The 144,179-nt window shown below is 38.8% G+C and overlaps 10 protein-coding genes and 1 long non-coding RNA gene across 24 annotated transcripts; 7 read left to right on the forward strand and 4 right to left on the reverse strand.

The window, feature by feature from the left end:
- Positions 1-1,541: 1,541 nt before the first annotated feature.
- Positions 1,542-53,754, reverse strand: ccdc13 (coiled-coil domain containing 13). Of its 6 annotated transcripts, none has more exons than XM_057334305.1 (16): positions 53,409-53,754; positions 36,339-36,497; positions 8,866-9,064; positions 8,323-8,471; positions 8,087-8,229; positions 7,890-7,961; positions 7,161-7,274; positions 6,976-7,080; positions 6,645-6,809; positions 6,325-6,501; positions 5,917-6,123; positions 5,742-5,836; positions 5,116-5,241; positions 4,196-4,347; positions 3,908-4,013; positions 1,542-3,726 (listed from the first exon to the last, which is right to left on the reverse strand). In XM_057334305.1, exons 3-16 carry the CDS (start codon positions 9,060-9,062, stop codon positions 3,576-3,578), a joined length of 1,959 nt encoding a protein of 652 aa, XP_057190288.1. In that variant the 5' UTR covers positions 9,063-9,064; positions 36,339-36,497; positions 53,409-53,754; the 3' UTR covers positions 1,542-3,575. The 6 variants fall into 6 exon arrangements, with proteins under 6 accessions (XP_057190288.1, XP_057190289.1, XP_057190290.1 ...); XM_057334306.1 differs by lacking the exon at positions 53,409-53,754 and adding an exon at positions 53,371-53,399; XM_057334307.1 differs by lacking the exons at positions 36,339-36,497; positions 53,409-53,754 and adding an exon at positions 10,054-10,631.
- Positions 12,476-18,753, reverse strand: higd1a (HIG1 hypoxia inducible domain family, member 1A). The gene is made up of 4 exons (XM_057334358.1): positions 18,622-18,753; positions 17,866-17,946; positions 13,467-13,601; positions 12,476-13,348 (listed from the first exon to the last, which is right to left on the reverse strand). Exons 2-4 carry the CDS (start codon positions 17,939-17,941, stop codon positions 13,260-13,262), a joined length of 300 nt encoding a protein of 99 aa, XP_057190341.1. The 5' UTR covers positions 17,942-17,946; positions 18,622-18,753; the 3' UTR covers positions 12,476-13,259.
- Positions 19,957-30,793, forward strand: LOC130554575 (tripartite motif-containing protein 16-like). 2 transcript variants are annotated; one of them, XM_057334322.1, is made up of 7 exons: positions 19,957-21,997; positions 26,675-27,263; positions 27,465-27,560; positions 27,662-27,895; positions 28,064-28,220; positions 29,128-29,184; positions 29,752-30,793. In XM_057334322.1, the coding sequence occupies exons 1-7, from the start codon at positions 21,954-21,956 to the stop codon at positions 30,285-30,287; spliced, it is 1,713 nt and encodes a 570-aa protein (XP_057190305.1). In that variant the 5' UTR covers positions 19,957-21,953; the 3' UTR covers positions 30,288-30,793. The 2 variants fall into 2 exon arrangements, with proteins under 2 accessions (XP_057190305.1, XP_057190304.1); XM_057334321.1 differs by lacking the exons at positions 29,128-29,184; positions 29,752-30,793 and adding an exon at positions 28,533-29,097.
- LOC130554582 (atypical chemokine receptor 2) lies at positions 31,252-33,152 on the forward strand. Its single transcript, XM_057334335.1, has one exon. The coding sequence runs from the start codon at positions 31,480-31,482 to the stop codon at positions 32,578-32,580; it is 1,101 nt and encodes a 366-aa protein (XP_057190318.1). The 5' UTR covers positions 31,252-31,479; the 3' UTR covers positions 32,581-33,152.
- On the forward strand, positions 36,276-38,350 carry LOC130554573 (5-beta-cholestane-3-alpha,7-alpha-diol 12-alpha-hydroxylase-like). The gene has a single exon (XM_057334319.1). It carries the CDS (start codon positions 36,330-36,332, stop codon positions 37,860-37,862), a length of 1,533 nt encoding a protein of 510 aa, XP_057190302.1. The 5' UTR covers positions 36,276-36,329; the 3' UTR covers positions 37,863-38,350.
- gjc2 (gap junction protein gamma 2) lies at positions 41,568-65,575 on the forward strand. Of its 5 annotated transcripts, none has more exons than XM_057334328.1 (4): positions 41,568-41,787; positions 58,061-58,433; positions 62,068-62,169; positions 62,672-65,575. In XM_057334328.1, the coding sequence occupies exon 4, from the start codon at positions 62,701-62,703 to the stop codon at positions 63,943-63,945; it is 1,245 nt and encodes a 414-aa protein (XP_057190311.1). In that variant the 5' UTR covers positions 41,568-41,787; positions 58,061-58,433; positions 62,068-62,169; positions 62,672-62,700; the 3' UTR covers positions 63,946-65,575. The 5 variants fall into 5 exon arrangements, with proteins under 5 accessions (XP_057190311.1, XP_057190313.1, XP_057190310.1 ...); XM_057334329.1 differs by lacking the exon at positions 41,568-41,787 and adding an exon at positions 56,300-56,400; XM_057334330.1 differs by lacking the exon at positions 58,061-58,433.
- A 53-nt stretch (positions 65,576-65,628) lies between these two features.
- On the reverse strand, positions 65,629-72,336 carry LOC130554595 (uncharacterized). Of its 2 annotated transcripts, XR_008962998.1 has the most exons (5): positions 70,561-72,336; positions 69,818-69,917; positions 67,321-67,398; positions 67,129-67,209; positions 65,629-66,954 (listed from the first exon to the last, which is right to left on the reverse strand). It is a non-coding gene; the product is annotated as an uncharacterized LOC130554595 (long non-coding RNA). The 2 variants fall into 2 exon arrangements; XR_008962997.1 differs by lacking the exons at positions 69,818-69,917; positions 70,561-72,336 and having other exon boundaries at positions 67,321-68,270.
- Positions 72,337-72,471: 135 nt separating this feature from the next.
- On the forward strand, positions 72,472-74,567 carry iba57 (iron-sulfur cluster assembly factor IBA57). Its single transcript, XM_057334336.1, has 3 exons — positions 72,472-72,914; positions 73,418-73,770; positions 73,958-74,567. Exons 1-3 carry the CDS (start codon positions 72,577-72,579, stop codon positions 74,347-74,349), a joined length of 1,083 nt encoding a protein of 360 aa, XP_057190319.1. The 5' UTR covers positions 72,472-72,576; the 3' UTR covers positions 74,350-74,567.
- Positions 74,568-74,670: 103 nt separating this feature from the next.
- On the reverse strand, positions 74,671-78,176 carry jmjd4 (jumonji domain containing 4). Its single transcript, XM_057334323.1, has 6 exons — positions 77,476-78,176; positions 77,215-77,380; positions 76,958-77,083; positions 76,186-76,453; positions 75,532-75,678; positions 74,671-75,202 (listed from the first exon to the last, which is right to left on the reverse strand). The coding sequence occupies exons 1-6, from the start codon at positions 77,726-77,728 to the stop codon at positions 74,894-74,896; spliced, it is 1,269 nt and encodes a 422-aa protein (XP_057190306.1). The 5' UTR covers positions 77,729-78,176; the 3' UTR covers positions 74,671-74,893.
- A 129-nt stretch (positions 78,177-78,305) lies between these two features.
- snap47 (synaptosome associated protein 47) lies at positions 78,306-84,543 on the forward strand. Of its 3 annotated transcripts, none has more exons than XM_057334324.1 (6): positions 78,306-78,559; positions 78,843-79,366; positions 79,669-80,171; positions 81,369-81,484; positions 83,037-83,230; positions 84,213-84,543. In XM_057334324.1, exons 2-5 carry the CDS (start codon positions 78,873-78,875, stop codon positions 83,181-83,183), a joined length of 1,260 nt encoding a protein of 419 aa, XP_057190307.1. In that variant the 5' UTR covers positions 78,306-78,559; positions 78,843-78,872; the 3' UTR covers positions 83,184-83,230; positions 84,213-84,543. The 3 variants fall into 3 exon arrangements, with proteins under 3 accessions (XP_057190307.1, XP_057190308.1, XP_057190309.1); XM_057334325.1 differs by having other exon boundaries at positions 78,306-78,541; XM_057334326.1 differs by lacking the exon at positions 78,306-78,559 and having other exon boundaries at positions 78,810-79,366.
- Positions 84,544-112,917: 28,374 nt separating this feature from the next.
- LOC130554133 (E3 SUMO-protein ligase ZBED1-like) lies at positions 112,918-114,856 on the forward strand. The gene is made up of 2 exons (XM_057333576.1): positions 112,918-113,666; positions 113,951-114,856. The coding sequence occupies exons 1-2, from the start codon at positions 112,918-112,920 to the stop codon at positions 114,606-114,608; spliced, it is 1,407 nt and encodes a 468-aa protein (XP_057189559.1). The 3' UTR covers positions 114,609-114,856.
- The last annotated feature ends 29,323 nt before the right edge of the window (positions 114,857-144,179 follow it).

The following is a 144,179-nucleotide window of genomic DNA, read 5'->3' on the forward strand; positions in this document are numbered from 1 at the left end:
TTTTAAAGGGCACACAAAACTACAACATGAATCGAGACAGTATCGCTCGTCCCAAAATAGAAACACCCCACAGTTATTTAAATGACTTAATAATAGGGACTGACCCTTTCCTTTCAACGGTTTAATTTACTTGTAAATAATTAAGCTTATAAAGAGAGATACACCCGTGGGATTGTGGAAAAACAGCGTATCTGCGTTGGAGTGGTGCGCAGGGGCCGCCACCCAGAAGGCCCCTCATAAACCACACTGCCAAACCGTAATACAGAGAGACGTGATGTGGTGCCGCTAAGAGCACCAATCACAGCCCAGTGTGCCAGTCTAAACGCTTGGCCATGGCTGCAGTTTATTGTGCTATTTTCGCCTGATTTTGGGTCAGGAAAATAAAAGATCTGCCATTATGGGACATTACAGTGCACTGTTAAATTCTTTGGCAGTCATGTTGTGACTTTCATGTTTATAATCTCATGCATTCAGTTAGTGAGAGTTAATGAACAGTCACAGGCTGACTAATGCATACATGGAGGAATGTAATTTATGCAAGCTTTACTCGTGTAATCTGGTAATGTAGGGAATGATTTCATTTGATTTTAATTAATGGATCTTGTGAGAGAAAATGTAACCTGGTTGTTAAGCTCTGGTTTCATTTGATGTACGCTGCCCTCTTCTGGTAAAACGCTATATCTGACAACCTGAACGTTTTGAAAAAAGGAAACGTGTTAATATACAGTAAGGTAAGATTTTTAAATGAAAACAACATGAGACTCAACAGAACTGAGATAAAGTACTGAAGTACTGAAGATAAAGGATGAATGATTCACCTGTTACACATTTGAGCATTAAAAGAAAGTTACAGTTTTGATACAATTCAAACTAAACAGTAACATTAACAGTTCACACTATTTGAGGTATCAATCCCTAACCTTTAATACTCATTATTCATTAATTTATTACTAGTTATTATTATGACATTCAGGTTTCGTTTTTTTAAATCCATCATTTTATGGCGCGAAATGAATAGGCCTACATGTCTTCAAACGGCCGTGATTTGGTCTTGCACTATTTCACAACTGGCAAAGCTGGCATAGTACACTTTAACCTCTGCCTGCACAGCGGGGACTTATTTACCCAAGTTCCTGGATGTAGTCAATGGTGTGGAGGAAGCACTGGTCCGAAACGAGGGAATACCTCAGAGGAGTGGCACAGAGAAAGAGCCCATTCAGAGATGGAATGACAAATAGGTGAGTCTGTTACGCTGTTGACACAGGTATGCATTTGGCTCGGGGGGTTATTGCTGGGTATTCGGGAATAAATCCACACCTTTCGGGAGCTTTGGGGTCTGGCAGAACAATACCAATCTGTTTGGTCCATATGATCACTTATTTCAAAGAGCTTCATTTCCAGAACTAGTCTTTCTTTACAGAGATGAAAAAAGCTGTAGAAAAAGACACGGCTAAAATGGATTTCAATTTAATTATTAAAGCAAAAATATGTAATAATAATAATAATAATATGAATCATATTAGAATATGTAATTTACTGGGAATATGTATGTTATATAATCTTTAAATATATACAGATTTTGTTTAGGCCTAAATACGTATAGACATTTCAAAAACAATGCTTTAGCAGTTCATATGTGTAATTTACTTGTGGATTTATTTCTGTACATATCTAACAGATTTGACCTGACAAATACATTGATATTCTCTAACTACAGACTGACTTGATCTATGTAAAAACAAGGTCAATATGCTGGAATGTGATAATCACTCAGTCTACTCATTATCTTTGATTTATCACCTATGCCGTCAGTCACATACACAAAACAAGATTATAATGTGTGTGTTTTTTGTGTGTGTCTAAAGCAACAGTAAATAACCAGTCTTACATTATTTGCACACTTGTGGAAATGCAATTTTCAATTGAAACAGCACCACTTTTATATATAGGAGTCCACAAAAGCTTTGATGTGCACTCCTTGTATACCATGTACAGTTGCTCATAAGTTACTTATTTGACACATTCTAGGCACCATATTGTACATCTTTTTTCAATTCATTTCAATAGAGTTTGCTGTTAAAAGTTTGCTGGGTTAACAACACAATACTCTAACAAGCCTAAAGATACCCTTTACGCAAAGAAAATATATATTTTGCTATATATTAACTGTCAATATATTTATTCATTTAATATATATTTGAAATTCTATAGAATTATATATTGATAATATATTACAATAATACATGAGGAATTGACACTTTTCATATATAAGCACTTGGTTCCAATATATGGAAATGTATTATTTAATATATTGCCTTGTGTTTTCCTGTATATTCCCATATATTATTATTATTTCATATGGGTACAAATCACACACAAATATTAGGTAAAGTTTTAAGTCAGTCGCAGGACTGTTTAACATGTAAACATGATCCACAAAAGGAAAGAAAGTCTTATAGGTTTGGAGGGATGAGTAAATGATGACAGAATTGATATTTATTGGTGTACTACCGTTACATTTTTCGGCCTAGATGACCTCAGCTGAAAGGGAAAAGTAATTTCGAAGGTGGAGCGCGCTTCTATTATCAAATTCCTATTTGAAATACTATGCATGGATGAATCATGCACAATAACATGCATTACAAAAAGTACTGTAAACACTTGATTTTGTGTCGACTTACAGTATATGGCTTTCCCAGTCATACATCCCTTACCCGAAATCTCATTTCAAACACAAGCTGCTGTCTGTTTCTAAACGTAAATAAGGCGATTTTTCATCATTTCCAATCCAGCGTGATATTTTTGTCTTGTGGTACTTTTGCACTCATTACAGCCTCGGGCTTGCCAGCGTCCCTCAGGATTCTGGGAAGATGAAATAGTACGCCATTTCAAGAGGAGTACACTGCTTCAGCCACAGGTTTAAATTAAGCGTGGTGGAGCGGTGTGGGGAGGGGAGGCCTCAAACCAGGAAACAGAATAACTCATGTATGCCGGTATGAATGCCGAGGCTGATATGCTAAATGTAAACAAGAGGAGAGATGGCCAACGTGAGGTCAAATCATCGCGTATCGCTCGTGGTGGTGGAGGACAATAAGAAGGGGGCTCTCTGTACGCCGAGGGAGCTTGTTTTGGATTTGCTATTTGTTCTGGTTTCACACCAGGATGCAAAAATCAAATATTAATGAGCAACGTGCGTCAGTAAAGAAGGCAGGAAAGTTTGTTTCCAGTTTAGGGAGCCAAAAATGATAAAGAAAAAACGTCAGTTTTGGTATACCTGAATAATTTCTCAAAATGTTCACCTTCATTATACAAGTGGGGTCCTTCTAGTTTGAGTCTTATTGTGCTAACTTTATATAGTAAACATCTCATGACAACTTGTCAAGAACTTAATAACTTTCATTCTTTCGCAGTCAATTCTTCCAAATGATGCAAACTCACCTTAAACATGAAACATCTGTTTTATCTCTTTTCACCTCTCAATGCTGGTGTCCAAACATTGGCAGTTTTGTCTTTGAGCGATCTCTGTTTTCAGAGCTTTTCTGAGGTTGATCCTCACAAGGGAGGCTTATGCCAAACTAAGTCCCCTGGTCTCTGTGGGCTTGCTGGAAGCTCTGTTTGGCCGGTTCCATCATGTCCTTGTAGAATTGTAGGGCCTCTTTCTTTTCCTTCAAGGTGTTCCTCAGAGTGGTTCTCAAGGCCTCGTTCTCCTCCAGTTGCAGTGCCAGCCTGCAGGAGCAAGAAAACATGCCTGCATGTAGTTACTGGTCTGGAATGAGCAACTTATTTACCCTAATGTCTACAGAGATTAACAAACAGCTTAAACCATCAAGATATGTTTTAGAAACTTTCTTAAACATCTGAAATAAGGTCGAATGAAAATGATTGGCCAAGAAACAAAGAAAAGTACCGAGATCTGAGTTCATGAAGTTCATCGTCGCGGGAAACATCGGTGGGACTTCTGGGAAACAGGCCTTCGTGTTTCTCAGGGAGACTCAGAGAGCTGACAGAGCTTCCTATAAAAATACAAGACAAGCCAATGGAGAGAATTGAAAAAACATACTTGCTTTAATAATTGTTTAGTAATTTGTTTAGTGACATTCCCAAGACAGCATTTAAAACAAGACACAGAAACAATGCAAATCTGAATAAACTTCAGAAAACAACTAAACACAACCACACAATATCCAGTCAGAACCTGTTCTACTGCGATTAGTTGCAGGCCGACTTAATTCTTTCCTCGAGTCCAGTTTGGCTCTCTCCAACTGCTGTTCCAGCACAACTGAACGCTGCAGTTCTTGTTTGAATTTATGCTCGGCTTCTTCCCATTGCAGCTTCATCTCTTCCTCCCTATAGCACAGTATCAGACACTCAGTCACAACAATGACTGGCAATAATTGCTGTTTGCTAGGATGTTGATGATGTGCTTGGTATGTAAGATATTTATAAGGTGATTGCTTGAAAAACACTGTGTTTTTTCCAAAGCCTTGAGTATTTATAAACCTTGTTTTTGTCATTATTTTTTATTATTTTAATTAAAGTATTAAATGTTATATGCATTAAGAATACAGATGAAAGGCAGTTGGTCAGGTTGGATATGGAAGTAAAAAAGGCTATTTATGCCGTTTAATAATAAAATAGTTCAGAATAACTCTCTGCATTGCTATAATGTGTCACAATATAATATATTTTTTAATTTTCCTACATAAGGTGTTCTGATATGAAGGTAAAAGAGGCTATTTATGCTGTTTAATCATGTAAAAAAGTTCAGAGTAACTCTGCATTGTCATAATGTGTTATAATACAATCATTTTTAATTTTCCTACATAAGGTGTTCTAAAAGTGGAGCAAACATTACTGCTTGTTTGCCACTAGGGGCACTGCTGTATAATTCTTTTCACACCCTGGCCTGATAAGAACAAACACAACCAGGCAAGGAATATAATTCCCTCCGGAAAACACCCTCAGTGCTGAATATATATTTTAAGTAATATTACATTTAACACTATTGTACAAAATAATATAACATTTTAACTGCAAATTAACCATTTTGAAACAGAAAAGAGTGAAAATAATTCCTCTGTGGTGGATATGAATCACTTTCTAGTGTTGCTTTACCTGTTTTGCTGTAACTTGGTCAGCTCCAGCAGCCTGTCTCTCTCCACACTGGCAGCTTGATAGAGACCTTTATACTCTGAACACTGAGCCTGCAGCGATGGGACTTTAACAGCACAGTCTGAGCAGCTGTTAAAGTACAAAAAAATACTGCACTAGTATTGACATTTAGCAAAATCTGAAACCTACGTGACAAGCAAAAGTAGTTCACTAAGTGACATCTTTAAGGTCCAGTGTATAAAATTTAGCGGCATCTAGCGGTAAGGTTGGGAATTGCAACCACTGGCTCACTCCACCCCTACCCTCTCCCTTCGAAGCACTACGGTGGCTAACACAGAACTAAGATGTTGTCACGTTCTCGCTTCTTTGCCAAAGGAGATAACGTATTTACGAAACGCAATCTGTAGAGCAGTTTTTCTGTTTAGGGGAATTCGATGCAAGGGGATCGCGGTGTATGTAGATAGAAATAGCTCATTCTAAGGTAATTAAAACATAACGCTTCATTATGTAATGTCTTTATACTCCTTTGAAGACATAGTTATGTATATTATATTGCATTTCTGTCAACAGATCTGCCGAACCTGGACCTTTAACACAATTGGTGGTAGACCTGAGATGGATATAAATACCTGGTATAGTTTGACTCCCTGCGGTTCTCCTGTTGTGATGTCAAAGGTCTGCCATTAGGACACATCTTATTTTCTGACTCACCTTCTTTGTGCTTCTGCACCAGATACACAACGCATACATATTAAACATGTGAAAAAGAACACAGCTTATCATCTGTGGTCAGATGTGTCGTACCTTGATGGCCAGTTGTTGGATCTCCAGCTCAAGTTCTTTGACCTTCTTCTCTTTCTCTGACACCATATGTTTGAGCTGCTGGATGAGGGAATTGTGCTGCTGGGCCTCAATGTGCAGCTGTCTCTCCAGGCCCTGCTGAACCACATCACGCTGCGACCCTTTCTGACTCATATGACCGAGCATGGCCTGCCACTGTGTCTGCTGCTTCTGTTACAGGTGGAAGGTCAGAGGTCAGCTCTGCCAAACTGCATAAAATACTTACGTCTGCTTTAGGCTCATCCCTGGTTGATATAAAATATTACATTTTAACATTTATGCATTTGGCAGATGCTTTATCCAAAGCGACAGTGCATTCAAGGTATACTTTTTTTATCAGTATGTGTGTTCCCAAGGAATCTGTTAGCTTACCAGTAAAGCATCAACCAGTTCATCGTCATGTCTGCCCTTTTCCAGCAGGGTAGAGATCTGGGATTTCAAAGCTTTGACCTCTGTGCTCAACACTTTGTTCCTGGCTTTGAAGCCTTCTAGTTTCTTCTTTACGTCGGAATTTTCTTCAAAAAGCATTGCATAGTCCATGGTGAGTTTCTGCAAAATGACATTGTTATTTTAGCCTATAATCGTTAAATGTTTCCTATATGATTCCATCTTATATATTCCACATTTTGAGAGACATCACTAAGTTACACAATACTCATATCCGTAAAGATGTTTAATAACATTTTTACAACCTCCAATGTCTCCTTCCGCTCTTTCTCTATATTACGGATGTGGATGATGTTTCTGTCTTGTGTCTTCTGCAGACCTCCCAGTCTCATGATCTCCTCGTCCAGGCTGAAGTCACCCAGCTGCTTCCTCTGAGACGTCTGGCTCAGTTGTTGTTCCAGATCTCGCACCTTGAGTGTGTAAAATGTTAATAGTAACATTAGACAAAACCTGATTGACACAGAAATCAATGTATATAAAGGGCGCATGAGCTGTAATGGTTGTTTATATTGTTGCTTTGAAACCTTCTATATAATCTGGTGTAACTGTAAATGCATTTTAGACAGGCTGACTCACTCTGTTCTGAAGGGCTAGGATCTGTTGAGAACGACCTCTCCATCCTCCTGGATTATACAGTATCTGGGGAATATTGACATCCTCACCCACCTCACAGCTCAACACCTAGAACAACAGCAGTCTGAATGAGATCATGGTGAAATAGTAACCAATTGAAAAAAATTACATTATTCTTGTGCACAAACCTTATGAGCCATTTTTAACTCTTGCTTAAGGGCCTGGATTTGGTTACGGTACTCAGACAATTTGAGTTGGGCTGCTGATAGTTTCTCCTGTAGAGATTTGTCCACTGGACTGTTCTGAATAAAGATACATTGAGAACAGGTTTAAGGTTATCTATCAGTCAAAAGATTTTGGGCAGACATAGTGGACTCAAAAAGTATATGGACACTTACGTCACACTAAAAATGACTTTCAATGACTTTCAATGTATTACATAATAAAATAACAAACCAAGTGGTATCTGCAAATGAATAAAAAATACTACTTGGTTTGGCATTCTCCATTTTAGGTATCTTAGGTATTCACATACTGTTCAAAGCCTGTACCAATTAATGTTCTCCCCTCTTTGTTTGGTTGAACACGAAGAAAGATCTTTGGAAGAATGTTAGCAACTGACATTTCTGACCATTGACTACCTTATTTTTCTGTTGAACAACAAGATATAAAAATTTGGAAGAATTTAGGAAAACTAACAGTTCTGGTGCACCTTTGACTATCATTTAATTTTTTTCTACCATGATAGTCAATGGTGCCCCAGAAACCTCAACTGCTAACATTTTCCTAAATATCTTTCATTGTGTTCAACAGAACAAAGAAATTGATACAGATTTGGAACAACTTGAGGGTGACAGGATTTTCATTTTTGGGTGAACTATCCCTTTTATAATAAGCATGAAATAAAACAACATTACTTCATTCACAGTCCGTGAAGCTTTCTTCTGGTTTGACATCTGTCCAGGATGATTTAACAGTGTGGCCTGAAGCTTATAAAATTACACAAAATAAATGAATTAATAATGTATTGCATCCAAACTCTCAGCGTATGAAGAAAATGTTGCAGTTTGTCTCACGTTTAAAATAAAAAGATTTTTTTTGTTTTTGTCTTTACCTCTTTCTCCAGTTGTTTGACTCTGTTGTTTGCTAGTTTATTTCTGGTCTTCTCTCGTTCCAATTCCGCAGCCATTTCACGATTCTTTTTGGTCAGTTCCACAATTTTGGTCGCTGCAGCTTCTCCTGCCAGACCAGCAGTACCTTGGGTTGTTGAAAGATTAAAAATCACATGGTCGTCACCGGGAATGATATTTATCAAACACGTTTATGTAGATCAACCTCTGTAACACTTACCTGCTAAAGCCAGCCTTTCCTCTTCTCTCTTCTTCTTCAGGTGTTTAATCTCAAAGTCTTTTTCACTCAGAAGTTTATGGATTCTGCCGTTCTCATCTCTCAGCTCCCTCAGCTGCTCATGCAACTCCTCATTTTCATTCTGGATCAGTCTGAACGAAACCACAATGACTATTCCATTAATATACAGTATAAAGAGCCGCCACACTGACAAATAAAGGTAATGATTTCAATGTCATGAAATATATACTGTATATACAAATATACATTCATGTGCGAAAGTCTTCGTGTTGCGTTAAAAAGTATGGACAATTTGAATTATAAAAACTAATTGAACAGATCATTTTATGTTTACGGGCTGATTTATCACCACTGTGACCTTGATCAAGAATTTAACCACAGGTTTGGATAACAAAGTTAATCGGTAACTAAATTAGGTGAGGTATCTGCCATTACATTTTGGCTCTGGTAACAGGTCTTGTCTTACTCACAGCCACGTTCATCATATTTATGACAGCAGCACAGTGCATTTATTTTACGTGTCACCTTGCATTGACCAGATCCATCATGTCATCATCGTCTTCGGTGAGGTTCATATTGTCCAGATTGTTTGAGCCTGTATTTTCTCTGTCCAACTCCTTTCTCATCTCCAATCTTTTCTGGATGCGTTGAACTTGTTGCTCTTGAAGAGCCTGAAACTGAAGCCTCAGGTGCTCCTTTATTTGATCACTGTCACCGTTCATCACTGCGAAATCAAAGACAATATAACACATCACAGTCTAAAACCACGTTTATGCAAACTAATGTAGTTGTAAATGAGATAGAGCAGGCATGCATGATGCTTTAAAGCATTGGTTCTCGGGGTCTTTTTAGGTAGGCTAAGTAAATTATGCATAAATTATTTAACTAAATTATGTTAAGTAAAAAGACAATATGACATAGACTACATTAAATAGGGGCTCGAAGCAAATAATTATTATTATCATTAATACATTTCATTATAAATAAAAGACACTTTACCTTTATCCCTCAGTACACAGACTGCTCACTATCTTTTGTTTGAGATTATTGACAACAACTGGTAAGACTAGTTTAGTACTGAACAAACTTGCCAGAGTTTTAAAAGATTCGCGTAACCCGGATGAAAAAATAAATAAACAACAGGAAATACATAGAAGTGTTTTCAGTAATTTAAAGGCTTTTGGTTGTTAAACTAGCTGTGTTTAGACAAGCGTTTCCCGTCCATTTGTAGACGGCGCCGTCTCCATGGTAACGTGCTTCCAGGAAGTAAATGCAAAGATAAACTCGAAACCCTCCTGAGAATCACTGTACTGAACATCAATGCCTTAAGTGCCTTTAATGGCAGTCTGGTATTTGCTTTTAACCAAATGTTTAATGATGTGACGAATAAAATGATCGCCAAATCAGTGCACAGCATACTTATATTATAAAACATTAGCAAAAACCGCCAGTGGTGTGCAGTCAGTTCAATGTCGGATAAAATTATGTTTTTCATAGACGCGAAGGAGTCACTGTGAGCTGTTAAACCTTCAGAGCAAAAGTAAACAGAATAGATTGTTTGAGTTGAGCCTCATGGCGTAACGTTAACCTACTTACAATTGGTTTCCATGTAAATGTTTTATGTACAAAGTGTAGTTATCTCTTTAGTTCCCAAAACTCCACTTCTGAAGAAGATCAATTTATTTTACACGTCACGTTTTTTGCGCTACACACCCAGGCCAGAAGGTGGCGGAAATGCATCGGATGCTGGTTTGCCCACCACCGTTAGATGTCTTCTTCTTTTTCTTCTTCTTCTTGGTTTTTAACGGAAGCTTGCATCCATTGTGTTGCAATAGCACTACTGCCATCTTCTGGTGATCGTCAACTTCTCTGTCATATTCTAGTATGTCCTTAAATTCTTGTCCCACTAGACCTACTTTTATATCATCTATCATGTATGTTCTCTCTGTTCTATACATACTGCAATTAACAATTATCTATGATCTATGGTTTCTGCACATGACAATGCTCACATCATATAATATGGAGTGTACTGTTCAGTTTGCTGTGTCCTCGTCTTAACTGTTTCTTCCTTCCTGTTCCTTCCTTTACTTCCTACACTGCCAACTTTCTTTTTTAATGAATATTATTGTCTTCCTTTATGTTCTTGGTCCCACTGATGTTGCCACTCTCCAATTATTCTTTCCCATACCATGCTATTCCTTTCTGATTTTGATAGCTTGATTTTATCATCTATATTTTCTTTTCCAAGTGCTTGTTTTGCTAATGTATCTACATTTTCATTTCCTTTGACTCCTACATGAGCCAGGATCCGGGATCCAGATAAACGTTATTTTACCATCCTTCTCCTTAATCTTTGTGATTTTAAACAGTACTTTATAGAACACTTCCTGATGATTTTTGGCCATACCTACCTGATTTAAAGTGCATTAGCAGATGCTGAATCACTACAGATTAAAACTTGTTTTACTTCATTCTGTTCTATCCGTTCTGGAGCTAACCACATGGCACAATTCAACTGTATATACACTTAAGTAACTAGATGTTCTCCTAGATCTCTATTTTCAGGGTGGGAACTACCATAGCTGAACCTGTTATTCCCATTACTGGGTCTTTAGAACCATCTGTGTAGATATATAGTTTGAATACTTACATTCCACATAACTGTAAAACTGCCCCACTCAATATGTGAAGATTCTGCTCTAAATTGCAACAATTCAACCTCTGTAAAATCTAATAGCCAGTGCTAGGCCCCACTACAGTCCGAGAAAACTCTTTCCCAAATACACCCACATCTTTTGCTACTTCATCCCCAACCAACTTAACTAAGATGCCTTCTCTCTTTCCCAACTTGCTTGCAATACCTTTTTGCTCAGATGATTTTTGTCATGTCCCATTAAATTTATCCAGTAATTTGCACATAACTGCTTCCATTGAAGACCTGTCCCGCCTCTACCTGCAGCACACATACTGGAGACATTTTCATTGCTCCTATAGTCTTAGTGCCTGGGCTTGCATTTTGGCCAGCCTCTCTAATACAGACTTTGCTGCTGATCCAAATGCCACACATCCATAATCCATCCTTGATCTCATTAGGGCAATATATACAGTATATATATTTTAGTCACTCAATATCTGCTCCCCATTCCGCTCCTGCAAGACATCTCATAATGTTTAACACTTTCCTACATTTATCCTCCACCTTTCCAATATGACCCCTCCATGTGCCATTAGATGTCGAAGGTTAGGATTATTATTTATTAGACCTGAGAAGAACTTCTGAAAACTGGTAGAACGTTTTCAAAGCTCGCATTTCACCCATTCTCCTTACTTACACTGAGGTCTATAGCAAAATCATAGAAGGCTGAAGGACACGATGTTACACTAGTTAAGGATTCGACAACTGAAGTTACACCAGACGAACGCACACACCACCACCTTTTTCTAATAAATGTTGTAATGTATTAACGTTGAATACTGGCGGCGTTAACGTTATTAAATTTCACATTGCAGCTGTTTCAGACTGTTCTGTCTTATAAAGCTACATTTCAAAGTACAGCTCCAAATGGCTTTCTTGGAAGCCATTAAAGATCGATAAAATAACCTTTTAAAATGTTTTGTCTTTTAAAACTGGTTTGCGAGCCGTGTGCCAGTACCAAGTGTCATAGCTGGCCAAGTGGGAACTGGACGGGATTATGTTCCCAGGGTCCTTTGTTCCCCAGTTTATCTGGCATATAATGAACGCATGAATGGGTTAAGGTTAGGGTGCATCCTTGAAATGAAGAGTGGATGATTTAAAGATGGAATTAGGCTTGAAGATGGTATCCACAGACCTGCCAGTCGTAAAGCTCCACACATCCACAAAAGTAGCATTCATTACAGAAATTCATCTCACTGCCACACAAAGTTGGAGTACTTTCTGCTGTTATTAACATCTAATCAATCTAAATACGTCAGATATGATCTAATGCTAGTTTAATAAGCTCCTACTAAAGTATTTGTGTTGTGTTCAGCTGTATTTATCAGTGATGCATCAGGACTGCTGTTGTTCTATTTGATGTGGAACACACTGTATATTTTAAGACAACTCAGAAACATACTTCAGATTAAATCAGAAAGAACACAGGAATAGAAAAATAAACAGAATTTAGCTTTATTTGATTTACATTGTTTTTATTAACAAATATAAAAACAGTGGTAGGTCATATGCTTAATATATATTCATTCTTAAAATAACATTTTGTATTTTTTTTAAAATATGAAAGCATATCTATAATATTTAGTTACACTTCAAAATCAAACCACCAAGTAATACTCTATGCTCCCACAAACAAAATGGAACAAATGTTAAAGAGTTGGCATGAACATAATCAAACCACCAAGTAATACTCTATGCTCACACAAACAAAATGGAACAAATGTTAAAGAGTTGGCATGAACATCCTGTTTTTGATGACAGGTACACTAAATCTGCAAAGATCTATTGTAGTACCATTATTTATATAGCAATAGTGAGGTCCCCACTTAATGTGACGTGTGCCATTTCCTTACTGTACTTAAAAACGTTCAATTAAAAGGTGTAATGCCACAACTCTTTACTGAAACAAGGACATGAGTTTAAAATAAGCCAACAACCATGTTATACCATCTGTTTTTTAATGGACCTTAAGGTAAATGAGCAGTAGTTTGAGTGCAGAATGTGTAATAGATGACATTCACTTTCCCATCACATACAATGTACATTTAAAAGTAACATATACTGTTGTCCTCCTCAAACACATTGTTAACCTCAGAGGTTTATTAATGTTTAAATAAGAAAACGTCTAAAGAGTTCTTAAGAACAAATCCTAAATTATTTGGGCAATAAATAGAAAGATTCACCTTAATATGAGGTGGCTACTGAGGGTATATCAGGGACTTCACTTTTTTTCCAAAGCCTTCAGTTCTAACGCTTTCTGGGCCTCAGCAGGTTTCAGAACAAAGTCTCTGTACATGGTGTATACAACTCCTGCAAGCAAAACAGACGATGTTATGCACTTCAAAAGTTGCAACAAGACATGTATCTGCCCTGATATGCATGTATGTGTAAATATAGGCTATGTGATCCTGGGAACATTAGATCGTACCTAAAGTCATGGCTCCCACCACAAACCCTTGAGCAGCCACACGCATGTGAATTAGGTGGACAGACATCTTCATATCACCTCTGCTCTTCAGTTTGAACAGCCTGTATGCCACAATGGAAAAGAATCCAGCCATCCCTTAAAAGAAAGCAAAGAAAGTTCTCATTTGATAAGATACCCATTATATACACTGAACAAAATTATAAACGCAACACTTTTGTTTTTGCCCCCATTTTTCATGAGCTGAACTCAAAGATCTAAGACTTTTTCTATGTACACAAAAGGCCTATTTCTTTAAAATATTGTTCACAAATCTGTCTAAATCTGTGTTAGTGAGCACTTTTCCTTTGCCGAGATAATCAAAACATGTGTGGCATATCAAGATGCTGATTAGACAGCATGATTATTGCACAGGTGTGCCTTAGGTTGGCCACAATAAAAGGCCACTCTAAAATGTGCAGTTTTACTGTATTGGGGGGTCCGAAAACCAGTCAGTATCTGGTGTGACCACCATTTGCCTCACGCAGAGGAGTGGAGTGGACCAACATTCCACAGGCCACAATCAACAACCTGATCAACTCTATGCGAAGGAGATGTGTTGCACTGCATGAGACAAATGGTGGTCACACCACATACTGACTGGTTTTCAGGCACCCCCAATAAAGTAAAACTGCACATTTTAGAGTGGCCTTTTATTGTGGCCAGCCTAAGACACACCTGTGCAATAATCATGCTGTCTAATCAGCATCTTGATGTGCCACACCTGTGAGGTGGATGAATTATTTTGCCAAAGGAGAAGTGCTCACTAACACAGATTCAGGGCGTTTTCACACATAAGGGTTTGTTTCGAAACCTGGTGCGTTTTCTCTCTTGGTTCGATTCGTTTAGTCATATGTGAACACGGCAATCGCGCTAGGATCTGCCCCAAAACAATCGCTCCGAGACCGCCTGAACAAGGTGGTCTCGACCCGATTGCAAACGAACTCTGGAGCGGTTCGGTAGACGTGTGAAAGCCATCCGACCCAACGGACCAACGAACCAGACTGTATCACAATGTATGATGGGTAATTATGTAAAGTTGCGTGACGCAAAAGGGATTGTTTTGCTAATGGCTCCCTGTAACAATGTTCAAAGTAAGGAAGGAATTGGAGGCGGGAACCGGCGAAAGTTAAACCAAACTTTTAATAAAATAAACAAACAACAAAACGAAAGTAAAGTGCTGACAGCTCCCTCACAGTCGACTACCAGCCACACAAACACAATAAAACATAACATAAAATCCAGGCCTGGTTCTCTCTCGTCCTTCTCCTCCTTTTATGTTTCCCGAGCTCCGCCGTGAGATACGCGAGACAACGCGCAGCTGACGCTCATTATCACTCGCGTTACTGGCCGGAAAATAAACAGATGCACTCTGACCAATCGAATCAGAGTTTACTCGCACGTGACTTTTATTAACAAAGTTTGGTCCGTTTGGAAATATTGCCTTGTGAATGCGAACCGAACTAAAATAAATTTAAATATTGTAGCGATTTAACCCCTGGTTTCGGAACAAAGCAATCGATACACAGGTGTGAAAACGCCCTTAGACATACACTCACCTAAAGGATTATTAGGAACACCATACTAATACGGTGTTTGACCCCCTTTCGCCTTCAGAACTGCCTTAATTCTACGTGGCATTGATTCAACAAGGTGCTGAAAGCATTCTTTAGAAATGTTGGCCCATATTGATAGGATAGCATCTTGCAGTTGATGGAGATTTGTGGGATGCACATCCAGGGCACGAAGCTCCCGTTCCACCACATCCCAAAGATGTTCTATCGGGTTGAGATCTGGTGACTGTGGGGGCCATTCTAGTACAGTGAACTCATTGTCATGTTCAAGAAACCAATTTGAAATGATTCGAGCTTTGTGACATGGTGCATTATCCTGCTGGAAGTAGCCATTAGAGGATGGGTACATGGTGGTCATAAAGGGATGGACATGGTCAGAAACAATGCTCAGGTAGGCCGTGGCATTTAAACGATGCCCAATTGGCACTAAGGGGCCTAAAGTGTGCCAAGAAAACATCCCCCACACCATTACACCACCACCACCAGCCTGCACAGTGGTAACAAGGCATGATGGATCCATGTTCTCATTCTGTTTACGCCAAATTCTGACTCTACCATTTGAATGTCTCAACAGAAATCGAGACTCATCAGACCAGGCAACATTTTTCCAGTCTTCAACTGTCCAATTTTGGTGAGCTCGTGCAAATTGTAGCCTCTTTTTCCTATTTGTAGTGGAGATGAGTGGTACCCGGTGGGGTCTTCTGCTGTTGTAGCCCATCTGCCTCAAGGTTGTGCGTGTTGTGGCTTCACAAATGCTTTGCTGCATACCTCGGTTGTAACGAGTGGTTATTTCAGTCAAAGTTGCTCTTCTATCAGCTTGAATCAGTCGGCCCATTCTCCTCTGACCTCTAGCATCAACAAGGCATTTTCGCCCACAGGACTGCCGCATACTGGATGTTTTTCCCTTTTCACACCATTCTTTGTAAACCCTAGAAATGGTTGTGCGTGAAAATCCCAGTAACTGAGCAGATTGTGAAATACTCAGACCGGCCCGTCTGGCACCAACAACCATGCCACGCTCAAAATTGCTTAAATCACCTTTCTTTCCCATTCTGACATTCAGTTTGGAGTTCAGGAGATTGTCTTGACCAGGACCACACCCCTAAATGCATTGAAGCAACTGCCATGTGATTGGTTGATTAGATAATTGCATTAATGAGAAATTGAACAGGTGTTCCTAATAATCCTTTAGGTGAGTGTATATAGCCCTTTAGTAGTACCATAAAAAAAGTCTGAGATCTTTGAGTTCAGCTCATGAAAAAATGGCAAAAACAAGTGGTGCGTTTATAATTTTTGCAGTGTATAATTAATATATATATATATACTGTATACAGGTGCTGGTCATATAATTAGAATATCATCAAAAAGTTGATTTATTTCACTAATTCCATTCAAAAAGTGAAACTTGTATATTATATTCATTCATCACACACAACTGATATATTTCAAATGTTTATTTTTTAATTTGATGATTATAACTGACAACTAATGAAAATCCAAATTCAGTATCTCAGAAAATTAGAATATTACTTAAGACCAATACAAAGAAAGGATTTTTAGAAATCTTGGCCAACTGAAATGTAACAGAAAAAGTATGAGCATGAAGCACTCAATACTTAGTTGGGGCTCCTTTTGCCTGAATTACTGCAGCAATGCGGCGTGACATGGAGTGGATCGAGCTGTGGCACTGCTCAGGTGTTATGAAGGCAGGCGCTCTGATATGCTTCAGCTCTTCTGCATTGTTGGGTCTGGCATATCGCATCTTCCTCTTCACAATACCCCATAGATTTTCTATGGGGTTAAGGTCAGGCGAGTTTGCTGGCCAATTAAGAACAGGGATACCATGGTCCTTAAACCAGGTACTGGTAGCTTTGGCACTGTGTGCAGGTGCCAAGTCCTGTTGGAAAATGAAATCTGCATCTCCATAAAGTTGGTCAGCAGCAGGAAGCATCAGAAGCGTCTCGCCTGGGCTAAAGACAAAAAGGACTGGACTGCTGCTGAGTGGTCCAAAGTTATGTTCTCTGATGAAAGTAAATTTTGCATTTCCTTTGGAAATCAGGGTCCCAGAGTCTGGAGGAAGAGAGGAGAGGCACAGAATCCACGTTGCTTGAGGTCCAGTGTAAAGTTTCCACAGTCAGTGATGGTTTGGGGTGCCATGTCATCTGCTGGTGTTGGTCCACTGTGTTTTCTGAGGTCCAAGGTCAACGCAGCCGTATACCAGGAAGTTTTAGAGCACTTCATGCTTCCTGCTGCTGACCAACTTTATGGAGATGCAGATTTCATTTTCATTTTCCAACAGGACTTGGTGCAGTAATTCAGGCAAAAGGAGCCCCAACTAAGTATTGAGTGCTGTACATGCTCATACTTTTCATGTTCATACTTTTCAGTTGGCCAAGATTTCTAAAAATCCTTTCTTTGTATTGGTCTTAAGTAATATTCTAATTTTCTGAGATACTGAATTTGGGATTTTCATTAGTTGTCAGTTATAATCATCAAATTAAAAGAAATAAACATTTGGAATATATCAGTCTGTGTGTAATGAATGAATATAATATACAAGTTTCACTTTTTGAATGGAATTTGTGAAATAAATCAACTTTTTGATGATATTCTAATTATATGACCAGCACCTGTATATATAAATATGTAATCTTGTATATTAAAGTTACATGACGCATGTCATCAATTGCTAGGCAGTAGAACTAAAAACATTGTTTAAATGAATACACAATTCAGACCTTTGGATGGAAGCAAGGGATTATGACCATTAAAAATAAGAAATGGTTTACCTATAGGGACAAATGGATTCTCTTTTGCTTTCCTGATGAACTTGGATTCATTGTCTTCATATTCGACTGTGGTCATTTTAGCTAAATGGAACAGAATCAAAGAATAATAAAAAACAGAAATTAAACACCACCACTCTATTATTCATGATGATACTAGCAAAAAAAAACAGTATATTCTTCCTTAACACATCAGAAGTTTACATAGACTACATTCAAATTGAATGACATTCAGGTTGGTTTAGAGTTAGACAGATATCAACTTTAATGCCATGCCATATTAATATTTACATGTAATCTGCATTTAACAAAACATAAAAATGTAAATGTCCATAAAAATATTACTCTAGACTGGTTTCTGGAAATCTAAAGGAGCTTTATGATGTACAAGATTATATAATAAATGTGATAAAGGATTCACAGTTTTGTTCTTAGAATCACATTCAACAAAGTCACACTCGAGCCATGTTACATGAAGGTCAAACTATTTTACACAACGCATATAAAAGGGGACGTTTGTGATCCTAATAAAAACTTCACGGTGTATGTTGAAGCTATGCAAAAGGCATTTTTTACGTAGAAATATATTTTTCGTGAGCCTGAAATAAATTCAGATGTGTTGAGTTAGCAGTGACACAAGCATGCCTCTCAAAACAGAGAAAATGATCGCTGTTGTCTATTATCATGTCAAAGTTTACTGTTATATTAGTAAATAACATATCCCGATTTGTTATTTATTTTAAAGTAATAGAAAATTACCTTATTTAGGTAGTTGTCCGCTTAGTGAAGTATACCCGCCTTTCTTCCGGGTCCTGTAAGGAATGCGTGAGAGCGAGCGTGTACGGGAACAGGGTGATGTACATAGTCATGCGTCACAATGACGCACCACCTCAGCTATTCGGTATTACAAAATAAGAGTCTTCATTTAAAACGGACTGCACGACAAACTGTTAAATAAAAAAAAGATCAACAAAATTTAATCAACAAAATAAAGAAACAAAATTGTCATCTGGAAAGATAGCATAGCTTCTGGGTAGCGCAAACCTAAATGATTTGTTTTCCGTAATTTTATTTTGAAGAGGTGCAAAAACCGACTTTCCAAACTGTTTCCTTGTCAGTGACGATCACGAGTGAGTGGAGTGGACGTGCTTGCGTGTCTTGTCTGTGTTTTGGGAACGTACTGTACAGCAGTGTTGGGTGCAACTAATTACTAAGTAATTAGTTACTGTAATTTAATTACTTTTCCCTTGAAAAAGTAAAGTAAGGCATTACTCTTATTTTTTCGGTAATTTAATTACAGTTACTTCTGATGTAATTCAACTAAATACTCTGTGTAATATATGTGTGCGCAATAATGGAATTGACATCAAAATTCAAAGTCTAACTTTAAAATCCGTGCTTTAATGTATAATTCTCACATTTGTAATACTTTGGTCAGTTAATAAGAGTACGTGTGGCCCCAGCATTAGATAGCTTTACTATCGGACCAAACAAATCAATACTGATGTAGATGTAACATACATGAGCGATAAATGATCACTTGGGTACAGTCATCCATGTACGAAGTATTACTATAATACAGATAGAGAATTAGCTATTTACGCATGTCTGTAGTTAAATTATGGTATTCGGATAAAAAAACTCATGAAGACAGTGAGCAACCTGAGACAGTCACGTGTTATTCCCAATGTACTGCCAATGTTTCAAAGCAGAAAAACACTGTAGTAATAACAACTTCAATTTCACAAGGCCCACACTGCACAATTCCGTTTAAAAGGTATTTAATGTTGTCTGTGAACCCCCAGTAAGTAATTTCTTGTTTTACATAGTGGGCTATTATGCCCTATGTAGAAGAAACATACGAGACAATACGTGGTATGATAAATAATCACAAGTATTAGCATCAGTGGGTCCTCCTGTCACATTCATTCACAACAGAGTTGTCACAGTGAACTGTAATACTTTATCTTAATAACTGAAGTCACTATATGATGTTAAAAATTAACATACGATACGATAAATTGGTACTTTTTGTACAATACATAAAACAATACATATATGTATATCTATAGACAAATGTATAATGAGGTTTAATTATGGTATTCAGCCAAACATGCAAACTCATGATGACGGTGAGAAATCCGAGACAGTCACGAGTACGAGGGCGTGTCAAGTCAAGTTAGTTTAATTCATTGCGCAAGACATATGCCTTACTCTTTGTCTGTAAGGCTTTAATTTTTCAAGTGTTTCCCATAGGATTTTGACAGACTTGTGGCGCTGGTGACGTCACAATTAGCATATTAGTGACATCGTTAGTCCTTTTTTGACGTCACAAACTAATTAGCATATTTGTGACGTCATCACGCCGTGTTAGCACTTTTTTTGACAATAAAAAGTTGACAAAAGCGCTTTTTTAGTTCAAAAAAACGCTCGCAGCGTTTGGTTACAAATAGCACGAATGGAAAGGACAAATGGAAACGACAGGTCTCTGTCATTGGTTAGCTGTGAAAAGGGAGCTTGACGTAGGACATTCTTTTCAGAAAAGTTGAACTTTTTTCAACCTCAAAGGACGCTCTGAGCTGCAGAAAAAGACGCCGGTGTTCTGCCAATTTATGCTACCCTGTCAAATTTTGCTACCTTCATACAAAACAGAACTAACCCCTCCCCCAACCCTGTGCGTTCAGACCGCCGCCGTCGAGAGCGTCTAAGTGGCCGGAAGTCATTCATTTTCAATCTAACTGTGCGTTCAGACCGCCGCCGTTGAGAGCGTCAAAAATCGCTCTGGCTGCCCTGCCAACAACGCTGTAGAAAGAGTCTTGGGCGCGCTGACGCTCTGACGTAGATCGAAATCTTATCTTGTATTTAAAGGGGCCTCAAAGCAAACAAGCTTGTTGATCTTGTGCAGACTGACCACAAGAAATTGATCGGTGGAAAAAACTTTATTGTAGTTACACGTTTGCTAACGAAATAATATTCTGCAGCAGTAACACTGTTTTGCATTCTCTGGCGCTAAAGTTAGCATGAAATTTCCGCTTATTTACAGAAAATGTATAACGTTAATGCACATCATCAGCAACTCACCAGGAACACAAACAATCTCAGACACCTTGGTCCACGCATCATTTTTTTTATTTATGTCCCTATACGCAAACTGGGACGCGTCGTATAGGATTGGGAAACCCGTCACAGCAATTATCAACTTCTCCTCCATTTTGCTTGGGAACTAATGTGGTCGGAACCAAAGTTTACAGGGCTGCTTTCTCTGGAATCATCTCAAGCGATGGACTTCTACGTTCCGATTGGTTGCCGCCGAACCGTCATAGCTCATTACCATAAAGTTGACCTGATTTCAACTCTCCTTGACGCCCTCAACGGCCTAGACGTGCCGCGCCGCTCCTCGCCGCCAGCTCACATTGAAAATGAATGACTTCCGGCCACTTTGACGCTCTCGACTGCGGCGGTCTGACCGTAAAGTACACGTTTAAAAAAGCGCTCAGGACGTTTTTTGAAAACACGGTTTACTCCATAAGATTATAATGTAAAACAGACATTACTCCTTTTTTGAAGCTGCTAATGTCTGAACATGGCTGTATTTTACAACGGGATGCCACCAGCATTCACTTTAACCGCTGCTAAAATTCTGATTTGCAACATCATCTGATAAAATCACAATACAGTACATCTACATTAAAGAGCGGCTATATGCTGTTTGCCCTTTCTCGACAATGTGTTGCTGTATTACGAACGCTTCTTTGATTTGAAATGCAAGTGACAGTTAAATACGAGAGGCCGAGGGCTCGCGCACATCGGAAGAGCTCATCGGAAGAGAGAGTGCACGCGAACACGGAAGATGAGGACGCGCACGCGGCCACGTGACGCTCCACTCACACCAAACAAGTCAGGAAGGAGAGAAGACGTGTAAGCGCTGTTTATCCACTAGTTATTCGATCACAGATACTGTCATTAGCACGGATGGATAAAACATAAATATACCTGGGCGGACCGCCCAAGTAAATGCATTGTATGGGAAACGCTGTATGGCTTAGTTACAGTAGATGACGGCTAGAGACAAGCAGATCTCTCATGCGTAAATGTGGGCGCCTCCATCTTTGAGCTGTTTGTGTTTAGACTTCCGGTGAGCCACTATAGCTAATGGTAGTCGTATTGTGAGGGAGACAAATGTGCTGTTTTGACTGGCAAGTTAATATTTATTATGGAGCCCAAAGGTACAATCGTAATGTGTGCAGTTAGAGGTTGCCATAATAGCCGGTACAAACGCAAAAAATGTCTACAAAACATTTGGTTTGACCATAATACACGCACCGGACCTGAATCTGGATGCCGCGCACCCTGTGATCTGCATCCATTATTCATTATTTTAGCCTACTGGGTGTCCTTTCTCCTGGACGATTGACCTACTTGACTACAATAACTAATAAACCATTACTAACGTTTATTAATAAACGTTCAAAGGCAGGAGTTTACGGGGAGAGTAACACTTAATGTAAAATATCAGATTACATATAAAACATATTTAGCACAACTAAGACGGTATGCAAATAGTGGTATAATATTAGCAGCAGTTAAAATTTAGCTGTAATCATTTTTATATGTATTTAGCTGCCAGAGGATCGCAGCTGCATGACTAACAGTTACAGGACTTGCCCTGTCATTACATTACATTTTCATTAATTTGGCAAACGCTTTTATCCACTGCACATTTAACATTTTGTTAACACACTATACAGTGGGCTACTGCTAGCCTTTACCAGGCCATGTTACTAGGAGGATTAAAGCTGAAGCAAGCAAGGGAGAGAATGAACAACACAAAATATTGTCTTTATTTGAGTTGTTTTTAGAAAGTTGTGATGGATGCTGCAGCTCGGTGGAGACCTGCGATACAAGATCAACCAGCCGTCTCCATTGTTCAGTTATTAGTTTTAAGGATCCAGGAATGTTTGCTCCACTTTGACTGGTATTCACGTCTGCTTTTAAAAACACGAATTCATGGTCTGTCATGTATACATTTCGACTGACTTTCCCACTGTGCATGTAACGGTACTAGTACGTCTGTGCTTTTATGGTTGCGCACCGAAGGCCCGTCAACTCCGAGAGAAAATACTAAGTAATTGAATAAATACTCATATGATATATCAGGCCACTTCGTCCTCCCACTGTGTAATACATCGCGGGTGTGAAAAATATTCATCAGAGCTGTTTTAAAAGCGATTTGAGCGTGCTCCCGCGGCGACACACTTACATTGTTTTCTATTGGCCGGTGTTCTGCCAATTTATGCATCCCTATCAAATTTTGCTACCTCCATACAAAACAGGACTAACCCCTCCCCCAACCCAACCCTTACACCTAAATAACCCCTCCCCCAACCCAATCACAACACGAGGGTAGCACAAATTTATGGGTAGCATAAATTGGCAGAACACCGGCAATGATATGGAAGACTTAACACAAAAAGGAAGTACATCACATCGTTTACTTCCGCGTTCAAAAATAAGGTGGATAATCAGCCTAATGTCTATAACAGTATTAGCCTAAGTCTAATGTATGATTACTGTAAGCTATTATGTCTGTCCACAGTTGAGAATATAAACAGAAAGTAATCCCGCTGCATCTTTTCATTTTATTATTAGCTTATGTAAAGTCACCAATAATTAAGGTTCTATATACTAATTCTGACAGAAAGTGACAGAATTCTTTAAGAAAATATGTGTGATGGTCTGATGGTCCGTAAACAATAGTGAGAATTTATTAGTATAACATGACTTCAAAAAACTTAAACTTGATCAATCTATGAACAACAACAAATGCTTATAAATTATATAATAGCTGCATTTTATCGGAAAGTATCTGGTAAATCTAATTTAGGGATTCAAATTGTGTAAATAATAATCTAATTTACAGTCAAAATATATTCTCATACACTAGCAATCATTAGTGCAGTTTGTTAAATCATTAGTTAGGCCTATTTGTACACAAAGCATACAGTACGTAAGATACAGATTTTTCCCCCCATTGACCACCATAGTAGGAAAACATACAATGGTAGTCAAAAGTGCCCCAGAACTGTTTGCTGTCCTACATTCTTCAAAATGTCTTCTTTTGTGTTCAACAGAACAAAAAAAATGATGAAGTATTTTTTGCTACTATGGTAGTCAATGGGGGGCAAAAATCTGTCTGGTTATAAGCATTCTTCCAAATACCTTTCTCTGTGTTCATCAGAACAAAGACATTTATACAGATTTGGAACAACGAAGGTGAGTAAATGATGACAGAATTTAATTTTTTGGGTGAACTTTCCCTTTAAGACTGGTTTTGTTATCCAGGGTCACATATAATACGGTTTATTTGTCAACTATCCTGTATAATGTGTGCGGTATATTTAATTGTATTCTGCACTGTCTGGAGCAGGCACTCAAGACCTTCACTTTGCTGTGACAATAAAAGTGATATGATTTGAATTGCATTATGCAAACATTTTGTAACATTGATTTTAGTGGGTGCATCGTGAATATTTTAAAACAGTTTCTTCAAAAAGGCCAGTTAACTCTTCGTCTTACTATTGGAGTTCGATAGCATCACAGTTTGACCCAGCCACAGATTTGACTCAGGCGCGTGCAGTGATGAGGTTAGTCTGTGCCATCTATAGTGAGAGACTGACACCTGCTGGACTGTTTTATTATTACTAAATATGCACGATAATACATACACACCTCATTTGCACACGTCTCAACACAGAACCAGCGTTGCCAGATTGGGGCTTCTTTTGAACGGGTTAGTCCGGATAAAAAGGCATTGGGCGGGTGGACAAAATTTGGTCTGGTTATGAAATTAAAAACCCGCCCAATCAGCTTGCCTTTTCTTTGCTTTTGATTAGTCAAGTTATTTCAAAACGTTTGAAAGTAATGTGTAGTGCAGTCATAAACATATTCCTTAACACAGCCCTTATTGGTTCAGTTTAACCAATCAGGTCTGGGATAGGGAGACCTCGCCTGTCAATCAATCTATAGTTGAGATCATGTGATGGCTCGTGAGTGACGGGGGTTTGGTGCAATAAAGGACCAGATTTTGTATATTGAAGCGATCGCAATGCCAAAGTGGCCCAAATATATGTAGCACGGTAGGGAGAGTAACTCAAATCTCACAACGTGGATTAAACATGTGGTGACAGACGACTCGAACACTTTGTAAATATAACTATAACTGAATTCACAGCAGTTGAATGATTTAATAAAAATCGAACTGAATATGGGATTCTAATAACGTTACTTAGTTCATCATACTCGTCCTTGACAGCTGCTGGACTTGTCTGAGTTGTATCCAGTTATATGCTTTATCACTAAGGAAAAGATGTGTTTTGTTAAAAGTAGCTATTTTCTATATAAATCTCCAAATTTGATTATTAATAATTATTCTTAATTCATTAAATGAGTGATTCTATATTTAGGGGTACATTTCAGGTCCAAAAAGTCAGGAAATCAGTATTCTTTTTTTTGGATAAATAAACTAGGTGGTTGAATAATATATCCCCTTAATGTGCAAAATAAATGATATAGCAAGCTTATGCTCTATTTTTTTATAATAAATTAACACTGAATTGCCAACTTTGTCAACCGTTGATGGTAACACGGTTGACAGGTAACACAGTTGACATTTCAGCCACTTTAGGGCCTTGTGCAACCTGCTGACCTTGGACTAGTTAGTACATGACCATAATATGGATAAAATATTGAAGAGGAGGAGTTATGATTTACGACACGGTCTTCAAATTTTCCTCCAAAAAAGGAAATGACATCATGTGATGTTTGACATGTGACTTTGTAACAAACCATTGCTGATTTATAGGGGGTTATATGGGGAGTAACAGGGTTGACATTAATTTCTCGGACATACAGTAAGTAAATGGATGATTTAATGTAGATGCATGAGCAAAATACTTTTTAAAACACCTTGTAAGAAATATATACAGAAACATGTATTCTAGAGCTGATCTGAAGAGCAAAACCTCACATTGACCAAATCGGACAGCACAAAAACAGCAGATTAAAGTAAAATGGATAATAGAGTCCATGGACATGACATGTACCCCTAATTGTAGAATGACTCAAATAACACCACCTAAAAAGTAACGAGTAACTAGTACTCAGAGTAGTTTTTAAGAAGAGTAATTTTTACTTTTTTAAGACCAGTAATTGAGTACAATTTCAGCAATGTAACAGTACTTGTACTTAAGTACAAATTTCCAGTACTCTTTCCACCACTGTGTATGTATCAATGAATGCACATTATTGGCTGCCGTGGTGTGTGAATGAAGTTCATGAACGGGTGGAAAATGCCTACTCAGCTTTCTGAATCCGATTAATTACAGTGGGCACTTTTTGCACAAACTGTGTTTTTTGAGTGTTAAAGTCATTGGTTAATTTCTTGATTGTCGCTTTGAAGTGGTTTTTGGACATATTAGTCATATTTTCTAACTCTCTTTAATGCTATGTTTGATCCATTTGACCTGTTTTCCTGGTTTAATTATATTTTTTCATCTTGTCATAGTTCGTTTTAAGGAGATACAATGGTCATTATCATCGTTGATTGACATTGCAATACATTTCTATCACATTATTTTGGCAGTTAAAATGTGGGCTGTTTTTTTTTGAGTGGGTGGGTTTTATTGAGCCTTTGGGCTGGAAATTGTCCACACAATCTGGCAACACTGCACAGAACCAGGAAATTTGAAATTGGAGGGAAACTGAAACGTAAGTGTTGAACAGCACGTTTTTATTTATTCGTGTGTGCTTACAGTAAAATGGCAGAAGGCAGTTTTTCTCAAGACAAGTTCAGCTGTCCAGTGTGTTTGGATCTACTGAAGGATCCAGTGACCATTCCATGTGGACACAGTTACTGTATGAGCTGTATTACAGACTGCTGGAATCGGGAGGATCAGACGGGAGTCTACAGCTGCCCTCAGTGCAGACACACATTCACTTCAAGACCAGCTTTATGTAAGAATGTGATGTTTGCTGAACTGGTGGAGCACCTGAAGAAGACAAAACTACAAACTACTGCTCCTGTTTACTGTTATGCTGGGCCTTTAGATGTGGAGTGTGACGTCTGTACTGGGAGAAAATACAAAGCTGTCAAGTCCTGTCTGGAGTGTCTGAACTCATACTGTCAAAATCACCTTGAACAACATGAAAAATTATTTCAAGGTAAAAAGCACGATTTGATGGATCCAAACGGGCAACTTAATGACATGATCTGTCCAAAACATAACAAACGGCTGGAAATCTACTGCCGTACTGACCAACAGTGCATTTGTTATCCATGTTTGATGGATGAGCACAAAACCCACAACACTACAACAGCTGTAGCAGAGAGGACTGAGAAACAGGTATGAACTGAAATCAATTCAACAATCTGTGCATCTATGATCTGATGTATTATAATAGGTAGTATTAGTAATATCAAAATAGTACTATTAAGTTTTCCAAGACAGACATTTAGGACTATTATTTTATAATAGTACCATGCAAAAAAATAAACAAAATGAGTTAAGACTTTTTTTTACAGTTTTGTTAATGTTTTCCTACAGAAACTTTTAGAAGAGACACAGAAAAAATTCAAGAGAACAATCCTGGAAAGCAAAAAGAAGATTCGGGGGCTAAGAATGGATGTGGAGTCTTATAAGGTGAGTATTTACCAGAAGACCTGCTCAGCTAATGCACAGTCTCACTGTGGATCACAGGTTGTGTGATGTATAGGAGTCGACTGTAATGTGTGTTTTAACAGCGCTCTGCACAGACAGCAGTGAAGGACAGCGAGAGGATCTTCACTGAGCTGATTCGCTCCATTGAGAGATGTCGCTCTGAGGTGACACAGCTGATCAGAGATCAGGAAAAGGCTGCAGTGACTCGAGCTGAAGGATTCTTAAAGCAACTGGAGCAGGAGATTGTTGATCTGAGGAGGAGAAATGCTGATCTGGAGCAGCTTTCAGGCACAGCCAATCACATCCATTTCCTGCAGGTAACACAACACTGAAATACAATATTTGTTTTAGACAGATTTGTAGGCAAAATTCTACAAGTACGTAGAGTTTAGAAACTGTTACAGTTAGAGCCTTTAAAGTCTGTTTTGTAGTCTTGCGAAGAAAGTCTGGGCTTAATAAAGACATCTATATTTTCTCTTCTGTAGAGTTTCCAGTCTCTCTCTGCAGCTCTTGAATCTCCAGTCTCACACAACATCACTGTCAGTCCTCTGCCCTCTTTTGATGATGTGAGAAAATCTGTCTCTCTACTGAAAGAAAAACTGGAGAACTTCAGAGAGGAGGCTAAAAAGATATCTGGAAAGGGTAAAGTAGAAGATATTCATTTATCCTGAGAAATTAGTTTATGGGATACTAATTATGTCTGTTTATGTCCTTAGTTATATGCTTAGTTACAACTGTGGTCGAATATAAAATAAATAACTGAGAGCTTGTTTTGTAATGGACAGATTGGGAAATATTGGGAAAACATTATCAAACCGAAGGAATCTAAGGAATCTTATAGACAGTGTTTAGAAGAAGAATGTAAAGCTAATGATAATTACGTCTGGGACCTTATTATAAGAACAATGACATGACTAACATCTAACTACCATTTCCCATTATTACTTTTGTCAGATTCCCGTAAGTTCATAACGGATTCAAACGCAGCGAACAGGAGGACCGCAAGGGTGGGAGGAGATAAGATGATTCTAAAGGCCCACATACTTTTGGGGACCCCCCGTGACCATGACTGGTCCAGAACTCGATCGCGTATGGATGGAACTCTTCTGGCGGCCCCGCCACGAACAGACCCAGAACGCGATCGCAAACAGATGAAGTGGGACCCCCCTGGAACGCGACCGCGAATGGAGCGGGGCCCAGACTACAATTTATACTTATAAGGGGAGCAGAATAGCTTGCGGCACGCCTGACAGTAAATAAACGTAAACTTTCGTCTGACTAGGGGGAGCAGAACGGACTACTACACTTTGGCTGAAAGTGTTCATGCTAATTTCGTGGAGACTCATGAGTTTGATACACAAAACATCTGCACATATCACTTCGGAGATAAAACTGCCTGTAAAATTTCAGATGAACTTTCCTGGCCTCGTCATACCATTCCTAGTGCTTCTGTTTTGTTCCATCAGACTTTATAGGCAACATAAAAGCCTGTTACATTTATTTTGTAGTTTATGGAAATGATACTAATTACTACTGTTTATGTCCTCAGTCACATATATCACAATTATTCAGAATAAACCCACGACCAGGAGGGAGTTCTTGCAATGTAAGACACTTTAAACACATTTTAAATATCTATTGATATCCACAGTACACGAAGAATACAAAGCATTGCTACAAAAATACATATTTAGCGTTAGAAATCTGAATGTTATTGCTAAAAAAATAAGAGTCTAAAAACTAAAAATACATAAGCTGTACAGTTTGTTACAAATGTAAAATTACAACATTTGAATCTGTTTAATGTATACAAATACAGCTAAATCTGATAACAATGATGCAGGAACTAATGCAGTAAATGAAAGAGAAAATACAAATAAATAATTGAATTTTAAGAATTGAATTATAAGAAAATATAATGGCTGAGATGGAAATGCCATACCTTGGGTGTGCATTATTTTTGTAGTAGTTAAGGACAGGAAAGCGTATACAAGTATTGGTATTTATTTATTTGTGGTATTTTTTATGATCTGTCATAAAAAAACAATGAAAACCCCTATGAGCAAGTGAATAATTATTGAACATTCAGAACGAAGCAGTCCTGTGATATAAAGAAATATTATTATACATTTTAAAATATTGCCATTATTACTTTTTTCTTTTTCTCCATCAGATTACCGTCAGTTCACAATGGATTCAAACACAGTGAATAAACGTCTTCGTCTGTTTGATGGGAACAGATCGGCAACTAATACTGATACAGTTCAGCAGTATTCTGATCATCCAGATGGATTTGATTTTCGGGCTCAGGTGTTGTGTAAAGAGAGTGTAAATGGACGCTGTTACTGGGAGGTTGAGTGGAGTGGGGATGAAGGTGTGTTATTATCAGCGTCATATAGGACCATCAAACAGAAGGGACATGGTAAAGAATGTACATTCGGATGGAATGATCAGTCCTGGAGTTTGTTCTGCGCTCCCTTTAGATGCTTATCACTACACAAGAGAAACTGGACTGATCACCCTGTGTCCTCCAGCAGCTCTAGAATAGGAGTGTATGTGGATCACAGAGCAGGAACTCTGTCCTTCTACAGCGTCTCTGACACAATGACTCTCATCCACAGAGTCCAGACCACATTCACTCAACCTCTCTATCCTGGGTTTACTGTTAACAAAGGATCCACAGTGAAAGTGTGTAATCTCACAAAATAGATCATAGAGAGAATCACATATATTTAGGGTTATCTAAAATCAAAGAACTGTCTAAATTGTTTTACATTTGTGAACTACCCATCCTGTCCTTCTGAAACCTCTTATCATCATATTGATTTTTAGTTTTAGTTTTTTTGTTGTTGCCATAAATCATTATTGTTATTAGTCACCCTTTATGTTTGTCGCTGGGTTTTGCAAGTATCTAACCAACAAAAAGTATTAAAACGTGCTTGTCAACTTTGACAACACAGTATTTAATCATTTAAAGGTCCGGTGTTTCGTTTTTTGGAGGATCTATTGACAGAAATGCAATATATCATACATAACTATGTCTTCAGAGGTGTATAAAGACCTTACATAATGAGGTGTTCTTTTTATTACCTTAGAATGAACCATTTGTATCTACATACATCGCGGGTACCCTTACATGGAAGTCTCCGTGTTGTTTCTACAGCAGCCCTAAACGAACAAACTGCTCTACAGAACGTGTTTCATAGATACGTTTTCTCATTCAAGAAAGATGCGAAAACGCGACGACATCTTAGTTCAGTGCAGCCAACGTAGTGCTTCAAAAGAGAAGGCTGGAGCTGTTGGTTGCAATTCGCAAACCCGACTGCTAGATGCCGCTAAAATCTCCACATTGCTCCTTTAAAAAGTATAATGTTTTCTCCATTTCCTGAAAAACAGTGAATTTGGAGGTACGAGGTTTCAGAAGAATAGCAACAATATATTGCATTTGCTCTTGAGCATATTGAAGAAAGAGCAGCTCATAAATCACGGTTAATTAATTCTCAGTAAGTCTGCTACATTTCCTGAAGTATAAACATCTCACTCGGATATGAAAAGGATGTGAATTTATTTCCTCAATTGGATGTTTTCCTGCTCCTCCCAGCGATTAGTGATCATATTTCCTCTGTTGTGCTGACAGCTAACAGTTCAAATTCTTTCTAACAGCCCTTTTCCTTTGAGTCATTGTTTTTGAGGCAAAAGAGGAAGATGTGTTCAGCATTCTAATATTTTCCATGATTTCTAGAGACCCTCAGAGGGAGTTTCCTGAACACAATATATAAGCTTATGGAACATATTTAGCCTCATAGTGTCATACTGGTTTGGAAGTACATTCTTAAGAGAAGAGGAAATTGTTTTGCTTTAATAACAAACAATCTCAAAGCCTGCGGACTCTTTTTAAACCATGGATGTTTTAACCCCTTCAGAAGACCGCACCAATTATGAGGACTACTACAATGCAGTGGGACTTGAGGAATTTGAACCTTGCAAGAAAACGCATATTAGGGAGTTCAGCAATGCCTTTCTACCTGTATTCTACTCCATCACCTGCATACTGAGCGTCGTTGCTAATTTAACGCTTTTAATCATTTTCATAAAGTATAAAACTCTAAGGAAAGTGTTTCCTGTGAACATCGTCATTTCGGATATTGTTTTTACACTCACACTTCCATTCTGGGCAGTGTATGCCAGTAGTGAATGGATCTTTGGTTATGATAGCTGTAAAGCAATAACATTGGTCTATATGGTCAGTTTGTATAGCAGCAATCTCTTTGTCGCTAGCCTGGGCTTGCAGAGATTTTTGGACAATGTGATGTACAATATTAAGATGTTCAGAAGTCCGAAGAGGAACACTATCATGTGCATTTTGGTGTGGCTACTTTCAGCTTTGGCTGCAAGCGTTCATGCTCATTTTGTGGAGACTCACGAGTTTGATAAGCAAAACACCTGCACATATCACTTCGGAGATAAAGCTGCCTGGAAAATCTATGTGAGATTTCAGATGAACTTTCTTGGCTTCGTCATACCATTCCTAGTGCTTCTGTTTTGTTCCATCAGACTTCAGTGTTTTGCCAGGGAGGGGAGCACATTCCAGAGACACATGCCTGCCAAACTTGAAACTGGATTTACTATCGTGTTTTTTCTCCTCTGGTGCCCCTACAGCATTGTCATTTTTCTGCATGCTCTGCAAGACCTTCACGTATTTTATGCATGTACCATTAACATACACTTTGACGTTGCCATTCAGGTGACGGAATGCATTGCATTTTTGCACGTTATTGTAAATCCTCTTTTGTATGTTTTTTTAAACAAGAAAATCAGGAGACGACTAAAAGGTACATGCAGAACCACAAGGGAGTATTTGCTAGAAGAATCCAATAGTTCATCAGTCACATCAAGTCAAAATGGAACTTTTGAACTAAGGTCAGTTCAGCGATTTCAAGCCCGTGACCGGAACAACTCTTGGGCTGAGCGACCTGGTAACCTCATACCTGAGGCAACATAAAAGCCTGTTACGTTTATTTTGTCTTCGATGTTTCAGTTTAATAATTCACTATATAAAACTTTGCTGATTCATTTTTATAGCATCGTCATGTTGTAGTTTGTAATACATAAATGATATATACTTTTACATAAAATATATTTTATCCAGTATATATCAGGAAGCAGATTTTGTCCAACTTTTATATTTGCACGCAAGTTTTCAATAAAATTTGTTGTTGAGGATTGAGTTTTATAAATAAAAACAGTTACTCATATATGATTTACCAAAAATAAAAAACAAAGTCAGTGCTATATCTCATTATGTTTTTTTCGTTTTTTCACAAAATAGCTAAATGTTTGTGTATGCAAACTGTACTACAGTAGGCCTATATTTTACAAAACTATATCATGTTAATATGCTTGTAAATAAATGCTTTTCGTTTTTTTTTAAATTGCTTTTAAAATATTTTCCTGTATTTGTTTAAAATTGTGTGCATATACATTTATACTTAGCATTGCATATGAACTGACCAAAGTACAAGAAAACATTGACAAGCACTATTGTATTTTTTAAAATTTAATTTAAATAAATAAATATTTTTGGCCAGGAGATGGCAGCATAGTTTTTATTCCTGATATTGTTATTTTCCTTGGATTATTGCACCATTTGTACTTCCAGTGCCTCTTGGGGCCATGACTGTATTGCCCCACCTTACAATGGGAGTAAACCTACAGACAAATAATGGCAACATTTTCAGTTCCATTTTATTTTTGTAAACCCTCTAAAGAGTTTTTAGACTACCTAAAACGAAACAATACAGTACATGTCCGGTGCCAGATCACATCCAGTGGAATGTTGTTATAGGCTTTGCAACATGTCCCAAAAGTTTGGTGTCAAGTTCAAAAATGTTGTACTCTACCAGAAGTGTTTTAAAATAACTATTTTATACAACGTAGAGCAAATCTGTTGACTTTAGGATCTGCTGTAAGTAATCAGTTCACAGAGGTTTCTCCAGGCTTCTTATCATAAATGTAGCCTTGACCCTTTACCTTCAGGATTAAAAATTATTGTGTAAGAAGCGCAATCAAACAATAATAATTACTCAATGTCTTCAATAGTAAAATTACATCTCCTGGTTATTAGTTTAGTCAGCTTGAGCTTATGTGTAAACACAGTTTAATGCAAAAATTCAGATGACGGTCCACAAATTTGTTTAGAAAGATGTACAACTGCATATGAACAACAACGACTCACTACTTAAATTGCATTTTTTACTAGTGTAACAGCTGACTCACTCACTCATTCATAACAAACTCATAACAAACTAACTTCCATTCTAAAAAGCGACTTTAAGTCCCCAGTTTTGTTTATGCAGCTCTTTAAAAGTTCAATTTCCACATCCTGTGTATATCCTGTTTATATCATGTGTACACGACTTTTCCTCTGCACCAGCGATGTGGAGGACTGTTATTTCCACTGTATACTTTAATGTCACTAATGACATTATTCTTAATATAAAAACAACATGAACTTGTTATCAGCAAATCATACAATTTAAGGTAAGAAGACTTTTTAAGTGTAACACAAGTTCTTTTGAAATGAGTAAAAACTGTGCTCTTAAAAGGTCATACAGTATCATAAACTAGAGAACTGTAACAAATTATATAAAAGTCAAGGTCTATGAATGGTCTTGAATGATCCCACTCTATCTTAAGGAGAGAGTTTGAGGTCACAGGCTGACGTAAAGTGACAAAAGTCTATCTGTGAACCAACAATTTATTGTTTATCAGCTTTATAAACTTATGACTTGTGAGAGCTTTTGGTTGCAATCATTAGGACTTTAGCAGTAACTGAAATGCTTTATTTGAAAGTGTATTTATGTGCTCTAAATATGCTGCTTTGTTTTAATCCATTGGGCAAAATATGAACATTTTCTGTGCTAATTTAAACCAATTATTGTATATCATTTAGAGTACAGTCTAGAAAAACAGTATACGAGATGTCTATTAATGACCAGAATATCTTAAATCCACATCACGCTATTACACAAACGCGCACTTCTCTTTCAGTATGGCATTTACCACACATATATCATACACAAGGTCTACAGTATGATAAATAACCCCTCCTCCTCTTCTGTAAACTCTGTCCTTCTTACACCTCAAAAAACACATTACACCATACGGTTGAACTAATTTGACACAACATCAGACTCCCTAACAACCTGTTGTTTATATAATGCCCCTTTAAAGTTAAATGTTACCATATCCTGTTTATATTCTGGATACACTGTCAATTATACAATTACACCATTAACCTGCATTAATGTTATTTCTAGTGTATACTGGTACATAAATCAGTCTGGTGGTAAATTGTGTGTCTATATTTGTAAATGTCTGTTGGGTGACTCGCTTGATATTTACTTTGGTTAGTGTTTAACAATTTAGACTCTAGCAAAACACATTCTACATTGTTTTTAAGATATTTATATTCCCTTTTCTCAGTTTACGAATTTAATAAACTGTAATACCCAACTGAAGTTTATTTTTTATTTCTCAGTTTTCTCATGGAAACACAACTATGGTAATGCTACATTGTTTCATGGTCATAACTTTCAGCCAACAAAATATGCTGTTGCAAAATATTGTACAGAAGTATTGTTTCCTTCTGCTGAATTTCATTACACAGATGACAAAAATGTCAATAACAGAAACATGCACTTTTAAAACAAATGCCACGTTTGAAGTGATAAAACACCACAAGTTAATCATTATTTGGACAGACTGTGAATCTAAGGGGCATTTGTGAAATTGTAATTAAAGAGTAAAGTGCAAATAGCACACAGTAAAATCGCCAGTGTTAAAAAAGGTCAAATTAACACTCACGGTGTATATATAATCCACACTCTCAAAGTGTGAAACTGTGAAACTACAAAAAGCTGTGAAACTACAGATAAATGCATACTGTACATTAGTAAAAGGGTGTAGAATGATAGTTACTAACTTACACCTTTAAATAACATGCAAATATTTTGATAATATTACATATTATTTGTAACTGCTTTGCAAAATAAGAAAGTATAGCTATTGGACGTTAATAGGGAACAGTCATTTGGCAATGGGCAATGAATCAAGGTAACCTTTATTGCACCATCAAAAGCATGTCTAACCACCGCAATTACATTTCTGTTATCTCAGTGATAAGAATAGCCTTGATCCTTTCCCTCCTTGACTAAAAATCACCACACTGAATTACCTGTCGACTAGAAAGGTTAAACTACACTCATTGAACATTAGACAGAGTATTCTGAATTTTCCGCATGAGCTGTGAGTTTCCTCATCAACAGCAAAAGTACGTAATAAGAGCAAAAAATACAAAGCACAAAAATTCCTGCATATTACAGTTACTTTAAAAATGTATTTTTGTTTAATATAATTAGAAAAGGAATGTAAAAAATATAGTTATAATAAAAAATGTGATGGGGTGTCCAAACTTTTGACTGCAATGCATTTGCAAACTATTACTATTTTAATTTTAGTCTTGATTCAATTAGACATGCTGTCTATAGACAAATCCGCCTACAGCACTTCCATGGTAAACTGACCTCTGTAGTCACAAACACAACTTTACCTCAATTTTGAGTCATTTCCTGGCCCTGTTTCATGTGATCTGGGACAACTACGGGGTGGAGCTTAAACTCTACTGCCAAGAAAAAGGAATTAAAAACAGAGCAGAGCAGAGTGCAGCCACAAGAATGACAGAAGAGCAAAATGGGTTACCTCCTTCAAATCCTGCTCGCTCTTTTCATCTCTGTCATTGGTGGCCTCTATCTTCTGGGGGCTTTTCGCCGCCGACGGCCTGGAGAACCCCCTCTGGATAAAGGCCCTTTTCCCTGGCTTGGCCATGTGCTGGAATTCAGGAGGGACACCGCAAAATTCCTGCAGAGAATGAAGGAAAAACATGGTGATATTTTTACAGTGCAGATGGGAGGCTTCTATTTTACTTTCATTACAGATCCGCTTTCTTTCGGCTCAGTGGTCAAAGAGGCGAGATCAAAGCTGGACTTTACTAAGTTTGCAGAGCAACTGGTCGCAAGAGTGTTTGGCTACCATCATTTCGAAGATGAGCACAAGGTTCTCCAGGCATCGAGCACCAAGCATCTCATGGGAGATGGTCTGGTTGTCATGACTCAAGCCATGATGAAAAACCTCCAGAATCTGATGCTCCACAGTGTTGGATCTGGAGATGACAAGGGATGGAAAGAAGCTGGACTTTTTGCTTACAGCTACAACATTGTCTTTCGTGCCGGCTACCTGGCGCTCTTTGGTAACGAGTCACCCAAAGATGCGGGAAATTTAGAAAAAGCTACAGAAATTGATCGGCAACACTCGGATGAACTGTTCTGGGAGTTTAGAAAATATGACCAGATCTTTCCCAATCTGGCTTATGGTGTCCTGGGACCAAGCGAGAAGATGGAGGCAGAGCGTTTGAAGAGACTGTTTTGGAACATGCTTTCAGTGCAAAAGATGCGCTCCAGGGATAACATCAGTGGATGGGTGCAGGACCAGCAGCAGTACAGGGCTGAGAAAGGCATGCAAGAGTTTATGCAGGATCGATTCATGTTTCTGCTTCTGTGGGCATCTCAGGGAAACACGGGTCCGGCCGCCTTCTGGTTGCTTTTGTATCTTATGAAGCATCCTGATGCTATGAAAGCTGTCAAGATTGAGGTAGAGAAGATTCTTAGAGAAACTGGGCAGGAGGTGAAACCTGGTGGGCCACTGATTGACCTAACCAGAGACATGCTCCTCGAAACTCCCATCCTAGACAGCGCAGTAGAAGAAACCCTCCGTCTAACAGCTGCCCCCGTCCTTACAAGAGCCGTTCTACAGGAGATGACCATCAGCATGGCCAACGGACAGCAATACAGCATCCGCGAGGGCGACAGAGTGGCCATTTTCCCTTACACAGCTCTTCACATTGATCCAGCGGTTCATCCAGATCCACACACCTTCAAGTATGACCGTTTTCTCACACCAGATGGAAGCAAAAAAACAAGTTTTTACAAGGACGGAAAGAAACTCAAGTACTACACCATGCCCTGGGGAGCAGGATCCACTATGTGTCCCGGAAGATTCTTCGCCACTAATGAGCTCAAGCAGTTTGTTTTTCTCATGTTGTCATACTTTGACTTTGAGCTGAAGAATCCACATGAGGAGATTCCAAGTATCGATACCAGAAGATGGGGCTTCGGCTCCATGCAACCAACTAAAGACGTCCAGTTTAGATACAGACTTAGATTTTAAACTTTAAAATGTCATTATATAAACTTATTCCCATACATCTGAACAATATTCATTTGTAATTCATGAGAGCTTTAAAACTTTAAATGCTTTAAGGGCTTTTTAAAGGCTTTAAAACAGAAAATGCTTGTATACTTAGAAACAAATGTATAGGATAATGCAATGTAAGTCGCTTTGGGTAAAAACGTCTGCCAAATGCATAAATGTAAATGTCTATACAGTGCATTTGAACTTTGAGTTCGCTGGAAGAGGTTATCCAGGTTGCTGGAAGAGGTTATTGTATTACAATGTTCTCTTTTACTCTGAAGTTGTTTTCACAATATCTCACAAAGAAAAGGCGTGAAAGTGAGAAAAGATGTCTGAAAACAACATTACTGGAACATTAAATTTTTTACTGTGTAGCATCATATTGTTTAAAGATATCTTAGGCTATATATTGTGCTGTTGCCCATGTGCTATTTAAGAGAAGCAAGAATGTCATGCATAAAATAAAGATTTTATTCCTTTTTGTCATTCCTTGTGATTTAATAACTAAACATGGATGGGTCTTCCCTTAGTTAAATGTATATGTATACTGTTATTGTAACACATACTGTTTCAAAGTTTAACTTGTGTCCCACAATAGTGTTATGAAAATAATGCTGTTGCTATTAGAAGATATTTTTACAAAAATGTGTCGCACAACTAGCCTACAGCTTAAGTCAACGCAAGCAGTTACATATGGGCACTAGTTTAACATTGTGAAAAGGCACTGAAGATACCCTGACAGAGGGAACCTTGTTTGTAAAACAGCTATTATTTATCTCACAGGCTGCATATTTACAAAGTAACACAAAACATGTGTATGCAGTCAGAGAATACCTCTGTATCCACATTATTTTTGAATGCGGAAGTAAACAATGTTTTTTGTCTTTAAGTTACCAGAAACTAAACTTACATGCACAGTGGGAAAGTTGGTCGCAATGTTTACATGATATAGACCACGAATTCGTGTTTTTAAAAGCAGATGTTTAAACCCCAGTCAACGTGGTGCAAACATTCCTGGATCCTTACAACTAATAACGGAAGAATGGAGACGGCATGGCAGCATGCATCCATCACAACTTTCTAAAAACAACTCAAAACATACTAACCAATAACTGTCTGTTTTTATGTCTATTAATTAAAAATGATTTCATGTTGTTCATTCTCTCCCTTGTTTCCCTTGCTTTAATCCTCATAGTAACATGGCCTGGTAAACTATGCTATCAGTACTGTTTAGCATGTTGACAAAATGTTAAATGTATTTGGATAAAATCGTCTGCCAAATGAATGAAAATGTAATATCCGCTGGCAGGAAGGTTTGCTTTAGCCTGTTAAGTTTTAAACTGCTAAACACATATAAAAATGCTAACAGCTACATTTTAACTGCTGCTAATATTATTATACCACTATTTGCATACTGTTTATTTAGTTGTGCTAAATACGTTTTGTTTATATATAATCTATGATATATAATGATATTTTTCTACACTTAGTGTCACTCTCACCATAAATGCCTGCCTTTGAACAATGTTTAGTAGTTAGTCAAGAAGGTGAATCGTCCAGGAGAAAGGACACCCAGTAGGCTAAAATAATAAATAATGGATGCAGATCATAGGGTGCGCGACATCCAGATTCAGCTCTGGTGCGTGGATTAAGGTAAAAACAAATGTTTTGTAGACATTTTTTGCGTTTGTACCGGCTATTGTGGCAACCTCTAACTGCACACATTACGCTTGTACCTTTGGGTTCCATAATAAATATTAACTTGCCAGTCAAAACAGCACATTTGTCTCCCTCGCAATACGACTGCCATTAGCTATAGTGGCTCACCGGAAGTCTAAACACAAACAGCTCAAAGATGGCTTATACCATGGCTTAAACTTAGACTATTCTTTTCTTTGTATATATATGCAAGTAATTATGTTAATATCATAAATGTGCGATTATTCGACTAATTGCTTAAATGAAGGACTACTAGTCGACTAAGAAAATCTTTAGTCGGGGGCAGCCCTACACGCAGTTTACTGCGCATGCTCAGTGAGTGAACTCAACAAGAGCAGGATGAAAAGACGGTAGCGCTGATCCACTTTCTGATTCTGAAATTACAGACTGATAGGCAGTGTTGGGGGTAACGCGTTACAAGTAACGTGCATTACGTAATCAGGTGTTTTTTTTAGTAACGAGTAATGTAACGTCAGTTACTTTATGAATTGACTTATCAATACTCGAGTTACTTTGTTTTTCAAGTAACTCGAGTTACTTTTCAGTCTAATCATTGATTTATATTAACATTTTTTAAACCGCAAAAAATGTTTAAGTGAAAATTAAACAAGTGAAATTCTGAATTAAAAGTAGTGTAGACATGATCGCTTATGCTTGCGCAGAAACAGTCGTCAGACACAAGCAGTGTTGCCATGTCTGCAGGTCCGCTGTGTTCCGGCTTCGTTTTTGTTAAGCAAATCTGGCAACCCTTGACACAGCGATGGGAGGCCAGAGCTCAGATGCGGAGCTATAGTGTGGCCGCACTCGCCAGTCGCCACCATGGACAAAATGCCTGCAAATGCCGGTCATGCTCAATAGATAACATTCAGATCGTGAAATTAGCGCGAGTCACGAGTCGCAACAGCAATCAATTGTCCTGCAAATGCCGATCATGTTTGGAAGATAACTTTCAGATGGCGAAATTAGCGCAAGTCATGGCACGCAACAGCAATTAATGGTCTCGAAACCTTTACCCTAACCCACACCCTAACCCTAACCTTACTCTAACCATCTAAACTACCTATGATTGTTAAAATTGACGAAAAAACACGTTTGGGTGATCACGTCTGACTCGAAACACCAAGGATTTAGTGAGTGCCTTTCCCACACAGTGTTATACGACTGGACACGACTCCGTCCCAAAAGCTCACCGGCGCCATCTTATGCAACTAGCCGCGCTGTCAAAACACAATAAATATGGAGAGTGACACCGAAGTTAGCAGTGTCAACAGTAGGCAGATCTCTGATGAGGTGGAGGACTACTGGTCAGAAATATTTGAAATGCGTTTGTTAAAGAAAATAAAGGTGTGTTATAGGCTATATAGGATTGTTAAATGCATAGTGTTAAACACTAAAGAACAGCAAAGTCTGGAGAAGCATGAGCATCAGTTAGGTGAGAAAAAGTAACACAAAAGTACTTTCAGATACTTTCCACAAAAAGTACCCAAGTACCGTATTTAGTTACTTTTTTATAGAGTAACTCAATATTGTAACTAGTTACTTTTAAAAGTAACTTTCCCCAACACTGCTGATAGAAAGCATGTAAAATGTATTTTTAACATTTACATTTTGTTAATTTTGTAGGATAATTTATAGTTCTGCCTATATTATAATTATACATTTTTGCTCAATTAAATAAAAATCTTTTTCTTCAGCTCTGTTAAACAACCTGAGGGTAAAACGGGGTTCTCCGCTTTGCTTTTAATTGTGCTAAAAAAAATTGCAAAATATAACAAAGAATTTCTCTGACTGAATCTGGACTGAAAACTATAATAAAAGCATCACACACACGTCATCATGCTTTCATCAGACTTGCTTTATTCCTTCAATCCAAGATATCTCAAGATGTAACAAAGAAGGTAACGCAGTGACTAAATCTGTCCGGAAAACCCACAATAAAAGCAACACAAAAATAGGTCTTCATGCTGAGATGTGGCCGCCCTGGCTGGAGAACAATGCATCCATTGCTCCTGAGTGTCACTGCATGTACTTGGTGGTGAGGGGTTTTGAGGAAAAATGATCCATTGTCCATCCCTTCGTCTTGCTGCGGTGATCAAGGCAAAGGTTACGGGTTCATGATCCATCCCTGGCATTTCTACAAACACATACCGTATAGATACTGATCTGCCTTCATTATGGACAGGTAGGTTCACTTTTCAGTTTGCTTGTCAGTGTTGAAATGGTTTCATCTGCGTATATGCACACATGTCTTTGAATAGTAACCTATATAATATATAACATTTTACAAGATGTATGTGAATCAGTGTCAAATAATCTCGGCAATGCCTCTTTTGTTTATGCACAAAACTATAACTAGATGAATCTATGTACTTTGTCTTGAAGTAGGCTTAATTTCTTATTGTAACTGGCTGTCAAAGGTTTTCTGTAACAACAACATTCAGTCAGTTCTGGCATGGATCATGCAACTGTGTCTGCTATTATAGATCAATGAGTAGAATTGAATTAGATCTAATTTAGTTCAGTCAAGTCAAGTTTAAGTTTGTCCCAGTGCCCAGACTCACACAACACAAATGGTTGTTTGGTTTAATTCATTTCCTATCACTCAATGTCTCTCTCTCTTTCTCACATACATCATTCTCTAAATGAAAATCAAGCAAAGCGTCAGTTCTGGCAGGTCACGTGAGTCTAGCTTGCATCAGCCAGGTGCAGCTAATCAATGCCCAGATAGCACAATCCATCTGGCTTACGTCTATTTGACGTCTGAATTTACATCTGCAAGACATCTGCAATACGTAGTTTGCTCATCTGCAATACGTCTCGGAGACGTCTGAACGTCTGTAATACGTCTGCTAAAGATCTGGAGATCTGCTGCGTAAAAACATCTGCTAAACATCTTAGAAAGAGCTGCTTTACATCCATTCTAAATCATAAACATCTTACAGACATCTTCTAGATGTCTATATGATGTCTGACAGCAGACATAACCGAGACGTATTGCAGATGAGCAAACAATGTATTGTAGATGTCTTTCAGATGTAAATGCAGACGTCAAATAGACATAAGCCAGATGTATGTGTGCTATCAGGGTGTTAACCAAAAGTCATACAACACATTCTAGACTGCGTCCTATTTAAGCTGCCTTTCTCTGCTCCTTATCAGCTGCTTAATCGTGCCGCACTAAAACTTGTTATCGCTATCCATGATCATTAGTCTGTGCAGCTCGCAAGTTGTTTGGAATGGATATACATGCAACACACTGTTGCCGCTCATCCAGGTGTATTTGTAAGCAGTATGGGTTTTAAGCCCTCGTTTATAAACTACTTCGCTCAATACGCTCACTAGTTGTTCGGATATGCAACGTGCTATTGCAAATCATATGGACAGTTGTTGGATAATCTTTAGCTTTACCTCCACTATCGCTACTGTGCGCGAGTGTTTGATCTCGCTTGCCAGCATGGGTGCTTTTCTCTCGGCATCTGTTCCGTTAAGCTAGCGACAGTGAGCTGACCGTACTAAGCTTCACCGGAGAATGCATATTATAACGACATTTCCAAGAGTCGACTGTCTGTTTTATGCATTTAGCTACACATTGCGTGTTGTTCCCGCTTACGTCTTACTCAAAATAACTGGCAGGCGTTAGAGTACCTGATCAGTGCTTTAAGTGCAAGATCTTCTCTTGTTTGCACAACGTGAACACCATGTCTCAGACATTGCGAGCCAGAAGTAAGGTATTACACCCTGGATGTTATTGTATTTGGCAAATAGATGCTTGCAGCAATAAGTCACAACAGTGTTTTACTGTATAACTCTAGTGAACATTTAGGTGACACTCTCCGTGTTTCTCATCAAGTGCTTGCTGTTTGGGCTCTGCTTGCTTAAGCTCATCAACGGGGCTCTCAAGTTTCTGCAAGTCATTTCAAGCAGTTCACATACAGCGCACCTTGTATTTCTCACACGGAGAAGTGAGGGGATAAATTTCCCACGCCATATACATTTAATATACGAGGCGCAATACAGAGGGAAGTTCTCTGCCGAGTTCATGGATGTCGCGAGTTATACAGATTCAAAAGTGTGTATCCAGGTAAATCGTGTGATCCTTCTGCAATCATAGTGGATAACTCCTTCAATTGAATGCGATCATGATAGTGAGACCTGGTGCAGGGGTATATAGCCAAATTTGTGCTTATTATTAATGCAGTCACAATGTCTATCTGCTTTGCAACCAGAACCTTTAGGCTACCTGAAACTAAAGGAAGATCTTTTCAGTTAAGACTGATCTTAAGGTCTTATAGCGCTCTGGCTATATTTTCAGTAAGTTTTACACACAGGGTGTATGCTTACCCTGCCTGCTTACTACTAGCTAAGATATTAAAGGGGTCATATGAACCTTAAATATGTGTATACACATTGCATTACATCTAAAACAAACGATAATATTCGTTTTAGCCGTGTCATATGACTCATTTAATATTAAAGGGGTGCTGCAAGGGTGTGTTATGCATTCTGACTTCTTTACAATGTTAAACGTGCTGTCTTCTCATACTTAACATGGTCAACTTGTCAAAAAACGAGTATTTCTGTGCTCGATACACTCCCCCAGCGATCGTACAGGTTTCGGAAAGTTTTTTTTGAACATATAAAACTGTTTTGTAACAATTTTTCTTAGTCCCTTATTGGACAATTCTCCCGGAAAAGCACGCGGCACGCCCACACGGCAGCAAGGAAAGCAGGAGAAGGAGCATGCGCAGACGTCACTTTCACTTGTGTGCAGGAGAGAGAGAGCATACGTTCGCGAAGTTCAGGTGTTTGTTTGTTCACTGCATTTGGGTGATGAAAGTTATATAAACGGTGGATATAACGCTGGATTTGCAGATCGTTTGAAACTGATATATGGAGCTGTCCTAGCGCTAAAAGATGCCGGGCATGAACCGCATGCGGTGAGTGAAACTGGTGTCTGTGTTTTTTTGGCAATAGGAGTGCACGTGCTTTAGTTCAGCCTACCCCTCCCCCCGCACGCGCCATATGCTTTCGGAAATAATCGTAAAGCAGTATCTATCTTTTATAAATGTGATCAAACTAAATACTCTTCGAAGATACGAAGTATGCAATACTACTCTATAGGTACTCAAGATTAATATGAGATTGGCAGAACCACGTGTGTTAGGGCCGCTTTAACAAGATGCGTCACTGCCATTGAAATGGATGGGGAGGAACGCAAAACTCAATATGGCCGCCCTAGCGAAGCTGTGCGCATGCGTAGTATCTAAAGCAACATAAAAAACAATGTTTTTAAGCGCCATATTATCATAGGAAACAAACGTTATGATACAGTTTACATTATTTTTAATTACAATATAATTAGGGCTGTCAACGTTAACGCATGCGATTAATTTTTTCAAATTAACGCGTGAAAAATATTTAACGCAATTAACGCAGCATCCGTTTGTTTTGACATTCTTTGTCTAGCGTTACATTATGTAATCACGCTCTTATTCGTGTACAGCAGGACTAGTCAACTGGCGGCCCGTCAGTCATCTTGACCTGGCCTGCCTTAATATTTCAAATAAGTCGAGAGACTTTAAGAACGGTGTGCTTTAAATGCACGTCCTCCTGAGACGAAACATCTTTAAAAGCCCAAAACGCTGCTACATAATTCCCGCGGCTCATAATGATTTACGTCTTATAAAGCGATTTGATCGGTCAGTCCAAGAAACTTAATGTTATTTACAAGGTTATAATCAGCAATGCATTGCACAGCCACAGGCAATCGGTTTGCGCACGCGATAGGTCGTGTTATAAAACGCGTTTTGTGCCCTTGAAAGTAGGCTAACTGTAGGAAGGGTACACCACGTGAACGGTTGTCTCAGATAAGGGGAAAACGGTGTTGTTTTTATTACTGCATTCATTATGTATAACGGCTATATTTACAAAAAACAGCTGTTCATCTCCCCCAGAACTCACACTATACAAAGGCTCTGCCCTATAAGTGCGTGGGGCACATGAATGCGATTGGATTTCACCCGAAGATGTGATGATAGCGTTCAGTTTCTTGCACAGATCAATTGACTCGCTTTATAAGACGCGAATTTATCATCACAAGGGACAGGGATTACTTTTGTGTTGAATGTATTTGCGTTTTTTACTTTTATTGATTTAACTTTAATTAATTCAACCAAATATCTTCTTGAAAAAACAATGCCACCCACATCTTGGATGTACTGTAGAACTGTGGGTGAGTAAATTAGTTGCAATTTTTGGGTAAAGTAATGCATTAAGGAATATAAAATACAATTAAAAAGACAATATCCTTTTTAATTTAACATCATGAAAAGGCACAAATAGCCTGGATGCAATATTTGTGTGCATGTTTTAATATATGGCCTATAAGTAACAGCAACAAAAACAGTATAAAAGGAACAAAACGAAATAAATAACAGAAATACAAAATAACAGAAGAAATGAGGATATGGTAAAAAAACTGGCCCGCATCCTATTTATACTTTTGGAGTCTGGCCCTCAAAGAAAAGTAGTTGAAGACCCCTGGTGTACAGGCTTTTAAACCACTTAAGCGCGATTTTAAACAGTTGCTTTGACGCGTTCAATGAAGATAGACCGCTTCTAAACTGTGGGAGGCGGCAAAACGCAACGCGAGGTCCAGTCTGGTGTAAACAGTCACGGGCTGAAGGCTGCGTCGGTGAATCTCTGTCAGCGCATCCGTGTTAAGTTCTCTTTCGTGCTTGAATGGATAAAACCACACAAGATTATGTCAGAAAGCCCGTTTTGTCTAGCATTTTCTTAAGCACAGACTTCAAAGTGTCAAATAAAATCTTAAATGAATGCAAAGAGTTGTGAAAATGGGAGTGCGGTGACGGTCAGATCTGCGTACTGAGACAGCTCTTAAAGGGGCCACGTTCTTAAACGTGCTTCTGTGACTCCTGTCACTAATGTTAATCAAAGAACAAAATAAAAGAAGAAATCAATGTGATTTTGTAGCTTTAATGAGAATTCTTCTGCATTTAATTTATAATTTAGCATTAAAGACTGTAAAGTGTTTGAGAACTTCCTTCAATTTCTGTATATTTCTTGATAGCTCTCAATGATATTGTTGATTATTTTAACATTAATTACAGCCATTCAAGTTAATAGAGACATCAGTTACAGTACTAATATCAAAATGTTTTCTTTCATTCATAAAATGACGCTGTTAAAGAAATATGCTGTTTCTACATCAATTTGAAGATTAAATGTGAAATTATTAAAATGTAAAAGTATATTTTAAAATATTATTATTATGTGTGATTAACCGTGATTAATCACAGAAAATGTGTGATTAATCCGATACATTTTTTTAATCGATTGACAGCACTAAATATAATATAAGAAATATCAGTATTCCCCATTCACTCTCATTTGAATTACAACTGTTTTTACTGACCGGAGGTGCGTTGCAAAGATGGCCACCGAGTGGCAGGACTTTCCTAAACGGACTTTGCTACTAGTTTATTCTGCTTGTTAACAACTTGCTCATTCAACTCCGGTGCTATTTGTTGCAGGGTGTATGCTTCCCCTGCCAGCTTTACTACTCGTTTAACCCATTCGGCTCATATCAACTTGCTCATGTAACTCCAAGGCTGCATGGACAGGGGCAGAGTTTTCCCAGAACAGTTTCATTCTGCCAATTTTAAATATTGCTATTGTTTAAATATTTGATGACAGTGGTCCTGACAGAAATGCAAAAATGACAACATTTTGCATACAAACATACAGTATTTATAGTTCCAAAATTAGTTATGCATTGCATGTCATGGATTTGAATGCCAGTAAACATACACTGAAAAATGTGCCATGTCATGTTAATTTTCAAGAGCAAATCTATTTAGTGATCTATTCCCCTGACGTTTTTTAGTTCATTCTTATGACCCTCTGTTCTTTAGGTGAGATAACCGAGTACTCATACAAGACTGAAACTTTAACAAGACTGAAAAGTTGAACCTGCCTTAACCGTTTGACCTACTGGTTACAGGCTTTAAATTGTCTAACAAGATGCCAACTTCAACAGCGCAAGAAAAAACATGTACAACAAAACAGTACAACAAAAAGAGATTCAAATCCTGTCCTAAGATCAGGATTTTAGTTAAAAAAATCAAAAGTTAGATGCTATTTAAATTGTCTCATGATGTTATCTCCAAACGTTTTGTTATTTTATTATGTTCCCTGAGGTCCACTATGTGATGTTTCATCCTTTGCCAAAAACTATACTAAATGAACTAAAAGAATCATTTTGTTTATAAATTAATGACATTTTTTCACCCGTGCACTGTTCTTTTCCCATCTTTTTGCTCCTGAGTATTTAATACTTAAATTTAAAAGCATTATAGCCTACTGAATATCATGTAAGCAAAGTAAAAAACAGCATCAAGATAGTTGCTAAAATTTTATCTGTAGTTGTTTTAGATGCTTTCGTCTGAAGCTACTTCTTGAAGTTACTTCTATCATGCTTGGTTTGCATAGTGTTTTTTTATTATGCTACTTATTGACTTGTAACCTTATAACCTTAACTTTATATAACTTTTAAATATAACTTTTATGTAACCCTACCTAAAATCTTGTATACACAAAACCAAGCTAATATGTTAAATAAGGATAAATAGCTTACTACTGACCCCCAAAAAGCTAATGTTTATCCAACGTGTGCTGTCGAGGTTTTTTGCAGACGTTAACCTTTGAACCATACCATGTCAAATTACAAATAATTCAACTAAAAGACTGTGAATTCAAGAGTGGATGTATGTAAATGTAGTAAATATATATTGGCTTAATAAATTAATGCTGTAGTCATTTATTGTGCATAAAAAGCAATCTTAGCTATTAATGGTAAATAATTAGGTTTTATATTTAATGCTAAATTTATTAACCTGATTCACATGGAAGAACAGAAAATTTAGCCAAAAACGGTCAGTGTAGGAAAGTCTCACATATGGATCCCTTCTAATGTAAGTTATACAAGCCTGCCATCTAGTGGTTGTCAGTTTTTTAGTCCCTGTTCTGTTGGGTGGAGTTTTGTTAAATCGTTGTACTACTAAAACAATGTGCCATGCATAGCACGTTTTGCTTTATTTGTGCAATAAATAAATGAATAATACAATTAAATCAGACCTATTACATCATGGTTGTCTCGTGTGTCACGTGTACTACTGTAATTTAACTGGTAGAGCATTGCATTACAGCACACAGCTCAAAGGTCACGATTATTTTTCAGGAAAGAAATACTGCAAAAAAAACCTGCCGGAACACACTGTTACTTTACAGGGGCGCAACTGCACATTTTCTGAGGGGTATGCGAGATCAGTATTGGCGCCCCCCCCCCCCATCGGCCACCCCAATATAGAAAACACACAACAAAAAAAAATCCGCAGACAAGTTGTATATTACCTTTGGAGTCATTCTATTTTACATCATGTGAAGGTGACAATCAGATTTGCATCTATAACAGAAGCATAAAGGTTTCCTTTTACAGAAACACTTTTCCAACTCTTCACAGTGTAACAGATACACAATTCTGAAAAGATAAATAACAATCTGAAAAATAATGAAACAAAGGAGCAAAAAGTAGTAAAAGTACATAAAGTTTATGTTCAGACATACACAATAAATTAGGGCAGAAACTAACGATTATTTTAATAACCGTATAATTGGACAAGAGGGTAAAGAGTACCTGAAAACCATACTTAAGTAAAAGTACAGATACCTTGCAGTGAAAATTACTCCATTACAAGTTACAAGTCACCAATTCCAAAACGACTTCAGTAAAAGTCTTCGAGTATCTGATTTTAACAGTACTTGAGTATTTTACTCATACTGAATGTAGGCTCAAAGCAGCACTAGTCCTCAACACTTAAGAGACAGTCAGTGAAAAACAAGAAACAGTCGATTCGTGAGGAGAGCAATCGCATTTATTTTCTTAAATCATATAAGACTGAACACCTCAAAATTGCAACAAATCATGGTCGACACCATAACCTACATCTATTACAAACACCCAAGTCTCATTTAAGCTCAAGTGCTCATAAGTAAGCCAACATTCTTCAAAAAGGTCTCTTCAATATAACGGATAAATAAAATAATGTTAGGTAAAATTAAAAAGTCAAAGCCAGCGATTGTCAACTACCTGATAATGCACTCGTATTCACATAAAGAAGTAAGGGCAAAATTCACAAGAAGTACCTTCAATGCCCTTAAATGACAATATTAATTCTTCTGTAGCAAAAATAAACTGCTGCAAAAAAAAGATAGGTGCCATGCAAAATGTAATGTGTAATTGCATTAGTCATTACAAATGTAGTGGAGTAAAGAGTACATATACTTGTTCAAAAATGTAGTCAAGTAGAGAGTAAAAGTTGCTAATATCTTTAATACTCAGTACAACTACAAAGTAGCCAAAAAGATACTTAAGTACAGTAACTAATTACATTTACTCCAATACTTTACACCACTGTTGAAAAGATTGTTTTTTTTAAATCGGATAAAGGAAACAATTCAGATCTTTTGCATAATAACTAAATAAAGCCCCTAATAAGGCTATTTATTGTATTCTTTGAAAAGTGAGTTTCACTTATGTCTAGAATTTTGACATTTAAAACCTTTAACAAAAAAGCTTGTCGTTTTAAACAATAAAACTTCTTTAAATATCCCAAATATAAGTAACAATCGAGTTGTAGCCCATTAGAGATGTGCTGTGAGGAAATAAACTTATTTTGATCTTTAAAGTTATACATTTAGATTATTCCCTTTCCTTCAACAAAAAGTATTACTGTATTAACATTATTTATTATTATCAGAATAAAACGAATAAGACGTATCACATGATATACTCGCGTTGTATAACGCAAATATTCAAACGGTCTTTGTTTTTAAACTTAGGCCTACTTTAAAACGAATGCTTAGTTTGTGGTTCATTAATATTTAATAAAAACACAACAATAAAATAGCCTATGTTAAACATACCTTTACTGTGCATTTATAATTAAAATGTTATTGAAAAAACGACATAAGATGGATAACAGATATTATAAGGCAAATAAATAAAAAATCTTTGGATTTTCCCCTTGCTTTAAGCATTTTTAGTTAGTGGTTCACATTTTATGAAAACATCATTAAAGTAAAACAAAGACAAACTCACTTACATTGAACGCTCAAATTATTTTTTATTAACAAACGTTCTTTTTTGCGCTCTTGTCTCTGTCATCCTGTCAATCATTGCGCTGTTTCAGTGTCCACTCGTAATATCTCCGGTGCTCTGTGCTGTGCGCTGTTTGCAGAAGATGCAACTGCTCGCGTTATGTGAAGGACACGGACCGGATGTTCAAACTTCACAGCTCGCGTTGTCAAATGGGGGAAAACGCGTCCGACGATTAAGGAAGAACCCGATAATGCGTGATAGTGGGAGACTTAACAGCTTTAACAACCGTCTCAGACTCTCCCGAATGTAATTATAAAGCTCCTTCATCATAGATTTATTTTATAAGCGCCAAAGATGTAGGCCTAGATGTGACCTGATATTGTATTATAATATGAACTACCTCTCAGGCAACGTTAAATAACTTTTTTTTACTTGTCAATTTACTTTTCATTTTCATGTTCTGTTCTGCGCTTTGGGAATTTTCTTTGCTCGATCCATTTGGTCATTTGACTGTCAAAGAGTGATTGGTTGACATAATAACTTGATTAAATGAATTATATATTTATTGAACTCGTTTAAAATGCTAGACAAAAGTGAAACTAAAACGTTTTAGATAATGACTTTTTCGTTATATTTTTATAACGTTTTATTTCAAAAAATGTTACATAATATTTTGGCACAATGGCGCCCCCACTTGTGCGGCGCCCCTATGCACCGCATATACTGCATACCCCATTTTTGCGCCCCTGTTACTTTAGATAAATGCATCTGCCAAATGAATAAATTTACTGTACTTATAATTACACGTGTCCATCACTGTAATATAATACTGAAGGGTCAAGTGGAGATATAAAGTAAAAAAAGTACATGAAATACATCACTGCATAATTACATTACTCTGCTACACTTAATTCTACCACAAACTAAAATAATGAACTTAAGCATCACAACATCAGCATTTTAGTAAACCCTCATTCTGAGACTATGACCTCATCTACATATATGATCGCCTGTGCATAATGATGGTTAATGATGACAATTATTACTGTCAGAGCTAAAGTGGGGAGACCCAGGGCATGAGGACACTGCGGCTCTGCTGGTGTAGACTGGGGGCTTTGAGTTGGAGATGTGGTCCTATGTTGCTATGGCAACCCTGATTACCCCGAGAGCGCTGAGACTCTTTGAGGCTTGCTTTGACCCCCACATGACATGGCCAGTTTTGACAAGATCATGTGAAAGATTAAGAGCCTCAGGCATCCTAAAGTTGAGTGTTAAACAACTTGATGAGTGTGTGTGTCTGAACTTGTGTATCTGTGTGCGTACTGCAGCTGAACGCGGCATGAGCAAATTTGGACGGTTGGATGCTCTTTCGCTGTTTTGTAAATTATAAGGGTATTAATGAAGGACTGATTTGGTGGAAAACATTTTGCATGAAAAGGCATTATGGGGATATATTTTAAAAACATAGTTATTTTAAAGGCAAACTGTGTGCTTAATAGGATGTGCTACATGTGCTAAAGCACCACTCCAGTATTCTTAAGAAAAAGTAAAAATGTTGTCTTTTAATGCTGTTATTTACTGTCGTCTCTATAAATGCCACACGTGACACATTCCTGTGATTATTAAATCCAGCTAGAGTGAATGAGACAGTCTGTGTCTGTTAAACTTCTGTTTATAAAATAGTGTTCTTACTTGAACTGCGCCAAAGGAAATGGAAAATAGACTCTTATCTGGAAAACCTCTCTTGTATTTTTTTCTCTCTCAACTGACGTATGCATGTTGAGTTACGACAAAATGTTCCCAATTACTAGAATATTTAGAGAGATATAACAGTATCTATTGTAAATGTATTTTATAGCTTACGGTTTTTAAAAAGTTCATGTCTGAAATACGACTATAAAACAGTAACAAATCTATCGTATCATTAAACTGGAGCCAAAATAACATTTTGCTTTTTTCAATGAACACAATTTCATCACATTTATAAATCATGAAACACTGTGAAAATTATTTTCCCTAGCAAATCATATCTTTGTAAGGATAGCTTTTTGAGGACTTTAGCTATTTTGTTTTGAATGGGGAATTTACTTAAACTTACTGGAACAACTGGGAACATTGTGCCTTGTCCTTTGATGCGAGATGCCCACGTAACATGCCTTTATGGGGCATAGTGGCATACCTTTATCATTTTTACCTGAGCATCATGAATTTTAGAAGCTTTGCATTTGCATTGTGCAACGCACGCTCCTCAAGTGTGACTACATTCACATTATAACATAACCTCTCCTTATTGCTTTATTTTTTTACTACATTTGGGAATTTAGGATTGGGGGGGGGGTAGAGTCGTAATCTGGCGGGGAGTCCAAATTCGGCAGAACACCGGCGCATTGCTCTTATAAGTGAAAGTTAACATAAACGCATCATATCTATAAAAACTGAAAACATGCTCTCTATGAGTGAATGCACAAACGCATTATGTCTTTACACTGTGCACATTGTTTTTATAAGTGAAAATACACAGGACAAACGCATCATATCTATAAAAACCGAAAACATGACCCATTATGAATCCAGCATTTTACTAACATTCGTTTGTGAAGCATCCCAGTGTAAAGTGACTTCACCTGATGTCTTCTGCACATTCCGTTGAGAAAAAAAACGAACCCACAGCGTCTTCAGAGGCTCATATGTCGCGAGTAAATGAAGACTTATGTTCAGTCTTGAATCCAACAACAAAAGACCTTGTTTGTTTACTAAACATTCTTGTAGCTCACTGAAAGTAGTCCAGCGTGAAAACAATGGCGGACAGTGTACAAGTTGGGGTGGGCGGATCGATCCTGAAGTATCGATACTTCCGATCAATCCTAACATTAAAATATCGATACTAATGTGTTTTTAGTTTTTACTACTGATGTAGCTAATAATTGTGTAATGAAGAAAAACTATTTCCCATACACCTAGTTTTGTACACGTTGCTCCTCCCTGCCCTGCTGTGTTTTGTAGTCCGCTTTCACGTGACAGCGCCAAGCGCAAGCACGCGTGGAGTTTTTCACCTCGGTGAATAAAAACACTGCGAACTGCGATGTATGGCAGTGGGCTTTTGCGGGTAAAAAGTCAAAGATTGAAAGTACTTTATTGTTTAAGCACTTTATTTACTTTGCTTCTCAAACAATTGTGTGCACTTCGTTTATAAATTCACTTGAAAAGTGTAATGAAAGGGAAACATGTTAATTTGTTCTGTTATTTTATCTAAACATTACACTGAACAAAAACGGAAAAGCAGTTTTAAAATCTTTGTTCTTGAGTAATAATTTTGTCCACTTTGGTTTTTTTTAAAGCTAGAGAAGTAGTAGGCTACTGGGATAACGAGAAATTGTTTTGTTATATATCGTTTTTCTGTTCTGTTAATCTGTTATTGTTACTATTTTCCAGTAATAATTTGGTGCAAAGTTCATGTTTGCAAATTCGATTACAGGAATAAATAACTAAATAAATATATTTATTTGGTTTAAATTATGTCCCGTGTTTTAACATCTACATGATTAATTTAGCCTACAGGCACATGAAAATGTATTCAGATTTAGCATATTAATGATGCATTCATCTTATAAATCATGACATTTCACCTACAGGAAAGTAAATGTAAGTTCAAGTGAATGCTTTTTAAAAGTAAAAGATATCGGCAATACTGGCCCTCATTTACTTGGTATCGGATCGATACCAAATTTTACAGTATCGCCCACCACTATGTACAACTCGATGAGGGTGGAGACAGCAGTCCATCAGCAGTCATGGGCATGGCTCAATCAATGTGACGTCAGATAACTGAGAGAATGCCAACAACTCATTCAAGAGGACAGTTGAGGTTTATCGGGGATTTAAAAAAAAAATGAATGGGTGGATTTTTATCATTCTAGGGTGGTTCTGTACACACACTCCTGACACACAGATATATTAAAATAACATTTAAACGTGCATTTTGTGGATTAGGACCAGTGTGATCTTTAAAGGACCAGTGTGTCATTTTTTGGAGGATCTATTGACAGAAATGCAATATAATATACATGACTATGTGTTTAGAGTTGTATAAAGACCTTACATAATGAAGCGTTATGTTTTTCTTACCTTATAATGAGGTATACACTCGGGTCCCCTTGCATGGAATGTTGTTGCCATGTTGTTTCTATACTATCCCTAAACTGTAAATCTGCTCTACAGAACGCATTTCGTAAATACTTTATCTCATTCGGAAAAAAATAGAAAACGTGATGACATCTTAATCCTCTCTCAGCCTCTGTAGTGCTTCGAAAGGGAGGGGTGGAGTGAGCGGTTGGTTGCAATTCGTGCAATTTCTGAGTTCTGATAGAAGTTAAATGTGCCGGCACAAATTTGGTTATACTGCATAAAAAGCCTACTAATACATGACAAGTTTTTGACAAATTGTTTTTTCTCTTTATTATGACAGGTGGTCTAATAAATCTTTCAAGCACTGCATATTATTCTTAATAAAAATGGCCTCTGTAATCAAACATTGCTCTGTGACTAAAATGGCTTTCATCCTCAGCTCATCCTCTCAAACAGACATTGCAGAAGGGAACGCGCACATGATCCAGTCAATTCCACATGGGGAAAATCTGCCCTCATTAAATATTTACTCTGAAATACATAACAGTATGTAAGTACAGTACATTTTACAGCTCTTGTGTTAGAATGCAATACAGGTTAAATACAGTAGTTCAAACATTAGATGCATTTAGTGCCTGGTCAGTGACCAGGCAACACTTCACAGTCACTTACTAGCATGATGCTTTAGCGCTTGATGTGTATAGCTGAGAGTTTATGATGGTCCAGTGATGTCCTTCTGTTCTTGATTAAAGCGCTAGCCGAACAAGGGACTTTTGGTCAAAGTTTCTCTGGTAATGTTGGCATGAACCTCTGGGCACTTGTTCTAAGTCACCTCCGTAGACTCGTATTTTCATCAAACTCCGTGCAAGGGGCATTGACCCAAAGGCAGGCTGAGCCCGGCTCAAAGAGAAGATGTAAACAAATGAGACTGACGCTATACAAAATCGCCTATAGGTTGGCCGCCGCGCTAGCTGACGGGTCGAGCCCAAGTGTCTGAGTATGTGTGTATGTGTATTTGTCTATGACTGAAAGAGAGACAGTATAGAAGTGATTCTTCAGAATGTCTTTGGAGTTCTTTATGTGTTGTTTAGATTGGTGCAGTCTCTGCTTCTCTGCGGGCACTGCTCAGTCACATGGCTGGTTTTGATCTATTACATAAACTCGGACATCTGTGACCACAGACCAATTCCATTAATTTAAGATTTTGGGAGAAACTTGAGAGTTAACATTAGAAGGAGAGAAAAATGCTCACTGCACCAGGGTTTATAACGGGATCATTATCATGCAGATACCAAACACTCTCATCTTCCTAGTATTGCATCATTGTGACTCTGCATAGAAGTTAATCTCACGTTAAAACTTTGCAGAAATGGCACGTGCGCATGATTCATGCTGCATCCCTGAAAGAGGACACTTGGAAGGGTAGCTGGATCCCAAATGAAAGTCTAGCAGAGAGGATCATTGCGAGAATCCCCAAACAGCGTCTGTCATGTAAGTGGCCACACTGACATGGCCTCTGGAGGATGGACACCAGCAGCCCAGCTGTGTGGGTGGACAGCAGGAAAAGAACACGCACATCTGCAGAAGTCCACTTCTAGTTTTCTGCCCAGTGAACATACAATGCCCTCTTATGGCAATCCCTCTAGACAACTGCCTATTTTCTGCAGATCAGTGTAGAGAGGAACAAATTACATAAGACATTGCGTTTTAAAATAACACCAAAACATAAAAACATTTGTCAGGATCTCTCTAGAGGGTAGAAAGAAAATGTAATCACTATTAAAGAAATAATCAGGCCTTCCTACCCACCAAGAAGGGCAGTTGTTAAAGAGACCACAAAACCAGATCACTGACAGAGCTGCAGAGCTTCAGCTTAAATGGAAGAAACTGTCCAGACATCAACAACTTTCTCAGCACTCAGTGTCTTTGGGAAAGTGGCTGGAAGGATGTAACTTTTGAGAAAGGTTAGGTCACGCCTTGAGTTTACTAGGACCCACGTGACACATCCTAAAACTTTTCGGGAAGAAAGCATAGTAGCCCGACTAGGTTGACCTAAAAACACCCTACCTCAGGCTTGGTGGCACTGACAACAGCATGCTCTGAGGTTACCTTTACTTATTTCTTTTTTAAGACAGCTTTAAATGTGGCTCCTCCATTTAAAATCGTTTCTGTCTTAGTTTAATTATATTTTGTCTTTCTTAAAAGAATAGTCCCAAAAAGAAAAACGTTAACATAAAAATAGAAAAACCAAACGATACAAGCCACTTAATCTGTTAATATATTCTGTTGCTGTCATATTAAATTAGCCTAGCCATAAGACTGGCGTCCCCTAATATGACCTAAACATGCCGTCTACTGCTGTTAAGTGTATCTGCCATATCTCAACATACAGCAAATGAAGATGACTATACATAAACCTCATCATGACACAGAACTAAGCCCAGTTTTATGGTAATTACTTGTGGAAAAATGTAAGATCTGTTTTAAACCTATAAAAAATTATATAAACAGAAAATTATATAATCCACAAACAAGCCCAATTTAGCACCAACCAAAGGCAGTGTGAGAACCTGGGCCTGCACTCTACAGAATCCCTGGAGAGAGAATCCCCAGTGTAAACGTCCGAGTATGTTGGAAAAGACACGCCGCAGTGCTACGCTTGTCCTGTGTCTCCGTCCCATCTCTGGCTCCTTGCCTGGGCAGAACATCTAAATATTATGACACAAGAAATGACAGAGCATACCTGGCGGAGACATTCTACACTGTGGCAATGCGCTCTATTTCTGTATTGTGCCGCATCTTTCTTGGATGGCTTCATAGCAACTTCTGTAAAGAAAAGAAAACAAGAACAACAGCAGACAGATCATATTTTCAATGAATAACTTAAAATAATAACTACAATATATAAGGAAACAATTAGCCGATGAAAAAGTGGAATATTAAAATATTTCTAAATGTCCTGACATAGCAAAACTTGCACTGTTTAATAGTGAATTTAAAAAGGAATCCAATACTGAATTCCATTAATTATGAAGTAAACTAGAATGATTTTCATCTGTACAGATTTTGTCCTGCTATATATGTATAATATTATTGACACATGTCCAGTATTGAGCACTGTATGTAATAGTGACCTTGCAATGTTCTACAGATGCTTCAATAACCATTTGAGTGCTGGCGCACAGCAGCGGTCAATCTCCCAGTTTGAACCCTTGTCATGGGGTCATTCGCCCGAGGAACTTTTTCTCCCGCATTTTTTTCTCTTTTTATTTCCTCTGCTGGCTCTTGGGAGGTGTAAAACAGTCCAGACTCAATGCGTGAGACAGACGCCCGCTCTTGCGCTGTGGAGAATGTGGGATGTGATGCTCTTTGTGTGCAGCTCAGTCTGCCGCTGTTACAGCTCTTAGATGATCATGCCTCATCACTTCATTTGACTGTGGAGAGGCCGCCGCAGTTTCGCGGGAACTTATGGCCGGATGGAGCGCGCGTCTTTTGGAGGAGTTTCCCTGCTGCAACTTCTTAAGGTCTGTGTGCGCGCTTACCTCGCAGTTTGCGATCTCATAACTGTCATGACGAACGAATGTTAGTGAGGGGTCTGGACAGGTTCTTCTCAATATAAATATTTTACTTCTATTATTGTTGTATGTATGTTTTGTCTTTTTTTTACTTTTTGATAAATTTTAAATCTCTGTAAATGCAATCGCAATTTTTTAAGTTATTTTAAATTTATTCACGTATATATTCTTAAAATGAATGCTTACTTGTTAATTCATATTAATTAAAATTATTGTAGTAGCTACATTTTTAAGGGTTTGATAAATATAGCAAGTGTAAAGTGTAATTAAGCAGAATTAACTGTTCCACAAGGCTAAAGTCTGATCATTTAATGATGAGATAAGGAGAATCAAAGTTGAATTAACTATGATTCTTTCACATGGCCTTACTCAGTCAGTATTAAAGATATTAAGGTTATATTTATAACATTTTTATATTATAGTATAAAACAATAAATCACAAAAAAATGGCAATATGCATGTATGCATGCCATGGCTTTCCTTTTGAGTTGGTCAAAAGCAAGTGCATGTTGTTACACCTAGCTGAATTTTTCCTATCTATATGTCTAATAAGGTTTTTTAGTCTTTTAATTTATTTAGCAGTTTTATTTCTAGAACAGATAACATACAAACAAATGCATATAAAGAAATGTAGCTGCCTGAGAAATTTATCAGCAAAGAAATAAATATTTACAATAAAATCACCAAACCAAATTTTCCACATCCCATATGTGAGATTAATTTCTTGGAACGCAATACACATTGCTTGTGTTAATATCTACATTTTAAAGTGCTGTGCATCATTTAGGTGTAGTTTATTCATTATCAATCATTGATTGCTCAAATAAAATTGAACAACACACTGAGCAATGTTCAATATTGTGGAGAAATCCACAGCACAGTCTTTTAAACAAGTAAAAAAATCTGGCAACACCTTCATTACATTCAGTGAACTGGATAAAGCGAACTGGCTAACCCGATAAAACATTTCACCCTGGTTTAAGATTAATTAATTCTTTAAACAAAATCCTGTGGCTTAATTCTTCATTTCAGACTACTCCATCATGAACTCTTTATTTTAGCTATATATTTATTAAAAGGTTACACACTTTTTTAGACTTTCCTTGAAAAGGATCCACTCAGGCAAACATCTATTGTCCCTGAGGTGTCTAAGGCTACGAGGTTCCTCGAATAGTGAGTGCCATCTGTTTCTAGTTACCTTTGCTTTCCTCCGTGATACACACAGTGAGCCTGTGGCTCTTGTCTGTTAAGATGGCACGAGAGATGGCTCGTCCCACATCAGGACATGCCATGCTGGAAACGTGAACAAGAGCCAATTCGTATACTCCAGAGAAGAGCAGTTGTTTTGCAAACCTTTCCAGGTTATTGAAAACATAAAACTGTGCTTGAGTTGACCCCATGGTCTGCTTAACATATAGAAGACAGTACATTTTTATTTTATTTCTTTGTATGTCACTCAAAAAAATGTTTTTTGATGCTGTTCACTTAACTTGAACAAATCACTTTCATTTAACACAATTGTATAGGTTTCTAGCTCAAACTTGCACTAAAAAAAGAAGCTTTTTGGTTGAACATAATTCAATCATGGACAGTGGTTCCACATGTTTGAGTCATGTTTTCTTAACATGAAATTAACATGTAGAGAGAACATGACTGAATCAAGTAAACCCACCAAGATACTCTTCTGCACAACTCTTAAAACAGACGTCACAAAAGCTCTTTAAAATGCCAACACAACAGAATACTACACTCTAATAGTAAGCAACCATTAAATCAATATTAAAAATTATTGATTTGTCATTGTTAATGGCATTGAATCATAATAACTTTTGCACCCACAATTCATGTTGAAAAAATGAAATTTCCTCAAACCATTATTGTGATCAGTGTTTGCTTTAGTTGGGAGCTTGATTCTTGACATTGTTAAGTCAGTTCCTCCTTTCTTCTGTTCTCTTTCAATGCTTGTGAGTGTGTTTAATGAACGCACATGTAAAGCATTAAAAAGTGATGTGTCACAAGAGGACAGTTATAGTTATTTGCTTTTATGGTGTGTTATAAAATGAAGAAGCTGCTTTAAATTTATAGTAAGATTGACTGATGTGTTCTGGTCACAAATGCAAAATAGGCAAAGTTTTTTTGACACGTTTAAACATCAACAGTCATCATACAAACCTCAACAACGGTGACAATCATCAAACTAATTCAGATAAACAGATCAACTGCAATGCATGCTGGGAGTCAGGAATGAGTTTTGTACTATGATGTTACCCAGCATGCATTGCAGCATTAAGCATTCTTTTGCTGATTGTCACCATTGTTGAGTTTCATACACTTATTCTTGATGTCTAATTGATTCAACAATATAATTTCCTCTATATTATCACATATTGTTAACAATAACACAACAATCTCATGAACAACATATCAGTATCTTCACAATGACTACACTGGTCATGCTGGACCCTCGTTTTCTTTGCCGCAACAAATGTATAACAAAACTATTTTAATAGGCAAAGAAAATCTAACAATAAAAGACAAATCAAGAGCCCAACTAAAGCAAACACTGATCACAATAATGGTGATTTGTTCTTCTACATGTTAATTTCATGTTGAGGTACTTGATTTATTTATGTTGTTGCTACATGTTAATTTCATGTTGAGAAAACATGACTCAAACATGTGGAACCACTGTCCATGATTGAATCATGTTCAACCAAAGAGACATTTTTTTGAGTGTTTTAACCTTTTTTTATCAAATAATGTTACTCATATTCATTGTGGAATGAAAAATGACACTGCATGCACTTCTCAACTTTTCATGTAAATATTTGGAAAAAGTAGAAATACTGCATGTATCCTCTTCGGGACCTATGACACTATTATAAGTGTCACAGTAACCACAATAAATTTGATTTAAAAACAGCAATAAATTTGATTTAAAACTATTCAAATAAGCAAGACTTAAAGGAAACAGTCCACCCAAAAATGGAAATTCTGTCTAGCCACAATTGGAAGAATGGCTTTATAAATGTATTTGTTCTGTTGAACACAAAATATATTTTGAAGAATGTTGGAAAGCAAACAATTCTGGGGCACTTTTGACTATACCATTGTCATTTTTCCTGCTATGGTAGTCAATGGTGCGGCCAAGAACTGTTTGGTTACAAGCATTCTTCCAAATATCTTTCTCTGTGTTAATCAAAACAAAGAAATTGATTCAGATTTAGAACAACTCGAAGGTGAGTAAATGATGACAGAATTTCTATTTTTGGGTGAACTGTACCTTTAAATATTTTCACATGAAAAGAGTTATCTGATATAATGTCCGACATAAGAGCAGGATTTGGGTTTAGGTGAAACAGAAAGAACAATTGTTATTTCATGTCAAAAATGTGCATTAAAAATGAACTATAGGCCTATATAATTTATATTTGTATTTGTAAATGTATGATATGTTAACTGTCACATCACTTTTTCATTGGCTTTCAGTTGAAGATGTACAGTTACAATTTCCAGATATGAATGTTACATCAAACTCAAGCTTTGAAGGTTGAGTGACTTTGTGGCCTCGTTCTGTCCTCAGGGTCATGTTTGGAAGCACAAATTCAACTGCGACCTGAAATAAACCTCAATTCAGGAATGACATGAAATGTGGGCAATGTGTGTGAGGGAGAGGTACACTCAGGTGTGTATGCTGCTTCCTTGCCTGAGAGGAAAAAGAACTGCACATCCCGTTATCCTGTCGTGCTTGTGCAAAGACCTTTTATCCTTATCAAGAGGTCAACAAAAGTCTTTGATTATGAAAAATGTATGAATTGGCACGTTTTAATATTTAAAAAAGTGGACATAATGTGGCTATTTGAACACTCTACACTAAAAGGTATCGTCACTAGCCTTTCCAAAACCTCGGATGTCCAAAGTTTTTCAGGAAATGGAAAAACATTGTACTTAAAAAATGATTAAATACTGTGTTTTGAAAGTTGACAAGCATTTTATAATACTTTTTATTGGTTAGATATTTTCTCATTCAGAGACAAACATAAATGATGACTAATAATAATGATTTATGGCTAAATTTAAAATCACGAAATGTGGAGATACAAGGTTTCAGAGGGAAACCTGCGATATGTCAACTGTTAATGTGTCTGTGTGCACTGCTAACCTTTCCTCTTTTCTTCTGCTTACAGATCATAGGTGAAAAGTTTATATCACCAACATGAGCTGGAGCTTTCTCACTCGACTTCTGGAGGAAATCCACAACCACTCCACGTTTGTGGGGAAAGTGTGGCTGACCGTGCTAATTATTTTCCGCATCGTTCTGACGGCCGTTGGCGGTGAGTCGATCTACTCAGACGAACAGACAAAGTTCACCTGCAATACTAAACAGCCCGGCTGCGACAACGTATGCTACGATTCCTTCGCCCCGCTCTCGCACGTACGGTTCTGGGTTTTTCAGATCATCATGATATCCACCCCCTCTGTCATGTACCTGGGTTACGCCATTCATAAGATCGCCCGTACCACAGAGGAGGAGCGACGCAAACATCAGAGACACCAGAGGAGGAGCCGCGACAGCCGGTGGAGAGACGGACAGCCCCTTGAGGAGGTTTTAGAAGAGGAGGATGATGACGCAGAGCCGATGATTTATGAAGAAGACAATTTGGATGCACAAGAGGTCAAACCGGAGATGGATAAAACCAAAAGTCAAGACCCTGTGAAGCACGATGGTCGTCGCCGGATCATGCAGGAAGGCCTGATGAGGATGTACGTGCTTCAGCTTTTATCCCGTGCCATCTTTGAGGTGGGATTCCTCACAGGTCAGTATCTCCTCTATGGCTTCCGCGTGAACCCCTCGTACGTCTGCGACAAGATCCCGTGTCCACATCGGGTAGACTGCTTCGTCTCACGACCCACAGAGAAGACCATCTTTTTGCTTATCATGTACGTCGTGAGCTGTCTTTGTCTCCTGCTCAATGTCTGTGAGATGTTCCATTTGGGGATCGGTGCCTTCCGTGATACACTCCGTAAGCGTCGAAACCAGGGCCGACGAACTTCCTACGGCTTCTCATACTCCAGAAACATTCCTGCATCTCCGCCAGGTTACAACCTAGTAATCAAATCTGACAAGCCAGGTCGGATTCCCAACAGCATCATTGCACACGACCAGAACAGTGTGCTTCCAGAGCAACATTGCACAAGCCCTGATGAGAATATTCCGTCTGACCTGGCTAGCTTACATCACCATTTACGAGTAGCCCAGGAACAACTAGACATGGCTTTTCAGACATACAACACAAAATATGCTCATACTTCCAGAACCAGCAGCCCTGTGTCGGGTGGCACAATGACAGAGCAGAACCGGGTCAATACAGCCCAAGAGAAACAAGGGGCACGGCCTAAAGCCAGCACTGAAAGGGTTGGGACAATAGCAAAAAATGGTAAGACATCCGTGTGGATTTAAATCCACAATGGGAAACTCTTGACTACTCTTTTGTGGACCATCATATTTGGAACACATGAAGCATTTTTTCTTGCTAAACTACTACAGTTAGGCTCCATTTCTCCAATGTTCTCAAGTAGAGGGATAGGGTTAATTTCTTTGTATTTATTGCTTTACCTGTGCTCACCCATCCTCTGAGCAATTCTTATTGTGCTTCTACTTATATTAAGTGTTATGTTCCTTTAAATTACTGTACAATGCATGTATTTCTATTGACCATATTGGAAAACAACACCAATTTTCACTTTAATGGATCATCAGTTTTAATTCACTTCATTCATATTCTCCACTCAAGGTGAAAGTGAGACGCTACCTTGACTCTTTTTCTAGAGAAAATAAAATCTATTGACAAATGACATTATCCCTGCCTTTCTTCTAACCATCATTCAAATCCTAATAACCACTGTTTGACATTCAGCTCTTGTTAGTGATTATATTTAGTGCCGAGGGGCAATTCATGACAGTACGTTTATCGTGTTTGTTGCAGTGGTCTTTATCAACCTCGTTCTATGTTTATGAAAATGTCTTTATGATATGTTCATTTCTGTTTCTCAGCTGTGGCACGACTAGCTTAGCTCTGTAAACAGCTTAACTACCAGCAGATTTAATTCAACTCAGTTGAATGGAAATTAAAGAAGCATTCCAGACTTAAACCAAATCCCGACGTGTTAAACAACTGACATGCTGTTACTCTTGACAACTGGTCTATTTACTGTTCCTGCATTGTTTCAAAAGTGACAGCAGCTCTCTTAGTGGCTCTCAGTACATCTTGTGTTAGGCTTTCCTAGGTTATTTAAAATTAAACTTGGCTCAGGCTGTGTTAAAAGATGATGGCTAAAGTCGCCCATAATTCCACAATAATGCTCTGTTGCAAACCCTAGTTTGCTATGCACCCATTTAGAATATTTAACATGGGCACATTTTTACATTTGCTCGCTGTTCCAGTCAGTAAGTAGCAAATAAAAAATGTACTAAGTTTTGAAACACAGCCCATAAGTGAATGTTTATATGCTTTTAGAAAGCAGAGACACGTATTGACAGAGAATCCCCCATCCCCAAATCAGACCCTGGTCCTGCCCCAAAATCATGCCATTGGTTGAGCCAATGTTGCCATGTTGGGATGGTTGGTGTTTTGATAGTGCCAAAGTGTTTAGTGAAATCAACCTTATTTGTCCCTACATATTAATTTAATTAATTATTTTTTACTTTTAAAGAACTATAAACATTACATTTTAACGTCTATGTTAATTTTTTGTATTTTGTACTGATTTCTAAAACTATTATGCAAACCATATTTCTCTGAGCTGTTCTGTGTATATTGTTACTGGTTATATAAGGAACCATGATATCATGCGGTTGCAACTGCGGAACATTAATGTTTAGTGCAAGTGCAATGTCAATATTAATCAAAATCATGTTTAATTTGCACCACAGTTGAACTTCTCAAGATAAGCTCTGCAATATTTATTTTAAGTATAAAGAAATGGTTTTCCTGATTCTGCACTATTTGTTTTCAAAATAAATGTTAATTTAATTTTAAAATCACTCTCCCAAAATGTGCCTTTACTAATTGAGACCGTAATCATGATGTTTAATTCATGATTCAGAATAATAATAAATGTAGAATTAACTGTAATGCCTTGACCTATGCCTATAAAGTAAACTGTGCATATATGAAGAGGGGACATGGTATGTGTTATACACATATGACAAAAATAACATTCGATATTTTAGGTGTGTCCAACTTCATGAAGCACTGTGCAGACTAATCGGCATAAAATATGTATCGTGATATGATGCTCTCAAATCACTTTCATTGTATTTTGATGTCATATGCTAACCAGTCTTTGCAGAGTTGAATGAAGTCACATATGTTGAGTTCTCTTTTTGTGTCCACCTATATTTGTTTAAAGATACAGTATAAAAAAGTTATTTAAAAGAGTGCAATGCAAGTTGACCTCATATTGCAGTGGCAAGTGCACAGTAGTCAGTGTAGGATTATATGTACTGTAGTGACACCGTTTACATTAAAGATAATTTCTTTCGCCAGTTTCCATTTGTCCTCATGCACTTGTCATTTGGCTTGAGGGTGACCTTCGCATGAACTTTATTTTAACACAGTTTTCTTATTGTAAAGCTGGCAGTGGTTGCAACATATTTTTGGAAGGGATGAAGGTTTTGGAGACTGCAGTTAAACAAGCATATTGTCGGGCAAAGACCTGTCTTTATTCAGACAGGCGTCATGGGCAGTTTGTCCTCAAATTACACAATAATATCAGACAAGGTTGAGAAGGCCCCATGCAAGCTATCTCAATGACTGAACCAATTCTAAAATGTAGAGAATGCTGGAACTTAAACTTTTTGTATGATAGTGTAACTCAAGGATAGTCACCCTATAAATTTCCCATAACCCTTTTTTTGTTTAACTAACTTCTGTAATCTGGTTGTTTAATAATAGGTACTTTCAAGAGAATGAATATTTTTTATAAGCATTCTATTTACAGAACAAGTCTAATTTCAGTGAAAAGTCCCTTCAGTCTGCCTAGTGAGAAGTTGATGTATAGAAGCCTTTACATGTGTGTTCAGATTAAATAGAAAATTGTGGAACACCAGAGTAATATTTTTATAATAACTTTTTAGAGAACATTGTAAAGATTCTTAGAGGATGTGAAAGTGTGAACTAAAGCAGAAATAAAATTAAGTTGAAGTTACATATCTCAGGAATTATCTCAGGAAGCCATGAAGGTACTGCAGAATTTAGGATTTTTTTGCAAATACTGTAACAACTTGCATGCTAAATACCAATCTAAAAAATAAATTAGGTAATTAAGTTGAGCTGTCAAATATGGTTAGCTGTCAAATAGTAAAAAAATGGTTAAACTAAAGCCAAGTAGTTAAAACACACTAATAACCAGTGTTAAGTATTGGTATCATTGTATTTTCTGGGTGTTTTAGCATTTCTTCTGTTATCTGAAATGAAAAAGGTAAAATATCATTTAAAATCAAACTATAAATATAAAAAAAGAGCAAAAGCAGCATCTGTTAAAATGTTCAGATAGAACATAATTTTCTACATGAATAGCATGTTTAGTTGTAACTCTTTAATGGGACTCTGTTTCTGGTTCTGATCATTTTAAAACTCACCAGCTCATCTTTCACAGAAGATCTGCAGAAGTATTACAGTAGGGGCGGCTAATGCTGCAATCTCACCCAGAATTATAATCACTACAGGAAAAAAGGCTGATTTTCAGACAGGGGTTAAATTTTATCGTCTGTTATCACTTGGAGGTTAAATATTCAGGTAAGGAATAAGTAGTGCTCTTGTTTTTAACTTACCTCTTGTTAAAGTTAATGATGCTTCAGGAGATGAGCATCTTTCAGAGCTTGAGATAGATGATGGTGGAGTGTCTGGAGCTGTAAAATATGCATGTTAGTTCTGGAGCACCATACAGTTATAGTAAACGTACCATGTACCACACTGGAAGATATATATTTATCCTCTTTTGATCCACAGATGGATACCTTTAAGATTTTGTCAGAAACACATTTTTGTTCCGCAAACGAAAAACATACACATTTCAAGTTACATAACTGTGGGTATATATGGACATAGGAAATGATCTACAAAATATGTGACTGCATCTGTACTCACAACATGGGGATTTCTACAATGTAGTAATAAATCCTTAAGCAATCATCTTCATTGTCGAAGATGAAAAGTTGTTTTAATACTGGTGACATCGATATGTGTCATGGTTCTGCCACAAGACCAAGAAAGACATGTCGAGAAGAGGCAGAGCCATGACAGAACCTCATGTTTCATGTGGAGGGAGGTAATTTTGGCCCTTATGGCTTGCCATACTCCCTTTGGTCTCGTCTCTGTTCCCGCCCTCTCGTCTCCTCATTATTGCTTGTTATTGTTTCATGCCGGTCAGCTGTTCCCTCTTAATTTGTTCCCTTATTTAATGCCCTTGTGTTTTCTGTCTTGTGTCGGTACATTTTGCCTTGTTTGCCTGTCGTCACCCGCCCAGTCTGTATTTTCTAGTTTAGTTAGTTAGTTAGTTGTAGTTTATGTCTAGTGTTTGTAGTCTTGTCTAGTTTAATTCAATTCAATTCAATTTTATTTATATAGCGCTTTTCACAATGTGCATTGTTCCAAAGCAGCTTTACAGGAGCAAATAAGAAAAACACAGAAAGGTAAAACACAGCACAGTGCATGGTGTTTATAGACCAAGCAAGATCATTATAATAAGTAATATCTAATAAATAAATGAATAAATAAATAAATAAATAAATAGTTTAGTGTAGTTAGTCTATGTTCCTGTTACCTCTTGTTAATTCCCTTGCTGTTTTGTTGTTTACCCCCTCGTGGGTTTTTGTTTCATGTTTGTATTTTTTGTAATTAAAGTCTTTTTGTTAACCCGCTGTCTGCACTTGGGTCCTCTGTCCATGTTTCCCCCAGCGTTCTGTGGGAATATTTTTCAGATAAAAGTATGATTTAAATATCAATATAATCAATAAGTGTTTTCTTTCATTAAATCATTAAGCTGTGTGATTTTGTCATGTGCTTGCTATCTTACTCAGTAAGATAGTTACTGTGGCAAATGGGGGTTGGAGCCATAAATTATCTAGATCAACACACACACACACACACACAAAGAGTGTTTTTCACATAAAAATGTTATGAATCAATCCACTGCATATGTTTTAAGTATAATCATGAGTTGTGATGTGTTTTAATGAATCATAGGATTAAGAAACAACGCTACATAATTAAAAGTATTAGATGATTAAGTGTTTTCTTTTTACAAAAAAAGAATGTTAAGAATGTTGGTATGTTGTCCGGCCACAGGGAACTGTTTCTAGGAGACCGCTCCCCAAAAAGAAACTGTCCTGGAGAACATTCCTCAGGACTGGCGATTGACCACAGGATATACGTTTTGAAATGTTATTTTACAGGAACTAAGAAAAAGGACTTCACGGTGATTGGTGGAAAGGGAGTAAAAAGCAGAGGAGGAGTCAGAAGATACGAGCGACGTCACATACTTTATAAATATTGGTGTATTTGAATATTTTGGGTTGTTGGCTTTTTGGAGAGAGTGGTGATTTACTGGCAACCCAAAGCTTTGTTACTCCTTTTTACATCTGATAATAAACTTCTAATCGATTTTGAAGAACGTCTCAGTACAAATTTTTGAACATGCAGGACTGCCTTTAAAGTCCAACAGTTCCCTGACAGATATGCATGTACAAAATGATATAAATGACAGAAAATACTATTACTAATCATATAAAAACATTGGTATTTTTAGGTTTCTCACCTACTTGACAGTAAAGCTGGCTGATGCCTTAACTACAGTTCCTTTAATAACCTGACATGTCCATTCTGTGTATGTTGTTGTCTTCATTCAGAATTGTTGTAGTCAAAATGCTGCTAAATTGACCTAAAGATATGATTTGATATCTGGAGTCTGTTTGAAGAAGAATGCCAGCTTGATTTACCCAAGTCAGTTCTAGTTTTTACATTTCAACAAAACGGTCGCAACAAAAATTATCATATGTAACTGAAACAGAAAACAGAAATGAAACATAAATGTAGGTTTTAAGTTGATCATATAATGAAGGAATAAAAATACTGACCACAAAGAACGTGCAGGAAAACATAAGCATAATCTTTTTTTCTGATAAAGCCGGTGTAAATTCCATAATCTTCTTCTGTGATGTTATTGATGTTCAAAGAGCAGTCAGATGCCAGACTCTCCCTACACCATTATCCATGTTTCATCTATGTAACAGTGTAAATGACAATTGACCTCCATGTCTGTTATAATACCATTCAGTTGCGTTGCAGTCAGAAAGAGTTCCATTATATAGTAGAATGACATCTTCTCCACATACTCCAAACACATGCGTATCTTCCATTCCACTAGTACCTGACACGACAGATGTTGTAGCAATGTAAAACATTTTGTACAATTTATTAACACAAGATCACAACAGGTAGGTTCTTCATTTAATCTTGAGTAATTTGTAAATGTTTACACTGATTTGGCTTGCAATGTCTGCAATATAAACATGCTTATGCTTTCTGGGCAGAGTAGCTACTTTGAAGATGCTAAAATAAGCTATAAAGTTTTGGGCTTTACAGATTATTTTGTCACAACATAATTCTTTGCCATAACTTTGATGAATTTACTATTATTTTAAAACATGACAAAAAAAATAAGATTCACTAAATGATCTTTAACGTTGTGAACTGTAGTGGAATCCATTAAACAAAGCCTATTTAGAAGAATTGCATTTGAAGAGTTTATTTCCAAAAACAGATAACTCCCTTTTTAAAAAAAATCAAAAATCATGTTTTTTTATTGTGCATTTTTTATTGTCCAATTAATATCAATCAAACTGCAGTTGTTTTGTTTTGATTTAAGCCATAATAACTCCAAAAATACAACTAACTAACACAATAAAAACATGATAACATAATAAAAAACATGATTTGGGAATTTTTTTGAAAAGTTTTTGGAAATAAACTCTTCATTTACAGTTATGTTACACAGGAAATATAAATCTTACCACTGAGAAGGAATAGAAATATCAGTCGCAGCTCATACGCATTTACTGTTCTTCTTTGGCTCTTCTTAGTATGGCTGCAGCTCTTTATTACCAGCGCTTCTTCATGGTCATCCAAATTCCTGCGGTCTGACCAGTGTTTAGTTCTGAAACTGTTGCTGCTTAGTGACACTAACAAATTGCACAACAATAGGAATTTCAACTGGCGGTGGCCACAACAATACTAGATAATGGATCTTTCTTTCAGATGGCCGCTACATATCATCCAAAGAGCTAACTGTTCATTTTAATGTTTAATGCAGTTTGTATGCTAGAACATCGGACAGTTGTTCCAAATTTAGACCACTAGAATTCTGACTTACTTGCATTTTAGTTTCACTTCTGCATGTCAATGAATTCAGATGTTAAGTGTGATAAATCTGAATGCTTTCAAGAAAAGAAACTTTGAGATAACAATTGAAAATGCAATAAAAAAATGTGAAAAAAGCACAAAAGCAGCATTAGGAAGCAAAACAGGTGAATAATTTGAACTACAATTTAAACCCATTTCAACTTACACTTTTAGAAGACATACCTCTGCTTTATAGAATACCATCAAAGTGTAACTGACTGTCCCTTTATCCAGAGAAGAAAACTGTTGCTTCAGATTGTCTACTACAGTATGGTAAATATGAATTGCAGCTGCAGTGCTCATATTGGAGTTAATGTTTCTGAAGGTGAGCTTCGATCATTGAGGGAGTAGAAGATGCATGTTAGTTCACGTGCATCATGTAGAAAATACCATTCTCAACATCATAATTTTGTAACATATAATGCTGTACCCTCCATGAACTTTGGAAATCATTATTTTGTTATCTGGATGTGTTAGGAAAAAATGTTGGTATAAATGCTCATTAATTCATGACTTTCATGTTTTACCCTATTTTTCTATATCCATGTTCTCAATATTGCAGTTGCACTATGAGAGTTGTGTTTTAGATCTATTTTTAACTGAAATAGGCTATGCAACTAAAATTTCATTTGTTGTACTCAAAGAGCTATGTTGCATTTAAATCTTCTTGGCTTAAAACTGGGCTGTGACCATATCATTCATGCATAGGCTAATGAAGGTTCACATTAGAATTTTGTAGGTTTCTCACTCAAATACTTGACAGAAATCCAGGCTGATGTTTTCATATTTATTAATAATCACACGTCTCCACTCTTTAACAAATACAGTAGACCTATACGGTTATAGAGAAAATGTTGCTTATTAAACATATCATTTACGGTAGTAACACTGACACGCATGTTGATAGCAGCTGTGTCTTTACCTGGCAGACTTCGCTGAAACAGGAAATAAAATCTCCTTAACTAAACTTCCGCTTCGCTTTAATGTATTTCAAACTTTTAATTTATCTACTTTTTCATGAATTTGAACTACTTTACGTTTTGCAAAGGGCGCACACGATAGGTCTATGAATATTAAGTTATAGGTGACAGGACACCAGCATTCTTCAAGTGACTTTCACAGTCAGTTATAGGTGGCATTTGGATAAAAGTCGTCTGCTAAAAATGTAATGTCTATTACGATTATGACGTTTTCTGTAAAGATGTAAACATATTTCATGACTTCGAATGCAATTACTACAAATAAGTAACGTTAGCGTTAAAAATCTATATATTAAAAAGTCATTTATAGAATTGAACGTAGCATCTTGGACAATGAAAGAAATAAGTACTTGCCCAAAGAGAAAAGAATGTCTTCTGAAAACCTTTTTTATAGAAAGATATTTTATATGTATCCTCCACTTCTGTTTTAAGCTCAATGTCAAAAAGAAGCATTACGCAATGATCTTAATATTCATAAGGTAATCCTTCGCCATAGTACGATCGCATAGTACGTATTTCACGTGCAGTATCTGTAAACGCAATGCAACACGGGAAGGAAAATGGAGGCAGAAAGGACAACTTAACGTCAACTCACCTCGTTTAGAGGTACTTTAAGCTTTTAGGTTTTGTACAGTGGCAAACAACATAATGCACAAGCTGGCTTTGTGTGGCAGTGCTGCTCGAGCGGTCTTTGCTGGATCGAGCGGACTTCCGGCGCACAATTTACTTGGTTTCTGCCTCATGAGACATCAGACTCGGAGGAGAACATACACTCAAGATCAAGTCAAGAACAACACCGGACACTTTAACTGTTACAGACTACAGCACAGGACTCTCATCAATCTTTCTGGACACGACACGAATTCATTTCTTCAAGGAATAATCACTAACGATATGGGTCTTCTGGAAGAGGATGGGACCAAAGCTATGTATGCGCACACGTTGAATGTCCAAGGCAGGACATTGTATGACATAATAATTTACAGGTAATTTATAGCATTTTTTCCTATTTAAATAGTTTGAATTGTAAACTAAATGCGAGGTTGAAGCAATTTTACAGAGGCTGGAAATGCGTCGTAAGATGTGGGCGTGACCTTAACATTTATCTTACAGTCGCACCTTGGGCTGTGTGCAAGTTGTTAAAAATTGAAGAACAACAAAATGTAACTTAGTCCCATATTGTGGTTTTGAGAGTGCATAGAAACGGCATAGACTTTGGCTTAATAGGAATAATACTATTACAATATCTTAAATATATATATATATATAGTTAATTTTTACAGAATATTAATGCATTGATTGTGTAATTAAAATAGGGTGAAAAACAAACAGCAGAAACAAACAGTTTGCATTAGAGTTAACTGTTGCGTTTGGTGGCCATCTAGAAAACCTTTAGAGTGCTGATTTATTTGGAAATAATGCTAAACGTACGAATAACATATCTGTATATCTGTTGTTTATTAAATCTGTGTTTATCTGTGTCGTTTAGTTTAAAGGAAAATCCGAGTGGACTTAAAGGTGTTCTTCTGGAGTGTGACGGCTCTGTGCAGGAGTCCATTATTAAACATCTGAAAATGTACAAGATACGTCGCAAGGTAAACATCAGCATGTGTACCAATCTCTCGCTGTGGGCTTTGTTACCTCAAAACAAAGATGATCTGCTGAAGAAAACCAAGCCAAATGTGACCACGCCAGAAAAGGTGTTTGTTTTGGAGGTAGACCCAAGAACTGAGTTTATGGGATGGAGACTGATCACCAGTCATGAGGTCAATCCAGTGGAGATCATTTCTGCCTGTCACCAGGGCAACACAGAAGAATACCACCAGCATCGATATGAAATTGGTATGTTTTATTACAATTCCAGTTCTGGGTAATTGATTGATTCTGTCCTGCAGTGTGACATGCTGTACTTCATCCAGTACATTTAACCGACATTGTACTGGAAGAAAATAATAAAATTCATAAGTCACCAAACAAAAGTGATTTATGCTCATAATTAACCAAATTCTTGTGTGATTTCTTTAATTAGGACTACCTGAAGGTGTCAAAGACCTTCCACCAGGTGAGGCCCTTCCACTGGAGTCTAATCTGGTCTATATGCGGGGAATCAGCTTCATAAAGGGCTGCTACATTGGACAGGAACTAACTGCCAGAACTCACCACACTGGTGTAATACGGAAACGTCTAATGCCTGTTACCTTGTCTGCTCCGGTGGAAAACGTGGACCAGGGGGCTGTTCTGGAGACTGAAGGAGGCAAACCAGCTGGAAAGCACAGAGCAGGAATTGGCCTGCTGGGATTGAGCCTTGTACGCACGGCTCATGCCAGAGAGCCACTGAAACTTAAATCGTCTGATAATACGACTGTGACTTCACAGGCTACGGTGCCTTACTGGTGGCCAAAAAACACAAAAGATAAATGATTTGGTGATGAGAAGGGCCAGTTTTATTAGCACTTCTACTACATATGTTGTTTGTTTTTAAATGCCTGCCAGAGTACTATTATTGCACTGTTAAACATATTTATTTATACTTGATGTAAAAGCTAGTTCAATCTAAATCAAAATAAAGTTTAATCCTTATTTATAGATATGTTGGCAACATTTTGGTTGACATGAAATTAAAATTATGTAATCTATTCTGTTATATTTATTTCTGAAGTCTGACTGTAACTCAAGCTGTTTAAATTTAATGCAAAGGAATTTTGCCGATGATTAGAAAACTATTATTAGTTCATTTTTTAAATCAACAACGTTCTTAATTTCATTTCGATGTAAAAATATGCAACATATGACATAACTTGATATGTCTGTTAGAAGGGCTAAAATGCTCTGTTTGTAAAGTTTGATATCATGTTGCCTTTAAGTCATGAAAAGATGACCAAAAAGGAACCATTGTTTAAAGGATTTATTAACATATTTTCCCTTTACTGAACTAACACAATGACGGCACCCACAATACCATGTTTTATACAATAATACGAATAGCATCTCTGATCTCCTGAAGTAACTCCTCGGGTTTAAAGCTCAGGGCTGTAAGGTCCAATCTCTTAAAGTCTTCATTGTTCAGCATGCTTTCAAATATATACAATACTCTCTGCAGATCAAAAGCTGCATGGTGAGGGCCCAATGCTAACAGGCTTTCAGCAAGGTGACCTTGATAATGATCTGCATTTCTGGGGCATGAATTTAGGAAGGATATTCGATTATTTGCAATGGTCTTAAGGAAAGATGCAAACTCCCCATAATCAATTCCTGTACATGACTTCATGATCACCTAAAACGGAAAAAAATCATTATAATCATTATCAAAACCAGAAAACAACTAATTTAGAAAACAAACGGTTAATTATATACCATTTTATGTTATTAATACTAAATTCATAATATAAAATTGCAAAAGCAAGATTTATCCTCATTGTTAGTTTGCTGTTGTACCATAGGAAATATTTATAGTATATTTGTCAGCTACCAATGTACAGTGACTCCAAAATAATTGTATTTGAATACAGCAACGGATAAAAAAATGAGGTGTCACTACAAAAAAACATTAAATCAACACTTTAAGCCTTAACATCATACAGTACCAGACATGAACACTGTTACCTGACAATGCTGATGCCAGGTGTCCATAGTATCACGCCATTCTTCAATCTCTCTTTGGACAGAAGAAAGTTCTTCTTGCAGAAACTCCCACATGATGTCCAAATTACAGCCATTCAGCCAGTTGTGATTAATGGAGATGGTATCCTCCTATTATTAAGAGACAATAGGAAAATAAGACTATAAATGCGCAAGAAATAGTCAAAAAAACCTTCCTTTCAGACCCAAATTAAGTTTCATTTGGTTGGTTAACAAGGTATGACAGATCAAAACTGATGTACTTATTTCCTAAAAATCATCATTCATTCTACATAAGAAAGAAGCCTGTTTACACTTTCTCATACTTGAAATACGTGCATTTGTAGGTTGCACAACGAAAAGCAAATATATACAAACACGTGGTTCAAGCACAAGGAAATACTGTATGAAAGATCCTCTCTTAGAAACATTCCTGAATACTTAATCAGAATGTTTAGGGCAGGTAGTGATCTTTAGTAAATATTGACTTTGCTCCAGGAATTTGGTCTGTTTTTCACCCAACGTTATTGTGTGAGAACAGAACTGCATAGACATTGTTAAAAAAACTTAATCAGCAGAAGAAAGTCAAATGGCATGAGGGTGAGGAAATTCTGACTTAATAAAATCAGTATAACCTACCAAATTGTAAACTTGGTGATGCCAACCACTTGGAACAAAGATGATCTCCCCAGCTTCTTGAATAATCTCTAAGGGCTGACAGGCCTCTTCAAACTGTGCATATAGACCTTTGTCTTGAAGGACAGGTGCTGTTACATCATATGCTAAGTTTCCGTGACAATCCCGGAGGAACTCCTCTTGACCTGGAGGGTACAGGAGCCATTTCTTACGTCCACAGATGTTGGCGGACCAACTGTACGAGCGAAACACGTCCGCATGGAAAGGTGTCCTTAAAACAAACAGAAAACAATTTAGTATGATTTTGATGGGTAAAAAAAAGTCTTGACATATTTATTAACAGTTAAAATAAGAAGAAAACAGCAGAAAACTACAAAAATATATAATATGTCTGATCAAGACAAGTTTCTTATTTCCCAAAGGGAAACTTAGTATATAAAAATTGTAAACAGTCAAACTCAACACGTGCAAAATTTGGGCACCCTACCAATTGATCCAATATTGTTAGTAGTCACTTTTTTTGAATGTCTCATATTTTATTCATATCACATTCAAGTTCCTTTTCAGCCCAGAGATGATCAGAAAAAAGACCAATTTTACTTTTAATAACTAGAAGAAAGCAAAATAAAAATATTTAAACAGTACATGCTTATTTCTTAAAAAAAATTCAAAATAAAAGCACAATCTAGGAAACCAACAAAAAAACTGTGACAGTGTACTCAACATTTTACTGCAGACTCTCACATACAACTACATTAAGGCTGCTGATCCATACCATGACCCCTTAGGTCCCATGTAGACAAATCGATAATCATCCACTTCAATCGTGTCCCAATATTCATTCAGCCAATCAGAAGAGAAATAAATTGGGGTCTTGTAATTATTGTGGTCAGTAAAGTTCCTAGAACGAACATTGAGACACATTAAGAAGAGTGTCTTTACATATACATTTATTGTTTACAGGACATGAAGAATAACTATATGGTTTTAAAGAAAGATAAAAGACATACGTTTAAATAATAAAAGCAGTACCTGTGCATATGCCAGTCCTTCAGGTATAAACACCCTTTGGGTGAAGAATGTCCATTCTGTATGTACTCTCTCCAGTACTGGATAAACTCCTTAAAAGGCATGATCTGCTTAGGATTTGAGTTGTATTCTTTCGCATTGCAATTTGCAACTGGAACAGGAGTATCATCTGGAAAGAGATCTTTTTTTAAATGTGCAGCTTATAATGCATGGCATACATGTGCAAAGATAATTTATAAAATTGTATTAAGATGCGTTGCTCACCAAATTCATGCAGAAGTCTCTGAAAATTGGGTTTTCCCTCATCTGTAACCCAATTTTTCCTGCAGTTCCAATCTTCAGTGAATCTTTTGGAGAACATGCAGGGATGATTTGGGATCAAATAGTTCTTGAAGAATTTGGTGTAGGGTATTTCTTTCTCTATGTATTCAATGAAATGAGATGAGCAGTGTTGCTGCTTGATCTGTCTGGGCATTTTGACCAAACTACAGCAGTTGTGAAAGGTTTCCCTATCCATGACATGCCAAGACGTAACTCAGCACCGTTTACTGACTATAGTAACATAATAACAATAAATAATACATAATAAAAACGTTTAAAATTCATGCCGATGCGAAGGCCAATATGCAAGAAACCACTAACGCAGATTGCAGAAGCCTCATGTTTGCCATTTGACAGGTTTGCGGTGTAAAGTTTGACCTAAAGAAAAGCAACAAATAGCCCGACGATTAAACGGCACAACAAATTGGCCTTAAAATATCAACACGAATCGATTATCATATGCTATATTAAAATAATCCCAAAATAACTGTGATTTTCTGCGCCAGCCTTGTGTCATGGCTAGTAGCCAGGTGCTCACCGGAAGAAATTCATGTACGTAACTGTTACCAGTCGTTGTAGTTAGATTTAATAATGTTTTTCAGTATGAAAGCGAGTAATATAATACATAAGTCATTTAAAATATCAAAACAATGAATGATAAAAAATACAATCCGTGGTCTTTATCTATGAAAAATGTGATGCTTCGCGGAACCTTTAATGAAGTTCTTTTCGTACATCGGACAGTAAACATGAGCGAACCAAACAACCACTGCAGCGTTCAGCTGTTTAACGTTACATCGCATACACAAAGCGGGCATTGGAGCACCATTTCTTCATTAAATCTTTTAAATAAACTATAGCGAGAAACCGAAGTCAAATAACAAATGTCTCGCGCACGACTAAGATGCCTCTCATCGGGAACCATATGACGGCATTTTAGGATATAAATGGACTTTGTTTACGTCAGTGCGTCATATATGTCACACACTGTTGTAGCTGTCATCTAAAGGTGAATTTCTTCAGAAAGGTATTAAATAAATGTTGTTTTCATGGCTTTTATTAAACAACATCATACACGAAACAATATACAATCTCATATTCAGCTGTTTTTCTCAAAATAATAATAACAGTGTCTGTCTGTCTTTATATAATGTTTGTAAAGCTGTACTTTGATAATATTTCAGTAAAACATCTTTTTAAATATTGCGGCTCGTTTTAAACATGATACAGTAAAACTCGGTATTCAATAATTATGAACAACTGACTTTAGACGAAAGTTTCTATTGTGTTATGTACTACATTATTTACAGGTGGCAGGTGAGCCACATCACCCCATCAAGATGAGCCAGCATGTGCCAATCCATAGCTGGTCTGGCTCTTATTACATCAACAGTGAGAAACGCTGGGTCAGCGGGACCCTTTCTTTAACCCGCACCACCCTGCACTTCACCTCCGAGCAGAACCAGGAGAGTCTGGCCAGCCTGCGGCTTTCACGCATCATGGAGATCAAGATGGAGTCCTCGAGCTTCATCTTCAGCACTCTCACTGTGTTGGAGCAGGGAAACATCAAGCACTGGTTCGGCTCCCTTAAACCCTGCCGGGCGGCTGTTTACCATGTGCTGGAGCACTTCTGGAGGGAACGGCTGCTGTCGCCCACAGAACCCCATGGTGCCGAAGCTCCTCTCAGCAAAGGCCAGGAGCTGATCAGCCTGATATCTGGTGCTCAGCGGAGGCTTGAGGACACTGGGAAAGTTCTGCACCACCAGGGAGAGCAGTTTGACAACATGGCTCAAGGCCTGGAAAAGATTGAATCGGATCTAAATGTGGCTGATAAGTAAGTTTCTTTCAGGTTCTGTTGCTTTTGTCTTTTTTGTGTCATGCAGTGATGCAGTCTTATTGTAACTGCCCTTTTAGTTGTACCATTGCTTGTGTGACAAGCACGCTTTGGACAGTAAAGAGTTCAAAGTACACAAGAGATTAGTGTCATAACCATGGGTAATATATCTATTATGCATATAATTCAACAGCACATCGTTCTGGAGTTATGTGCACCTTGTTTTTATTTTTCACTTAACGTAAGGTGTTTATCAAGCCGTGAATACATTTACCGATTCCCTGGTTCTCTTTTCTACGCAGACTGCTCCATGAACTTGAGTGCCCGTCTTGGTGGCCTTTTGGCAAACTACCGTGGAAGAGCCATCAGGAGGCTAAATCTGAGGCAGCTGCCAAATCATCCTACACCAAAGGAGCAGGCAAGGGCCAGAAAGTCATAACCAGCATTCCTGCCATTATCTCCCGGGTTGGAAGCACAGGGGACATGAAACCGGGCAGTTTGACGGTGTTGGTTTCCTCCCTGGAGGTTCGAGATGCAAACGGACAGCTTCTTCATCACTATGAGAGGGAAGAAGTGGACGATATCCGTGTGCACAACCCCTACGAGATAAGCGTTCGACAGCGTTTCATCGGCAGGCCCGACATCTGTTTTCGAGTTCTGTCCGCCAAAATGGTGGAAGCTTTGTCTGTACTGGAGATGCAGTACAAGAAGAAAATCGAGTTTACTCGTGACTACGCTGTATTTCAGGTGACCCCAACAACGACACCGGGCAGCCCAGAAGGTGCAGGGAACATCTGGAGCGCAGGTACAGCTGGAGTTGGGATATGCATAAATACACATTTTCAATGCTTAACGTTTTTCAGTCTTTTCTTTCAGTCGCAATGCTGCATCATGTTAATTATAAACCAATCAGATGAGTTTCTATCTCACAAATGTGAAGTGCATCCCTATAACAGCATATGTTCCTATATGACATACACTGTCAGAAAAAAAGTACAAAACTGTACCTTTTACCTTCGCTGGGGTGGTAGCCTTAAAGTTATAGTTCACCCAAAAATGAAAATTCTGTCATCATTTACTCACCCTCTAGTTGTTTGAAACCTAAAAAAGTTATTTGGAGGAATGTTGTTATTTGGCACCCATTCACTTGCATTGGGTTTGAGTCCATACAATAAAAGTGAATAGCGACCAGTGCTGTTCGGTTACCAACTTTCTTCAAAATATCTTCTTTTGTGTTCTGCGGAAGAACGAAAGTCATAAAGGTTTGAAATGACTAGAGGGTGAGTAAATGATGACAGAATTTTCATTATCACTTTAAGGGTTTCTTTTTGTACCTTTACAAGTACAAAACATATTATGTTGCACATTTTTGGGTGCATTATGGTACTCTAAGCACCTGTGTGTTCCTTAAACAGGTAAATGTTTTTTTCCCTAACATTTACGAAAGAACATTTACTTGCCACTGGGTGGCAGTCATGCTCTAACATCTGACAGGGTTTGAATGCCCCTGAAAAATCATTTTCATGTGGGCTGTTTTGAACGTTTCTATCAATACTTTCAACTATATTGTTTACATATTATGTTTGCACTCTTAAAAAGTATGTGTTAATTATTAACACACTGTTTGTGTTATGCTTTTTAACACATTTTGTGTTTATTTTGTATTAAATAAATGAAAGGGACAATACAAGTCGAGTTGAAAGTAACACAAAATGTGTTGTTTTTCGACACTTTAATGTTGTGGTTGTTTTGTATAAATGAAAGGAACAACAAGTTAAAAGGAACACAAAATGTGTTGTTTTTAACACAACTGTTAAATCAGATTGTACATATATAAGTAACTTTATACTCTCATACATCAAATCATTTTTGGACATATGATCCTAAATCATATATTTCTGGTGAGAGGCATCTTCCATTGTAAAATTCTAAATTGTCTTATTTGAACAGTTATAGTCGTTTTTTATTAATATGTCCTTGTTATCCTGTCCTCTGTCTGCAGGTCATGGGCAGGACACAGATGTGCCAGTGGAGGTGCCTGCTGGTGAGCTGACTCAACTGCAGCTGCAGGTGCTGCAGCCCACAGTGACTGAAGCAGAAGCACAGGAGCTCAAACAGGTCAACTGTAAACTTAATTTTCAGAAGAATATGTGCAGAAAAAGGAGTGTGCATTGTCAATTTTTTCCCTAATTTCTTAGCATTTGTTCATTTGAAATATACATTATTTATTTATTCCCTAAGATTCAGCGTACCCCTTGAGATGACACATCTTACATATAATTTTAGGCAAAGCCAAATGTTATGTGCGGTTTACCTTGATAGCAGACATCCTTAAATTTAAGACCACTTTGGTTTTACATACTTAAAAAATCACTGCGTAGAGTAAAAAATGGCACATCTTTCCCCGCTGTCCCTACTTCCAAATAGCATGAACACATTGCACGTCCTCTGGCCCGTAGGTTAATGTTTAATGGCACAGGCGTGGACCGTCAGCTCTAGGCATTCCCCCACCGCGCATAGATACAGTTCTCGGTGTCATCGTCTCCAGACGACTGCAGTGCCAGCTGTAGTAAAATCCTCCGAGCACTCAGCTGAGGTGATGCATGGTACGCAGCAACCAGACATAAACACTGACGCAAAAACCGTGAGCTATTTTTCATTGAGTACATTATTATGGGGTTGTGCGGAACGACTCTCTATGTGTTGAACAATTTCAAAACACAATATTATTGCTTTGACCGAAGATAATTAACGGTTGGTCAACCACCACAGGTATCACTTTTCAAGATGGTTTTGGGGTTGAGCAACACTAAAAACAAACATGTTAAATGCCATGAGGAGATGGGAAAGACATTTTTTAGAGGGATGAGGTCTTGTCTTTGGCAGGCCAGCTTGCCTTATAGAGGCCTTGTAATGTGCAGATTGTTTATAACAACGTGAAAAGTGATGTAACCTTGCACTTTCAACAGAATCAGAAAAATTTGAGAATTTATTCAGTTCAGAAAATGTTGCACCAGGTTTTATCATTTGAGGATTTGTATGTTCTTATACCATCTCATTTCTTACATGTCATTTAGTTTTATTTAAGTTACAGCTTTAAATAAAATAGAATATATATATATATATATATATATATATACACATATATTCTATTTGGTCATTAAATTATATAAAATGTATGTGCATTATCACAAAATCAATAATCAGTAGTACTTGGTTGTAGAGTTATTTTTACGCTCCACACCCTAAAGCATTAAATCTACTGGACCTTATTAAAAGAAACATGAAAAGCCCTTTGTAATTTTTTTCTTATTTCCTGTAAGTGGATTGTATATCAAACACTTTGTAGATAAAAAGCAGGTACCGCACATATCATTGTTTGCTTCTGATATCAGTCATTTCCTACAGTTTGTTCAACCCATGCCAATTGGGCGAAATTGTGATGTATTTTCACACAATGGTTTGCAAATGCAAATTATAGCATCTGTTGTATCTAACAGGAATATAAAGAAAATATGTAGATTGTGCTGTTAGCGAAAAAAAATTAACTATTGTGTCCAACAATACTAAAATCATTCAGATTAAATGGGTCCGGCTTAAATACAAATAATATTTCTGCCATTACTCAAAATGATTCCCACCTGTTGATTTCTGTGCTGTTTGTGTGCAGATGCTGCAACAGCTGAAGAGTCTTGCCCTCGAGGCTGAGACGGAGCTGGAGCGACAGGACGAGGCTCTCGACGTACTCAGCTCTTCTACTGACCACACCACCATGAACATCAATAGACACACTCGCCGTATGAGGAAACTGATGTGATCTACGGAACTCTCGGTCACTGGATGAACCCTAAAATATATGCACAGGTATACGCATAAGAAGGCAAATGTTTCACAAGAGCAAAGGTTCCACTTGAGAAAATTAATTGTATTCGTTTCATCTTTATGAGTAAGGTGTAGCTATTGAGAATTCTGAAGATCGTAAGTGCACAGTCGCTGATAGCAATAATAAACAGTATACTGTATGCTGGAATGTCACAAGCTTTGTGTCAAAATCAGTGATGCGTTTTAGATGCAAGATAGCCGCATTCATCTCATGAGTGATGTGTACTCTAAGGGGCGGTTTCCTGGACAGACTAAAATAAATGTTAAAGCTGTGTTAACTGAAAACATCTTTTACTGGCATATCTTAAAAAATATTGGTGCCATTGTTTTATCTCAAGATGCACACCAGTAATCTTTGTTTGTAAGGCAAGTTTGTAAAAACTACTTATTGTAAATGTCCTAATTTAACTAAGACCTTGAGGCTAAACCTTAACTTATTACAAATTTTAGTTAGCATACCTTTCAACAGCCCCTTTTCAGATGCAATCTCATAATGTGTTCAAAACATGGTACTGTAGCATGCCATTCTTGCTGTATTTGTTTATATCGATGTAGTATGCATACTTTATAATAGCATGTGATACCCAGATTTCTGTTTATAGAGGCATATCGTTGCTGTCCTGCGAAAACTCGGATGTCCAAATGTTTTTCAGGAAATGGAAAAACACTGCACTCTTTAAATGATTAAATACTGTGCTGTCAAAGTTGACAAGTACTTTTAATTACTTTTTATTGGTTAGATATTTGCAAAACCCGGTGACAAACATAAAAGGGTACTAATACTAATGATTTATGGCACAAAAAAGAATGAAAAAACGGAGATACAAGGTTTCAGATGGACATCAACTAAAAGCTCATGATCTGTTTTATAGATTATTGCTTAACCTTGAATTTAATTTAAGTATCTTTTCATTGGCCTTGTTACTTCTCCGTTGAGGATGACAATGTTTTTTTCTTTCCTCAGGTCTACGTTGACCCCTGCAACCTAAATCTGACTACACTGCTACAAATGACACTTGTTTTCAGCATCACATGTTGCATGGCTTTGCATCTACCCAAACGTTGTGACCCATGTGTTGTTATAAAGTAACATCTCAATGTTTCATGATTCTGTGCACTGTCAATCCCTAATAGGAATGCACTTTATCTCAGGCGTGACCCTGTTTCATTGACATGACAATTACATGTGTGCTGAATTTCAATGACACTGTTGATAAATGTAAAACCATTATGCCGTATTTATTTAGCGTATTCTTTGTGATCAAGTCAACTGTACAATAAACTTAAACTTACATTTTTTTGTTGTCACTCTTCTGTGAGACCGGTGGTATTGATTTGCTGATAACAAACTTTGAGTCCAGCTTAAACAAAACCACAAAGCAGGCCAAACCCAAGCCCCACCCAGTCTTGATTTCTCACGTCAAAACATTTCCCGGCTGGAGTCGGAAGCTTTTTACAATAACAGCGCTTGATAGTGCGAAGTGAAGGCTTTGTAAACAGTTTGACACACTTGGGGGGAACCCTGTTATTACAGCATCCTGTTGGCACAAGAAGTCAAGCATCTGCTCACCACCCTGTCGTGCAGTTTTCACGAGAACCAGAAAGACCACCGTGTGCTAAAGGTGCAGATCGGTTTCATTTGGCAAGGGCAGTGGGCCCCTTGGAGTCTGGACTGCTGGAGGAAGACCTGCTTGAATCGGTGATGACTGAAGTGTTGCGTTCTAATCTAGTCGTTGAATAGTGTGCTTGTTGCTTGAAACAATCAATGAGGCATCGCTAAATTGGTATTAGCTCCATTGCTTTGGAGGGATTTTCCTCAGCTCAGCCAGACAATGTTTGACCAGGGAGTTTCTCCTGCGGTCTGTACGCTAGTAACCATGTAATCCCTGATCAGGATTTGGTTCTTCAAGACACAACCGCAACGTACTCAAAGTATCACTACAGTAGTTTAACACAAACGTTTTCTCGCTCGTTTCTCTGTTGCGGACAACGCAGGGGTCACTGACTTATCTAAAGCGTTCAGCTTCTGTTTATTCTGCAATACGCGAGATTTGCCGGTTCACTGCGTTCTTCTCCGTTGCGTGATAAACAGAATGCTCTGTTGGGATTTTCAGAGTAAACTCTCAACACGGACCTTTCAGCTATTTGGATGGGGAAGCCTGAAGACGTGGAGAGAATGAACGCATAGTGATGTGGTTAGAAGCAGCCATGCAATGTGAGGAAGTGGCGGCGGTCTGGCCCAACCACAGTCGCTGTACATGAGATCCGGCTCAGCCTTGCAGCGGATGGTGCGGAGACACTAGTGATTTTTACTGGCCTTGACTTACTGGTCTGTTTACATGATGGACTTGTGGTGGGAGGAAGGGTGTCTGTATTGATGGTATATCAATCAGCTTTAGCCTCTGTCATGGGAAAAGGTTGGTGAGGGCATGAGCTTTGGCACTGGAGATTTCCTTTAGTTGACTGGAGGACTATGAAATTGGGTGCTATTGAGTTCTTTCTAGTAATCGCATAATTCTACATTTAAATATCCAAAGATGCTTGTTATTTCTAATATGCAAGTACAAAACTTTTTTTTGTAAATCCATGTCAATATGCATTGACGTCACTTTCCCAGGTGAACATGTCGGGACACGCCCTGGGACACGCTCCCATGGGTGGCAAAACACCCAGCAAAATGGCTAAGGAGAATAGGAGAAACAAAGAAACCGGGACTAAAACACGCAATTATTTGCTGAAATTACAAGCAGCTTGACTCGACAGTGATCCTTGAGATCCTCTTGGGCTGTCATTCATGATTAATCACACCCAGAATAAAAGTTTGTGTTTACACAATATATGTCTGTGAACTGTGCATATTAAAGCCACACTATAGAACTTTTGCTGACGGGTCCCCCATGTGGTTCATAAGCGCAATTGTCTGTTAACAGTGTCGTAAATAATGTCGCTGTATAAGCTTCACCGTGGGCAGCGCAATACACGTGAATTTGTTGACTAAGCTGAAGGACCCGGCGAATGCAGACATGTCGTTTGGAAACCATATCGCACTCTTCTGCAGGCAGGGGTTGCGTGTACCGGCCCGAACACAGAACTTACAGAGTGTAGTTGTAGCTGCTATGAGGCTGCTCAGGTAGCAGCGTGAGTAGAATTCCTCCAGTTAAGAGTTGTTCTACCACTGAAATCATTTTAGAGACATTATATTAAGGTCAGAAAAACTACAAACTGTTGCTTTAATTTTGTATTTATAAACACATACACATACATGTATACATATTTGGGAAATATTTACATGTATTTATTTATATTTACCAATAATGTAAATCATATATAAATGTTTATAAATGTTTATATTTTTGTGTATGTGTTTATAAATACAAAATGAATATGCATATAGTACACAGACATACAGCTGCGGAAAAAAATAAGAGACCATTACTAATTTTCATTTCAAATCAGCATTTCTGCATGTATTGTGGCCATTCAAATTCAGTGTTTGTTGAATTTTAACAAAATCAAACCTCAGGAGTGACAGTCATCCAACAACAAATGTGACAAGACAAGTGAAAACTGTGATAAAAGTCGAGGTCAATTTTTTTGTAATACAAATATTACTGCCGTATTGCTTAAAAGTGAATATGAACTTGTTTTCTTTGCAGTATTTGAGGTCTGAAAAAATACAGAGCATCTTTTCTGTTACTTTGACCCGTTTCTCCAGTGTTCATTTTCTGCAAATAAATGCAAAAAAGAAACAATATTTTTATTTTAAATTTGGGAGAAATGTTGTTAGTAGGTCACAGAATGAAACAAAAATGATCATTTCAATGAACACACCTAGGATCTATTGACAGGAGGATCTATTGACAGAAATGCAATATAATATACAAAACTATTTCTTCAGAGGTCTAACTGAAAGTTTATTCATCATTGAGTAAAAGAGTAAAACGCACTCTCGCTCGCTCTCCAGTTTCAGCTCTCTCTCTCTCTCTCTCTCTCTCTCTCTCTCGAGTATCTGGACGAGTACAATATTAAAGCTGTTCCAGATAAACAATAGCCCTTTTCACACAGCAATGCTGGTAAATTACAGGTAAAGTCATTCAGGTAAATTTATAGTAAATACACAAATGTGCTGTTCACACAAGCAATGGCATTCTGTTAATTTACCGGTAAGACAGCGTTCACACAGCGGTCTCAAAATACCAGTAATATGATGTCATCAAGCGGACGTTTCCTAACTGCAATTGATGTTTGGGTGATACACTTGCTCTTAACCCAACACTGATTTTAAGACGATCTTTCTCTCCAACGTCTCTCTGCTGGAAAGTATCTCCATAGATACCTGTGAGTATATCTGCTAAAAGCCTTAGTACCGCGGGTCTTAACGCGTCTCTGCTGGAAAGTCTTTAGAATATTAACACAGGTCCTAGCTCCTGCCTGACTTTTATCCTTCTTTTTATACTTAAAATCCACAAACCTTTAATTTTATTTAATAAATAAGACATCGCTCTTTCTACAGTCTTTCAAATGCCCGCATGATCTCTTCCCTGCGTCAACATGAGAACGACATCTTTTTGTACTGTGGTGGCCACCGTCGTGTTTGGACGGAGCGATTTGTTGCAAATATATAATACAGCGCTAGTGGCCGCTGTTAATCAAAAACTGCGCCTTTAATTTTTTCCATGGCTGTATATTATGTAAACACAAACCTTTATTCTGGATGCGATTAGTCGCGATTAATCATTTGACAGCCCTAGTAGTTTAAAGTAGACTTTAAAGTATACCCCTTTGACCATAAATCCATACTGCATGTTTGATGCATGTGCAGTACAACTGTTTTGTGTAAGTCTACAGTCTAGTTAACTGTAATTGCATGCGCAGACGACAGACACGCGGTCACACAGTTACAAGAATGTGAGTTCACACGCACAGTCCGCAAAACAAAGCGTGCCCCAGGCTTTGGGGGTTTGCAATAAATCATCTGGCTTATTGAGGAGAGGTCTGCTATTACTTTTCTGAGTGATCAGACTTACAAGCTTATTTGGTGGACAATAAAATTGGTGGAGAAATTCCATAAACTTGCTCTTAAGGAGGAAGAACAGAATATCATGACTCTTAGAGGTTGGATTGTGGGCCAATAAGAAACCACCCGACTATATTGCAACACGTTTTAAAAATGCTTAAAAATCAGAGCATTGTGGCAGTGAGTTGCACATGCAAGCGTTCACATCAGAAAACTGATCTACACCATCTGAGACTTTTATTTTTGTCTGTGGTGCTAATTCGGGCAAAAGTAATATACAGCTTGCACATGAGAGCAGCCCAATTAGAACATGTCTGAATGTGGAGCCTGACTCATGTGTTGGCTGCTCCAAGCTTGCTGCAGGTGTTGCTTCCTCTCTCTCTGGTTTGCTATGGGAGGTTTGAGTTACAGGAAATAAGCCTTGTTGCTTAATGTTAGACCTCAGTGAAGAGAGCAAAAAAGGGAATAAAACATGTGGAAGTTGCTATTTGTGTAGCAGTGCATTCTGGGAAAGAGATAAGGCTACTCTGAGACGTGTTTGCTGAAAAACAGCTCACAGCATGGCAAGTCCTCATGATGAGACTTTAGCTACAATTTTAGATATTTCCACACTGGAGAATATGGTTCGAATCACACGGCAAATAAGCAATAATATGAGTATGATGTAAACTGTACCAGTCAATTACCAATATTAAGTTTCACGTGATTTAACCTCAAACTTGAAAGTCACAGTAGATCCTATGGTATTTCTTTCTTTTCAACACTCCATTTAGCCCTATAACAGCTTTACGGGGGTAAACTTATCCCCACATACAGTATATGCAGGTGGACTGTGCCTGTATTTGCATTGGATAGAAAACTGTCTGCTAAATTGGGTAACATAGCTTCAAATGGCCTTAAACATATGTGCTGCTCTGGTAAACATCTACAAAAACATTGTAAATGAATGAGCACTTCATGAAGTTAGACGGTACTTGTTGATACAGGGGGTTGAATTACGTGGAGCATAGAAAATCTTTTGAAGATGATTGTAAAATTATATTAGGATCTATGTAGTGCAATATATTTTTCAAACTATGATGCTGTTTGCCATATGTAAGCGAGGCTGCTTGGTGGTTAAGGAAATGTGATTGTCTGCAAGTTAATAATACTTGAAAAACATTTTATATGTAGAATCAATTTGGAGTCACTCTGTCCCCTTTGGCAAAACAGTAGTTTTATCTTTGAATATTTCGAAGTACTGTATACATTAAGAGGTAAGTATAGGCTACTTATATCAATGTGCTAGTAGTATACTTGTAAGTTCATAATTTCAATATTACTTGGGACTAACCTGGCCCACCCTGTCTTATAATGTACAAAAAGTATAAAACTGAAAGTATACTAATATTTTATTTTAAAAGAAGTGTACTACGAAACTTAAATAACCTTCTTTTTTTGTAAGGGTACATTAAATTAAGAGACCAGAGACCATTTTTCTTACTTTAAAATGTACTATTTATAGGTATGTGTTTAGGTAAAATTATTATTTTTGTTTCATTCTGTGATCTATTAACAATATTTTTACCAAATTTCAAATAAAAATATAGTTTCTATTTGCATTTATTAATTTGAAACAGGTCAAAATAAAAGAAAATACGCTCTGTATTTTTTCAGACCTCAAATATTGCAACAAAAAAACCCCACACAATTTCATATTCACTTTTAAGCAATACAACAGTTATATGTACATGTATTTAGGAAAAGTAAAATGTTTTTTAATGTGACAACCTTCATGTGTCTTTACAAAATAAACACACAACAACAAAAATGTTACGATATTAATGGAAAAAACATATTTCTGCACCAAGCAATGCAGTCTTTTAGAACAGCAGAATAGTTGCACAGTCACAGCAACGAAGTCGCTGTGATGCAGGAACAGTGATGTAATGTCACAGGTGTGTTTCTAAAGCAGTTTACAGCGCCTTCTGTTTTATAAATCTGAATAGTTCATTATGTGCCATTGCAAAACTACAGCATATGATATATCAGATCCTATCAAGCAAAATCTGATCAGTTGTATCTGAGAGCAGCGATCAGGCGAAATGTAGGTAGCATGGTGTGAAATAATACCTTACGAAGATCTGTGTCTCAGCATGAATGTCCTCAATACGACTGTAATGTACATTCCTAAACACTGAATGTCCATGCAGAGATGAACTTGATATGATCAGCCATCTGCAAATATTATTGTTATCCTTTCTTTTGTTCTGAATGGGTCTTGACTCTTTTTTCATATGTGCTTGTTTCCCGTTTGCTTAGCTGATGGATGTGCAAGCCAAAACTAACAAACAGTGTTAATCTTTAAGCAAACAGCTTTACAGCAGTTGCTCATCACAAAAAGTTCAATACAGTAAACAATTTCAAATACACGAGATTGCCAAGTGATTTACACACGGTTAATAGTGACATTATTAGTAATAAATAATACAGGTATTCTGTCTTTATTATATTTGCATACGTCATTAAATCAAGGACAAACAAACCTGTACAATAAATGAAATCAGATGTTCACACCCGCTTCAGACATTAATGAAGCTTATCTGGTTCTTAAGCAGTCTTCCACCCTTCTGAAGGTGGCAGCACCGTCCTTATTCAGTTCAATTACTTTAAGAGCAAATACTTCACACATCCAAGAGTTGTGATTCTGCATGAGCTTTCATTACTGTTTCTTCTCATACCAATTCACAGCTCTATCATAAAGTACATATAGCTGCTATCTTAACAAAAAAATCCTAAACTCATTATACAGTACTTTTTTGCGGTGACATATGATCATTGCTGTCTGCGGTATTTTTTAACAGTGGAAGTAATCAATCTAGGAAAGTCCCAGTTGCCCAAAAAACACTTTTCCCTCAATATCCTTGTTAGGAGGCACACTCCACATTTATTGTACAGGGGCCACAGTTTCAATACCAGCAACTTTTAAATGGCTTACTTGATTCCAAAAGTTACAGAAAATTACTTGAAATTCGACAACGATATTTCTTCATAGCTGTAAGAGCTCCTCTCAAGTTATGAATTTGCATCAAAGCAAACAATCAACAACAAAATAAAACAATGATTTGCGGCCACCAAGGCAAGAATCATTATTACTATTGTTCATACACTACTAAACCCTACCACTGAAGATGGGACCACACTAAAAAACACTCCAAATACCTTAGCAACCGCTTGACAACCATCCACAACACTCTAGCCTTTGAGTTTTGCATAGACAGGCGCTATTCTGAAATCACATTTTAGATTAATAATGCTCTGATGAGTTTGCAAGAGGTCATATTTTCTTCTCTGTCCGTACGTATGATCACTGGATTATGTATTCATTAAAATCTAATCTATACGGCTCCCCAAACAGGTTGTCAGGCGAGCAGCCAGTCCCCACCGCATCAGTATTTTTACGAGAGGGCCCCCCAGAAACCCAGGTCCTGCTTGTTTTTAGTGGCCCTGGCTGCAAATGGAAACACTTAGCTCCCACAATAAATTACTCAGCCTCAGTGATGCCATACTGCACACGGGGCCCTCCACCTCTGCCGGGCCACATTGTGAGTCATTAAGGAACATTCAGCCTGGGAGGGGGCTGCACAGTTATCAGCAGCAGGGTGGAGATAAGGCTTCACGCCAGATCTTCATCTCCGAGGGTGGAGAACATATTCTTCAAAAGAGCTCCAAAAATCTCCATTATAAAAAGAAAAAGTCTGAGAAATGGTGAACCAAACAAACTACTTCACTGTAAAAAAAAAATGTCACCAATTTCAGCTGCCTTAAATATTTAAGTTGAATCAAATTAGCTTTATGAGTCAATTGAACTTAATTATATTGAGGTGACTTTTTTACAACTAGATTTTTAAGTCAGTTCAATATAATTTAATTGACTCATGAAGCTAATTTGGGTGCGTTTACACTTGGCATTAACATGCGATCTCGGTGATCCGAACAAGCAGATCGGATCTTCAGACAATCAGGACACAGCGCGTTTACACTTGTCAACAAGTGGCTTCCACATCTGGATAACTCATCGGATCTCTATAGTTTCCCGCCCATTATTTTAATAAGCCTGCAATTTAAAAATAGCCCCGGTGCGGGGAGATTTCACACAACACGTATAACGGGGAGGATGAGCATGTTACACATTTGATACGCAGCCATGTTGAACTCGAGGCAGCGGAGGGAAGTAAACCGCGGTTAAAACAATTAATGATCTTATATGTGAAAGTATAAGCAGAGGACGTTTGTAAAATGACACAAGCTTTTGTACTTGAGCTGTGGCGGGTTTCACTAGCGCGCACACACACAGACTCTAACGGTGTTTTTAAACACATCATTTGTTTATTCATGTCACAGACACATAAAATAATCACATAAGTAGGCCGAAGTTCCTATGATCAAAAGCGACCACTTACATCGTTCACGTCTATTTGGGTTGATTCGGCTGAAAGTGACAGCGCGTCGTTTCTTTGGTCTGCGCACTAAATCGCGTGCTTACTGACATCAGCTATTAGCAACACTATACAATCTTGTTTCTGTGTGTAGATGATATACGGTGTATTCAGAGCTCCGTTTCAAGCTGCCCGTCTGCCGCTTAATCTGTTTTACGGGGACGGTACTTTTCGAGAGAGATCCGTGGGCGTGGCTTGTTGGTTTTTACTAAATCTTTGGTGTTTCAAGTCTTACGAAACCTTTACCCTAACCTTACTCTAACCACCTATGATTGTTAAAATTGATGAAAAAACACGTTTGTGTGATGACGTCAGACTCGAAACACCAAGGATTTAGTGAGAGCCGTACGAGACACAAGCGGCAGCAGCCCTCGGGGAACCGGAGAGTTGATTACACGCCGTATAGGCTACAGTAAACACACACACGTATGTTAGAAACAAGCTGGTATAGTGTAGCCATTCGTGTCTGTGACATGAAAATAAACAAATGATGCGGTTTAAGCTGGCGCTGTGTGTGCGAGTCAACGCCATTCATGGCAGACAGTCACAAATACAGCGATGATACAGCTGAAGTGGTCAAGTAAAACATCTCGTGTGATTTGACATAAATCCTCTGTAGGTTAAAGTATCCATGATAATTTCGTGGGAAAATGAACGACTGTGCAACGTTCGGGAGCAAGAGTAAACTTTCCGCTGCATTTGTCAGCTGCTCCGCAGTCTGAGAGGTTTCGGACAGACGAGAGAATAATGATAGCGGGCGGGGTTTTCTGTGAAGTTGTACCGGTAAATGTAGATAAACTGTCTGGATTGCGTTTACATTACACTGAGATCCGATCACAATGCGTCCCCGACTACCTCTGGATCAGCACACGCTGATCGGATGACATTCCGATCAGAAGCGCGTTTACACTTGTCTTTTCAATGTGTATGTGGACAACATCCAGATACAGGTCGCATGTTAATGCCAAGTGTAAACGCACCCTTTGATTTAACTTAAAAATGTAATGAAGCTTTTAACTTCAGTTTTAAGTTATTTTTTACAGTGTTCTAATATCTCCAGGTAGATTTAAAAAATGTAAAAAAGACCAAATTTAATTTAGGCCGTGTTCAGACCTGACTTCTTTTTCGAAGCTGCTAGCGTCTGTTTTACATTATAGTGGAGTAAACCGTGTTTTAAAAAAACGCTTTTTTAAACGCCAGCGCCGGCGTCTTCTTCTGCAGCTCAGGGCATCTTTTTAAGTGGAAAAAAGTTAAACTTTTCTGAAAAAAACGCCCTACGTCAAGCTCCTTTTCACAGCTAACCAATGACAAGCGAGTAGCGAGACCTGTCATTTCCATAACAACATGCGAGGGAGGTAATTGGTCGAGCAGGATCCTTCTCTAAAAAATAAAATGGCGGCCGAAACGCTGCTTTGAACATATTTTTATATGAATTAAAGTTTATTTTTCACTTTTAATAACTTTCGATTGCATTTCTAGCGAGAAATTAGTACTAATTCTAGTTTTAAAATATGTGGTTGGTTTTAGCAAAGACTGTCTCTGTTTATAATTCAAATAGACTTCCGTTACTCTGCCTATATGAATCCCGTGTGCTGAGCTGCCTTCATGCACAAACGCTGCCAGCTTTTTCAGGACAAAAAAAGACGTCAAGTGTGTTCATGGCCTTGGTTGTTTATATAGTATGTCCATATGAAGAGTTTGGTTCCAAAACGTGACAAACGGCATTTAAAAAAAAATGTGTTTCCGCCAAAATCAGTATTGTATCAGGTCGGTATTGAAAAGTCACTTTTTAATTTTACGCAAAATGCGATATCCGCCGTGTTATTCTGTCACGTTTTCTCCCTTTTTTCCAAACCGCAATATACACCAGTCTTACTTCTCTGCAGAATGCGATATATCTGCTCAACCAAACTTAGCACAGCGTGGAACTTAGCATTCCACGCATTGTAAACAGTAATGGCGGCGCTCTGAATATGGTTGGCTCCTAGTTTCCCTGATCTACTTTGTACTTTGTGTTCAACAAACAAACACAAAAAGGAATAATTTTGATGGCATTGATGAACCTGTGCTGGTTTCTGCGGTGGGTAAGAAACGTAAACCATCGATATCTAATCATTTACGTGAGGAGATTAAGAAGACGAGGCTCTAATTTATAGCATTAAAAAGATGACCTGTTGAATTCATTTTAGGAGCGATGACTGATTGAATGTATTTTAAGTCCAGTGCCTGCATGTAAGATTAGTATTGTATTGAGTTCAGAGGCTGTCATATGTGGATCAACTCACTTGTTGTGTATTTTCACGTTTCGGTAACACTTTATAATAACGTCCAGTTGTAAGTGATGTATAAGTGATTAGTTAATGATGAACAAATAATTTACAAAACATTCATAAAAGATTAATAAGTAATATGCTAACAATTTATGAATGTTTTGTTAATTCAGTTAAAAGTAATTTACAGGTGATTAGTTAATCATTTACAAAACCTGACTGTGCATTCATAAATGATTAGTAAGTGACATGTTAATGTTTTTGTGTTTTGCGAATTCGGTTATAAATGATTTACAAGTAATTAGATAATGATGAACTAATCAATTACAAAACATGACTTTGCGCTCACAAATGATTACTAAGTGATATGCTAATGATTAACAAATCTGACGTTAGTTGTCTTAAAAATAGCGTATCGTGAAATGATCAAACAGATCCTTAGTAAATGGTTAATAAGTTACTAGCTAATACATTATTAATCACTTTTAAATCATTAAAATATCTACTCTTATCTCAAGAAACAATTGTTAACAAATGATAATTGAACCATTTGAAAACGATCACTATGTACTTTGGTTTATTAAAAAGCACATGCAACTATGCTTTGAATTGTCACATTTGTACATTCGTTACAGCAATTAGGGGATGCAGAAAGTGTTGTAAGTGTCTTGTATGCACATACAGATCATTTGTAACAGGTAAGAAAGAACTATGAATGATGAGTAACACATTTACAAGTGATGGGTAGTTTACACTTTAGATTAGGGGATGCAGAAAGTGTTGTAAGTGTCTTGTATACCAACCCGTCCTCACTCCCGACTCGTCACATATTTACGCTCGGTCAGCGCCCCTCTGCGTTACTTTTGAACGCGCAGGGTACCCCTTTGGTGTCGTTTTTCGACGAACAGGGAAGTGCGTTGCTGTTTGCTAAATGCTCCAAACCGAGATGCGTGCAATTCTTAGCATTTCATAATTATTTATGGTTTCAATATTTTGTAGCACCTAACCCCAACCTCACCCTAACCCTAACCACTTCTCAGCCATTTAAAACACAACACGCAAATAAAAGTACAGTCACAGGTATTTATTGCACAAACTGACCAAAATCATTACAAAATATAATGAACAACTCGTTTCGAAGACCTTTTTGCACCAAAGCCGTACAATAACTTTACATGAAGATGCCGTGCTTGTCCGTGAATACATGAAGTCGCTCCCATTCAAAAGATAAACCGGAACAGCTAGATGAAGTCGGTCGCGGGAGCCAATACCGTTTCACGTTCAAAGCCAACGAAATGACGCGATCGGTCACGAGACACGGGAGAGCCAATACCGTTTCACGTTCAAAGCCAACGAAATGACGCGATCAGTCACGAGACACGGGAGAGCCAATGGCATCGAAGCTGACGTAACTTCCTCTGGCGGCAATATTTGAACGTCGTTCCTTCACTGGATTTGAGATTTACGGTGGACGGTGATCGCTTTCGGATCTGTTCCTCATACAAATCGATCATTTCGCGTTGGTACCCTTGAAATATCTGTATTTTTGAACGACATTTGTGGCTGCTTGTATTATGTGTTTTATATTACGATAAATAAACAGTTACATTACTTGCTCAAACTGTGAAACTGTCTGAATAGCGTCATGTAAACGCAATTATCCTGGCCATTAAACTTAAATTAAACCCCGAAACATCATCATTGCAATTATATCTAATATACATTTTCATAATAACAGTCAAATTCGCGTGCCCTTCACGTCGAAAAACGACGCCAAAGGGGTACCCTGCGCGTTCAAAAGTGACGCCGAAGGGCGCTGACCGAGCGTAAATATGTGACGAGTCGGGAGTGAGAATGTGTTGCGTATACACATACAGATCAGGGGATGCAGAAAGTGTTGTAAGTGTCTTGTATACACATACAGATCATTTGTAACAGGTAAGAAAGAACTATGAATGATGAGTAACACATTTACAAGTGATGGGTAGTTTACACTGTGCTGACTAGCATGGGAATAGATCGATGTCTTCTCGGACACATTTGGAGTATTTTAATGCTGTGCACCTGATGTGTTCTTCAGTGGAAATTTCAAAACACCACACACTGGAATCCACTGACTGTCAGTCATTTACACAAATGTATTCACTTGTCCAAAAGCAATTTATTATTCTTTAAAAAATAGTTTTAGCATAGTTGCATGTGCTTTTTAATAAACCAAAGTACATAGTGATCGTTTTCAAATGGTTCAATTATCATTTGTTAACAATTGTTTCTTGAGATAAGAGTAGATATTTTAATGATTTAAAAGTGATTAATAATGTATTAGCTAGTAACTTATTAACCATTTACTAAGGATCTGTTTGATCATTTCACGATACGCTATTTTTAAGACAACTAACGTCAGATTTGTTAATCATTAGCATATCACTTAGTAATCATTTGTGAGCGCAAAGTCATGTTTTGTAATTGATTAGTTCATCATTATCTAATTACTTGTAAATCATTTATAACCGAATTCGCAAAACACAAAAACATTAACATGTCACTTACTAATCATTTATGAATGCACAGTCAGGTTTTGTAAATGATTAACTAATCACCTGTAAATTACTTTTAACTGAATTAACAAAACATGCATAAATTGTTAGCATATTACTTATGAATCTTTTATGAATGTTTTGTAAATTATTTGTTCATCATTAACTAATCACTTATACATCACTTACAACTGGACGTTATTATAAAGTGTTACCCAAGTGGGTATATGAAAAATAAATTTTATATTGATTCAATGGTTTATTGCATTTTGGAAAAAAATAAGTTTTTATAATAAATTTTTTAAAATCAAAATCTGGATTTGAATTTTTTATGTTACTAGAACCTAAAGATGCTATGTGAAACTTTGAAACAGAAAATAATGGTTTTCATCTTGCCACTTTCTTTGTAAAGAAAACACATTTTTACTCAAATTAATCAAAATGGATTTATAGCGTTTTGGAACCAAACTCTTCATATACTTTTGATCTACATCTAGTTGAAAATATAATTGTAGCAAAAATATGCATTTGAACTGCACTTCAAGTTTTATGTCGAATATTTTAATTTTAAAGGGGTCTCATTTATAAAATGTTGCGTAGAAACCGGCCTAAATTTGATTTTACGATAATTTCTCAAAGTGCATATGTGTGATTCATAGAACGAACGTACGCACAGAAAACATGCATGTGTACGCCTTTCCATTAGATGTGAAATCCAGAGGTGGAAAGTAACGAATTACATTTACTCGCGTTACTGTATTGAGTAGGTTTTTTGTGTACTTGTACTTTTTTAAGGAGCTTTTAAAATCTGTAGTTTTACTTGTACTTAAGTATGATTTGTGTGATGTATTGTACTTCGTTATATTTAAAATCACATCCGTTACTGAGTAAAAAAATAATGAAAATATTGCAAGGAAAAAACGCGACCGGAAATTACTCCAGTGAATAATGAGCGCGAGTTTGAGTTTGCGCCAATACCAGAAGAGCGATGGAGACGGAGAAGTTAGACATCGGTATAGTGCACCTGTCCTAAGGAGAAGCCCTATCGAACTCTAACTGCTGAAGACAATGAAGTAAACCCCTGGCCATATTTAAGCAACAATTTCAGCTTCAAGACAGGATTATGGACGCTGTGCAAACTAGCATCTTATAAAAATCCTAATGTGCAAGAATGTAGAGGTAAGATAAATAATATTTGTTTAAATAATGCTCGTACCCTTGTTGCATTGGTAATTTATAAGAAGTTTGAACTGTACAGTAAAAGTCAAAACGACATTGGCGCATAATGCTTTATATGGTAACTTAAGTGTTTAATCTCGTTTTGTAGACACACGGTTCACTAATGTGTCTGCACCACATTTACGCAGTGTGAATGGAACCGAACTGAACAACTTCTGCTTTAATGACATATTTAAACGTGCATCATGTCTCTCTCTTCTGTAAGCGTGGTGCAAGAAAGTCATATTAAAATGTGCTTGCTATTTCATGCATTTTGAAAGCCTCACCAGCCCTGCCGGGAAATGACCGTGTTGCCAGATCATATTGTTGATAAGAACAGCACACAATGACAAGCCCAAAATAACCTACAAATCGACAAAATTTAATAAGGCAAAAAACCACTATGCTCAACTGTTCACTAACTATATAATGTATCTGCAGCTTCATAAGAAAAGACTTAACAACAAATGCAAAGCTCTTAAAAATATGTAAACATGGCAACACCGCGAGAGCGCGCTGTGAAGCTCTGAACATAAACAAAACACAGCGTCTCTGTCTGTGTTTTAGTTCAAATTGCCTCACTTAACCAGTGTTTGGCCGAAAACAGCAGATACGTATCAAACGGATTAAACTCTTGGGATTCGTGTTTCTTGTTAACTACGATCAACTGCAAACATGTTGCCATGGTAACGATCAGGTTACAATGGTAAATCATCACATTTACTCTCATTCTGTACAAACGTGGAATCATTTATACCTGGTTTCACTGCTGAAACTTAACAGTGTGTACCATTGATTATTTATTAAGAAAATAAGGCTTACAATCTTTTTTAAGGCTTAATTTCGCTTCTGAAGAAAATATTTATTGATTTAAGAATTGTTTCGTTAATATTTCTGCTATAGGATTCTATGATATATCTGCAAAACAAGGCAAAAAAATATTTATTTGTTGCAGTGCACTTGTAACCCGTTTTAATACAGGTACGTCTAAAAAAATGTAATATCATGAAAAAGGTCAATATTTTTTGTCACTCATTTCAGAAAGTGAAACCCACATATTATATAGATTCATTACACATAGAGTGAAATATTTCAAGCCTTTATTTATTATATGCCAAGTCCTGCTGGAAAATGAAATCAGCATCTCCATAAAGCTTGTCAGCAGAAGGTCAACTAAAATTTCCTGGTAGATGGCTGCGTTGACTGTAGACTTCAGAAAACACAGTGGACCAAAGTCCTCTTATCAGATGAAAGTAAATTTTGCATTTCATTTGGAAATCAAGGTCCCAGAGTCTGGAGGAAGAGTGGAGAGGCTCTGAATCCATGTTGCTAAAAGTCCAGTGTGAAGTTTCCACAGTCAGTGATGATTTGGGCTGCCATGTCATCTGCTGGTGTTGGTCCACTGTGTTTTCTGAAGTCCACAGTCAATGCAGCCATCTACCAGGAAATTTTAGAGCACTTCATGCTTCTTTCTGCTGACAAGCTTAATGGAGGTGCTGATTTCATTTTCCAGCAGGACTTGGCACCTGCCCACACTGCCAAAGGTACCAAAAGCTGGTTCAATGACCATGGTGGTATTGTGGCTGATTGGCCAGCAAACCCGCCTGACCTGAACCCCACAGAGAATCTATGAAGAGAGACACCAGACCCAACAATGCAGATCACCTGAAGGCCTCTATCAAAGCAACCTGGGCTTCCATTACACCTGAGCAGTGCCACAGGTTGATTGCCTCCATGCCACACCACATTGATGCAATTCATGCAAAAGGAGGCCCAACCAAATATTGAGTGCAAAGCAATGAACACACTTTTCAGAAGCCTGACATTTCTGTTTAAAATATCCTTTTTTATTGATCTTATGTAATATTCTAATTTTCTGAGACACTGAATTTTGGGTTCCCTTTCTGTCGGTCTCTCGACGTTGTGTCGAGCCGACAGATGGGGTTTGCTCTTGAGAACCTATCAACTTCCGGCCTTTAGAAAAGGCCAATGAAATTGGCGAATGAAATTTGCATGCAGGACTCCACCCCCGGATATCCGGGTATAAAGGGGAGATGGCGTGCTTCACTCATTCACCTTTTGTTCTTCGGAGCCTTCACACATGATCGACTTCGAGACTTCAAATTCTACGCCGAATTACTGCTGGAATCTTACGACGTGGTGCAGCGGACTGTCCCTTCCTGCAGCGACTTTCCCCTGGGCGTCTTGGCAGTTCCAGAAGTGTTTGAGTGTTTTTCTCTAAAAGAGCAAATTTCTCCAGCGTGGCATGTCCCGCTGTTCTCCTGGGTGCAACACACTCATCAAGGAGGGGGACAGACACGATGTCTGCTTCCAGTACGCTGGGGCAGCCCTTGTGGATACGTCCTGCCCGCACTGCGGGCGGTTGATGATTCAGACGTTGCGTCACGGGTGGCTGTGTTCCCACGGGACTCAGCCACCACCTCGTCTGCTTCCCGTTTTGTGACAGCAGTGGCCACGCCCTGCCGTCCGCTACGGCGAGCAGCGAGGGTGATATGAGGATTACTGTGAGCGCTAATCCGTCAGCCACCGGCTCGCGGACCGTTCACACCTCGTCTCGCTCGTCTGACCGTTCCCCATGAGACGGTCCCACCGTCTTGTTCCTCAACCACGTATTTGGAAACGTGCGTGATGATGAGATGTCCATTGCAGCATCGGAGGGTGACTTACTGGCATCTGACGCCGATGATTCCTCGGAGCTCCCTCCCTCGGGGGGTTGAGCCCAGGAAGAAGCGGACGTCGAAATGTCAGCCATGCTTTCCCGGGCCGCCGGCATTGGGTTGCAGTGCACCGCACTGCCTCTCCCAACGCTCGCGGCTGGATACATGGTACCTCGGGTTTGAGAGCGGCTCCAAGCCACACTCGCCCCCAGTGCCGTGTTTTCCCGGAAGTGCATGAGGAACTTAGTACGACCTGGAACGCCCCCTTTGGCATGTGCACGTCAACTAACCATCACCCTTTCTTCCCTTGATGGTGGGGCAGCTAGAGGATACGTTGATGTCCCCCAGGGGCTCGACCTAGACTCCCGTCCAAAGCATGTAGGTTTTTTCGGCATCTTAGGTGTCGAGAGCTTACTCTGCTGCGGGCCAAACTGTCCTCTCTCTCCACGCTATGGCCATCCTGCAGGTCAGGCCAAGGCGTTGAGAGAGCTCCACGAGGGTAAGACCGACCCAGCGCTTATGCAGGAACTCCGCGCTGTCACTGACCTCGCTCTACGGGCTACCAAGGTGACCACGCGGGCCCTGGGTCGGGCGATGTCTACACTTGTGGTGCAGGAGAGACACCTCTGGCTGAACCTTGCACAGATGAGTGATGCCGAGAAAGTCTGCTTTATCTCGCAAGGGGGGGGGCTGTTTGGTGATACTGTCGAGCCGCAGTTCTCGACAGTAAAGGAGCAGACAGAGGACATCAAGCATATCCTCCCCCGCCCTCTTGCCATTGAGATCCCGTGCACCGTCTGCTTCCCAGCAGCCCTGGTCCTCTTCGACGCCCTCCGGCTCCGCACTCAGCGGCCCCCCGGAAGAGACATTGAAGAGGAGACCACCACCCCGTCAGCAGCCGCGGCGGAAGCCGAAGCGGCCCTCATGGGAAGATCCCAGGGAGATCGAGAATACCTTCGGGCCCGACCCCATCCATTCCATCGCTGGTTGGTCGATCGGGGACAGTTCCTGCCCCGTCCCAACAACCAATTTCTAAGAGTTTTCTCTCTCTCTGGGTGTTTATCACAGCCGCTCTCACCCTCTACACGACGGTGTTCGGCAACTCAACGTTGCGTCACGGCGAGACCCAATGTCGAGGATAATCATCAGCCTAAGCACTCTCAATCGATGGTGCGTTGTGCTGCATCATCGCCAGGCAGGTAAAACAGCAGCCCCCCCCCACCCCCCACGGCAAGGGATCCGCACTAACAGACATCGAACCACCCCCCGGGAGGTCGATGAAGCAGATCGTACCCCTAGCCTCCCTGTCTCAGTCCCTGGGACCCTGACAAGAGCTTCCCAAACCGTCACGGTGACTACGGGATACAATCCGTCTCGGCTACGCGATCCAACTCCCCAGACTCCTGCCCAAGTTTCGGGGCATCCTCTCAAACCTCAGTCAGAGGCAAGGATGCTCCCGTGCTTCGGGCCGAGGTCGCCATCCCTCTGGAGAGGAAGCGATCGTGCTCGTCCCTCTAGCCGAGATGTTCAATGGGTTTTACAGCCCGTACTTCATCGTCCCCAAAAAAGCGGGGGTTGCTAGATCTGCGTACCCTGAACAGGCACCTACTCAAGCTGCCGTTCAGGATGCTCACGCAGAAGCGCATCCTGGCATCTACCAGATGTCAAGATTGGTTCATGGTAATCGACCTGAAGGACGCTTACTTTCATGGCTCGAATTCCCTCGTCATCGCCCGTTCCTATGGTTCGCTTTCGAGGGTCAGGCAGGTCAGGTCAGTCCTCCCTTTCGGTCTGTCCCTGTCCCCACGAGTCTTCACGAAGATCGTGGAAGCCACCCTCACTCCCCTCAGGGAGAGAGGTGTGCGGGTACTAAACTATCTTGACGACTGGCTCATTTTGACACACTCGTGAGATCTGTTATGTACACACAGGGACCTAGTGCTTCGGCACCTAGATCGATCGGGACTACAGGTCAACCAAGAAAAGAGCGAGCTCTCCCCTGTGCAGAGCATCCTCTCTCTTGGTATGGAACTCAACTCTGTCTCCATTACAGCGTGACTGACTACAGAGCGCGCTCAGTCAGTGTTGAACTGCCTGGAACAATTCAAGCAGTCAGCGGTCCCCCTGAAACAATTTCAGAGGCTCCTGGGCATATGGCATCCTCGGCGGGGGTGATGGCACATGGCATCCTCGGCGGGGGTGATACCCCTCGGGTTGATGCACATGAGACCGCTCCAACACTGGCTACAGAGTCGAGTTCCCTGGAGAGCGTGGCACACCGGCAACAGGCGGATGGTGATTACGCCTCTCTGCCGACGCACCCTAACCCCTTGGTCTTCAATGACCTTTCTACGGACGGGGGTCCCTCTCGGGCAGGTCACGAGGCGCGTCGTGGTGACGACAGATGCGCTCTCTCATCAGTTGACGCCTCGCGGAGAGTGGCGACTCCACCCCCGCGCAGCCCAGCTCATTGGGTACAGTTCGGGCAGGCTCAGGTAGACCTGTTTGCCTCCCTGGACACCACCCATTGCCCGCTAGGGTACTCCCCGTCCGAGGCCCCCCTCGGCACGGATGCTCTAGCGCAGTGGTTCCCAAACTTTTTACAATGGCGTACCCCCCCAGGGATTTAACATCATTCTGCGTACCCCCTTTCTTACAGTCACAATTGTGGTCTCAAACATTTTTTTATTTGCATTTTAAATACATGTAATTTTCTTTTATCAAACAATAAATGATATATGACTCATATATAAATAAATGACTCACTGTTTAATGAGATGTATGTACTTGAAATGACTTGCATAACTCTGTGATGTTTGGTTGTATCGGAGAAAGTCTGAGTCTCAAATCATTCTCTATGCAGAGTCTGTGTCGATATTTGTTCTTTATGTGGGCAAGTGCTGAAAACCCACTCTCGCAAAGATACGTTGTGGAGAAGGGCAGTAATGTTTTCAAAGCGCGGTCGGCTAAGGCACGATACTCTGCATGCAAAGCTATCCAGAAGTCTGTCAGTAATTTTTGTGCGAAGTCACATGCGGTACGTAAAGACGTGCGCTTACGCATGAGTGGACGCATATTTTTTGATTGGATGTCATGAATTTGACCCTTTATGGCACTACGTGACTACTATTTTGCTGTGTGTACACTAGAGGTAGCACGTCTTTATATTTAGCTTGTGAGAAAAACATGCCTGGTTGATTGTCAGGTGCGTTATAATTAAGTAAACAGTAGATTTCAGGATTTTGTTCACGTATCCCCTCCGTCACCTGGTGTACCCCCGGGGGTATGCGTACCCCAGTTTGGGAACCACTGCTCTAGCGCACAGCTGGCCATGGGACAAGCGGAAGTACGCATTCCCCCAGTGAGCCTCATTGCACATACCCTGTGCAATGTTAGGGAAGAGGAGCATCAAGTGTACTAGTTGCGCCATACTGGCCCAACCGGACTTGGTTCTTCGAGCTAATGCTCTTGACAACAGCTCCCCCCTGGCTGATTCCCCTGACGAAGGACCTGCTTTTCCCAGGGGATCCCAGGCCAGACCTCTGGAACCTCCATGTCTGGCCCCTGGACGGAACGAAAAGATCCTATGTGGCCTACCCCCTGCGGCGGTTAAGACCATCACTCAGGCTAGGGCCCTGGCCACTAGGCGACTATACACCTATAAGTGATGCCTCTTCTCATCCTGGTGCTCTTCTCGAAGAGAAGACATTCGGAGTTGCTCGATCGGGAACGTGCTGTCCTTCCAGAGACTCGAGAGTAATCTCTCCCCTTCCACACTGAACGTGTATGTAGCCGCTATTGCCGCTCATCACGACCCAGTTGCTGGTAAGTCTCTAGGACAGCACAACCTGATCATTTGGTTCCTAAGGGGCGCGGGAAGGCTACCGCATCACCCGCGCTCCGTACCCTCTTGCAACCTTGATGCGGTCCTGGAGCCCCTCGGAGATCCCGCTCTTTCTCACCTTACGATGAAGACGGCTCTTTGGATGGCGCTCAAGAGGGTAGCGGACCTAAAAGCATTCTCCGTGTCAACAGATTGCCTAGAACTCGGGCCCGGCTACGTGCCCAAAGTTCCCACCACTCCCCCCAGACACCAGGTGGTGAACTTACAGGCGCTCCCCACCGGGGAGGAAGACCCAACCCCATCCGTGTTGTGTCCAGTACGCACATTGCGCCTCTACTTGGACCGCACGCAGAGCCGCAGGAGCTCTGAGCAGCTCTTTGTCTGTTTTGGAGATCAGCAGAAGGGGAGGGCTGTCTCAAACAGAGATTGGCGCACTGGATCATGGACGCCGTCACTACGGCGTACCTGTCCTAAGATCGCTCGTGCCCACTGGCACTGGCTCAGGGCGCCTCTCTGGCAGACATCTGCAGAGGTGGAGGTTGGGCTATGCCCAACACCTTCGCTAGGGTCTACAGCCTCCGCGTAAAACTGGTATCAGCTCGAGTCTTGCAGGGCATCAGGTAAGACCGGCGGCCGGTAGGGCGTACGCCTGTGAAAGCACCTTCCCCCCTCCTAGGTGGGTCAGCGTGCTATTTTTTTGCCCCCCTTCTTCCCCCACTGGGTGAAGAACAGGCACTCCATCCATCACTAAGCAAGCACCTCCTGCTGGCGGGCTGGGCAGAGCAGCCCTGCCCCTTAGGCCGGGTACCAACCGAGTTATCCACAACATAGCTCTAACCGGACCTAGTGCTACCGGACGTTGTAACCCCCCAGTAGGGCGGTTCCGTCTGATGTATCCTCATGATTGGTTCCCACCTTGGCAACCCATGACCTTCCCTAGGTGGACCTCCACCTTGCGGTTAACTCCGTCAGTCTGCACATTTTCGCATGAGTTCTCCCCTAAACGGCAAGACCATGTTGGTATCTCCACTAAAGCTCCTCCCTACGGTAGGAAGTGGTCTCTGTAGCGCATCCCCCATTGAGGAAGTAGTGCTTACCCAGTGGCCTTACGGTACTGGGCGGCTTCTCGCTGTTAGAGAAACAAGGCCGCCGCCTGTGAGGCCGAAGGCAGGGGCCTTCCCACCTTTCAAGTAAAGCTCTGGGACCCCCTACCTACCCACTGGTAGGTTACAATATCGCGGTAGCGCTCACGGCTGACACGCCCAGGCCAGTCCCCGTCGCTTCGCTAGAGATTGTGACAGGGCACAGCGTTATGGCGTTTTCCATGGGAACCCCATCTGTCGGCTCGACACAACGTCGAGAGACCGACAGAAAGGGAACGTCTTGGTTACGGATGTAACCTCAGTTCCCTGATGGAGGGAACGAGACGTTGTGTCCCTTATGCCACAACACGTGCTGCCCGCTGCAGCAGTCTTGAGAGGTCTCAGGCTCCTCAGAACAAAGGTGAATGAATGAAGCACGCCGTCTCCCCTTTATACCCAGATATCCGGGGGCGGAGTCCAGCATGCAAATTTCATTCACCAATTTCATTGGCCTTTTCTAAAGTAGTCGGAAGTTGATAGGTTCTCAAGAGCGAACCCATCTGTCGGCTCGACACAACGTCTCTCCATCAGGGAACTGAGGTTACATCCGTAACCAAGACGTTTTCACTATCTGTAAGCCATAATCATCAAAAATTCAAGAAATAAAGGCTTGAAATATAATATATATATATATAATATATGGGTTTCACTTTCTGAAATGAGTGACAAAAAATACTGACCTTTTTCACGAAATTCAAATTTTTTGAGATGTACCTGTATTTAAAATTAGGCACTATGACCAATGTTGGTGTTGCACAAAACAGGAGAGGTCTCCCTCCCACTTTTAAAAAGTAACCAAGTAACTTTTACTTTAAGTAAATTTTAAACAAGCTACTTTTTACTTTTACTTGAGTAGATTTTTTTGACTGGTAACTTTACTTGTACTCAAGTACAATTTCATCAAAGTAGTAGTACTTGTATTTGAGTATAATATTTTTGTACTTTTTCCACCTCTGGTGAAATCTATACATCACAAATGATTGTGAAATTGCACGCAGCTGAACAGTTTCAGATCTCCGCCTTTTAATGATGTCTAATTAATGTCATTGATATACGAAAGAGCGCCTGTCAACGTCCAAATCCTATGCAAGCAGCAGGAATGACTTATATTCAGTGCTGTAGTACTTGAGTCCGGACTCGAGACGGTTTTCTGTAGTCTCGGACTTGTGATGATATTTTCTCATTCCAAAAAAAAACATTGATGAAGCATATATGTTTGCTTTAGATCGACTCTTGACTTTCATTAAGTTAATTCTCTTTCCTCTTGGAGTAGGTTACTTTTTGGGTGTCAAGCTGTAAAAAAGATGATAAATAATACGAAATGACTAAGATACGGTACCAAATTAAAATGTTACTGTGATACTGTGCCTCAACAATTGTATTTTAGCACACTGTTATAACAGACAATGAAAACCTAATGTTAAAACACAAGAATCAAGAACCCAACTAAAGAAAATACTGATCACAATAATGATGGTTTGTTGAAACTTCTTTCTTTCAACATTAATTGCGGTGGCAAAAGTGATGTTGATTCGATGCGGTTAACACTGACAAGTCAACAAGCTGAGAATGGGAACATTTTCCATTGGCAGCTCAGAATGTGAATGTTACACTACAATAAAAAGACTGAAAATCTGAAGTTGCACTTCGGCTTTATGTGACTTTGGTGAAATAGTTATACCTAAAGTAAATAAAATGACCTAATTTGATCCGCTTTTTGATCATTTCAAATAAAGTATGTGGTCTTGATTTTTGAAGAGGATTATTTTTTCTGTCTCTGTCTTGACCGTCTCATTTGGACTCGGTCTTGACTTGGACCCGAACCTCTTTGGACTTGGACTTGACTTGGACTCGATCCTCTTTAGACTCGGTCTTGACTAGTCCTGGTCTTGGACTTGTCTTAGACTCGACTAAGGTGGACTTGACTACAGCCCTACTTATATTTCCAAAAACCTGCAGCACTCGGACGAGCAAAAGTGCATCTGCTCAGACCCTGACGTGGCGCTAACCACTTTTCCACTTCAATGACCGTTTTATAAATATGAACTTTGCCATGGGTTTTTGCATACGCATGCTTTACAATTAAATCTGTGCGTACGCACTATTTTATAAATGAGGCCCCTGATCTTATAGGAATTCATAACTTTTACAAGGTGGCTAATTCATATAAATTCATATGATGTCAATAGTACAAAAATACACATTAATTTAAATTAGCCACCTCGTAAAATAGTTATGAATTGCAATAAGATTGTGTTGCTTGTATAACTTTCTAAATTCGCAAAAATTAGCAAAAGTGCATCATTAGCTTTCTAATGACTAAACTGTGCATTTTGATCTGCAGTTCTGTATTCACTTAACACATTCTTGGCTACATTAGTCTCAACACTGTTGTCTCTAGCGTTATGTGCTACAGAGTGCTGAGGTGCTTTCTTAAAAGTTCACAAACTGCAAACACCATCAGAGTTTACATTTCAGCAAGATGACAGCGCATGCAGTGATCGGGTGGGACTTGGTAAAGTCCTCTCCAAGCGACCGAGGTCCATGGCACAGCGCGCCAGCATGGTAAGCAGAGCTTTCACTGGGCAAAGATGTGAAGTCATTGTCCAGATGCATGTTCAGACGCTCCAAAGAGACTGGATCCAGAACAGGGACTGTAATGAAGTTAATGTGGAGCAGACGAGCGGGTGAACTCCAGTCCTGGCAGCGAGGGTTGACAGGGTTCACACACCATCAGCACAGGACAGAATACAGCTGGACGAGCCAGCGAGGCAAAAGACTGCGGCTTGGAAGGAGATCTACTCAACATGAGCGAGAGGTTGTCTGTGGTGCTTCCACAGCGCAGTGATGAATTTTGTTGTGCCAAAACTTAGATGAGTGTCAGTTAGGCTTGATTATTAAATGAGAATTCAACAAGGAAGTCTTCAATTAAAGATCTAAAGACATTTTTCTATAGATGTATGAAAATATGTACCACACTGAACTCATGTGAAGTGAGCATAAAGGAGGTAAACATGGGGAATATTAGAAATATTAAAAATAATGGAAACTTTCTGTCAGCATTTACTCACTTTAAAGTTCTCACTGAACTCGGACGGCCTTCTTTTAACACAAAACATGCTGTAAGTAGCATAATAAGTTTTTCACTATATTCAAAGTTTTCTAAAGCCAATTTTAGACAATGTTGCTCTAATGTATTGTTTGCACACATGCATATTCAATAAGGAAGTCTTCAAATTTCGGTTTGAACTCTTCAATTTACAAGATTTCGAACAACATGGAGGTAAATAAATGATGACAGAATTTATATATAGTGTCAAGGCCAGGTTTTACACCAACCATGCTAAATAAGCCAAAAGCTAAATCCAAATGCCTTCGCTTCTTATGTTTTCTAATTGTTTGAAAATGCAAAAGTATAAACAATATTTCAGTACTAAGCTCCAGGGCATTTTGAGAGATTTTTGGAGAAGACTTTCAGCAAACAAAGACTTTAAGGTCTTTTTCTCTCATGAAGCTGTTAAAGACACGTTGCATGGACCACTTAGTGTGTTCACGGTGTGTGTGTGTGTGTGTCTTACTCACTGCTGTGTGTGTGCACTTGGATGGGTTCAATGCAGAGCACAAATTCCAGAGTATGGAACACCATACTAGGCCTCACATCACTTTTTCCCTTTTTTTAGGTACTTTTGTGCCGTTCATCCCAAAATAATTTTATCATTTACCTTCATGTCATTCTAAACCTCTTCTTTCTTTCGTGGCCTAATGGTTAGAGAGTCGGACTCGTGACCAGAAGGTTGCCGGTTCGATCCCCAGGGCCGGCGGGTAACGACTGAGGTGCACCTTACCCCTACTTGCTCCCCGGGCGCTGCAGTGATAGCTGCCCACTGCTCCGGGTGTACATGTGTTCACCACTTGCTGTGCGTGTGTTCACTACTCTCTGGATGGGTTAAAAGCAGAGGTCACATTTCGGGTATGGGTCAACATATCTGACTACTAGGTCACTTTCACTTTAACTGTATGAACATAATACAACTGTATGGACATTTCTTAAAATATCTTCTTTTGTGTTCAACAAGAATACAGGTTTCGAACAACATGGAGGTAAATAAATGATGACAGACTTTGTATTTAGTGTATTCTTTTAAATCTTGACAGCCCATGTTTACTACATGCCTTTATTGAGCGTAAAATCACTTCAAGTATAGATCACTTCATTGTACTTTTGTTAGCTGAATTGGATTGAACTGTCTACTAAATGGTTAAATCATATGGTAAATGATAACATAATTGTAGTTAGTTTCTCTGCAAACTAACGCTATATTATTTTGCAGCAACTAGCATCAATATAAATGTGTAATGTAAACGTTAACAATTGTGAGGTGATTCAAGGTAACACAAAATGAGGTCAAAGAAAAAAGGGTAACACCAGGCATCATTTTGTGAGAACTAACGTTCAGACAGAGCCATTTGTAAAATATGAATAATAAAGGAAATTCCCACGTCATGCTATGATAATGAGTTCCATTTCAGACGTCCATTTTCCGAGAAGCAATCGTAGCATCACATGGTACATACACAATGAAAGGATGAGAGTCACAGACATACTCTGTTGGTTTATTTATCTAACTGCATGGAATTCATGGACAACACCTATTTTGGTGGAAAATCTTGCTGCCGTCCAGATCATTTGTCCACGTAAGGCAGCGTAGGAGCAGCCTGTTTTGAAACCGGAGATGACAGTGCTCCACTGAGAACAGAGACCAAGGTCTACTGAGCCATCAAGGAGCAGTCAAAGACTCCCAGATGTGGTGTGTAGCCTGCTCCAGCATGTGTTAGGCAGATACAGATCTCTGTTTTAAACGTCAAACGTGCCAGAGACGAGAAGAGAGCGTGGACCCACGACTCATAACAGGTGAAAACCGAAGGATTGCTAGTCGACTGTTGACGGTGTGGCTAATGAAAAACAATGACGTCCGTGCGGCTCCGTTTTCCTGGCGAGAGAAACGTAAGCGTTCCTCAGGATATCGCCCAGGAATCCCCTGCACAGAAGGGAAAGCACGGCGCAGTCAAAACAGCGTGCCGTAATCCCGCAGACTGGTTTCAATTATAGCATAGAATATCAAAGTTAATTACTCCTTTTTTATGTGCCTTTTTCCGCTTTTCCTCTTCCGCGCCCTGTTTAGTTGGACAGAAAATTTGTGGGTGGAGCCCTCACTAATTGGTATGGAAAACTTGCACCCGTGGTAAACCGATGTTTTGAAAGACTTAGAAGTCGAATATTTGTGTGTGCGTCCAGCTCGGATAAGTTTGGACGTGCCCCATGAGAGCTTTATAAAACCCTTCAGGCGTGCTGAAGTCAGAAAAGTCATGCGTGAGGTGTTTTCCTTTTGTTCTGCTATGCGTTTTTATGGGACCTCGGCTCACAGAACATTTGATTTGAATGGAGCTTATATTAGATTACTTTGAGATTACTTTGAGGATGTAATAGACAGTTTAATTTGGACTAAGGTTCACTTAGTTCAAAAGCCTAATGATGGAAGAGGGAAAAGGCAAACAAACCATAAAAGACAAACTTTGTTATCCAAAGCTGCTGGTTTGTTTGCTTTTCAAATTTCCTTCCTCATTAGCATGCAGCAACATAATAGACTGTTAAATCGTTTCAGCTGTTGTTAGTGGGACAAAATCTCAACACTGGTGCAAGAATTAAGCATTTCAAGTCACAGAAATATAGAAGGATACATTTTTAGGGCTTGGTAAATGTTTCGGTTGAATGATAAAATGTCTATAGCTCATGAGTTAAGCTTTCAGCCTGTATTTTAACCAAAATGATTTGGTTACACTTTCATTACATTTGTGTAGTTTTACTAATTCATTATTACAGTATTATTTACCCATAAAGATCTTTTTATATAAACAACATTAAATATTTCAGAAAACACTTATATATTAAATGATAAATTAATAATTAGGGCTGGGAATTTAACGCGTTAATTAGATTAATTAATCACAGAAAAAAATAACGCGTTAATATTTTTAACGCAATTAACGCGCCCTACCCTGCCCCGCCCCTCTCCAGACCTGTACACTTTTTTGAATTGCATCAAGCTAGTAACAAATCGAACAAGATGCAAAACGAAAAGGAAGAAGAACTGCATGGCTTGCTGAATGGCCATTTTAAGTACAAAAGAGATCCCAATGGAGCCATTGACAAAACCAAAGTCATTTGCGTTGTCTGTGGCAAGGAATTTGCCTATCATCGAAGCAGTTCTAGCTTGAAATATCACCTAAACTCAAAGCATGTTTTAGCGAGCACGGCAGTCACCTCACCCCCGGCTGCGACCGTAAGCAATCTCCGCCAAACCACGCTGACTGAGACGAGTCGCCACAAATTAAGTAAGTCTACATCACAGTCATTAACAAATGCGATATCTAAATGGATTGCAATGGACTGTAGGCCTATTAATGTTGTGGAAGACAGGGGGCTTATGGATGCATTTCGAATCGCGTCCTCCGATACAACCTACACACCACCGTCAAGAGGTACTGTACTTTCCAGAATAAATCAACTGTATGACACAGAAAAAAAATCAAAACGGGACACATTAGCTCAAACTAAACACGTGGCCCTAACCGGAGATCACTGGACGTCGATCAGTAATCACAACTATCTAGGAGTTACTGCACACGTCATCGATTGTGACTGGAAACTTAAGTCCTTCGCGTTAACTGTACTGAAGTCAGTCACACGGCACTATTCTGATGCATGTGCCGAACAGTTTCTAACAGTGGCTGACGACTGGGGCGTCCGCGAAAAGGTGACCACCGTCGGAACTGACAGCGCACGCAACATGGTCGCAGCTGCAAGAAAGCTCCCCTTCCATCACATGCCGTGCGCTGCCCATATAGTTCAGAGGGCCATCACTGTTTGCCTCTCTGACAGTGGATTCGCTGACACATTGACCAAGTGTCGCAAAATTGTTGGACATTTTAAGCACAGCCCTGCTAATACAGAAGAACTTCATCTACAACAAATTGCACAGGGACAACAGAGAGAGCAACTGATACAAGACGTTTCAACGAGGTGGAACTCGTCACTCGATATGATCACCCGTCTCTTACGGAATGAAGAGGCTGTTAAGACTACTCTGGCCCAACAGAAACACAAGTTAGTCATGCTGACTGCATCTGAGTGGGACAAACTGCCCAAGTTACAGAACCTTCTTGAACCATGCAAGTAAGTTACGTTACATTAGCACCATGTTATTATTATTATTGTTATTGTTTGTTGTCATAGACTATGAAATTGAATTTCATGCCTAAATGCTCTTACTGAGAAATACAAACCTAAAGGATTTTTAAGAATAAAAAAAAGCTTCATAAAATGAACAAATGGAATAAAAATGTAAAGGATTTTACAGTAAATCACCCTTTATAATTGATGCTAAATAAATAAACTTCTTTTGCCTAAACTAAATGCACTGAACTTTATTTATGGTTCGTATTTATGTTCTACTTCAGGTATGTCACTGAACTCCTTGGGGGTGAGGCTTATGTCTCCTGCTCTGTAGTGCTTCCTGCATTCTGCCACCTTCACCATGTAATGAGGGTCTCTGATGAGGATCCAGCCTATGTGGCAAGGTTCAAGACTGCCTTCAGCAAAGATCTTGCCGAACGGCAAGCTGACATGAATGGTGAATGGCTAAAACTTGCTTCAGCACTTGACCCACGTTTTAAGGACTTGAAGTGCCTATCAAGAGGAGAGAGAGAACAGGTGTGGTCTAGCCTCGAGAAAATACTACAAGAAGGAGGATTCAGCGCAGACACTCCACAACCCTGTGAGGAACATGAGCCAACTAAGAAGAAGAGAGTCCTCCTGCTGGGTTCAGACTCGGATTCAGAGGAAGAAAATCACCATAGCAATGCTTTACATCGTTACAGAGCTGAGCCCAGTATTGGAATGGATGAGTGTCCTCTAGAGTGGTGGTCAGCTCATGCAGGAGCCCATGTTAAACTGTCTTCCTTAGCTTGCAAATATTTGGCCACCCCTGCAACCACTGTACCATGCGAAAGACTTTTCTCACTGGCTGGCACTGTTGTGCAGAATAAAAGAGCATCTTTAAACTTAGAAAATGTAAACAAGTTAGTATGTCTTAGCAACTGGTTAAAAGAGAAATAAGAATTGAGGTGAGTTTTTGTTACATTTTGACCAGTGTAGCATAAGGGACAGGCTTATGTTCAATAATGTCATGTCCATTGAAATTTAGTTGAAAAGCTTGTGTTCAGTAATAAACAAAATTGTCATGGTCTGGTCATTACCCTTGAGACATTGGTTTGTGTTTAATAATAATTAAAACTGTCATGACCATTGCAACCTATGTCATTGGTTTGTGTTAAATAAGTTACAATTGTCATGTTCACTGTAACCTAATTCATAGGTTTGTGTTCAGTCAGTGATAAAAAAAATCATGACCATTTTAGCCTGAGTTATAGGCTTGTATTCAATAATAAATGGTAAAAAATCTGCTTCTTGTATGTCTGTATGTATGTGCGATTAAATGCGATTAATTAGATTAATTAATCGCAACACCATGCAATTAATTAGATGAAAATTTTTAATCGCTTGACAGCACTATATTTATAATATTTAAAATATAATTAAAGTGTTATCTAAACATGTGTGCTCTATAGAATTAAAGTGATATTCGCCCAAATTCTGTACACATTGTCATTTTAAACTTAATGTTTCTATTTCCACAGACAAGAGATATTATTGAAAAGCTGGTTAACCAAGCGTTCTTTACTTCTTATTGTAAGACACAAAAAATGCAAGTGATATCCATTAAACACATATTCAAATTTATACCACGGGGCTGTTGAATGCTTCATTCTGATTGGCTGACGAACGTTCGACGGGTGTGCATTATTTTTCAGTTAAACGCACACCTATGAAGGTGTTCCAGGTCTGCTGACCGCATTACAGTTCCATATCACTTCGCCAAGTTTAGCCTACTGTCCACCAGTGAATATGTATTTAACAACAGACAAAGTGACAGGCAAATTCCATTGTCTGAGAAGAAATAACTATTAATATTTATGGACAGCATGAACATTTGAACAACAATGGCGAGAGCACTGTACAGGACTGTTCAGACGAAAAACTAAAGCATGTATCAAAGGTAACGGCAAACTACATGACACAATCAGCGGGTTAAAGATAAAACACGAAGCACAAAAATAACAACAACACAACATTTAAATTCGTCTGTGGAATGGGTAAACGGGACTTAAAACACGCAGGAAGCTTTCTATGCCACTGCGAGAACCGCAGCTGGCGCAGAAACCTCCATGTCACTTTTTTCTCTTAATACTTTTCTTATACGACAGGGGTGTTAAATACGACGAAAACAAATCAAATATAGATACTTGTCTTTTCACTCTCAGTGAAGCAAACGCGTATGCATGTGCACTGTCTGTCTTCCTCTCAATCTCGGAAAACTGCATATGCAGGCTCAAGCAACGCCTTCAAATGAGATGCGTAAGAAATTAGTCCTACCAGCAAGTGCATTCCGGGACAAATACCATACAATTGTCTTGAGATAAAACATCGTAACAACGTCTTGTGGTATCGGAACAACGTCTTGTGGTGTTGTGACCGTGGTATAAGCGGAATAATTGACTCCGGTCCGTTCAATTATCGAAAGTTAATGCACACCCGAGGTGTAAAGGCCACTCCGCTTCGCGTCGTGGCCGCATTACCACCTCGGGGTGTGCATTAACTTTCGATAATTGAACGGCCCGTCGTCAATTATTCCTTACATATTATTTTGTGTTCTGTGGACGAAAGAAAGTCACACAGGTTTAATTTGACATGAATGTGAGTAAATGATGACAGAATTTTTGGGTGAACTATCACTTTAAGATGGCTTTGGTAATAATTATGACAGACTACTAGTTAGTTGAATAACAAGGAATCAAAAGTTAAAAAATTATATTATTAATATTTTTAAAATTCTTTTAGAAAATGTATCTGCCGTGTTAATCGAAATTCAGTCAATTTCTCCTCCTGTCATTCCAATTCCAATTCCAATTCAGCGTGGTCAATTTATATTAAATTCCATCTTATGAACTCAAAAGAAGTTAAATCTCAATTTTGCCAACCCTTCCCACCTCACCCACCTTCTCTTTCGATATACAGTAAAACTCCTCTCTGCTGAAATTGCCAAAACAGTTGTTTTTGATTTCTTCTGTTTATATTACATTTTTTATTGGGGGACATTTTGAAAGTTAAAATTGATTCTTTCCAACCGAAGTAACAAGGACAAATATCTTCATCTAAATAAAAACTTGATTTGCGTCAGTGGTGATGACTCCTCCGTAGCTTTGTGGTTTTTGACCCAGGGAAATCTCTATTCCAGTTTGAGGGTTTGTGGTGGCATCTAATCTCCAGATTAAAGATGGAAATCGAGCAAATATTCCACACATCTGCAAACAGGATGGAAAACTGTCAGAAGAGGAAAGGCAGAGAGAAAAAGACTTGTGGGAGTCACTCAGCTCTAGGAGTGGAACGCTGGAACACCATTGTTTATTTGCCCTCTTGACCTTTTCCTGTGAAACATGGAGCTTGTACTTAAAGAGAACCTGTGGTAGACTCAGCCATGAGACTGGCACAGATGCACACTTTTCTGTTTTATGACAGCAGTTTGCCCTCTGAATGTTCCTGGTGATTACTGCTCTTTCGTTTAACTCGTGGTAGCAAAGGTACATAAATAACATACAACTCTGTCAGGTTCTGCATTATAAATGTGTGGCGCTAGTTTCCAAACTAATGTCATTTGAGCTCTGAAGTCAAAATGATGGTTTAAAGCAGCCCTAACACACACGGTTTCTGCCAATCTCATATTAATCTTGAGTACCTATAGAGTAGTATTGCATACTTCGTATCTTCGAAGAGTATTTAGTTTGATCACATTTATAAAAGATAGATACAGCTGTACGATTATTTCCGAAAGCATACGGCGCGCGTGCGGGGGGAGGGGTAGGCTGAACTAAAGCACGTGCGCACCCATTGCCAACAAAACACAGACATCAGTTTCACTCACCGCATGCGGTTCATGTCCGGCATCTTTTAGCGCTGGGACGGCTCCATATATCAGTTTCAAACGATCTCCAAATCCAGCGTTATACCCACCGTTTATATAACATTCATCACCCAAATGCAGTGAACAAACAAACACCTGAACTTCGCGAACATATGCTCTCTCTCTCTCTCTCTCTCTCCTGCACACAAGTGAAAGTGACATCTGCGCATGCTCCTTCTCCTGCTCTCCATGCTGCCGCGTGCTTTTCTGGGAGAATTGTCCAACAAGGGACTAAGAAAAATGAATAAGAAACAGTTTTATATGTTCGAAAAAAACTTTCCGAAACCTGTACGATTGCTGGGGGAGTGTATCGAGCACAGAAATACTACGTAATATGCCCAACTCGTTTTTTGACAAGTTGACCATGTTAAGCATGAGAAGACAGCACGTTTAACATTGTAAAGTCAGAATGCATGACACTGTTGCACCACCCCTTTAAAACTTTTTTTGGACGCATTTACAAGACAGCAAGACAAAAACAATGCAGGACAGGACTTGATTTCATTAATTGGGAATCAGCTGTGAAAAGTGGTCTTTATACTGTATCAGAAGTATAAGGGTAGAGTTAAAAAAGAGAAAGTACAAGATTCATTACAAAAGCTGAAAAAGCTGGAACAAGTTTTAATCAATGATTATTGTGGAAAAATGTGCACCAATGAACGGGAACATGTATAAAGAAAGTAAAAGACTCAATGTTAATTTCATGTTGACACATTTTCATATAATTATTCATCAGTCATACAGACATCAATACCTTTGTAATTTCCAAAAAAGACTATTGCAACACTTTTGCTCGCTGTAATATACATTATATGTATGTAATATAGAGTAATGTAAAACAAATGTGTAAGTATATGTGTAAGAGCTACATTTAGTTTCCCCTTCCATGCTGGGTTCGATATGATCCCCTAATAATTGATGTGATATGTAAGGGATAATGTACAGGCAGCCGGTTGTTATCGCAGAAATAAGCCCCGACAGTGTGATCAGTCTTATATCACACTGAAGGGGCTTATTTCGCGATAACAGTTGCAACTGCTTGTACATTATCCCACTTATTACACGGCTACTTGCCACATGAGAAAAAAACTGGACATGAAATGTGAATTTGAAATATTTTATTAGCAAATTTTTACAGAATGCAGACCTTCCGCAAGAAAAAAAATGTTTACTTTCGGTTTTAAGGTAAGAAACGACGTTCAAATGTCGCGAACAGGCAATTTGGTTTAATCATTTGTAAATCTAATGTCTTATATGTTATTAAAAGACATATTTATATTTAATTTGTCAAAAAAACCTGTCAAAATGATTTGGGTGACATCGGGTTACCGTGTGTTATTCGTTTTGAGAGGTTGTTATCTGGGAATAACAACCCTTGGAATGTCGCAACTGGCCAATCAGAATCAAGTATTCCAGAGCGCCGTGTAATAAGTAGTGTTAAAACAACATTATATACACAAACCAGGCTCTGATAAAATCTGAACATAACACTCTCATAATTTCCTGTTTCAACAAAAAATGTTGTCTGTAAAATCTTTTAATTGGCCAAGAAAATCAGAACTTTTGAGCAACCTGATCTCACGGGAATTCGTAACTATTTGTGACCCTGGACCACAAAACCAGTCATAAGTAGCACGGGTATATTTGTAGCAATAACCAGCGATACATTGAATGGGTCAAAATTATTTATTTTTCTTTTATGACAAAAATCAATAGAATATTAAGATCATGTTCCATGAAGATATTTTATAAATTACTAACCGTAAATATATCAAAATGTTTCTTTTGTGAGTGAATGCAGCAAAATCACAAACAAAAATGGTCAGAAACATGCCTAGAAATATCCCTAGCTGCTGCCCGTTCTTTGGGAATTACCCACTCAAGTTTGGTATCTATTTTCAAACAGTTGTCTCTTGGCCAAATATTGTCCTATCCTAACATATCCTAAACATAAAGCTTATTTATTCAGCTTTCAGATGATGTATAAATCTCAGTTGACCCTTATGACTGGTTTTGTGGTTCAGGGTCACATTTTAAGAGGTGACTAATCTGTATTCATTTGAATTATGTGAATCATACAAAAACGCAGGATTATCAGAAAAAAGCAATACTAAAATACAAATTTATACAAATGAGCCACCTCGTAAAATAGTTATGATTTCTGAACTACATCATTTGAAAGGTAAACTATATTAACGAAAAACAATGCAAATAGCTGTTGCAATTCATTTGTTTGTAAATATAATTATCTTCAAAAATGCTTTCGTTTGATACACTGACACAGATTCCTACATAGAGTATTTTAATATTCATTAGCATAGGCTTAACGTGAATGCCTTCTTCACTTTCTCCTCAAATAAAAAAATACTTTATGAGGAATGCATAGCTGGGTCACCAAAAAAACTAGTCCCAAAATTGTACTGCAATTACATGCCAAAACAGTGGCTGAGCACAGCTAAAGAAAACAGAGGTTTGTGAAAAAAATATTTTGCAGTAAGACTCGCAAAGCAGGAGGCTCATATCAAGTATCTGGGGGAAGCAGATCCTCTTGAAATTGAGGATATGGCTTGCTATGACAGTATGCAGTCAAGAACTGTTTTGATGTGCGTGTCTTAAAAAATGCATATATTATGAAGTTGTCGTGGGCCACTCAAATGTTAATGATGCACTTCCTTCCTGTCCTGAACATTCAGCTTCACCCTATGTGTCTCAGCACACTGTGTAGACACAATGTAGATTTAAGAGGTTATAAAATGCTGATTAAAAACTAAACAGAATCAATAGTTCCAACAAACATTTTCATACAGAGCTTTTGAATGACAGCGTGGCTTTAACATTTGTTGCCAATGTAGGAACAAAATTCAGCTTAGGAATTTTGCATTTAGGAGTCTTCCTTTTAATACGTTAGAATACAGACTTTAAATTACAAGTCTGCGTTGTTTTTGCTACCTCAAAATTAAAATTCTTCCAGAGGCCCTGTGATGGGGTAATTCACTGAGGGCCTCTCGTATTGGACACGGCGGGGGTCCATGTAAAACATGTGTGATACAGACAAATGGCTGTCTGCTTCAAATCTGTCTTCTTGAGGAAACGTGTGCTATTACTTTTCTATTCAATCAAGACTTCTGACTTTCTCCTGGCAAGTGCGTGAAAGAGGGACCTGAGGCATATCTAGATACAGAAAATCATACAGACCTGGGGGTTGGCCTATGTGACATGGACCAATGTATGTAACCACCTAGCAACACATTAACAAACACAATGTGCAAAGAAGTATTCACAACACTGAAGCAAACAATCATTTAGAAGAAGCAGTCATTTTGGCTGTGGTAAAAAGTGCAGTTAAATGCTCTATTAGAAAAACAGGTCAATCTATGTTCAAATATTTTCTGAGCAATTGAAAGAGCAAACCTGTCAGTTTACACAATCTAACATGACAAAATTCTGTTTACATGGTTGCTTGCAATATTTTCGATACGCAGCAAAGCGTGCAGAAACATCTGTCTGGTTCAAGCTAAAATGGTACAGCTCTCGTTTGTCTTTCGTCTGGTCCAGCTGGTATCACCTCAGGAGACTGAGGAGGTTCCTGGAACCATTGCTCATGGGAAAGATCTGCTACCATCGAGAATGGAAATGGAAAGTTTTGGCAGTCCGGTCCACTACAATACGCTTCGGTACCACAGTGGAAATAAGGTGTAAGACTTAATACGACTAATATTGCGTGTAATGCCAGAAGAACTACAGTACAATGTCTTTCTGGAATTACAGTGCACACCCACTGACACACATGTCCCAGCGGTGGATTTGTAGAGGTTTTAGGTTTCATAATGCAATAACTTGGATTCAATAAGTTAAGTCTGAACAATGACTTTTCCAGAGCAAATCATATCCTCCGAGTCCACAAACATATAGATTACACGAACGAGTTACTGCAATGTGTCACAAAACCACCAAATATTCTCACTGATTACCCTCAGGGTACAGTGCAACGGAAAGGAAAAGAAATGTTATCAATATGGGAATGCTCATCATTGTCAAGAGACTATTATGTTAAGAATTATAAGGGAAAACCACAATGCAACACAATGCAATTTATAATCAACAGCACACTGAGGTGTCCAAAACTGTAGCAACTTTGGATTGTAATCAAAACTGTGAATGCAAAACTTGTACTGTAACATCTGGAGCTGTGCACTGGCCGATGGATGTTTACACAGCAGAATTTCATTAAGAACTGGTAAAATAGCCCTATAGGTCTTCACACCTGCACAAATCAATTCCTCCACAACCAAATCCAATTTCTGAACCTGGGTATCATTTGAACACTTTGGAATGCTCAATGAAGGGATACTTTTCACCAATACAACTCTTACAAAAAGGTATAAATTTGAACACTCAGATTTCAATGAATGAGCATGGCTGTCTACATTCACACATGCCAGCAAACTCATTCAGAAAATTTCAGTTCAGATTGTTAACAATGAGGTTATATTGGTTAACAAAAAGTAAATGTTTAACTAACATGAACCAACAATGAACAATACTTTACAGCACTCAATCTTAGTTCATGTCAATTTCTGCATTTACTGATACATTTTTTTAAATCAAAAGTGTTAACATTAGTTAATACACCATAGTAGGAAAAATAACAACGGTAGTCCAAAGTGCCCCAGAACTGTTTGCTTTCCTACATTTTTCAAAATATCTTCTTTTGTGAGAAGATATTTCACAACAGAACAAAGAAATGTATAAAGCCATTCTTTCCTGCTATGGTAGTCAATGGGGTCCAAGAACTGTTTGGTTACACGCATTCTTTCAAATATATTTCTCTGTGTTCCTCAGAACAAAGAAATTTATACAGATTTTGAACAAATTGAAGGTGAGAAAATGATGACAGAATTTTCATTTTTGGGTGAACTGTATGGAGTGATTTTAGTCTCATTAATTATTCACGCGTAAAACAAGATACATGCGTAAACAGTTTCACATGACTAAAACCTAATTTACGTGCACAAAGTATAAATATACATTTAAAAAAAGCTATTCACGTGCGTAAAACAAAACTATTTTCTCATAAAGTCATCTATCAGGCACAGTTTGTTACCCAGACGGATTTTAGCAGTTCAGTGGAGTGACTGCTGGTTGTGTAGTTTTAAGTGGTCATGTTCACTCACTATTTCATACTTTTTTTCTAAAAAATAAGTTAATAAAAACAGATTTATTGTGTGGCTGTATTATGTTTTAATACAGCATCACAGCTCAGAGAGTAGATTTGCGAAGCTGTACAAACGAGCCTTTAGTGTTAACGCTAGTGCTCCTTGAGTTCTGTGCTCTGCTCTCCACGATTATGACTGGTTGAATGGTAAAGTTGAATCTGATTGGCTAAACAGGACAAGTGGGAGGGACAGCGCTGCCAAGAGAGTCTCAAAATACACACACACAAATCCAGGACGATTCACACGTGAGTGACGATTTGCACATTCACATTCAATGATAAATTTGTACATTTTAAACTTTCGAAATATTTGTGCACAGTTGTACGTCTGTGAATTGTATTAAGCGTTTGTGAAACATATTTTATGAGAATATAATTGTATTTTATGCACGTGAATTGTTTTTTGTGAATGTACAGGTTTTATGCATGTGAAACTGGCAACGCAAGTGTACATCGTGTTTTATGTGTGAATAATTAATGAGACTAAAATCGCTCCATAGAACTGTCCCTTCAGGGTTAAAAGTTGTGTTTTGTTTTAAAAGTTGTGCACTGTGGGCCTAGAGATTGCAATTTTGATGTTTATAAAAAAAAAACACGTGAATACAACATTTACATTGTTCTAAAATCAAAGAAGCAACGGAAAAACACCTGATTAATTCTAAGGGCTGAACGAGACTGGAAAATGTAGAATTAAATTATGACTGTTTTGGACGTTATGAACCTTGACAAAAACTATAAGTGTGTCTCAGGGAATATGTATGATATTACCGCCTTAAGGTATTATAAAACGTACTAAGTAATTGAATACTGGGCTATAAACTTTAATTGCTCTAATTCGCCAAATCTGTCACTTTGATCTACATTATTCCTTTCTTCTTTTAAAAAACAGATATAATTCACTATTCATATTTTTCCTGGTTGTCAAAACATAAAATCAAGTGCTGGTGAAATGATGTGATTTCCACAACGTTTATTCACAGTTGAGGAATTTTTGAAGTCCTCAAGAATAATTTCAAAACAATATCCAGCCCACATTCAATTGACCATATACCCTCTCAGTCCAATAAAACACCATTAAATTTGTTATTGTCAAGATCTCTCCCACCGGAGTGAATTATAATGTGCTTCAGCTAGAATACAGATGGGAAAAATGGCAACGCAGGTCTATTCCCTCGCAAATTTTCCCAGCTGCCTAAGACCCCTGAGCACATCGGTGAAGTACTTTACCAAATTTCTTCTCATTTGAGCTTCTGCTGTAGGCTCCAGGTCTCCACTGTCTAATGCTTAACTTTACAGATGTTCATGAACCACAATAACCATTATCTGCAGATCTTTCAAAAGCTGTCAGAGGTAGATTTACAACGAAATGATATCCTGTCACATTACAATATCAGATGTTCATTATTCGAGAATGAAATATTTCAAGGGCGAACGTTACCCAACATGTGCTTAATCAGGATAGAATATGTCAAAAGAAATCATACCAATGAGAACCGAAGTTTTATTTGACCTCTTGAAAGATATTATCCGACAGAAAAAAGGTTAAGACGGATAAGAACAGTGAGTAGACACTTTCCAATGTCAGACTCTACCTCCGTTACGTTGGCAGGTCCATCTGAAGAGATCTCCCCGATGTTATTTATGACCCGCCACTGGTGGTGGAAAAGCAGAAGGTGGCCCTGTTCTCATCGGACTGAAAACCAGAACGGAGAAGAGCTTTACCTGCTCATCCATCAGGATGGAGAACGCATTTCCTCCTCAGGATTCTCTGTGAAGACACATCTCATCCGGAGGCTGCTCAATGGATCATTCTCTGACTCACAGAATTTTCCATGTTCCCATATGATTTTATTGTAACCTGTACACAAAAACAGGAAAGCTATTTGTCAACATTTAGTCACCCTCATTAAAACCTTCATGACTTATTATTCTGTGGAACACTTCTTCTTCTTCTTCTTTTCCTTTCGGCTGTTCCCTTCAGGGGTCGCCACAGCGAATCATCTGCCTCCATCTTGCCCTATCCCCTGCATCCTCTTCTCTCAGACCGACTACCTTCATGTCCTCCTTCACTACATCCATAAACCTCCTCTTTGGTCTTCCTCTTGGCCTCCTGCCTGGCAGCTCTAACCTCAGCATCCTTTTTCCGATATATTCACTCTCCCTCCTCTGAACATGTCCAAACCATCTCAACCTGGCCTCTCTAACTTTGTCTCCAAAACATCTCACATGTGCTGTCCCTCTGATGTACTCATTCCTGATCCTATCCATCCTCGTCACTCCCAAAGAGAACCTCAACATCTTCAGCTCTGCTACCTCTAACTCTTCCTCCTGTCTTTTCCTCAGTGCAACTGTCTCCAAACCATACAACATCGCTGGTCTCACTACTGCCCTGTACACCTTTCCTTTCATTCTTGCTGGTACTCTTTTATCACACAACAGACCTGACATTTTTCTCCACCCATTCCAACCTGCCTGCACACGCTTCTTCACCTCTTTTCCACACTCCCCATTACTCTGGACTGTTGACCCTAAGTACTTAAAATCCTGCACCTTCTTTACCTCTTCTCCCTGTAACCTCACTGTTCCACTTGGATCCCTCTCATTCACACACATGTATTCTGTCTTGCTGCGACTAACCTTCATTCCTCTTCTCTCCAGAGCAAACCTCCACCTCTCTAGACTTTCCTCCACCTGCTCCCTGCTCTCACTACAGATCACAATATCATCCGCAAACATCATAGTCCATGGAGATTCCTGTCTGACCTCATCTGTCAGCCTGTCCATCACCACCGCAAACAAGAAGGGGCTCAGAGCCGATCCTTGATGCAGTCCCACCTTCACCGTGAACTCCTCTGTCACACCTACCGCACACCTTACCACTGTCCTACTGCTCTCATACATATCCTGCACCACTCTAACATACTTCTCTGCCACTCCAGACCTCCTCATACAATACCACAGCTCCTCTCTTGGCACCCTGTCATACGCTTTCTCTAAATCTACAAAGACACAATGCAGCTCTTTCTGACCCTCTCTGTACTTCTCCATCAACCTTCTCAAAGCAAATATCGCATCTGTAGTGCTCTTTCTTGGCATGAAACCATACTGCTGCTCACAAATGCTCACTTCTCCCCTTAGCCTTGCTTCCACTACTCTTTCCCACAACTTCATTGTATGGCTCATCAGCTTAATACCTCTGTAGTTTCCACAACTCTGCACATCTCCCTTGTTCTTAAAAATCGGCACCAAAACATTTCTCCTCCATTCCTCAGGCATCCTCTCACTCTCTAAGACCTCGTTGAACAACCTAGTTAAAAACTCTACTGCCATCTCTCCTAGACACTTCCATACCTCCACTGGTATGTCATCCAGACCAACCGCCTTTCCTCTCTTCATCCTCTTCAAAGCTCTCCTAACTTCACCCTTGCTAATCCTTTCTACTTCCTGCTCAACAATATTTGCCTCTACTACTCTTCTCTCCCTGCCATTTTCCTCATTCATCAGTTCCTCAAAGTACTCCTTCCATCTTTCCCTCACCCTCCTGTCACCTGTTAACACATTTCCATCTCTATCTTTAATCACTCTAACCTGCTGCACATCCTTTCCATCTCTATCCCTCTGCCTCGCCAACCGATACAAATCCCTCTCACCTTCCTTACTATCTAACCTTGCATACATATCCTCATAAGCTTTCTGTTTGGCCTTTGCAACCTCTATCTTAACCTCACGCTGCATCTCCCTATATTCCTGTCTACTTTCCTCCGTCCTCTCACTGTCCCACTTCTTCCTAGCTAACCTCTTCCTCTGGATACTCTCCTGAACTTCCTCATTCCACCACCAAGTCTCCTTGTCTTCTTTTCTCCTTCCAGATGATACACCTAGCACCTTCCTACCTGTCTCCCTGATCACTTTGGCTGTAGTAGTCCAGTCATCTGGAAGCACCTCCTGTCCACCTAAAGCCTGTCTCAACTCTTCCCTGAAAACAACACGGCACTCTTCCTTTTCCAACTTCCACCACTTTGTCTTCTGCTCTGCCTTTGCTCTCTTCATCTTCCTCACCACCAGAGTCATCTTACACACCACCATCCTATGCTGTCTAGCTACACTCTCTCCTACCACTACTTTGCAATCGCTAATCTCCATCAGATTACAGCGTCTACATAAAATATAGTCCACCTGTGTGCTCCTGCCACCACTCTTATATGTCACCCTGTGTTCCTGCCTCTTCTGAAAGTACGTGTTCACCACAGCCATCTCCATACTTTTAGCAAAGTCTACCAACCTCTGTCCTTCTGGGTTCCTTTCCTGAAGACCAAACCTGCCCATCACTTCCTCATCCCCACTATTCCCTTCACCAACATGTCCATTAAAGTCTGCGCCTATCACCACTCTCTCACCTCTGGGAACACTCTGCATCACTTCCTCAAACTCGCTCCAGAATCTGTCTTTCTCCTCTTGCTCACAACCTACTTGTGGAGCATAAGCACTGACAACATTCAACATCACCCCTTCAATTTCTAGCTTCAGACTCATCAACCTATCTGACACTCTCTTTACCTCCAGAACATTCTTCACACACTCCTCCTTCAGGATCACTCCTACTCCATTTCTCTTCCTGTCCGCACCATGATAAAACAGTTTAAACCCCGCTCCAATGCTTCTAGCCTTGCTCCCTTTCCACCTGGTCTCCTGGACACACAGAATGTCGACTTTCCTCCTCTGCATCATATCTACCAGCTCTCTGCCTTTACCTGTCAACGTACCAACATTCAAAGTCCCTACTTTCAGTCTGAAACTCCTGCCTTTCCTCTTCTCTCTCTGCCTACGGACACACCTTCCTCCTCTAACACACCTTCCTCCTCTCCTTTGACCAACAGTAGCCCAATTTCCACCAGTGCCCTGTAAGTCAACGGCACCGATGGCGGTCGTTGTTAACCCGGGCCCCGACCGATCCGGTATGGAAGTCATGTTAGTGATTCGCATATTTGATTTGGCAAGTTTTATGTCGGATGCCCTTCCTGACACAACCCTCTCTATTTATCCGGGCTTGGGACCGGCACAAAAAGTACACTGGCTTGTGACCTCCTGTGGCTAGATTATTCTGTGGAACACAAAAGATGATATTTTGAGAAATGTCTCAGTGGTTTTGTGTACAATACAATAGAACTCCAGTGTTTTTTGGCTACCAACATTCTTCAAAATATGTTCTTTTGTGTTTTGCAGAAGAAAGTCATACAGGTTTGGGATGACATGCGATTGAGTACATTTTTGGGCAAACTATCCCTATAACATGATAAAGGTAATTAGGTGACATTTGTTCATTTTGATAGAAAAACAATTTTGATTCATGCTCAGGTGATGTATTTGTATATGTATTTATATAATTTAAGATTCCAATCAGGCTGAGATTCATGGGAAATATACATAAAGGTCATGATCATTTATATGACACCTGCAAAAGGTGTTTGATGGCTTAAGTGCTTAAATGACTTGCAAACAATGATTGGCAAAAAGACAAAATTTCAAATCGTGCCAAAATGGGGCCACTTTACGTCAGAAAGCCACAAAATTGGCATGTGCAAGGTCAATCTGAAATGCCCCACCTTGTTGCATGGCCTTTACTGAGTGTCAGTGGTTGATGAAAAAATGCGAGTATTTGGCAGGCCATATTTTTAACATAACCCACAGGATATGTTGGAACAATTCACCAAATGCACTTGGGCTGAGAGACAGCAGGTCATGTGTTGTTTCTTCAGCTTAAAGGGAATGACCCAGGCGTGCGATCACCTCACAGTGTTACGTAACAAAATGATATCTTTGAACAGAATAAGTCATGGAATTAAGGTGACGATCAAACAGAGACATGTTTCCTGCTGGAACATTAAGGGAACTGTAGTTCCTCATTTATATCAACAATACAAGAGCAAACCAGAACTGAGGTTCAGAACAGAGACAGAAAATGGCATTTTGGCTCAAGGAGAGAATGAGGCCGCCAGCCCTGCATACTTCTCATGCTTTAGTGCCCAGAAAAAGTCAACACCGTTGAAAGTCCCAATGCATTGAAAGTTAAATTATGCCAATTTTGGCATCATTTTCTCTTCAATTTACAATCATTCATGCTCTTGATAAAACTGAAGTGTGGTTTTGTTACAGTACGTGTCAAGGTTGGTGGCCTCACATCACTTCACAAACACACACACACTGAGTGACCCATGAGTGCAGGTTAATGAATGAATTATAGAAACCCTGTTTAGATTCTCATGTAAGCAGAAGGCTGTCTCATCACAAGCACTCAGAACCAGATCAGTTACTGTAGATAAGATCTTACTAAAATTAGCACATTTGCAAACATTAGAGCACCACAGTAATTATAGAAAGGTGCCTTGCATTGTGAGAGAGGGCTTTGTAGACCAAAACATACTCTCATGTCACCAGCTGTTGTGTACATGTTTTTTGTGCCCAAGCCAGTCAGAATTGTCAGCTCAAAACCAATTGTGTCTGCAAGCAAAGAAGGTCATCCCTGTTGAGTATTTAGGTTTGTTAAGGCCAAGCTTGTTATAGTTCATTTAAAACAAACTACTAAAACATTTCTGATAATTAAAATCTAAATATCGACCTAATTTTTTTTTAAAGCTTTAAGTAAACGAAATTAGAAATGTAGCTTCAGCAACAAACTGAAATATGTTTAAGATGAGGCACCAAAATTATTAACTGAAATAAAACTAAAATCAAATTTAAAAATAAACAAATCAAATCAAATCACAAAACTGCAACAAACTTGACCATGAAGTTAAAAATATAATTATTGAAAGCTAATGTAAAATAATAATAGAACTGCTGTAAAACTGAAAACAAAACTCTAATAACTACAACTTTAACAGCATAACACAAGGCAAGCACTGTAACAACTCCACTGCTGTCTGCCACGCCCCCCCCCCCATCAGAACGTTCTCCCGGCCATTCCCGTTCCGGACTACACTTCCCATAATCCTTTGCACACCATGATTGCACCCGCACCTGATCCTCATTCCCCCGACACTATTTAAACCATGTTTTTGTCTTGTTATTTGTCAGGTCTAGTTGTAAATTGTATATTCATGCTGTTTTTGCTAGTTCCGACCCCTTGCTACCCGTGGATGTACCTGTTGTTTTGTGGAGTTACCTGTGGATGTTTCGTTACCTGTTGGATTATCACCTGTCGTTTGTTCATCTATTCACCCCTGCATTAAATCACCACCTCACCTTACTCCGTGTGTGGCATTGTCCTTCCCTCCGAAAGTTTTAAAAGCACACTGAAAAAAACAACTAATAGGACTTACTTAATATTTTGTGCTAAATTGTGCAAATTTTTTCACAGTTTAAAGTAAAATTTGTAAAAACGTTTAAAAACTTGCGCAAATAACACAAAAAATTAAGTAAATCCTATTAGTCGTTTTTATAAACTCATATTTGCACATTTAGTCTAAGGACAGCTGGGGAAATATGACGCACTAAATAACACCATGATCCTTCGAGCAAATCCAATGAGAAAATCATACTTGTACGTGATCCTGAATTCTGTGAGAGGCCCAGACAGACCAAGGTCAAAGAAAGCACACAACATCTGGTCTGGGGCTGGCAGCAGAGCATCCTATGTTGAAGAGAAGGCAGAAAGGGAAAAAGGAACATCATTCCGACAAGCGTCAATGGAAGAGAAGGTGGAGGAATCATTCTTTCATTCATTCAGTGCTCAGGATGGGATCCAGACAGCTGGAATGACATGGCTGGGGAAGCCCTCGTACCCTTCGATGACCTCATCACTCTTATGTTAAAAGATCTAGTCTTGGATGCACTTGTCTAGCATTGGGCTGAGAAACCAGGTATAAGGATGTTGGTCATTAACATCAATGGGAAAACAAAACTACCCGTTTTTCCTTTATCGCATATTTTTTAAATGCTGTAACAACACAATTTTGCGGACAAAAATGAAAATTATTAAGAAAACTCAAAAAGGTAAAATTCATATTGGCCACTAAGCACCTTGACAAATGATGTCAATGTTGTATGAATAATTCCTGGTGACACCAGAATTAGCTACATCTAAACTTTATCTATTGCTTAATAAAATCGTTAAAAACGTCTGTGTGAGTTCCGTGTTCTGTGTGGGTTTCATTTATAACGATTTATAAATCATCTCTGAAATGATGTAAATATGATGTTAACTGTGCACTTTTCCCCTCACATACATCTGTTCTGTCTCACTCATTTGGCTGAAGAGGCACAAGTTGGTCCAAACAGCACTAAGGTTTTTAACGTCATTGAAATGTTGTTTTAGAGTGCATATTTCCTTGATGAGCACTGCCAGTTCCTACAATATGGCAAAAATAGAGGAAGGGCTGTATTTCAAGTGAACCTGAGAATTGGACAGGCTTCTGTTGACATTTATAAATCACTCGCTTCTATAGAAACCAACCTATACACACATAAATAGTAACAAAGACGCAGCAGGCAACTCATTCAACGTTTCAGCAAGTACAAAAAAATTATGTATTTAATGTCACAAAATATTCAATATATGTATAGCTCACAGTACGTATATTTCACCAGGAATTATGGAATTAAAATTCTTAAACAATTATATTTGAGGTGTAACTTCTACTTCTATTAACAACCACATAGGTCTGCTTAAAAAGCCTACTATACATTACTAAAAATCTTTTTATCTATAAAAATAAATGCGTCTACCCATTAATATTGAACCAGCAGGCCCTCACGCCACATGCAATATAAACAACCTCCATCATCCTGCGATGTCAGGTGGCTGGAACTATGTCGTCCACAAGATTCCTGATCTGTTCGGAGGTGGGCGTAATTCCCTGCTAGTGGTAAAATTACTGTGCGTGACTGCGAGAGGAACGTCCGCGACACTCAATCTCTGTCAAACCCCCAGAACCACCGTTTCCATCCTGCTTTTGTTTACGCTAATCAGGAACAAATGTGCATGGATGGCTGTGACGGCTGAATATGTGGATGAGCTGGACTGGAAGCATTTACTTGAATTTTAGATGAGGACAACAGACGTGCTGGTTGAAGATGGATGAGCGAAATGCTGTCCAGTAGCGAAACTCTATCTGGGTGCCTAACGCAGACCAAATGCTAAAATGATTTAGCCTGCATTTGATACATATGAATATTGAATGTCACGATCATGTATCATGTCCATTTGATTCAGCTTTACAAATGGGATCCAGTTATAAAGCTGCTGCTTTTTTAGAATATATACCCAACCGTTCAAAGGTTTAGTGTCTGAAATGTTTTTCATGGGTACAGTTCACCCCAAAATGAAAATTAATTTACTTACCCTCATGTAATTTCAAACCTGTATTACTTTCTTTCTTCCACAGAACACAAAAGAAGATATTTAGAAAAATGTTGGTAGCAGAAATCCATTGGTCCCTTTGACTTGCATTGGTTTTGTGTCAATCCCATAAAAGTGAATGGAGACCAAATGTTTTGTTTACCAACATTCTTCATACAGGTTTAAAATGACACGAGGGTGAGTAAATGATGACAGAATTTTCATTTTGGGGTGAACTATCCCTTTAAAGACCCTTTTATCTGAATAAAATGTGTTGCAGGCACTGTTTCATCTTCATTTTAAGGTGCAGTGTTACCTGTACACACAGCGCAGAGCAAGTGTTTGGTCTGTAGTGGGTCAGAAAATCCTGCTAAAAACAGAAAAGTTCAAAGAAAGGTCAAGTTTACAGAACACTTGTTGTCTCAGTGGAGGGCAGTAATGATCAGACATTCTTTCTTAGAGTTTATTTTTTCTCTCTCTTCCTCTCAGTTAGGTCCTCCGCTACATGCTATCAAAATAAATGGCCCTTCTGATAATGCTTCTCCATTCATGGACGTTGTGGTCTTCAGTCATGTTTAAATTTGACAATTCTGGTTTAGTTGAATAGGCGAAAGAATACTACTACTGCATTTTGTTTTGGGGGTTTTTGACTTCATGAAAATGGGATCAGAAAACATTGTCGCTGAACTCATCATGTTCATGACCACCTTGCTCGACAGGTTAAAAAAGTCCTCATAAGTACAAAAATTGCATGTCACTGTTCTTCTAAAACCTCCATTTTTGTGATTTAAATTTTTTGCTATATAGCATTACTATTAGTTAGTCACTCGGTTCTAACCAAAAGAGCTTGTCAACTTTGACAACAGTATTTAATCCTTTAAAAACAACCCATAAGTCTGGTAATCACCTTGATCTTATCTACACACGATACTGCTCCACTCATCACTCCCAGGTCACCCCGCTGCACATGTCGGATCACTTCCTCATCACTCTTGATCTCGACCTAACCTCTCCAGACACTACACATGCTTCCCCACTGGTCACATTCTGGCGCAACCTACGATCACTTTCTCCCTCCCGCTTATCATCTGCAGTCTCCGCCACGCTCCCTCCCTCTGAACAGCTCTCTCTCTTGGATACTAACAGTGCCACTGACACTCTTTGCTCCACACTAACCTCCTGCTTAGACAACCTATGCCCTCTATCATCTAGGCCATCTCGGGCATCCCCTTCTGCCCCCTGGTTATCTGATGTTCTCTGTGAGCATCGCGCCACGCTCAGGTCTGCTGAGAGAAAGTGGCACAAATCTAAACAACCTACTGACCTTGCTCTCTATCAGTCTCTCCTCTCTTCTTTCTCTGCTGAAGTCTCCTCTGCAAAAACCCTGTACTACCACGCTAAAATTAAAGACTCGCCTGACTCTCGTACTCTCTTTAAAACCTTCTCTGCTCTTCTTTGCCCGCCTGCCCACTCACCTCCATCCGACTTAACAGCTGATGATTTTGCTTCTTTCTTCGTAAAGAAAACCACCAACATCAGCAGTCAGTTCCCCGTGCCGCCGCCTCTTGTTCACGCCCAAACCCCCGACACATGCTCGTTCCCCTCTTTCTCTCTCCTATCTTAAGATGATGTCTCCAAGGTCATGTCTTCTAACCACCCAACTACCTGCCCGCTAGATCCCATCCCCACTCATCTCCTCCAGGCCATCTCTCCATCGGTTGTTCCCGCTCTGACCCACATTATCAACTCGTCTCTCACCACTGGTACATTTCCCACAGTCTTCAAAGAGGCCCGTATTACCCCGCTGCTGAAGAAACCCACTCTTAATCCTGCACTGTTAGAGAGCTACAGACCGGTATCACTCCTCCCCTTCATTGCTTAAACTCTTGAACGGGTGGTATGTAACCAGCTCTCATCCTTTCTCACCCAGAATAACCTCCTGGACAGCAACCAGTCTGGTTTCAAGAGCTGTCATTCCACTGATATTGCGCTGCTCTCTGTCATTGAAGCCCTGAGACTGGCAAGAGCCGCCTCTAACTCATCGGTACTTATCTTACTTGATCTTTCTGCTGCCTTTGACACTGTTAACCACCACATACTCCTGTCGACCCTCAAGGCTATGTGTGTCTCTGGAGTGGTGATACAATGGTTCAGATCTTACCTCACAGGTAGGACAATTAAGAGTATCCTGGAGAGGAGAGGTCTCCGAGTCCCAACATCTCGACACAGGGGTGCCTCAGTGCTTGGTCCGTTGCTATTTTCTATATACACAACGTCCCTAGGCTCTGTCATTCGGAAACATGGCTTTTCCTATCACTGCTATGCGGATGATACACAACTCCACCTGTCATTTCAGCCTGGCGATCCGACTGTTTCTGCACGCATTTCAGCATGCCTAACCGACATCTCGCACTGGATGAACGACCATCACCTGCAGCTGAACCTTGCTAAAACAGAACTGCTTGTAATCCCGCCCAACACAAAGAGTCATCACAACTTCTCCATTTAACTGGGCTCATCAACCATTACATCTTCCAGAACAGCCAGAAACCTGGGAGTTGTGATCGACGATCAGCTTAACTTCACTGATCATGTTGCCAGCACCACCCGGTCCTGTAGATTCATCCTTTACAATATTAGGAAAATTAGATCTTTCCTATCAGAGCATGCTATGCAAGTCCTAGTCCAGGCTCTTGTTCTGTCCAGACTGGACTACTGCAATGCGCTACTGGCTGGACTTCCAGCTTGCACAACCAAACCTCTACAGATGATCCATAATGCAGCAGCAAGAGTGGTCTTCAATGTACCGTAGAGAGCTCACGTCACTCCTCTCTTCACTGTTACATTGGCTCCCTATAGTCGCTTGAATCAAATTCAAGACTCTGCTCCTGGCCTACAAGACCACCACTGATTTTGCACCCCCTTATCTTCACTCGCTAATGCAGACTTATACACCCGCCAGATCCCTACGCTTTGCAAACGAACGACGTCTTGTGGTGCCATCCCAAAAAGGTAAAAAATCTCTCTCACGAACCTTCTCAGGATCGATTCCACATTTATGGAATGATCTGCCCGCTGCTACAAGATCAGCAGATTCTGTAGCCATCTTTAAGAACCGTCTGAAAACACATCTCTTCCGTCAACACCTGACTGATCAGTTCTGACTTCTATCTCTTTTCTACTCTTTCAAAAAAAAAAAAAATTTCTTTAGCTCTGTATACTGTGATAGGCTATATGAGACCAATTTTCTTTTTTTGCACATATGCTTTTTGTTGTCCTTATGTTGTTCCAATTGCTTCCATTGTTTCCCTCATCTGTAAATCGCTTTGGATAAAAGCGTCTGCTAAATGACTAAATGTAAATGTAAAAGGTGCAGTGTTTTTTTCCATTTCCTGAAAAACAGCAAATTTTGACATCCAATGTTTCGAAAGGACAACGATAATATAATATTCTTCTGAAAATATGTAATGACTCATAAATGTATTCAATGAAACAAATTCACAGATGAAACGTTTCTACATCAGCAAAACTTTAGGAACCGTCTACCCCCCTGTTGCCGTCATACAAATGACTTAAGTCCCACCCACGATTCATCAGTACGGGCTGCTCTGTTATCTAGCATATGGGTGCTTAGATACAAAATTGTAGTCATTAATAACTTCCTGTAAACATTGCTGTCTTTTGGCCAGAGATGTGTATATATAAGCACTCCAGTGGCACAAAGAGACCGTTGCCTGTGAAGATTTCTGAAAGCGTGCAATGGTTGACATCCTCCCCCTGTGATCTTCACCAGATGGAGCAGCACTCTTCAGAACAGTCCGAAACAGCAGCGTGGACGGGCCGGCCGGAGAAAAGTGCTGATGTGACGAGGCAAAAGAACATCATTAATAAAGATAATGAAGCAGATGGCGTCTCTAATCTCTCTGTTGAGACACGTCTGGCTGAGAATGTGGCAGCAAGCGGGCGGAAACGTTCAGGGGTGGGCTGAAGAGAACTTCTAGCGATGTTGCAAGAGAAAAAAATCCAGGGGTTAATAACTAGATGTATTAAACTCTGGATGAGCATGATGAAATCATGCCGTCTAAAAAGCTTGATTCTGATTAGTCGATTGTGGAATTCTACATTAGAATGTTCTGTATAATAATCACTAAACTCCGTAGGTTGGACATACTGTATTGGTCAAAATCTAATTGGAATATTACAGTTATATTCCTTCATCTAACAGACACTTTATATTCAAACCAATGTAAAAAAAATGATTGGTTAATAGAGTGAACTATAAAAGGTATAGTACAAATTTGTAGTACACACATAAAATATTTTATTTTATTAAAAATGGGCTAAGTTTCAGAAGATTTCTGTCCGCAATCTTATAATAAACAACAATATTATCATTTGATGTGAACGCGATATCAACTACTTAACTACTTTTACAGGTATCATTCTTGGTGTTAAAGTGCACGTTACCTGGATGTCCTAAAATTGCCTTTCCCTGTGTCTCGATCAGCTCCCTTGTTCCCGAGGTCGTGAATCAGTATCTCATGTACACAGGTTCGGGCACTGGTAAGGACCCTGGCTCACTTCACTGTTCACTTATTTTCGTGACGTGACTGCTTAAGTGTGTTACTTCACAGCTGGTATTAATCAACAACCGGCAAAACCGACATCTCTCTGACTTTATTTTTTAAATACTGGTTGAAGTACATATGAGAAACACTTTCAATTCTGTTACATATCAGTGCACAAATTTGGTTGATTATTAAATTTAACTGTTAAGTAGATTGTGTTGCCTGCCTGTCTAGCAACGTTTGTTTATTCATAACATAAAATAGCATTTGTCACGTTTCATGAAGTTCATCGAGTTGGCTCTTGCGAATTTCGGGTAAAAGTCTTCAAAAGTTGTCACGTGATTTCCAGTAAGGGAACATAGGGAGCATTGATGCTCCCTGGTTTTTGCGGTGCATTGTGGGAATTTTTAGGGAACGAATGTTTCAGTGCACTGGAGGATTTTGCGAATGAGACAGCCCTTAAAATGGCTGACTCCCTGGTCAGTGCCCTGACTACTGAACAAGGGAGCAGATTGAGCCACAGCCTTTATTGCAACGTGTGACGTAGCTTTTCTTCAATGTTAACGATCTGCAAAGTTGTTAATCAAGAAAGTCCATGATAAATAAAGTTATAAGTCTCCCGAAATAAAGAGTCGACTCTGAACCGCACAAACGAGTCGTTTCGTTTTCTAATCTTTTGAGGGTAATTTCCAGACGTCACGATTTAACACATCTGCATAATCCGCGCCTGCCCGCGAAACACGAACACACTGACCTGCCCACAAACAGTTCCGATAGTTTGTGTGTTTACATCCTGTCGAAAAGATGCTGTGTTCTGCGCAGAAAAATAAATAATGTAGTTGTTTTTACTTCCAAAGGCAAAGGATGATGATGTAAAGAACCAGAGGATAAAAATATTTTCCCCCACGATTACACAGCAGTATAATCAAACCTTTTGTTTTTTACCTGTCATTTTACTGACTGTTTCTCCAACCTTGGTGAGTTTAATGTGGGACTTGCCAAACGCTTGTCCAGGAAAGTTGGGTCAGCACAACTTTATTTAGACCAATAAACATATCTGAATCACAACCTGTAATTGTAATTAATAAGACATGTGTATACTGTATGTTCTATTGAATGTTGGAAATCACTCATTTTGTGTGTACATTCAGTGCAGCTATTTCTGTCCTACTGAAATTGTTCTGATAATCAGGTGAGCCCACTATTGTCTAAAATGTGTCAATTAATGTAGAGTGTCTGTCGTTTTATTACACGGATTCATGATAAAGGATGAGGATACATTTGGTTAATAAGCTGTAATGTTCCATCATTTAGTTATGTTAGCATTGCGGCTAGCATATTTAAGTTAACATATTGTTTTGTCCAGTTCGCTTACATAAGTGTAAATATGTGTCGTATAATGTAGTTTTTGTCATTTTTATTACTTGGATTCATGATAAAGGATGTTGATAGATTTCGTTAATAAGCATCCACGTTAGCATTTGGCTAACCTATATTGTTTTGGTAAGTTTTTACTGTTTAGCTGTGGGTCCCGTTAGCTTGCATAAGTGGAAAAATGTGTTGATTATTGTAGAGTGTCTGTCGTTGTTACTTGGCTAAATAATAGGTTAATAAGGGATGTGAAAAGATTTGTATTGACAACCTGTAATGTTACATCAGTCATGCAGTCACGTTAACACTCTTGGCTAATGCATTAATGTTGCCTTACAGTGCTGTGTTTACTGTTTAGCTGTGGGTCCATTCGCTTACACAAGTATCGTTATCTTTACAACACAAATCAATGCCATTTTTGTAACGTTACAGTGTATGAAGCTGAAATGTAGATGTGTGTCTGTCTATGTGGAAAGACCAATCTCCATTTAGAGATCTTTGAGAAATTGGGCATTTTCCAAGGGGACGCCATTTGTAGGGGCGTTCCAAACAAAAGTGAACACCTGAATCCCTTCGCTAAGGGCCCTTTCAGAAGTCCGTTAGCGAAGGGCAAATGCCATCGTCACTTCAAGGAAGTGAGTTCCGTTTGTGATCACGTGATCTTGGATTACGAGTTCTCGCAATGCATTTTGAAGCAAATATGATGCAGGATTTTGAAGTTACCTACAAATGTAAGTACAATCATTTAGTTTGTATTTGTTTTATACTATTTTTGTCAGTGATACATATGATTTAACATAGTTAAAATATAGTAAAAAGATTATTTAGTTTATAGGATAGTATGTTTAATATGTTCAAAAATAGCTACTTGTCTATAGGTTTCCTTTATCATATATTAATACCAAGTGGAGTGAAAAAAACAAAGTGAAATAAGACATAATTACACAATATTTAACAAGAAGTATTAAAAATGTTGTTCATTTTCAACAAACGAGCGCTGGATTCAGAGTGCACGTGCGGCATTGTCAAGCTAACATTTGGCCAGTCATTCCCTTTGTGAAGGGAGTTCCAAATGTATACACAAGAGACAGTAATGCCCTACACCCTTCAAAGAGATAACTTCAAGGGCTCAGCCCTTCGAAGGGAGTAGGGCATAGGGATGCTCACTTCCGTTTGGAAAATGCCCATTATGTGGGAGGGGTGGGAATCGTTTGGTCCCTCACGATTCGATTCAAAATCAATTCCTAGGGTCACGATTCGATTCAGAATCGATTCTTGACGTACTATTGCCACATGTTAAATGGCAGTAACTTTCACAAATTGATACATCCTCTTACAAAATCATCACACACATAAGAGAGGTGATTTTGTCAATATTACTGTATTTGTCTCGTGCAGCGCGTGTGAGCTGGCTAACAAACTGTGCATATTTACAGAAGTATGATCATGTTCTTAAGTCTAAACAGTGACAGGTTTTGGGAAACACTATATTGCACTCATTGACAATTCAGCTGCGGTATGGTTAATTGAACGTGCTGTTTCTCGTAGATGCAGAGAAAGACCATCCTGAAATTTATTTAATTTATATTGAAGTTTTATCCCACCCCATGATGTGATTATAAATGCATATTTTAAGAAAATGACAGCGCTTTTTTGACCATGGATGCATTTAAACTTGTTGTTGTGGAATCCAATACAATATTAGGACACTTAAAAATATAACGCAACGTGCACTTTAACAAACCATTAATGGCAAAAAAAATGTTGAAATCTGATTTCATACAGACACAAAGCAAAAATTGTATAAACATTACATTTAAAATCTAAATAAAAAAATGAAACTTCTAATGTGCCCCGGACTTTGCACATTACTATACTATGTCAGTGGTTCTCAAACTTTTTTCTTGTAAGGCCCCCTTTGTGTAAATACATTGCTTTGTGGCCCCCCAAATAAAGACTTATATTCTTAAACTTAGAATTTTAATGGAACATCAATACTTTTGGTTGGTGGTCTTTGTAATACTGTTCAAAGTAAGGAAGGAAGGAGGCGGGAACGGGCGAACCAACTTTTAATAATAAAATAAACAAACAACAAAACGAAAGTAAAGGGACGACAGCTACCTCACGGTCAACTGCCGGCCACACAAACATAAATAAAACTTAACACAATGTCCAGGCCTGGTACTCTCTCGTCGTACACTCCTGTCGTTCGTCCTTTTATGCTTCCGATCTCGCACCGTTCCCTCACGGCTCTCGTCCCTCCTTCCTCGTTACGGTCTTATTTTTGATGCTTGATTGCATAAAAGTTATGATAAATTTCTATATTTCATAAAATGCCACACAATCTGTGCCCTCCGGATTCATCTTGGGGCCCCCAGTTTGAGAACCACCGCTATATGTAAAGTATAGACTTACAGCTGGTATAACAGTGCCTGTGATTTGATTTTCATGGGTTTGTTTTCCAAAAACCACAAGAATTGTTCACATGTATAGAATCTAAAATGCTTCTGAAAGTCACTTCAAAGAAAGTGTCTGCTAAAAGAATAAATGTAAGCACAAACAGAACCCTTTACATAATCACTGCATTGGCAATGCATGAGAAACTTTTGCAGACTAGATCTGTCTATACTGGTTCTGTCGCACATTACTTCTGATGGGAAACACTGTGTTGATACGCCCAAAAGGAGTGGAAAAAAAAATCATCCGTGTGAACTGTCAGCAGCCCATAGCCACAAGACCATCTAATCTAACCTTCCACACCCCAAACACACCCCTTGTCCAGCTGTCATGCCACTTGTGTTCCACTTTCCAGTCCATGTATTAAAAAGTAGGAAGTGGTTGGGCAGGTGTGAAGCGTCGCCCAGATAAAACCAGGTAGGAAAACTTTTGTTAAGAACAATTTTGTCACATTAACTTTAGAGTCACATAGACACATAGAGTTTACTGTCCATATTTAAGTTACCTATTTGTCACAAAGCAACATTAATCATTCACTATTTATTTACTGTAGGCCACTGTTGGCTACAAGCACAGTTTTTTCTCATCCTAACTCTTTAAAAATGGCAACTGTGACATTTCAAATGCAATTTACTGTTATGTTCATGGAAGATGACTGACCAACATCTCATGAAATGGAAACATGCATGAAGACTTGCTGAAGAGTCTCTGATCAAAGCAGAGCACACAGCCCCACCAATGAAGATAAATACACGCTTGCACTCTTCACTCCCCACACCCTTAAAACAGCAGCCTCAGCCTGTCCACTCACAGGAAATGACATACCACATCAAGAGGAAGCTGCTGCTCTCACAGAAACGGGTACAGCGGGAGAACACCGATATCTTCCTTCACTTCCTGGATGATGTATGCAGCGTTTACCCGGCAACCACAGGCTTTGATTGGAAACCTGTGGAATGAGCAAACATAAGCAGCTGAAAAATGTATCATCGATATAATGTTTCATATCATTCGATATCGATAATTATTGATACATTTTAAAAGCCTTTATTAAGAAAAATGTGGTTTGAATTTTCCAAATTGTAACTGTATTACTGTCAAGTGTTTTGGTGATAAATAGACTTAATATAACAGAGACAGCATCCGGTTTATTATGCTACTGTCACTTTAAGAGCTAATTCTAATGCTGATACACATCCATTGTTAACTTCTTATATAACTTATATAATATAACTTATAACATAAGCCACTGTGTTTATGTGAACCTTGTGTGTTTTTGGCATAATCTTGGGTGCATATAGTTAAATAGCTAATACGACGTGAAAGAGAACTCTGTTCTGTACCTGTGCTGTATCTTTGTGCATCTGTGTGCACACGTCCAATCTATGTCAGAAGAAATGTTTGTGAGTTAAATCGCTTTAAAGTTTAAACAGGCACAACTTAAAAATGCTTGCAAATAATAAACATTTGTGATGCCGAATAACTGTAATGTGTGTGATGTCATAGATATACAGTATATGCTGTTAAATAGAATGCGTGTCCTGCTGCGTGGACGCGCCCACGCAGTCATAGAATGAACACTGCATCATAATGATCTTTCTGTAAAAGCAAAATCCAAACGTGCAGGTTGCAAACCATTTGTAAAATATGCAAACGCACTGTCTGAGAAAATAAAAGGCTGTTTATATTCCAGTGACTGCGCATGGGTTGTTATGCAACAAAACTTCATTTCTATATAGTTTAGAGCGTTTGAATATTTGAACATTTTATTTTTATCGTTATTGATAAAGGTGTATCGTCAATACATATCGTTATCATTTTATCGTCCTATGAGCGGGAGTCAAAAAGCTCACAAACCTCTTCAAAACTATCTTAATTTGTGTTGCGAAGATGAATGCATGTCCTAGGCTTGTCGAACGACTTGAGAGCAAGTTATTCATGGCAGAAATGTCATTTTTCAGTGGAATTCCCCTTTAAATGGTAAAAAGAAAACTTAATGAAATTTAGGTTACCCATTTTTAATCAAATAAATTCTCTACAAACATTACTTAAAGAAAATAGGTGTCACTTTTATTTTCGAAACAAACGTGAGCGTCTACATGTCATATTAGCTTTCCTGTAGCTCAGTGGTAAGAGCATGGCGCTAACAACGCCAAGGTCATGTGTTCGATCCCAGGGGATTGCACATACTTCAAAACAAATGTATAGGATAATGCAATGCAAGTCAAAGCGTCTGCCAAATGCATAAATGTAAATGTAAAATATCAACACATAGTTGCAAACTTTCCAGGTTTTGATGGCATAGCTACATATCACCGGGCACCCAGATGCATCATCCTGAACAATGTCACCTCTTCTGGTGTCCACTCAAGTGGAAAATGGAAAGTGAAAAAAAAATCCTGACTAAGGTTGTCATAATTCATGCATAAAAGTCCTAAAAGAACAAAATCAACAACGTCCAGTCAGGCAGGAGGTGGTGAAAGGGGATGTGAATGTAAAGCTATATTAATATCCTATTCCTTAATCAACATTATAATAAAAAAAACATTCAAAATTAGAAAAAAATGGCACAACAGCCATTTAAAGTTCGAGTAAAGTGACATTAAAATACAGTGAGGGAAATAATTATTTGATCCCCTGCTGATTTTGTAAGTTTGCCTGCTCACAAAGAAATGAAGGTTTATCATTTTTTATGGTAGGTTTATTTTAACTGATAGAGACAATCAGGGGAAAAATCTTTTTATATTAAAGTTATAAATTGATTTGCATTTCAGTCAGTGAAATAAGTATTTTATCCCCTACCAACTAGCAAGAATTCTGGCTCCAAAGATTGGTTATGTGCCTACTATATGGACCACAGATTAGTCCTGTCAGAAAGTACTCCTAAATCAGCTTGTTATGTATATAAAAGATGCCTGCCAACAGAATCTGTATCTTCCATTTCAACCTCTCCACCACCATGGTCCAGACCAAATAGGTTTTAAAGGATGTCAGCGACAAGATTGGAGACCTGCACAAACCTTGAATAGGCTACAGACAAGAAGCTTGGTGAGAAGGAGACGACTGTTGGTGTGATTATTTGGAAATAGAAGATATACAAAATAACTATCAAATGCCCTTGTTCTGGAGCTCCCTGCAATATTTCCCCAATGGGGTAAAGATGATCATGAGAAAGGTTAAAGATCAGCCCAGAACTACACGGAAGAAGCTTGTTAATGATTTCAAGACAGTTGGGACCACAGTTAGCAAGCAAACCATTGGTAACATGCTATGCCACAATAGACTGAAATCCTGAAGCACCCGCAAGGTCCTCATGCCCAAGAAGGCCCGCCTGGCTCATCTGAAGTTTGACAATGAACATCAAGATGATTCAGAAAAGGTTTGGAGAAAGTGATGTGAGACCAAAATTGACTCCTGTTTTTGGAGGGAGAGAAATGCTGACTATGACCCCAAGAACACCATCCCTACAGAGAAGCACAGTGTTGGAAAATCATGCTTTAGGGCTTTTTCTCTGCTACGGGTACAGGATGACTTCACCACATTGAGGGGCTGAGGGACGGGCCAGTGTACCGTAAAATCTTGGACGAGAACCTCCTCCCCTTAACTAGATCACTGAAGATGGGTCGTGGATGTGCCTTTAACATGACAAAGACCCAAAACA

Source organism: Triplophysa rosa, linkage group LG5, assembly GCF_024868665.1.
Source record: "Triplophysa rosa linkage group LG5, Trosa_1v2, whole genome shotgun sequence".
NCBI classification, from domain to species: Eukaryota; Metazoa; Chordata; class Actinopteri; order Cypriniformes; family Nemacheilidae; genus Triplophysa; species Triplophysa rosa.

What these genes read in the sequence shown, in the direction of transcription:
- LOC130554575 (XM_057334322.1), top strand. Translation starts at nt 21,954, where the DNA reads ATGTGGGCGCCTCCATCTTTGAGCTGTTTGTGTTTAGACTTCCG. An exon ending in CAGAGAGGACTGAGAAACAG is followed by an intron (nt 27,264 to 27,464) that starts GTATGAACTGAA and finishes GTTTTCCTACAG; the next exon opens with AAACTTTTAGAAGAGACACA. An exon ending in CAGGAGGGAGTTCTTGCAAT is followed by an intron (nt 29,185 to 29,751) that starts GTAAGACACTTT and finishes TTTCTCCATCAG; the next exon opens with ATTACCGTCAGTTCACAATG.
- gjc2 (XM_057334328.1), top strand. Translation starts at nt 62,701, where the DNA reads ATGAGCTGGAGCTTTCTCACTCGACTTCTGGAGGAAATCCACAACCAC.
- jmjd4 (XM_057334323.1), bottom strand. Translation starts at nt 77,728, where the DNA reads ATGGATAGGGAAACCTTTCACAACTGCTGTAGTTTGGTCAAAATGCCC. An exon ending in GAGACTTCTGCATGAATTTG is followed by an intron (nt 77,381 to 77,475) that starts GTGAGCAACGCA and finishes ATCTCTTTCCAG; the next exon opens with ATGATACTCCTGTTCCAGTT. An exon ending in ATGGGACCTAAGGGGTCATG is followed by an intron (nt 76,454 to 76,957) that starts GTATGGATCAGC and finishes GTTTGTTTTAAG; the next exon opens with GACACCTTTCCATGCGGACG.
- LOC130554133 (XM_057333576.1), top strand. Translation starts at nt 112,918, where the DNA reads ATGGATGCATTTCGAATCGCGTCCTCCGATACAACCTACACACCACCG. An exon ending in AACCTTCTTGAACCATGCAA is followed by an intron (nt 113,667 to 113,950) that starts GTAAGTTACGTT and finishes GTTCTACTTCAG; the next exon opens with GTATGTCACTGAACTCCTTG.
- ccdc13 (XM_057334303.1), bottom strand. An exon ending in ACCAAGTTACAGCAAAACAG is followed by an intron (nt 4,348 to 5,115) that starts GTAAAGCAACAC and finishes ACTGTGCTATAG; the next exon opens with GGAGGAAGAGATGAAGCTGC. An exon ending in AACTAATCGCAGTAGAACAG is followed by an intron (nt 4,014 to 4,195) that starts GTTCTGACTGGA and finishes GTATTTTTATAG; the next exon opens with GAAGCTCTGTCAGCTCTCTG.
- iba57 (XM_057334336.1), top strand. Translation starts at nt 72,577, where the DNA reads ATGCACAAGCTGGCTTTGTGTGGCAGTGCTGCTCGAGCGGTCTTTGCT. An exon ending in TATGACATAATAATTTACAG is followed by an intron (nt 72,915 to 73,417) that starts GTAATTTATAGC and finishes TGTGTCGTTTAG; the next exon opens with TTTAAAGGAAAATCCGAGTG. An exon ending in CCAGCATCGATATGAAATTG is followed by an intron (nt 73,771 to 73,957) that starts GTATGTTTTATT and finishes TTCTTTAATTAG; the next exon opens with GACTACCTGAAGGTGTCAAA.
- snap47 (XM_057334324.1), top strand. Translation starts at nt 78,873, where the DNA reads ATGAGCCAGCATGTGCCAATCCATAGCTGGTCTGGCTCTTATTACATC. An exon ending in GATCTAAATGTGGCTGATAA is followed by an intron (nt 79,367 to 79,668) that starts GTAAGTTTCTTT and finishes TTTTCTACGCAG; the next exon opens with ACTGCTCCATGAACTTGAGT. An exon ending in AGGGAACATCTGGAGCGCAG is followed by an intron (nt 80,172 to 81,368) that starts GTACAGCTGGAG and finishes CTCTGTCTGCAG; the next exon opens with GTCATGGGCAGGACACAGAT.
- LOC130554582 (XM_057334335.1), top strand. Translation starts at nt 31,480, where the DNA reads ATGGATGTTTTAACCCCTTCAGAAGACCGCACCAATTATGAGGACTAC.
- LOC130554573 (XM_057334319.1), top strand. Translation starts at nt 36,330, where the DNA reads ATGGGTTACCTCCTTCAAATCCTGCTCGCTCTTTTCATCTCTGTCATT.
- higd1a (XM_057334358.1), bottom strand. Translation starts at nt 17,941, where the DNA reads ATGACCACAGTCGAATATGAAGACAATGAATCCAAGTTCATCAGGAAA. An exon ending in GAATCCATTTGTCCCTATAG is followed by an intron (nt 13,602 to 17,865) that starts GTAAACCATTTC and finishes CTTTCTTTTAAG; the next exon opens with GGATGGCTGGATTCTTTTCC. An exon ending in GGTGGGAGCCATGACTTTAG is followed by an intron (nt 13,349 to 13,466) that starts GTACGATCTAAT and finishes TTTTGCTTGCAG; the next exon opens with GAGTTGTATACACCATGTAC.